We start from the raw sequence: 144,179 nt of genomic DNA on the forward strand, positions 1-144,179 counted from the left end.
GTAAGTCCCGTACCAGCGTTTAGTTTAACATCTTTTGTTTTATACTGTTGTGTTAAAATTTCTAAATTTTGCCATATAACAGAGTCTGATAATTAATAATTCAACTTTTGAAGTATTGTAAATTAGATTTTGATCCTAAAGTTTACATCAAGCATTGTGTAATTTTGATTTTGAATATTTTGAGAAGAGAACTTTTTATTTTATTTTGTTAATTTAAACCTTTTTGGTGAAGTATACCTTTTTAGTTTCATTTTTAATTTTGATCAGACTCTAAATTAGATTTGACCGATTGAGAGAAATTTTGAAGAAAAGCAAATCAATATTTTGTAAAACTTTGTTAAATTTTGAGTGAAATTTAAAATTCGGAATAAATTAAGTATTTCCGAAAAGTTGTTCTGATTTATAGAAAATTAGCTCCAGACTTTATAAATAATATGTACTATAATAACGGTACAAGGACGTTGTCAATAACTGCTCGTCTATTTACAGTTTCCCTAGTCGGGTGAAAGTTTTAAATGAATGTGTGTCTATTAGATCACGATGAATAGCTGTCCCATTAAAGTTAAAATTATTAAAATCAATAGTATAATCTTAAAAAATAAAAGTTATACATCTGGAATCCTCATCAACATTTAAAATTACATATAGTAATTGAATGAAAAGATTAAAATATCTCTGTTGGAGGATCTATAAAATCAACTATATTAGTTTTTATAGAAAGGATGTACACACCTGAGCATTCAATATCAAAATCGATTGACAAATTCTTTATAACTTCTAGCTCTCTAATTTCAAATATTTCTTTTATAAATACTGCTACGCTGTGCCACCACCAATTTCACCGTTTCTATTTTTAAAGGATATTAAATTACTAATTACCTTAAAACTGATGATATTAACGTATATTATTAAATATTTTGCCTGTTTTTAGACTTTCATTTTTAAGTTAAACCTAAATTTTAATATTGGTACAAAAATGATAAAATATTAGAAGGAGCAAGTGAGCCATACTTACTCGTCGTAGAACAGAGTTGCATTGATTTCTAAATGTATTGTGTTATTCTTGTAACACATATTTTGAGTTTTCTTGGAAGATAATAAGTTTTTATGTAATAGTTTGTGAGGTCAACTTTCTGCGTCACCACTATTAACTAAAAAGCTTCTGTAGATTACTTCTGCTGTTACTAATTAATATTTGCTATTCCTGTACCGTACCTTACCGTAGTTGATTATCAACACAGGTACGCATATGTGATCAGGAGTATCTCAGTAACTCGCTTCCCCGGTTAATGTAAACTGTCATTTCTATTACCGTAGCAATATTTAGCTATCATCTCTTGTAACCTCCATTTACCACTCTAGAAGGATGGGACCAGTGAGCACATACGGTAATATATTACTGCAGATGAGAGTGCTAATATTATTTTGCGTCTTAATCACGGGTTGCTGCATATTTTAGGAAATTTTCTTAGCCATTTTGTCTATCGGAATAACCTTTATGCCTATAATACCAAAACCCCTCCATATTTACACCAATTACGTCTAATTAATTATATACACCATTTTAATTTATACCATATAAGGCGACTTTTTGAACGTGGAACTATGGTATGGCTTAGCTTATTTCAATGAATAAAAAATAGAAAATTTGTATACAAAAATATATGCCTTAAGTATAATGTAAGTTATCCAATATGTTTTATTTCGGTTTTAATATGGAGGTTGCTAGCTTTTGTGAAAACTTTGAATCTTTCCTGTGGCCTTAAAAACCTTTTTAATTTTTCAAAATACTGATAAATGCGTGAACAGAATTTATCATCCTCTCTCATGAGGTTTCAAACTGGGAATAGTTCAAAAAGCACAACTTAATAGCAGCCTCTATTAAACAGTATAAATCAAAAAGGAAAATAAACTAAGGCTGTTAAGATCACCTACAATAACAATTATTTGTCAAAATTGTCAAATTGAGTTTTAAAGTTTAAGATGTTGGTCATTCAACGTTCAATACTGTTATACTCGTATACCATGTAAAATCCAAATTTGTAGACAGAGGGCTCTAGACATTATCCTCTCACAAACTGTTTTAGTCGTGTTTTTCTCATAGTTTCTTAATCAAAAATAAAGCTGAGCAAGAAGTTAATGTTTTAATACTTGAAATTTAAACCTATAATTCCTTGGATCCTGGCTTATAATGACTATTACCACAAGGCCTCCACCTTGGATTCTCTGGTAGTCTACTGTGTTAAAGCAACAAATGAAGCTAGAAGATTATATGATACGGTGCTTCCCAATGATGTCGACCAATCCTCTAAATGCTTTCGTTGCTGCAACAGATTACAATTTCATAGACTAAAGTGAAACTGGGCGGTGGGGTAGATTATACTCGGTAAAAGCAGCGAAGGTAGCTAGAGAATTATCCTCTAGACATTAATCCTCTAACAATTTTCTTAATTAGGGCAAAGTGTATTCTCTAGCTTCACCGTCACTCTTCGGTTTGTTTCTATTGATTGACTTGTATCTTATTAATGTTATACATTTTCAACAGACGTCACCTTTAAGCAGTAATAAAAATAATTGATTTTCGAAGTAAGATTGATCAAAATTTATGAAGACTGTTCCAAGCCAAATATATCTTTCTTTCTTCTAACTGTGTTGGAAATTATGTTTTCAACATAGAAATTCATAATTTTTCTTGTTTCAGATTTGGAGTTTTGCTGTAGCAGCAGCCGTTTTCATTAATGATGCAAAAGGTAAATAACTTATAATCTGTGTTTCTTAATTATACTTAACTGCATATATCTCATACTAAATAATTCGATTGCCTAACCAAAACACCGGACCTACAAAATGTAATTTTCTGTACCTCTTTCACACTTTTACAAAATTTTGTGTTTATTGAATTAGATAATACTAAATAAATCATCATATTAGTATCATATACTTTCTTATAATTTAAATTTAAATGGAAGTGAAGTGATATGACTACTGTAGCAACATGGCGTTAAGTGTGCACATAAATGAATTATTAATACACTACGAGTTGAAGCTTTTAAGATATAGAATATTGTATTAGCATATATTTTAGAAATATATATTCCGTATTCTGTTAACAGCCATGCTGTACGCACACAGATATATGTGCACACGATAGTCCATAATCCTGGGATTTTCATGTACATATTGATATAAAAAACATTGATATAAACATTGATAAAAAAAAAAAAAAAAAATACATTTGTTGTACCTTCAGTGTCACTTTAACTTCTCAGAGAAATGATCGGAAAGGGAAAAAAACCCTATATAAACATAGATAAAGTTTCATATAAATTTACTTTATTGTAAGCCTTGATGAGACACGAACAATGATTTTCAAACAATTAGGTGAACTTGAAAGCTCCTCTATTCAAGTTGTCGAATACAACAAACCAAATAGTACAAATGTTTTTATGAATGAGGTTTATAAAAATTGTAACAAACAAATTTAATTTAGGATAAAGTTAGCTGTTTCACAACGCAGTGTCCATGATAAATGTTTAGTTACATTGTACGTACTTTTGTTAGTTCTTATTCAGAGGTTTATTTGCATCACAGAAATCGTTACAACAATTTATAGTACATTCTTAATGTGCATAACAACAGGTAGTTATAGGATTGTTTTGGAAAAGTTTAGAAAAGAAATATTGACCTATTAATTAACAAACAGATTACAAAATTAATTTGAGTTATATTAATATTGCAAAACTGATTATGTATACAAAAGTGTGTGTGTGTGTGTGTGTGTGTGTGTTTGTGTGTGTGTAAATAGGTTTAAACCAAAAATATTCTGCTACGCCTGACGTTTTACACTGAATGTGACAGGAATGATAGAAGGAAATCCGTGTGCGCCCAACCCTTGCGGCCAGAACACTCAGTGCTACGTGTCCAGTGGACGTCCCGTCTGCTCCTGCCTTCCTGGCCACTGGGGGAATCCACTCTCCTATTGCCAGCGGGGAGAGTGCCAAGGTAAAAATAGGTCTACGGTCCACTTTTCTTTCTCCTCTATTGTACTTCCCGTTAATTAATCAAATCAAACCTCTTATTGTCAAGAATATGTTAAATACCGATAGTTAAACCATAAAATACATATTATGTATTTTTAGGTTTAACTATGCAATCCTAGAAATTCTCTTAGTTTATAAAAAAGTTTATTTCATAGGAAAGTATTCAATCTGTATTATTAATTGATTAATTTTTATTTACTAAAAGTTACATTTTTAATTTAGAAGGGTAATTTGTTAAAAAAGCGTAAAGTATTTAAAATAAATGAATTGCTGATAAATAGTACGGAATGTCAATTTTATACTTGTTTCTTTTGTTGTGTTTGTATAATTATTTCATGATAGTAAATATTTCAATAATAGTTTTAGTATACAGTGTTAAAAAATACAATTTTAAAGATATATAATAGTCAATAAATTCAGTCTTTTAAAAAGTGGCCTGCAACTAACTATGCATTGGTCCCACATAGTTAATCCATAGGCTAAATGTGATTGAAAAAATACTTTAATAATAGTTTTTTACTTCTTTCCAGAAAGAAGTAAAAACTATTGTTACCTTAATTACGTAGTAGCATAACCATTAACCAATCAGATAACTGATGTATCGAATTAGAACTTCTATGTATAGTTTGCGGGATTTATACTTATTCAATCAATAAGATGCGATATAACCTATATATCACCTAAGAATCTTACATCGGTAGTTTGACTAAGAATTAGTCAACTGTCAGCGTGTGTGATTACTGATATTTGTCTAATAAACTGATATCGATGCCAATTAATAATCACTAAGCAAGATACATAATAGAAACGTTTGCTAATCCGTACAGTTTTATTGTATTCGATAGAAAACCATGTGAATTGAAGTCCGCATATGGATTTATATTTCTAAAATTACTATTTGAGATATATTGGAATCTGAAAAGAAATGGCCAATACCAGTTGTAAAAAGATGACTTATCTATACATTTTATTTACGACTGTTTTATTACCGCACTGTTAAGACTTTTAAAATTATGTGATAATTAGTTCTAATAAGATAATACAGGATTCACTCGTAAAAACGTTGGATAAAAACCTCTGATCCATAAAAACCGCTGTTATAAACAAACGTTTGTTCTGTGCAGAACTATATTCTATACAAATATTTACTCTAAACAAACCGTTGTTCAACTTCCTTAAAGAGCGGCTAACCTACAATTGTAGCATGAGAAAGCTCTTAGATGTATTTATTAACAGTAGTACGTAAATAGCTTTTATATGCCATACAAAATAATTTACACTACTATTCCATTATATACTGTAAAAGCGCGTCGTTAAAATTACACCAACCTCGTGCGTTATGACTATTATAACAAGGTAATCCCATAAAGATTTATATTTGACTTATTTTATGATGCACTGATAAGTAACTAAAATTTAAATACAAAATAACTATATACAACCTGGTGTATAACAAGTGTAGAATTTTCCGATTGAACAATTAAATTAAATAGTAAATTAATATATTAATGGGTAAACTAAGGTAACTAAAACTAACCTACATTTTACGTAATAATAACGAAAATATTACGCAAGTCAACTATGCACTAAATTCGGTAATAGGGACGAATCCGGGATCCAAGCAATAGAGTATTCGGTAGAGGGAGAGCCGAGGGACAGGCTTCTCAAAAGCGATTGAAAAGAATGAATATATCTTCGAAATTCAAGTAAATTGTATATTTTATTATAATACTTCTTTATTGGATGAATCAATGTACAAAAACTGCATTGCAATCTTTTTAATACTTATTTGTCAAATATTATGCAATATAAATATGACTGGACTCTTCGTCTGTTACCAAATTTCTTTGAATATCAGAAGAGTATGTAGAAGAGTAGTAATTGAAAGAGAAATAAAATCTGTCACATTGGAAATGAATGCCATCCCAGTGGCCTAACGTAATTTCGTCAACAGGGTAAAATGCTATTCACACCGGAAATTATATTAAAACGCGAACCTTTTCAATTTATAAAAAGTCGTAAATCGAAACCATTTGATTGTACATGACGTATTTGCATTTATCGATGCAGCAGTGGGCATGGTGTGACGTGGTGAACCGTGATAGTTTGAAGCAATATCAGAGCAATCATAATTTCGATTCGTAAGTCTAAATGTTCAGCGGACTTGCGTCATTCGTTGTCTTCATGATTGACATACCTTGCATACATTTGAGTCAGATATTTTTATTACATTAAGAATTAGATTTGAAAGGAATTTCCAGATATAACTGAGACTAATTATAAAATAAAATGTGCTAGTTGAAACGTTTGTGTTTTATCACAACGTAAAAGACATAAACATTGAAATATAGAGTGGTTAGGTGATATGTCGATACCTAACAAAAATCATTCAATTTGCCGACACTACTTTCTACGTTAAAGTAATAATTTTACATTTCTTGATATTTACTAACCCATCATTAACAATTGTTCGCCTGAGCATAATATTCTGTTGTATTCTATAAACAATACCTGTAAAGTATTTAGTTCTTCTTTCTGGGTTTTCAAGCTAAATCTAAAAGATTATTAAGGTGACATTAAAACTAAATGTCACCAAACTAAAAAATATGTATTCAGCTGAAGGTTTACAAGACAAATACGCACAGGGTGAGTGATTCATTAAATCCTTCGACGATAAGTTAAAAATAAAGCAATAATTTATTTCTGATTTACAAGTTCACGCAATGGTTCATGTAAATCCAATAACAGCTTCTACATAAATTGCTATAAATATTTTTAGTTAACTGAAATCTTATCTTACGATACTAATCTTAAATGTACGATCTACATTTATCCTTCATCTCATACTGCTAATGTGACATGTTTATTATTTGGGAGTAGCTAACTCCATTTCACTCCGGATACATAATATCAGTGTACACTGCTGGAAATATTATGCTTCCAGTCTCTAAAATGACAACTAACGGCTGGTATCCACTATTTATCTAAAGCTGAACACGACCGGGATAATCTAATACTTCTCGCAAAACTGTACAGTTTACTGATGTTATTGCAGACAGCAATGATTGTCCACCCAGCCGGGCCTGCAGGGACTACCAGTGTGTGGACGTGTGTGCTGGTGCCTGCGGTGTCAATGCTGACTGTCAAGTGAGGAACCACGTACCCGTCTGCAGCTGCCCAGCTCGCTACACTGGTGACCCGTTCGGCAGCTGTCGGCTCATGGATCCACGTAAATATATTGCTGTTATGATCTGTACATTTCGGCTCACTGTTCTAAAATTGTCGTTAGGCCAACCTCAAACGATCAACGGTTATTCGTATGCACCCTCAACACAAAGTTCTTTTATAAATATCAATATCTTCGCATAGTAGATCTTTTTCTATGTATAACATCTTAAGTGAGTGTAGCCTTAAATATAGACCTGACTCCCGACTTTTCAAATTGTTCATACATAATTCTGAGGATAGTCATAAATTCTAGCAGCATTTTTTTCTGGCGTAAATGGTATTTTTTGGGAACTGTACGATGTGTACGAGATGTATTCATTGCTGAAGTTTTTTTTGATCTCTTAAAAATCAAGTTCCGGTCCCGTCAAGTCTGTGACAGCGTCAGGTTCCAGATACTACATTAAGATGAAGGTGAACAGGATTAATTCAAAATTGAAATCGAATCAACCCTTCCCACCATATAGCTACGTTATGTATAACAAACTCCCTGTTAAAACGTGCCAAAATAAGCAAACTTAACGTTTTAAATAAGTGCCACAACTAAAATAACCAAAAAACCTAAAATTTTTGAAATAGTCGTATAAGGAATCAGATTTAATTGGCTATCTGCGTTCATCTAAATTTACTTTTGAGGTTTTGAATATTTAAAATATGTACTCGGGATCACCGTATCTTATTATCCATGTCGATTATCAATTATGAAAGCAGAATTATCAGAGGAGGTTCATTTATAATAGAAACACTATATATTGTACGAGACTTATACATGTTTCTTTCACGTGTTCTGTGGCCCATGGCTGACGGCAGAGATGTTCTCTATAAGTTCTATTGTACTATACAGGTGTATAAGTAACTTATTCACTTACTGAGATGAATGTGTATCTTCTTATTAGATGCCACATTAAAATATACCTGATACGTATGTAGGCCAAGTGGTAGGAGCACCAGTTAAATCCGAAATTACCAACTTTCGAGAACACTTTTAGTGATAGATTGCACAGCATCGTTCCTGAAAGAATTTAATTCGTAACACGAGGCCCGGGTTTACAGTTAAATATTTGTACTAGACCAGCAGGTCTCTAACGTAGACAGCTTGAAAATAGCGCACAAATGAGTGCAAAATGAATAAGGCAATCTGGAACTATTCCCCCCAGGGATGTAGTTCCAATCCTTGGACATGACCAGGCCTTGCCACCCTATAGCTCCGTTTACACCAACATCTTCCTCTAAGTTTTCCACAAATTGCGGCAATTTGCTGCTTTATCTACAAAATACAGTAACTTATTTTGTCTTCCACTTGTGGAGAAGTAAATCTTCCAGAAAATTTTGGTTTCTCACGGAGTGTTGGTAAAGATCATAGAAAGTTCACAAAAAAGTTCATAAAAGTGGAAGATTTGTTGCTGTGCGCTTTGCGCTAGCAGTTTGTAGGAAACTAGTGAACTGTTCCCCCTTCACGAGCCCTGCACGTGACGTCGGGACTAGCATCCCTCCCCCTACTCAACCCATAGCATATACTTCAGCTGCAGGTACATATTTTCGGTGGTTTCGTGTGTGTTTTCGTTGTTTGTGTCAAGATGGAAGACTGTAGTGAGAATGAATGGACCGGGACCTAAACCAGAGAAGTAATTTAACTTTATGACACAGGCAGCCGAGGCAATGATTGCGTTTTCTTCGTTCCGCGATTCTTTTGCGCTATTCTTTGGCAACACGTTTTCCACTTGTTCCTCTAAATTTGAGAAGAGCAACGTTTAGTTGTCTACAAAAAAAAATCCTCCACTTGTTGCTCTAATTTAAGAAGAGCAATTTATAGCTGACATTGTTTTGTTTTCTACAAACACTCTTTTGACAACATTTAGTTGTCAACGTAGGTGTAAACGCGCCTTAATACCTCGACATTTGCTGTTAGTAATGTGCCGCTCCTATGTATACATATGGTTGCCTAGTTTTTTATACACACATCGGTTTTGCTACATCCAGTATAGGTTCAACTGGAAGTTATATAAAGCATCCAGAATTGAACGCTCCTGAGAATCCAGTTTAAATGCATTAAAGTTTTATAACACATAATTTAGTTCATGGTTCGGGCAGAATAGAGATAGAAAAGAGATCTCTATTCTTTAGGTTTAGTTTTTCCTAATAAAGTTGTGTTCTAGAGGAACTGTGCCAGCCGTCACCGTGTGGGCCAAACACCAAGTGTGAAGTGATCAATAACACACCCACCTGCTCTTGCCTGCCGGGATTCCAGGGATCACCACTGCAAGGATGTAGACACGAGTGCGAGAGTGACTACGAGTGCTCGTCCACCCAGAGCTGCCAGAACTTCCGTTGTGTATCTGCCTGTGCTACCGGCGTCTGTGCGCCTACGGCCAACTGTGTCGTCAACAACCACCGTGCCGTGTGCTCCTGCCCACCCGTAAGTCGACAGTTAACTTGTGTCATAAAATCACAACTCGTGTATCATGTTACTTTGACTCAGTATACAGTTGGATCATAGTTTGATTGACCTATACGAACACTAACAATGTTGACAAAGAAATTGTCTCCAAGGGAAGAATAAGTGTGCTTTACATAAGATATAGCATGTTATAACTCATTGCCTTAAGCAAAAGTATAGTGGTACTTTCTTTGAATGTTGCGGTTAGTAAACTAAACGTCGCACAGGAGAAATCCGGACTCCATGGAGTCCTTTCGATGATTTCACTTTTGCATTCGTATCCTATAAAAATTGCATTTCCATTACTCAAAACCTAAATTTTTCATAAGAATAAATTAACGCACCATGTACCTTAAAAGCTATGTGTCGCTATATGCAAACTTTATCTGTGTATAATACTGTAAAGGTGGGGCCAAACACATACTCAGAACGTCGGGTGTAGAAGTCAAAACTTAAAATTATTTATATTTGTGTTAGTGTACAAATATAAAAAATAATGCATTTTACTAATCAGCGGTCAGTGAACGAGACTCATTATAACAAAAAAAGTTCAAACTAACAACTTAAGTTAATGTGCAACTAAAAATATTTTTACGTAAGCACCGACAAGCTTCCATATCGGGTGCAAATAAAGCGTGAGTGCTAACTAATTCACTAACGTGCCAAAGGTCGCTGGTCACTTTGTGATTAAGCGTTTGCCAAAATTCATTACAGTACTTATAGCGTTACCGTACTTTAATGCGTTCAGTGCAGTTATACAGGCGACCACTAAGTTAACGGTGTGCTTGTTTTGTGAATTTTAATTCTGTAAGCAATAGAAATGCCTAACATGCATACTACATCCAGCAAACTTACAGAGCAAGGACACAACGAGTCACCCATCCAGTAGTTAAAGCTGCTATTACTCGTACATCATGTAGGTGCTATTTGCATAATTCTGCTGAATTTCGAAAGCCGGTCAAATCAATTTAATGCTAGGGTAAATTTTACTCTATGTGCTGATCATCTGACAACTGCCCTAACAAATTGTTATGTATTAACAATATTGGTTGCCCTTAGCTCTACAAACAAATTTAAAATGTATAAAACCTTTATGGTGGTCAGTGATATAGAAAAATGATAAAGAAGAAAGATGTATGCCACATACTCCGATTCCTCCCAAGAGTCCGTTCTCTTCCAAACTTATTTTCTGTGCATCCTTAAGCAGACTTTATTTAAATCATGTCACCAATTTACAAGCATGTACACATTTATGTTACAATTTAACGCCAAAATCTGCTGTTACAGGGGTACCTGGGTGACCCGTACCTATCCTGCCGTGCCGAGTGTTTGTCGCACGGGGACTGCCCGCCCGGCCGTCCCTCCTGCATCAACGCCAAGTGTGTGGACCCTTGTGCCGGTGTATGCGGTGTCAACGCCAACTGCCGAGTGAGGGATGGAACCACCGCGGTCTGCAGCTGTCCCCGTGACATGACTGGAAACCCTTTCGTCAGCTGCCGCCCCTTCGACAAAAGTAATCTATTTTCAGTAACAGTCATATTATTGGTCTTAGGGTGATGTTTTTAAAATTCTGATCACGAAACACCACCGAACAATGAATTTAAACTACCACCAGTCAAATATTATAGGAATCTGGTTTAGTAATTTTTATTTTAGTTCTTTTATACTGAAGTTACCGCCCAAGATGTTGACCATTTGGTGGTACAAATGATGCTACTGTTTCAAAGGAGGTCTGTTTTTGACAAGTATTTACTAGAAGTGATGTTTTACGACAATTCATCACTACAGTTTCATATTATACTTAGATCCATAGTTAAAACATGAACACAGTTCTTATAGTGTCACTAATAGATAGAAAACTATTACTAGTTTTTATGATAAAAACAATATAATGGGTTTGTATCCTAGACTTACATTGTCATAACAAGTGTTAATACTCTTATCATCGCAATACTGATAAACTTGTATAATTTACGTTCCCATTATTTACAATTCTTATAGCTATCCTGGCCGTTACTATGGAGGTCCATGTTATTGGTATACCCTGGATGGGGAAGTTGTGTAAGAATATACTTAGTTTTATAGAGATATCAAGTTGACACATCCATATCTAGCCCCACCTGCTCACCGAACTTGTCTGTGGAAATATATTGACATCGCGAGATAATACTGGTCGCTACGCAACGTTGTCACTTTCAACTAAGGCTATGCAAAACCCTTCAAAACATCCTACTCACCTCATAATTATTTGATCCGACAGTCTTAAAATTGTGTCATCGTTTGTCCATCTATCTTTCAATATGTTTTTACTTATGTACTATAACTCTTGATAAAAACTTACTAGAGCTTGGTAAATAGATTCGTATTGGCTCAAGGAAGAATTGTATCGTATATGGAGTCAGAAGGTCACTCTGATCATCTGTCTACCTGTCTGAGGATCTGTGGTATCTGAATTTGAATGAAATACACTAAATATTATTTGATTTTATTAATAGGTGAAGTTTTATTAGATGTATGAGGGAAATAATGAAATTCACAAAAATGTGATTTCAACAGTGTTTTGTAGGAGTACAGGTTTTTAGGAGCTTTTAAATTTAAATAAAGGGTAGCAGTATATGGTTTGAAAATAATAATTTCTGTACTAAAATAATAGTATGGAAATCTGATATAGCTTGATTCAGTAAAACAGTTTAAAAAAATCAACACTTTTCGATGACAACAAAACATGTATTATTATTTTTATAATTATCTAAACAGGATAAACAAATGAAGGTATTTTTATTAATTTTATATTACAACTGACTATTCATGGAGCAATTCAAAATTACATTCGTTAGTATGCCATATAATACAAACATAGTGTTTTTGCCCCAGGTTCATCGGATAAAACTGTTCTACATTTTGTAGTTTGGATGTCGAGTTTACTTTTGATATTGTAACAAATTTAACTAAGCGTTGATTAATATTGTAACTATTTTATTTTCATACTACCTTAGTTGCATACTTAATTGGCACCTTACTGTTCTGTAACTTACACTAATTTATTAAGAGTGTTTAGATTACTAAAAAGGAGCAACTCTCTTTTCACACTTGGCTCCAAAACAGTTAGGTAAAATATACATGGTAACATCAATAAATAAACGTGACCATACTATAAGTTGCCTTGTACTGTAACGACTCTCCCAATCATTCTGTTTGATAAGATCCTCGCACAGGCCAGTAGCCCATGAGGACGGACAGAATAAGGGATAGAAAGGATCGGCTTCTCCATAAAGAAAAGGGTGTATACCAATTTCTATTATGGCCAGAACTTTAATGAGGGTACTTTATGGCTGATACAACCGATACAGCTATGTGCGCCGAAGGTCAGTCTCTATTGTTACCGTTCAATGGCCCTAAGACCCGCCTCTCCCGACATGGCCGTGGAAGTGGACACGCCAGAGTTGATGGTACATCTCTGAGCAGCTATCATTTTTAGCTCCTTAGAGCACGTACCAGTGATGTATATTTAAATGATAAATCTTTTGAGCATAAATTGAAAGCCTGCTTTGCGGGTGAGATTGTAACCCTGTAATGAGAATTTTTAAATAGGAGCACGAAGGAAGGATTTTTTTCTCTCCGACCAAGGGCTCAGCCCAACGTAAACCGCATTCAATACTTAATACACGAATATCTTTGGTAAGCACATCACCTAAGGATGGCTTGACCGATTTTCTATATTTGTTTATCCAAATTAGGTTTTAATGGAACGAAAAATCAGAAAAGTGTAGATTCCCATAAAAACTCGCTTAAACTATTTATGTCTAGTGTTTAAAGAGTAGTAGTGCACTGCGAATATCAATGACTATGATATTATTTACCTTTGACTATAGATCGCATCAGTGAAAAATTCAAAGCAACTTAGTCTATTCTGTACATGTTATTTTAGCATTGTTATACAATTTAATTAGGCTTAATGATTAAAATTATGTGTTTGTCCACGTAATATACCCGATACTGGGTTATCTTGATATTGGGGCACGGAATATTTAGAGTAGCTGATGGGAAAACAAGAGGGACGAGCCATAACATAAATCAATTAGATTTCCTTCCATGACTATATTTTAAGGAGCGCGGCGAACCTCTTATTATTGCACATGGAATCACAAAGCAATGCACCAGGAACAAAGTGCAATTTGTGTGGATGAGAAATCATAAAGGGAGAAGCGAGTGTGTTTTGTACAGACAAGGGATATGGGACTGAGGAGGTTTATGAAAGTTGATATTATTCCTAAACTGAATCAAGAAAATAGGATAATATAACGAACTGAGATCAGAGAGCATTTAGAAATGTATGGTTATGAAGTCTCAATTGCAATTGCTTACGACACAGCGGATAACAGCTAGTTACAATGTAAATAGCGTTCATGTATTAAAAGTATGACTATTTATGTTCCACTCGCTATTTATTTGAATTGAAATTCATAACTAACGTATCACCAGTCTGAAAATGGTAACAATGAGAGTTAATGCATGCATAACTATATTAATTACATCAACCTATATAAAAGGGAAAACTATAAATAAATAGTTGTAACATTTGACGGCAATTGGTACTTGCAATTGTACTTATTAAATCATACTTACAATCATGCATACAGGTTGGCTTTGTAAAAGTACTGTTATTTATATAAAAGAGGAAGCTTTCATAAAAGAAATTCTATGTGAGTAATTTTTCCCTGTGCAAGATTATTTTAGGAAGGTTAAGTATTTAACTTTTTAACGTAGTAAGATTGTATATTTTTCTACTTTTAGTGCTCATTGATAAAAAATTGATTTGTTATTGATAATAACGATCATCTAACTAAACTGTTGAGACGCAGTAGACTTGGGTCTTGGGCAACAGAATGGTTGGGTTGAAAAGTGGCCATCGTCTCACACTGACTATCCCCGAAAATTGAATATTGGGATAATTTTTGTGTAATTAGGGAAGGGGTTATACCATCATCTCACACTTACTATCCTTGAAAATTAAACATTGGAGTAACTATTCTGTAGTTAGGGAAGGGACTCTGACCATAGGCGCACATTGACTACTCCCACAAAATACTCCTTTAACAAAATCAGGAGGGTCCAGGCAAGTTTACTAAGGCAGCTGTCCTAGAAATATATGTTTACTTCTGCTCGGCCTGCATTATTTAGTATTAGCATTAGTTTTTATCTACGCTATAAATTGATAATTTTTCTTGAAGACGAAAAAAACTAAGAAAAAACTCCCACTAAAACAGTTATCATAAAATTAATGCAATTTGTAAACTGTTAGGAAGGCTAGTGAGGTAATTAGAGTGATATGTGATATGTGGTACTATTCTAGTTCAATTTACCGTGTAGCGTCTAGGTTGTCGCGTCACATTACAACTCTGTTACATTAAATGCTGAAATAGAGATAAAATGGCTAAACATAGTTTGAGAAACCACCGCTTACAGTCTCTTTATTCCGTTGTCAGACACTGATATAACTATTATGTACATGGCTGACGGTTGGTTTTAAGTGTCAACGTAAATAAATATAACCTGTGTAACATCATTTGATAGCTTTAACCCTTATACAATTTACTCCCCCCCCCCCCAAAATACAACATTGTGTTACCGACGATGAAGTTTTTCTTAAAGGAAATTCTTCTATCGATTTAAAAAAACTAGTTTTTTTCTTGTACAGTAAAAATCGGCTCACCCCTCTTGAATTTTAGCACCATGAGTCTGCATTACACATGTCAGAAACCTTGTAGCTGTACCTTCCCCTATTACCAGGTAACAGAAATTGTACAAAAAATAAAGACTGATATGGTCATACATCCACACACGTTTGACACATGTATTGCTAGTATAATATAACAGTTGAATATAAATTGAATTATGTGTAAACTTCACACAACAGATCTGGGTAAAGTCCTCCCATTAACCCCGCAACCACCGATCTCAACTGTATGGTGTGTACTGTTTTGTAGTGGTACGCTCTTCGATCCTGATGGTTCGTCGCTGCTTCCCGCTGCGCAGATTCAGTCAGTAAGCCGACATACGAGATGAAGCTCAGTGCCTTATAGGTGTAGACAACTGCTAGACGAGTAGACGCTTTTAAAATAGTTAATCATCTACAACATGCATGATGCCTATCTTCGTGAATGAGCTCAAAATGCACGTGCACAATAGCTAGAGTACAATAGAAACAACACACCTCTATTTTTAAGGCTTTTTTAACTAAATTTCTTCTAATAATGTGTCCATTATTCTAAAATGTTTAGAACATATTCGTAGCATTGTGTTATATAATTATTTCAAGTACCATATGCATACTGTTCTTATATAAGACAAATTAAATTACATTCAAGAGTGCATTGTATATGTATAGGCCATATATACATGTTTGTGTTTATATTTTGTAAATAGAGGCGTAGTTAGGTTTTTTCAAGGAGAGCCCAATCCCTTTTTGAGCCTTATTCTGTCCGTCCTCATGGGCCACTGGCCTGTGCGAGGATCTTATCCAACAGAATAAGGAGAATACAGTAGTTGATACAGTATAAGGTCGAAGGTACTGAAACCAAGTACCTACGGTCAGAGATAGGATTTGGATCAGTGCTATCTCTAAATGACGGAAAGTCCGGCGTCTTGGACCGATCGGCCATCGGCTGTTCCAAAAGCCTCTAGGAGTATCAAGGATTGAGTTCAGGAGGGGAATGGAAGGGGGTATGTGTCACCTGTGTATCAAAGGGAGATTATGAGGTCTGAAATAACTACCAGGAGGCTCTAATGTTCGTGAAAATGGAAAAATCAAACACTGCACTCTTTCTGAAACACATTTTTTCCATTATAATAACGCCATTCTGACGTTTTAGATTCTGAATAAATTGGGCAGATATGTTTAAGTTGAAACTAGATTAAATGTTCAGTCTCTTTTTAGACTTTATGAAATTGCAATTAATCTTAAAACATAATCCAATATATTATCAGATAGCTACACACATTTCCTCGTGTGGCTAACATCATGCCTAGAGGAGGTTCCTATTATGGCGCATTAGAAGATTTCAAATGTAAGATGAATAGGTCAATAATTAACATAATCTTCGAAAGTTGGAAAACTGCTTAAATAACTAGATCACATTCATTACGTCCCTATACTATCAATATACGTTCCATTTTCTCAAAAACTGCTCAATTACTGTTCGCATTACTTCATTTGCTGTGAGGTAAATTGAAAAATACCTACCTTAAGATAATATTTATAATTAATTTACATGTTTTAAATAATGCGTTTAATCTGTTTTAGTATGTTACAGATACAAGAACTAAAGTTTATAAATATAAATTTTTTACCCTATATTAATACTAGAGACTGAATAAATAAAACAAATATTAAAATATCTTGCCCGGTCTCATAATAGGGAAGTAAGTTGTAAAACTACAATTTTAGTGACCAGTAAATAAATTTATACACACATTTACAGCAACTACTTCCCGTTAAAGAGCAAACCGTGCTTAAACGGCTGCATATTAATAAGTACAATATAACTGTTATTACTTTATATAGTTTAAATAACCGCTAAATAAATTACCATTCAGCAAATATTAAAAATAAAACTTTTAAAATAAACACCGTTATTATTATCAATATTGCAGATTATATGCAGTTTATTATTGACGATGCATAAGTTAAATAATAACGGGATTTCGGACCTTTGATGTCGTTGTATCGTTGGTATCATTGTTTGTTTGGTGTGGTTGTATCGTTGTTAGCAAATATATACAACGATGGAAAATGTCCTGTTACCCTGCAAAAGGTTTGAACATTTGGAAAAAGTGTATTGACACATCTAAACAAATGAGGCAACTCTCTATAATGTAATCAGTTTTTTAAGATCTAAGATCCTATTAAAAGCACTATGTGAACATTCCTTGTACTAGTTTAGTATGTAACTTTTAGGTGGCTCCGGTAGCCTCTTTGTCTAAGGTATCACTTCAGGTACTAAGACGGTCCTGTCTTTAACCGTTGCACTTTTTATCAGTACTGTCTAACTTGTACTGTTCCGACACTCTTCCTTATTCTGTTTGATAGGAGCCTCGTATAGGCCAATGAGGAGAAACAGAATAAGGCAAAGTGGGGTTGGCCTCTCCATTCTTTTAAGAAATAAGAAAGCAAGGTAATTCTCTGCATTTTTTGTTATTGTTTTTTTAAACTCATTTCGGCCTCCTCTAAAATGGTTGGGGTGACATCAACAATAATTTTCAGGCGAGGTGAAAAATTTAAATATTCAACGTTGTAAGAAAAACGCTTCTAGGACCTCTGTGGAACATTCTTAAACCGTTTATTTAAGTTAAAAATATTGGTGGTTTTTGTCTTCCTATTGTTGGTAGCGTCCTTTAATATTACATAAGTAGTAAAGGATGAAGCAAATAACTTATTTAAGTGTATTATAAAAATGTGACGGCAATTGTATTCTCTCTCACTATTTTACTGGCGTCCATACTCTCATTGGTGTTTCACCTACCTAAACGTAGTGTCATGAAATGTTATAGAACATTTAATCATTTAGTGAAAAGGTGAGTAATATTGAAATCCAATGACTTACAATCACAAAATGCTTTAGTACTGTTGTAAGCTTCAAAATCAATTTTCTTAAAACATTTGGCTAAGATTGTAGAAGTTGACTACGTAATTTAGAATCAACCACAAAAAAGTTTTTCTCCTATGGAGTTGAAGTTAATATATGGTTGCATTGTAGGAGATGCCCTTGTAACATATATATGCACTTTTTGGAGTCCATGTTACATCAAGGAAAACGGAATACAGTATGTCTAAATAACTTTTTAAGATATTTTTATTTTATACAAGTTTATATTCTAATTTAGTTATAACTTGTTTTATAAGTTCCTTCAGTTACTGCCTTGTTTCAACTTCCAATCCTTGAATGATAGTGTAAACCACTTCAAATTTGTTTCTTGTATACAATTTGTATAAGCTGTACCGTCGAACAATTTTTTAGTTGTGTTCATTTATATTTTTCTGTTTCTGTAGTTTACCGTTGTTTCACTCCTCCTACGGAAAAGAGACTACCACATTTCATTCTGATTTTCGTCTGTATTCTGCTGCTATAACTAGTGTATATCGGAAATTCTAAGAAATGACACATACATTTGTTAAAACTGTAAAAATACAACTACAAGTAATTGGTATTAATCTACACAGCATGGCTGTGTTGATATTAACCAGTGAGCAACCTTTATTATGGTCCTTGACGTATTAGTGCTAGTAACTTGACGGCATTCTATTCCCCTGCCATTCCTTTCACCATCTCCTCCATTCTGCCACAACCCCAAAACGTCATTAGAGTGCAACTCTTCCGGTTCTTTACAATTTCCACTCGATAGCAAAGCTAAAGGCTAGCTATGGAATTCCGTATTCAGTTAATTCTAACATTAAAACGATTTATCTGTCTCTAAAATTTTAAATGTATTTTAGCTTCCTTTTTTAATTCTGTTAGCCAGAACTCTCTTATACAGATTCTTGAACGTTTACATAGGTTATAGATTTATATATTAAATAATAGGTAAAAAAAGTTAAATGCACGTTTTAATAAAAGTACATTTTTGTCAGGTAAGTCTTGAACAATGTTACCTGTAAAACTGTGATACATTTGACAACTAATGTACTCGTAATTGGCTTAACTTAAACTTAGATTGGTTTTCAACTCAGGTAATCCCTATTACTGATAAATACATTTTTTGAATAGAGTTGGATTGAGTCTGATTTTCTGAGCTTTACGAATGTCACGTCGAAACAGCACATATTAGAGCTTTGTGGACACTTACCAGTCACAGGGCAGGGATTATGTATGCATGTATGCGTATATGTACACACACGGACACACATACACACGCGCGCGCGCGCGTTTTTATTTAATAATATATTTAAATTTTACAAAAATACCTTTCATATCAAATTATAATCATTCTGCGGTCTGTAAGATAATGTATTGCTAATGTTGTTCGTCTTCACCAAACCCAATGTTTATCTCGATATGTTTGTTTTCTCTGTCCAGATGACTTGTGTATACCTAACCCGTGTGGACAGAACGCACGGTGCGAACCGGGGCACGACCGTACCGGCAAGGAGCGGCCAGTGTGTACCTGCATCCCTGGATACCTGGGCGATCCCTTGACTTACTGCCGCCGGGGCGAGTGTTCCTCCGACGCCGACTGTCGCAGCGACCAGAACTGTCTCAACTACAACTGTGTGTCGTCGTGCAGTAACCAGTGCGGGGTAGGAGCTGTCTGTAACGCCCGCAACCACATCGCCGTCTGCTCCTGTCCACCCGGTCACACAGGGGACGCTCTGTCCCGCTGCTACTCGATACCCGCACCCGTCGCCCGCGCCTTCTACAATAAGTAACTGACATCAGGAGTGCCTTAACACGACAACCGACTAATAACTGATCCACAGATTGGGACTCGTAGCGAACGCACGTTCCGGCTGAACACGCATTGCGGTTGTACAGAGGATAAGCATTCGCTACAATATCAACCGTCATCACCCTATTAGGGATGTTGTTGCAAACAGTAAAACGTACTATAAAAGTAAAATAAAAAAAACAGACATAAGAATAACTTATATCATAACGAAGCACCAATATCATCTGTTTATAATTTGCACTCGATTCTATATTACGATATAAGGTGTACGGTATATGAAGAACGTATAATTATATCGTAAAAATACCTTAAAACTAATAAAAGATCAGGAAATGTCATTCGACATTATTTATCAAATGAATTAAAGTATTTATTTTTTAACGACAACAAATATAATTCATAAAAATATATTTAAAAGAATAAACGTGGCTCTTACCATGATTACAGATTACATTATAACAGCTCGCAATGGCACTGCACAGCAAAAGAGTGTATAATGCAGAGCATCTCATTCAAATCAAATGTCTAATTACAGAAAAAAAAACAAAAACAAAAAAAATTGTTATGCGTTAGCATAATTGTTACGTATGATTCTGATTTTAGCCATTTTTACCAGAATGTGCCTTACGTCACAGCCTTCAATTATCTTCACACCGCTAATAAAAAACCCCCGATTATATAGAGGCTTAACTAAGGCACTTATTTATAAAAGAATCAAGTGTACATTTTAAAGTGCCCGGAGAAACGGAGCATTACATTTATTACAACTATTTCATTGATTTTCTTAGACCCGGAATACACACTATTTCGCTAAGATATGCCCGCAGTGTTTGCCGCGATTGGCGTATCGGAATCGATAGTGTGTAGTTCGGATCTCAGTGGACTATACCGATCAGTCTCGCGTACTCTACCTCGCTTGCTACAAATATGCGGATAAAGCTGACGGAAAGGTCAAAATAAATTTAAATGATAAAAATGCCCTTGAAATTCATTTCCATGTGAAATGACTCTAGTGATTTATTAATTTCAGCCACAACTTTGTCATATTTCACTTATCCAGCTGTTTTGCCAATCTAATAATTAAAAGCTCGGCAGTATGAACCAGTTATTATACTCCAAATTTTAAATAAATATTTCAGTAACCATTCTGTATACACAGCTTATTGTTTGAGCATTTTGTGACTTTAAAATCATATATTTGTAAATGAATATTAATGTAAAGTAATAAATTATTCATAAACAAAATGTATTTGTCTGATTTCTTCCTACCACAATAAAGTTCATGGAGTTCTCAATGTTGACAAGACTATATGTTAAATTTATTTAACCACATTGGTGAAAATGATTTACCTATTAATCATTATTAATCTATCTTCAGAGAACAGAATTGGTATCTAAACATTTCCTGGTTTACATATTTTATGTTTTGGAATATCTGAACATCGTTTGCAGCACTTATTATGGGAAAGTGTTTAATCTATTTTTGACGTTTTGGAACATGGGAAATGAATGAATAAAGTAGACGCATTAATGTCTAATGAAATAAATTATTATGTGATAGGTATGTTGTGCAAAGATCTTGATTAGACAATCAAACCATATAGAATTAGTTTTGAGTAATACTACAAAATAGTTTAATCGTTTCTTAAAAAAGACGAATATGCTCTAAATAACGCCTAGTTATAGTAAAATGTCGATCTTCAGACATACAATAAAAGTGTGAGTAGCCTTTCTTCTTGAAAGCTGTAAATGTTTTAGTACACTACATAAAATGAAACGGTACTTAAATGCAACCCCACTTGCCGATAAGTTCCCTCTCCTTTTATGATTGTAAAATGCTGATAAAGGTAAAATATACTTGAATTAAACTCAAACGACCAATAAGGTGTCATGGTGTGCTAAATGACTTTTTACAAGAGAAAACAACTCACTTGCTGGTGCAATATAAAATATATTTCTCATAACTCATGCAACCTAAACTTTATTTCCTATGGCACATGTAACCTAAAATAGATTTCCTGTGTTTCCGGCAGGGGGTGTTTTTATCGCTTTTACAGAAAAGAACGAGGTGTCTATGACACACAAAATAGTGTTTTATTTGTTTCATGGTCAGCAGTTCAACGATCATTAATTATATACGTGAATTTGTGTTCTTTGGTGTTGTCTTGATTAATTTGTTGCGCTATGAAGTACTGGGTTATTACAAAAAAGGCTTATCTTTCAACGTGTATGCGATTTCTCAATATCGATTTAAAATATTATAAACCTTGTTTGAAGTGGATTTTTCCATTTTCAACTTAAAACAAGGCAACATAACTAGAGCAAAATGATTATACTTCATTTCTCCAACGTCCCGCGTAATTTTATTTTTTATATGCCTAACGGGAAATACAACTACTCTGCGAGAGAGGCCGTGCTGGTTGTCACATATACGATTCATTTTTATTCAGGAAATCTCTGTGGGGTAAATGTTATTTCTTGAAATATAATATTTCGATGATGATTTATTATTCTGAGTTATCACAGTGATGAGTGTTCACATCCTTTGAAATTTAGGGGAAACGTTTTTATAAGTTACCATATCACATACTCATGGACACATGTAACACAAAAGTTTGTCCAAACATTTCAAACGTTGACATTTCTCTTGCTTTTCGTAGAGGTTGTCCATTCCGCTAGCACGATCTTAAATACTGGCCAAGCTTTTGGAATTCACGGCACAGCACTCATAAGAAAATGCATATCATATTATTGATGTATGTTATTTCATTGTTCAAGTTAAGTTTATTGAAAACACAATTTACCATTATCTGGAAAGCTGTGGTAATTACGCTGATTCCAATAAAGTATCCGAACTAATTTCTAACTTTCTAATTTTCGACTCATTTCTGTATAGGATTGAATCTAATTGTCGTTGTAATTAACATCTAATTCTGGCGTAGATTGCACTCACTCAACTACGTGCCACTTGATCTCAGAAAAATGTTAGCACTTTTACTCGTAACAGGAATCCTTCTTCTTTTCTATAGGATTTATTTTTCAAGGTTTAGGAACAGAATTTTCGAGATCTTGGTCTTATACATTCCCAAAAACTTGTTTTGTGGATGGTCCGATGTTCCAACTCGGGTCAGATATTATATGGTGCAGATCAGATTGGTCTTACGCAGATGTTATGAACACAGAAGTGGCAACTGAGACGTGGCAGAGAAAATTGCTCTTATAAATGTTCTAGAAGATTACTGACCTGTTTTGAATAGATGAGCGAAAGGAACTTCCATTTCCCGTTTTCTTCAGCTCGTCGTACTGTGGTAAACATGTAATTTTACAAGAGAGTTTGGCATTATATAGTACACCTTTAAAAGCTTAAAATAATCTATAAATATTCATTTCAAAGTAATTATTTTATTGTTTTTAAATTAATGAAGAAGTTTTGGTTGATCGAGTTATGGCTTTATTTTATACTCTTCTTTAACAATTTTCAACGTTTTTTACATATTTCAAGTACGGATATAACTGAGCTTTTGTTGGAATAAAACAGTTCTACTGTTTTCGTTGGGTTTTATTCTTCATTCCATTATTATAAGCACTTTGATTGAATGTTATAAGATTGCCTCATAATAACAAATCAAATCTTGCTGAGTTTAGTTTTTAGTACTCATGTTGAATTACCGCACCCACTGAACCTGTATTTTTGGCATGCTAGTAAAATTAATCCCTGACACTACTTGAAGGCTAAACAAATGTTCTTATATATCATATTGATTGATGTTCTAACCCTTCTGCCTCTCAGATAATTCAAATCTCACATTTGTTTAGGTGTCGTCATCATACAACTGGTTGTTATTAACGTCTGTAAAGAATACATGGCCATCAAGGTTTTCTGAATCGAATAATGACTAGCCTTTGCATTGAGAAACACTGTTATACTTTGTCCGTGTATAAACTTTACCAAAGAAGCACAAAAGATTGTATTATGCAATAGCTTGAATCGTTTTATACCAGGTGGTTTTTAAAAAGATTCCGCACTCTTTGATAAAAGCATTTGTTAGCGCCCCAAAGTACGTTCAACGTTTCAATGCCGTGAAATGTAGTTGAAATATTGAAACAACGTGGATATGTTGGCTCGGCAATTCTCGTAGTTCTCCCAAGAGATTTGGCGTATGTAATTATTGCCAAGTGTGAAATAACTCGACTGTAAAGAAACTAAAAAGATACCATCAACGACCCAAAAACTACAATTCTTTAAAAATAAAAGACTGAATTTCGGAACGTATAACACAGTCCACAGCTCCCTTCCAACTAAAAACCTATGGGTACGAGCGATATTTAAATAACATTACAATAACAAATTAAATATCTTCAAAATTCCATCTTTTATTTTTATTTCTATAGCTTAGGTACCATGTTCTGGAAAGATTTTCACTTGGCTTATGGTGTACCGTACTTTAAAGAAGGTAACTTGTCCTCTTTTTTATAAACAAAATTGTTTTTTTTTATGTCAGTAACTTCCACTTTTACATTTGTTTCAATTCTTGCAATTATTCTTTATAGCCCGTTTGTCCTTAAGAACGAACCGTTTGTATAATCTAACATATGTCAGCTGCCTCGAAAAGAACCTAGCTTGCTCGAAAAGAACCGACTAGTTTGCTCGAAATGGCATCTTGCTTAACTTGAATCGTTGCTTTAGAGTTGTCCTACAAGGGGGATCGTAACATGTGTTTCGGAACTAAAGTCCGTAAAAAGTTATTATAATAAAAAATTTACTTTTTAATAAGGAATTCTTCCATATTTGGCCCCCATAAAAAATACTATGTTACACCAGGACTCCGGATTATTTTCATAAGTTAGTACATGGTAGTTACTTCGTGGGCGAGCGCTCACGTGTGTATGTTTTGTGACATCGACAAATTTGGTGTTTTGTATTTCCATATTAAAATTAAAAATAATGAAGAAATTAACTAAATGGGAAAATACTACAATCCAGTATTTGATGATGAATTAGCAAAGTTTGAAACCGCGTTAATCCAACAGAAATGATGAAAAAGAACATATCAAGAGGGTTTATTGTTTTTTCAGCTGTAAATAAAGTTAAAGTTACTATTAACTCAAGTAAATTATCCATTTACTGAAAAACATTCTAAAGGCATAAGTAATCAAATTTCGTACAGCGTCAATCAACATTTTGTTTCGTTGGATTAATTAAGAATTGTACCCCAAAATGAAACTAAATATCACTTAAATGTGTAACATGTGAATTAAAAAGAAAACCACGGATTGCTTGTTAAAATTATTTAGTGTATCAGATTTCTCGTTGATTACAGTTTGAATTATGTCCACCAATTAGTATAATTTCTGTATCTTATAATCAAGTTAAACTTGCCAGTTTGCTCGTATGTTTTTTACGGTTTTTGCAATTCAAAGAGGCAATTTCTTCTGAATTATTTATTTTTTTTAGACAATAACTACTTAAATATTTTATAACTCATTTGATATAAGAGATTCACAAACTCGTATGCTTTATTCTGTTTATAACGTATAGGGAGTGAGTTGTTACTTTGAAAGCCATATCATTTGAACTGTAGCTTTAATGCCATTATTTTTTGCTTATTTTATTTGTGAGCGTTTTATTAAATTCTATTACGATTCTGGAATCTGTAAAAACTGTAGGTTATCAATGGTTGTGTTAATGAGTTTAATTATAATAATAATAATACACTTTAAAGCTAAGGCATATGACTGGTGACATGCTTAATCAAACTTACTCGTGACTTAAGTTAACTAGATATTTCAAAATTATTTTGAAAAACTCAGTCTGAACCATTATCAAAACCAAACAACTCGTAAGTATATTCTTAATTGAATAAAAATAAGTAAATAGGTGCATGAAGTTATTACATAAATTATTACGACACTGAATATATACACAATATTAAAAATACTTAATAGCCATTTCAGGCAATTCGACTGAGCCTAAAATATTGATAGCAACATCAGATGAGTCCTTTTTGGTTATAATTACCGAGTTCAGGAAGTTGTGGTTTTGGGGTATACGCAAATATATATTTCAGGTCCTAAGGGGACATTATCGTGTTTACTTGTTTATTATACTAAAGAAACTGTAAAATATGAAATTGAAGGTGGAAACAAGAAGTAACTATTCATTGATTACTGGCGAAATTTAGTGCTACAGACTTTAGTAGCGGTTCAAAACTTTAGTGGCCGTTATTCTTTGAATGTTAGTAGGCGTAAATTACTTTTACCATGAGTTTTTTATTCGAGTTTGATAAATGAGCCGGCTCTGTAGAAGTATTTACTCTAGTGCTTGGTTACGTCTAAAGAATAAAAGAAACTCCTGATAACCTTTTATTTTGAACTGTAAAATGAAAAATACCAAACAACCAGAAAAATAAGCATTTTTATTTTTAAAGTTTTTATGTTTAAATTTTTTTTAAGTTTTACTTAACGGCTTTACCTTAAAATTTCTTATTCGGCTTCTTATTATCTTAATCGTTAAATGTTATGTAAAAACTAAAATTATTTCAAAATTTATTTTTTCTTGTAATCCTTTGTTTAATTTTAAATTTAAATTTATGGACATACATTTTGTTACAATAGTACAACTATTACTATTTACAGTGTACAGTTTTACTATAAGGTTTATTTCAGCTACAAAAGTTTATTCACAAAAAATCTGTAGTTAAACGTAAATGAAGCAGGGGTCCTAACTTTCAGCTCGTTAATTTCTTTCCGGAACCGTTCATTCAGTGTAACGTTTTATCTTCCTTGTTGTCTAAACAATTTATTGTAATTTATAACTAGTTTTCAAACGCATAATTATATAAATTTTTAATAGCATTTTTATCACTGTGTGTACTTAATAAAACATCCAACATGTTATTTTTGCTGTATTACAATATTCATTCTTACTTTACATATAATGCACATGCTTGATATCTTGGAAGGAATTAAACACAGTCTTAGTACCCTACGGGGGATACAAAACTAGAATATTCATTTAAAAATTTAAACATTTTCGTTCTTCACATTACTTGGTTTATTTGATTACTGTCCGAAAACCAATGATTTAAAACAGGATTGGTAAAATTCATGTGTGGGGGGGATCCGAGCGATAGATATAACTTTAATGTTATTAAACTCGTTATAAATAATAGTTTGTTCTTAGGATAGTTCTAAAACTTTTGTAGTCAAAAACTAATTATCTCTATATCTCTTCAGTATGTTATTTTGTTAATGTCCCTTTGATTAGTTTAATAGGCTAACATAAATGCCTAGTTTCAAATTTGCACACTAAACCGTATATAGATGTAAATTTTTAAATTAAAATATACATAGAATAGACAGGCACTATATGAAACAAGATAAGGCATATGTTCATCTATTTGCTTTTATCTACTACTATTTCCTGAAGTTATGCCGACCTCTCGCGGAGCACCTTGTGTGTCATTACAATTCTATAAACTCAACATTAAATGTTATTTTGTTTCAGATTTTTAGATAAATAAAAATCAGTGTACAGGGGCACACGGATACTGAACATTTATTAATTTGTTTTTTACAGAGGTATTTTAAACAACTCTATCAAAAATACATATTCTGAAACACATTGCTTGCTATAGTTAATAAAATGAATAAAAGCAATAATACTAGATTAGTTCCAGTTTACAAATATAATCAGCCAGACACTTTCAGTTTGTTAAGTTCTATTCATAATATTCAACTTGGTCGTGTGTTATATGTGTAAACATTACAGCTTTATATTCTATAACATTTCATTAATCTAAAAAATTCATTCTTTCATTGATATTAAAATATTGGTAAAATTAATATATTAATAACACTTCAATGTTTCACGATATGAATTATTGTAGCCCGATTTTTTAACACCACTTATAGTTGTACATATTTAGTTTTGTTGACTGCCTTTGAAAAAAAAAACAAACAGTCCCTTACATTTTTAATATTAGTTTATAATAATAAGTTACTAATAAGATTTCAAAGCAAGAATATAGAAAACCATTTCACATATATAGTATATTTTATGTCCTATGAACAACTGTTGTGTATATTTATAACCAAACACTTTACCTACATTGGTTTCGTTCTTGGCCAACAACTATAGAGTGTTCTTAGATAAACATGAGTGTTTTTTGAATTCAGAATGATATAGACAATATTAGATTTATTAAAACTCGTTTAGAAACTCAGTAGGTAGTACGAATAATTATAGGGCCTCCAGGCATACCTATCTCCTCAACAGTCCCAAGAGAGTTTGCTCGGAGAGTAACTTTCGTGTCTTCTCTATTACAGATGGAATATTTGAATTTGTCATTAATAAGTAAGCTGTTTATACCCAAATTTATTCTAATAAGTCAGGGAGTTTTATTGGGAGGTATACCCGAGATAGAAATTTAAACCGTGCCAGACCTGCTTATGAATCATCCAAATACACCTCCAGTCCACAAGTCCATTAGACAATCGAGAGACAAGCCCATCAACTCATATTTATTGAGGTGGGGTAGATTGTTGACTGTATAAATATTATGTGTATTAAATTTGTTTAAAAGTGAACGTTTCAAAACGTTCATATTTTAATGTACAATACTGTAAAAAGAGTGAGTTTCATAATGTACAGTTCAAAACGTAAAGTGCGTCTAATAGTTTATATTTAATAACGACCAGTTTCAAAACATTAAGTTTCATACGTCCAGTGGTCTGTTCCAGACTTGTGGATCTTGCCTTGCGCATACTGCAGGCGCTTCACTCAACAATAGTTTATTAGTTTAACTCAACTATATTTAATAGCATTTTACATGAATTAAAACAAGAATGTTTGGTATATTGATTATATGAAAGAAATAGTAAAATTAAACGAGTAATATATTACCCAGATTTTACTTTAAATACAACCAAACTTTATACTATATTTTACCACCATTATACTATATTATAGTAGTGAAAAAGTTTGTTGAAAAAATACAAAAATCACAAGAAAAACTGAAGTTGCCACTTTATCAAAAAATTTAATCTTGCGTAGTTCATAATACAATGATACACTTCTATATCAGTTTTAAACAAGAAGTGGTTACTGAATACAAAGATTTAAAAATTCCAAAGCTTTTGTTTATATTATTTTATTCTATTCCATCAACTTCAATTTTTACGAATAAAATTTGGTGTGTTAAAATTGTAGTGTCATATTTGTTTTGATGTTATAAGAGCTCTGAGCTTAAGGTTTAAGATACCTCGTTTGAAAGTTATAAAATATCAATAAAAAAAGTTATCAAGCTATTTAATAATGATTTTTATTGTAAAACGCATGATGTACTTCTATTTTTATTTTATATATTTGCATTTTAGATCAGCTATTAAAATATTTAGAAAATGTTAAGATAATATAGAAATAACATTAAATTTTAATAAGTAGCGTTACAGAAATATCACCTGGTTTTCCTAAAGCGCAGTCTCATATATTATGTGTTACAACAGAATTGGTGTTATCAAATAATTTTTTCATAAAATTGCATTAAATAACCTTCTTTTTACCATAATATGCATGAGTAAATATTTTAACACGGGTCATAACTGTGACTTTTTATATGAAATCTCGATAAATATTTGAAATGTCAAATTATGCACTAAAATGCGGTAAATTAACAAAACCTACTAGATTAAATTGGCGTTGAGAATCAATCGTTTTAAATACTTTTTTTACAAAATCATACGCCCAGGATAATAAATTTACGAACTCCATAACGAAAAAAATGCCGAATTAAAAATAAAGTTAAGATAATAATGTAATAACAAATAATTGGTAATGTAATAACACATTGTACATTTGTACATTTATAAATCTCATACTCAAAACAATACACTCGTTATATTATAGAAACATTTTGTCTTAATGGGATCACAATTTTACAAGTTACGAATTTTCCAAAGTTGCACTTTGGTTGAAAAGTGCCAAAACCGGTACGTTTTCCTTTTTTATGGACATCAAATCTGGAAGTCTGTATTTGTTCAACATATGTATACTTTTTTAGTGCTTCAACATATAGATAGGACACATTCATACCGCACCTCAAGCGAAAACAACTAGTTGTGAAAAGACTGAATGACACCAGGTGGTCAGCCGAGCTGATGCTGTCTTAGCACCTAAAAAAAGTTATGTAGGGGCCTAGATCAATCTATTCCAAGTACAAGTAGTAAAGAACTAACTGATTGTTTTACCGTCTGATATCCCTTCAGATTTTAAAAACCTTTTAATTTATACTGGATATTTAGCGTTTAATGGCAACGATCCTTCAGAACCAGATCCTCAAAACCTCTTAGTTTTTACTAAAGCTGAATGGATCGTTTTTGAAATTAAGAATCCAACCTGTTTCGTTTTCAACTGCTAAATTTCATAAAAATCGTCCAAAAAGGCACTTTGCAAGTACCTAATTTTAGTATTCCTACAAACTCAGAAAAATACAATTTTTGGCTAAGAACTACAAATAATCCTGAGCAACGGATTGCATAGGCATAATATGCATAGGCAATGGCTTGTATACAGTAAAACTATAGTGACAAGGCTTTTTGTTTTTGATGTAAGTTATTTAGTAACAACACTGGGTCCCAATATTATCTTGTGAAGGTTACAGTGATTGGGCACATCTTGGCAGAGGACTTGAATCCCATGAGACGTCACCAAGCATGTTGAAAACGTTAGAAAATGGAAGAATATGCGTTTAAACAAAGCTTTCACAATTGATACGAAGCACAGGGAACTGATAAATAAGCACTGGCGTGAGGTTCTGAAAAGAACTGTTAATGTTATAAGATATTTAACAGAACACAATAATTCATTCAGAGGATCAAACAGCGAATATACGAGCGAAACACCGACAACTCTCTGGAACTGATTGAAATGTTGGCTACGTTCGACCCCGTCATTCAAGAGCATATTAGGCGAATTCGATCGTCTGTAATTCATTATCACTACCTAGGAGCTAACCTTCAAAACGATTTAATAAAGCTGCTGTCTGAAAAGGTAAAATCTAAGAATGTTGCAGACGTAAAAGCTCAGAAATTTAGAGCTGAAGTTTTGAACTGAATTAGAAAACCACGGAAGTTTTGTGGTGGCAACATGGTAGCAAGAGAACGTAGTGAAACTTTCTGTGTAGAGCCAAATTTCAAATAAGTCAGACAGAGAAAGAAAAGAAGAATGTTTGAGTACGAGGGAGAAGACGATCCTACATAAGAATCCGCCGAGCAAACGTTAAAAGTAGAGTATTTTTTTGTTATTGCAAATACTGCAGTACAGGTATTTTAAAAGAAAGTTTGAACAAATTGCCAATTACGGTACTATGTTTGAATTAATTTTGTATCATGTCAAATAACTAAACGCAGTAAAAGAAGACTGATTGTTTAAAAAAATGTAAAGACGTAAAAATGTAAATCATTCGTATGTTTTGGAGAAGAAAAGGATGTTTGTGGAAAAAAATGTTTCTTTACTTAAGTTCTTCGTGAACTCCTACCGGCTGGGGTGGAAACAGCTGCTGGGATTTTGAGATTTATTAACAGGATTCAAAAACCATTTCCCAACGCATTAATTGCGTTTACTGACTATACCTATTACTATGGCATGGACAGAAAGGATTTTTTCTCGCTTGAAACATATCAAGATATATTTAAGATCATCCATGGGCGAAGAAAAATTATCATCTCTGGCAATGTTATCAATTCAATGTGACACAACAGACAAAATCATATTTTTATTTCATTATTGACGACTTCGCTGGAAAGAAAGCGAGAAAAGTACAGTTCATATAAAGTGAGTAAGTTTATAATTCTTTTAACGTAATTTTAAAAATAATCTAACCATAGAGTATGGCCAGTTGCGTTTACAGTATTATTTTTTTCATTGGTTAGCAAGAAATACCTGATTTTATTAATTTATATTTAACTCATATTTTATCAGGATTCTATTGTAAAATTATTTTACAGACGTGAACACTTATTAGGCCTACATAACATCTACCTACTTATGAGCACCTTTCTGTCCGATCACCGAAAACATTATATATGCAACAATAATATGTGCAAATAACACTAATATTTTGTAATAATATTTTTGAAATAATAATTGATTATTCATTAAAACCCAACAAAGAAAAAAGTGTAGTTGTTAATCTAAGTTATTTATTTCCTGTCACACCGATGTAATTATTTATTTTACATTGTTAGGCCTATAACTTTACGAATATACGTTATTGTTATTATTCTAGGTTATTACATAAAACTCTTTTTATAAACCTACAAGAAAATAACAACGCGAAATTATACTAACCCGAAAGGGAGTTTTGCATGTACACAACCACTTTTCAGACTGTAAAAGATAAAACGTTACCTTCGTCAAAGTGTTTAAAATGACGACTTTGGAAATAGGTACAATTTTTCAACAGTTTCTCCCAGATCCACCAATTCCCTGGAGGCTATTCATAACCCCCCCCCCCCCCGGTAATAGTTGTTCAAGAAGGCCTCGCAAAAATGTTTTGCTCCAGGCCACACATTTTCTAAGGATGGCCTGGATAACGTAAAGTACCAGGCGGATATCTGTACTGTGGTGTCTTTGTACAGATATCATTTCGATGGCCGCACATTAAATGAAGATTTCAATATTTTTATATAACATTTTCATCGAATATGCACTATAATTGAGAGTGTGAAGACGATTTATCTTTGGTCAGTGGCATGAGTATTATACTAAACTACAATGTTCAGTTAGCGACAGAATGATAATTACCGAACCGAAGTCATAGCCTATTGTAACTCTAGTAAATATAATGGGAGATGTCGTACGGCTCTACATTTTGTTATTAATAAAAGATTCGTTTTAGTATATTTTATAACTTTTTTTGAACTTTGCTTTTAATCTTATGCATACTATGAATTTTGTCCTTCACAGTTTGCTGCCCCCCGAAATCTGCTTCCCTGGGCTATAGCCCCTTAAGCCCATGAGTAAATCCAGTCCTGAGTATCATAAACAGTGGTCAGTGTATAAGGTTTGTGCATTGGGAAGCATTATTCATGACAAATCTTCAAGATCCAACCAGGAAACTTATATTAAAAGGGAAGTTGGCTGATTCTTGTAAATTAGAAGGCAGTACTCATGATCAGTTTTGTTTGGTCTCAGCTGTGAGGTAGATTTAGCTATTTACACCACACGATAGCTAGCAGCTTAGTATGAGTACAAATCTCAATTTTATTTACGTTAGTAAAACTAAATTATAATAAACATATCTACTCATTATTAATGCCTCTGTTCATTTCAAAATTTCAACTACTAACTTCTTTCTTGGCAATAGTTTTATTTTAAAGACTTTTTGATCAATTCTAACAAATAATTAACACTTTTGGTATTGAGCTTTTAAAGTGTTTCGCAGCGGCCTCAGGCGCTGTATACAATACATGTTCACAATAGCGTAGAATGGTAAAGTTTCTGTGTAAACCAGCCTAATAATTAATTGTGTTTGGAGAACAATGTTGTTTTAGTAATTTTAAAATTATATTTAAAAGAATTTGATATAGCTTCCTATTAAATTATAATTTGTCTTTTTTTATTTGTAAGTGAAATAATGTATGTGTATTAAAAATACACGGGAATAACGTTCCACGTCTTCTATTTCTTTGTCTGGATAATTACCACTCTAGGCTCGTGCTGTACATCCTACTTATCTTTTAGGTGACAAAGTTGCACTTCTTTCCTCCTTTGATACACAATTGGCTATTTTAAACTAAGTTGGATTCCCTTATATCTTTTTTCATTATACGCGGAGAGTCACAAGGAGAGTTGCCGTTTTAAAATGTTGGGTCTCGCATTCTTCATTATGGGATAAGAAGCAAAATCAATAAATGCTGTACTTAAAAAAACTCCTACTTATTATTAGTTACGGAAGCGGACTTACTTTATTTCCAATATGTACAATACATTCGTAAATGGGCCTTTGATAACTAATTTATATAATGTTTAATGTATAATGTTACCTTATGCATGTTGCTCAGCATTATAACATATGGTACGTTTTTTTATGCAATGGTGGTGGTACTGGTACTGTTCCTAGTTGCTGGTTGCTGCAATCTGCAGTGCATTTACTGAATTTACTAAGTTACGTACCTTCTTTCAGCAGCTTTCAATCTGTCACTCAGACACTCACTACTTAGCTTTGAATCAGTGTTAGTAAATAAGTGGAATCTAGGCTGGGTTGTAATGTTGAGGTTTGTCAGTCGAATTATTTTTTTTAAACGTCAACATGGTGAAAGGTGTTGATTTAAATATAAGTTAAACAGAAATACATTCATATACTCGTTAACAAGGTAAGGAAGTTACTAGTTATCTTCATATGACAGTATAATCACACCTAACCTATCTGAGGTCGTCTGTTGGCTGTAAAGAAATGTTATATATTTTTAACAACGAGAGTATCTGTTGTTTGTCATTTCCATATTTTATATCAGTGTACGATAAAATTTATCGCTTTTCAGTAATGTTATTGAAGTGTGGTGTTGTAGTCAAACTAGGAGAATTCTGAAAAATGTAACGTAGGCCTACTCTGATATTTCATGAAAAATCAGGTGGTGTTCCCCTTTGATGAACTGAGTAGAATGATGACATTTTTAGGCTGAACTTCTGTTGCAGAGATATTCAGATTGCAGTCAGATTAAGAACAGGGTTTCTGTTCTTTTTGATGATAATTTGGTGTCGACATTGTTAATATTCATATCCTATCCTAAGAGATTTTAGAGCATACTTCAAACTTTGGTTCCTTCAAGTTTCCTCAACTCCAGGTTAATAACCATGGATCCTCAGCTAATGTGGTATGGGTTAGTTTCTGGGCTTAACTAGGCACGTTAAACATTGTACTTTCATAAGTTTTGGGTATTTATATAATAGTTGAAACTTGTGGAAAAATCAATACTATATTGCTGATTCCCATGAAACATTATTTTCTGGATGTAGAAATAATAAGATTTAATATCATTATGTCTTCTTGTATTTAGTCCTGGAAGGATATTCATATACTATTTTACATTTGGGCAGCTGGCGGGAGAGTCAAATTTATGGAGTGCATGAGGTTAGAGTTAATCACAAAAATGTATACACAATTTAAAATATCTGTGTGTATTCCTTTCTTTGTGAATAGCCTATCTCAGCATGAACCGATTTAAAGGTAACAACATAAAGATATGCAACTACTAGGTGTTTTTTGTTACTTTCCATTGCATACTGTTGATTTTCTCTCACACTGGTTTTAGGTTACCCGTGTTGGAAAATTTTAGGAAGTTATGGTTAGGTAAATTTACAATGTTTGTTTTGTTTTTTCCGGTTCTTTTCCAATAGCCCAAGATCAATGACTTTCATCAAGTCTGATTAATCTAACACGAAAATCCCTTTGTTCAATAATATTATTTCTCATGTAAAAAGACTATATTGATGACTGACAACATCCAATACAAGGATGATTCACAGCCACAAGACAGATCATATGATGCACAGCGAAAAGTTAAACCACGAAATGATATTCCACACAAGAAAAGTAGTTCTCTGTTTAACGTTCTACATATTTGTTATTTATTATCTGCACCCCATAAAAACCTGTGTAGTTTTTATTCAGGAAGACAAATGTAATTAGGTAATAGTGTTATAATATTGCAATCTGTTTATTAACTATATATTTACCCATTAACCCCGTGATATTCGGAAATGTCACTACTATATACGTGTTCATAAGACTAAGGGTATAGGAACCAAACAGTAGGCTACCTATAGAAGAATTTTTGTTTTATTTTTTAATTAACATTATCTATTTGTAAAAACTATTTTAATAGCTATAGTGATAAATTGTAATTTTTACGATTTGAACTTCACAAAGTGAATATAATCAACAATGGTAACGGAATATACAAATTTTGAATGTGGATATAATTTCTTTCTAGTTTCTACTAGTAATTGTTTCTGTGAAAAAGGAAATCTTCAATGATTGAAGGTTAGAATCAGCAAGTAGTTTGTAACTTAGACAGGAAACTGTGCACAGATATCATAAGTTAGGAACAGCTGGCTACATACTAAAAAGCACTAGTAAAAGTACTATTGAATTGTGTAATACAATGACTTTTATTATCTTCCTCCTTTAAAGTAATCATAACATTACAGTAATCAACATTGATTTGAAAGATTACATGTAATATTCTTGGTCTATTAAATGTGTAAAATTGTCTCAAATGAAATAAAATATCAATCTACATCAGTAACTACTTATACAATCAGAAACAAAATTAACACGTTTAAAAAATACTCTAAAATCAATTCTCCAAATTGCTCCCATATCGTTACAACGAATAAATGTTTTTCTTCAGCAACTCTCAGTGTAGATCTGCTCTACTGTTGAAGAATTAAAATAACCCTTGATTAACTTTAAGGTTGGTAATATATATCAACTAATACATTAAAATTCCAGTCTATCTGATCACGAATGCTCGCTGTGGCCAACAGTGTGGGTTGAGGCAACACTCTACATTGCTGCACTGCACTCTTGGAAAAACAAAAAATATCACTTGAAATAGTACCTATCAAATAATAGATCAAAATTGCAGGGGATCTGTTCACGAATAACTCCAACCAGCAGTGGGGGGTGTGGCAGCATCTCCATGCTACTGATGAATAACGTAAAATATCCCTTGAAGTAGTACTTATTTTGTCCATTAAACTCACAACGTTTCATTGGTTATTAAATCGGTTCATTATTTTAAGAAACAGTGCATTAAAGGTGATGTTGATATTTTAAGTGCCTTTGTTTTTCAAACACTGCTTATATAAACAGAAGGTGAAGTGTCAACTTTTGTGAAGTGTCTGATGTGGACACCTTTGCTGTTGAAAGCTCTCACAAAGAAAGTATAATTATTGGTGTGTTTGTTATTCTAAATTATGTGATATTTGCAAATTAACCATTACAAGCACCATATTCAAGATATATATTTTTTTATGTTAAGCTTATAATTTTTTTAAATTTTATTATTATCTTATTAAATGTAGAGCACTGATGTAGAGCAATTTACTTTAGTCATTCTCCACTAAATAGTAAATTTATGTTACACAACTCTAGCTCTCTGAGGTGTGGCGATTTTGAATATCAATAGAGGCAACTGGGTACCACATGATCCATCATTTTTTTAAACATATTTCTATCTGTTCAATCACATTTTACAAATCAATAAAGTGCCAATTTCTCTCTTCTGTGGTGTGTTACAACCTCAAGTTTTACTATGTACTTGTTCGTTAAATACTGAAGTTTCCAAGGCTTTTAATAATAAAAATATACATATGTGTGAGTACGTCCTGTAGAGAAGGGAGAAAGCATTGACAACGTTTATGAGTATACTGTCGAAAATACACGAGGCTTTGAAGATGTGATAAGAATCAAATCTCTCAACCGTGTCATTGAAATGGACACCAAGATGCGGTAGGTAACCATAGAGTGGAGTAGGATTGACAACTATGCTCATCACATGATCATTAAAAAACAAATCTGTTCCCTGTAAAACTTCAATTTCCCAGTTTCTCATCATTTTTTGCTTCGAATGTAAAGTTTCTCACCACAGACTTATCTCAACTGTGAAATTCATAACTTAATACATGTAAATATTAGAAATTCATTCTTTAATCAAAGTTTAGTGGTGGAAGAGTAATTTACACCAGATTTCCCCTAACATCTCAGCTTTAATTGAAGTCTCATCTGCATCAGAATGTGAAATTCTCTCTACTGTGGTTCTCTCAATCGTGGTCCCAACCTTGCTAGAGTGGAGAGAAAATTCATTGTTTAGCAAATTTTCAAAGAAAATTTACAGCTATTTGGCTCATTCTAATGGAATATTTACATGTCCTTCCGTTGTCACTGCAACTTCATATGAGGTAGTTGATTCTTTTGATAATGATTTTCTTGCTTACCTGTTCCACAAGTCCATTACGATTCATCCAATCCAAAAAATCAAAGAGTTTAAAGATTCGGCTGGGCATGTATGAAATACTCACCCACTGCAATTTCAGTGAAAATTATAATATGAAGTATTCAAATGAAATCCAACCCTTCCACTATGGTGGGTCGGAAGCAGTACACGTTTCACATGGTAGAAATTTATTATCAGTAAAACTCCTACAGTGAAAACGCCTCTCAGTCATTTTAAACACTCAGAATATAATTAGTACAGCCCTGTTGTTGTGTGGGCACATATTCTTCATGTTTTTTAATTTATCATTAAAGAGCTACCTGGAGTCAATGTGCTCCATTTCCTATCTGACTTCTGCAACGCAATACAGGAACAGCACTGTTCTATCTCTTTTCAAGAACCCTGTAAGCTTGCTTTGAAAAACAAAAGCTTTCTATGTGGAACTACCGAACTCCTAGGCACCAGGAATTGTGCCCTAGATGGAATTGGAGGGTGCCTCAAATAAATAGCCGACAGGGTAGTGGCACTTGGTAGTGACTTCAGAACCTTCTTTAAAGTTATCCAGACCTATACAAGTAAGGAAGATAATGTGACAACTTTGGCCACGATGGTCCTCACCAAAATACCTCCTTACATTGGATCAATGAATGTTCATCAGGTAATTTTTTAACTCCAGACATTTTCAAGATGAACTCATTGAGTTGCTTCTCTTGTTACGATTGTGAGAAATACATCCTCGGCATACCCTAACTACCTTCAGAACGAAACTCAGAACCATCGATGAGGCAAGCCTCACATCTGTCGTCTTCGTGTTGGTGAAATTCTCTTTAATGGGAAAGTACCAGCTTGTGGTATTCTTACGTGTGCAGTGGTTCAAACTGTGTATTCGTCATGATGTGAGCCATGTACCTAAAAAGTCTTTTAAGAAACAGCTAATGCCTCCAACTGTGACATGTTTGTTGCTCCCTGCTTTTTTAAGCATGAGACCTTTAAAGTCGTCACCCTGTATATATAACTTTGATCACACATAATATGAAGTGTGATCCAAAAAAATTGGTGAATGTTCATAGCGGCAACTGCTGACACTGCATTCATATAATGTAATTAGCCTAGTAGCGTGATCTGATGAGACAGGCAGTGACAAGTTTCAGCACGCTGGAGCTTGTCAGTTGACAGTCAGAGCCACTAGTGTGAGGTCGTGTCTGTTGCGCATCATGAATTTCAAACAACGCATTAACATTAAGTTTTGTTTTAAGTTGCAAAAGAATGCCATAGAAGCTCATAAAAGTTAAAATCTGTGTATGGCAATAATGTGGTAACTGAAGACTGTATACAAGTAGTATGAACGGTTTTAAAGCGGAAACAAATCAGTTGTAGACGAGCAGCTTTCAGGATGTCTATTAACCTCAAAACAGACGACCATGTGCAAATAGTATAAACACTGGTTTGTCCAAACAGGCGAATGACTATGCGAGAGCTATCGAAAGATCTTAACATCTAGTACGGTTTCGTTCAAAGCGTTATAAGTGATAATCTGCAAATGAGATTTGTGAGTGCAAAAATTGTTCCTAGACTTTTGAGTGATGAACAGAAGGAAAATCGTGCGTCAGTCTGAGCAGAGTTGGAAGGCTTTCTTCAAGCAGATCCGGACTTCATGGCCAAAATTGTAACTGGAGATAAAAGTTTGGTATATGGATATGATCCTAAGATCAAAATGTAAAGTTCCAAATGGAAAATCAGTGCATCTCCTTGTCCTAAAAAGGCAAGTCAGTCAAAATCGTACATCAGGGTCATGCTCATTGTTTTTTTTCTATAGTGAGGGCATAGTGCGATCAGAGTTCGTTCCATGGGGAGCAACTGAGAACTCCCCATGAATTTTATAAGGGCGTACTTCCAAAAATGTCTCCAGTCGTGGATTTAAGGTTGGAATAAGTGAATTGTCTTCCAAGGACAGTACTTTGAAGGTATATTAAATTGCATTTGATGTGTTTATTACTTTTTGAAATAAAAACTTATTTACTGGTTTTTGTATCATAACTTGTACAACAAAAATACTTATACTATATTATTTACACTCAATTACCAAAAATGTTACTAATAAAATGCAACTAAATTACTTACCAAAGTATTTTCAATAATGGGAGAATTTATTCTTTTATCCATTGAAAGTTTAATGACTAATAAAACTAACTAAATAACCCCTTTATATCATGTTAGAACATACAAATATGAAAAAAAAATTGTATATTCATTACAGTAACATTGATCCTAGTACTGGCTGGTGAATCAACAAACTAGTGTACGATAATCTGATCTGGTATAGTTAACACAATATTTTTAGTACCAATTAAAAGAGGAGACTCCAATATATTAGATTATCAATAGGTTTTTTTTACCCACTTTTCATAAAAATGTATTCTATGAATGAAATACTAATTACAGTTCCCATTTTTAATATAATAAATCCAAATATTGGTAGATTAGTATTGATTGGTACTTGCTTGCAGTGACTTCTTATTTACGAGTATATCAAATTGATTTATTTACTGAATCGTTTACTTTTGGTATATTTTTTTTACACTCTAATAAATTATTATCTTTTAAAATCAAAAACAAATATTACTAACCAGTATTATCACGTTGCAAAACTGCTTAGTTTGATAATCATTTTTTATTGTTGTTTTGTATTATTACATTATTATCTGTTGGCCTATGATAGCATATAATACTTGTACTTTTTCCCTACAAAGTGTGTTAAAAACATACAGTAACGTAACAACTTTCAAAATTTTATCATAAATTACTTTTCTGTAAATAAGCAATTCCGTATATTTTTTGGCATTTAAATTTCTATTTGTAGCTTTGATTATCTTTCATGCTATTTTTATAAATGCTATATTTCATTGGTGTATACAATAATAGCAATCACAAAATAACATAAATATGGCAATAAAGCAAAATTCTCTTTTATTCTATTTTAGTTTTTATGTATTTTATTAACACAATTTTGGTTTCTGTATAAATATTAATGTTTATTGTTTATATAGAAATAAATATAATAATGATTAAAAATAACTTTGTTATTTTCTAATAGCTTATTTTATTAGCTATATAATATAGTTGGAGTTCAATTTTATGGCTATTTGTAGTGATGAGAAAAGCTTTTTTGTCATAATCTTGCATTTTTATTTATTCACTGAAGTTTTCACAAAAATAATTTCCAGTGCAAACATCCTAAAAACTGCCACAAAACCAAAATCTTGTACCTTATTAAATTGTAGTCATTTTGTTTATCTTGAATTTCTTAGTAAACAATCTTTATATTCCTTAAGGGGTTGAAGTTGGAATCCGTATAGAAATTTTGAAACATTATTCATTTCTCATATACAAACATTTTTTCAGCCTACAAATATTACTGTATGCATTACTACTGTAATCTACATTTATTAACAAAAAAGAATTTTATAAAAATAAATTCTTTAAGTTAGTGTTCTATTTTTGTGATTAAAAAAATAAGGCTTGCAAAGTGCTAAAAGCAGCATGACCATTTCTAACATGGTACCAGATCTAGGGTTAAGACACAAGTGATGTAGCACAGCTGACTCCAACAGACAGTAAACAGATAGATTGTGGGGATTAGTCAGTGGGATTAGTTATACTGACACAGTTCACTGACACAATCATTTTTACTATATAGTTTTTAATTGTGATTAGATAAAGTCTGGTTCTTTTTTTTAATGTAAAAAAAGTAAATGAGATCATATTAACGTACAAATATCCAAGTTTCTTCAAAATAGCCTTGGCAATTTCTAAAAATTGAATCTGAAAATATATTTTATGAAGGATTTTATTATCTATTTGTACATAATAATAAATAGTGTCAATATTACATTTCCCTAACATCGAATGAACACGTCCTATAGTACTTTAATCAATATTTAAATGGGAATATTTATATGGATTTACTCACGGAGAGAGTGTTGCACTTTATTGTGTGGACAGTTAAATGATGAAAAGAACTTTTATCTCGGGTATGAATTTAACTATACAGAATGACAGGGAGGGTTTGTACAGTTTGAGTGGCAGATCTGACATAAGATGGTGTGGTCTCGGACTGGATTTGAATCTGTGCTATGTTATCTCCAACTCAGTAACCTAGAGCCTGACACTTGAGCCTCTGTGGTAATATTATCAAACAGAATAAAAGAGATTGTCAGATAAGAAGTACTGTAGTCTCAGACAGGATTTCAGCCTCATAGGCTAACTCTAACTCAGAATGCAAGAGCCTGAGTAGTGAGTCTGTACCGTGATCTTATTAAACAGAACAAGATAGATTGTTGCTACAGTATTGGGAGGATAGTTCTGATCAAATTTGCCGTGGTCTAAGACAAGATTTCAACCTTTCCTATTCTAACTCAGTATACAAGAGTCTGGCACTTGAGCCTATACATCGATAGTATCAAACAGAATAAAAGGATTGTTGGTACAGTGTCGGATGGACAGTGGTGGTAAAAAATTTTTTAGCCTCAGATGGGATTTTAACTTGTGATAAGACTATCTTTAACTCAGTATCCAGCCTTTGTTAAGACCATCAAGTCCATTAATATTTTATTCTCGTTGTTAATTGTCTGGCTGTTAAGTTTTGATTAAACTGCATGGGTTAGTAAAGGAATCAGCAATAAAATTCTACAATGTAGCTAAAAGATAAACTTCAATAATGGAACGAGGTGACCACCATTATTTCATGTTATGTGGTAGGTATTCCATTTGTATGAAACAATTCCTAACTCTATTCGGTGCTGTAATTATTCTAAAAACGTCAGTTGAATCAAAATTTCTTAACATCTTATGTTAATGGCCTAGGTAAACAGTTTTATTGTGTTCTTTAGATAGCATTATTTTTTGAAAAATTATATAATTGGTCAGTCATTTTCCACATACTTCTGGAACTGAGAATTAAGCTCACATACATTAATTATAACTCCCGGAGTTCCTTTTATGGGTTTTTTAAGTAAAAACAAATGAAATACTGATGATCTATAGTCAGAAATATTAGTTGACACTTATTAAGAATTCAGTGTTGAAACTGTTAGAAATGAAAACTAACATTACATTCTATAAGGCCTTTTATTTCTTAGGCCCCATAACTGTGCTTTGCAAACAGCCACAATATACACTTTCTAAACAATTCAATTAGAAATAGCGTTGGAAATTTAAAAAACTTAGCCCAAGGCTATCTCAGTATGTCTTTAGTATTTTTCTTTAATTTAAATATATTTGTTAAAAATTACTTTAAATCTCAGTTTGATGATACTTAATGACCTGGTTCTTTTTTATTTGTGTAGTGCATTTGAATTTAGTAATTATCAGGTAAGTTATTGTTTCACTACATTTTAACCCCAGACTTGATATTACCGAGCCATTGTTTTATGAACATTTTCATAATGAAATAAAGTTTTCCTTTTAAAAATTTCCATCAAACTAAAGCTGCAAGATTCCCCTGCTCCTCCCATCTAAAGTAGTAATTTATATACTCTTATGTACAGTGTGATCACAATGATACACATACCTGCTAATATGCAGAAAAGTAATATTAACAGAATATTTATATGCCAGTAATGCCTTTTTATGTGTACCAGTGCTCAAAAATATGTGTCAAGTTGAAATTTTGATGTTTTAATATCTACAGTACAAATAATTATAAAGACTTGATTTGTGGCGAAACGCTATTGCTATCTTTCCATTAATGTATCACAAAGAAATAGGTGACAATTTTAAAATTTTGAATTTGAATTTTTATATTTTTAACTAGAAAAGAAACACCACCTTCTTGGAGGAAGACTCCCTTAAAGTCGAACATGCCAAATGTAGATTCCATTGACTTACTAATTCTCCCTGTTTACATTTTTATCTATGCTATTAATAGACATGGAGGACTTTTTGAATACCAATTATCTAGGTATAAGTGTAGACATAATGGCTATTTAAGCCTTTACACTAGAAATTGAATATGAAATCATTTAATGCATATAACATTTCAAGACGTAAAAATACTACAGCATAGAACAGTTTTAATTGGCGTTCTTAAAGTTAGAAGTTTCGTGCTAGTTATTATTATTTGATAGATTATAAGTCTTGTTGTTGGATAAATCTCTATGATAAACTTGTGATTGGATCATGGGCTATTCCAATCAATCACATTCATCACAGGATTATGTACAAAATAGTGTTGATCAATCACACGCAACTGTACAGATAATGTAAGTTTATTGAGGTTTTTTGAGTTGGCCCCATTCTTCTTTTGACTGATAGTTGGCTATTTAAGGTAACAGTACAAGAACAAACCTAACAGTAGATTTTATCACGAGGATCAAACGTGAGTGTTTTTTTTGCGCAGTCACAGTTTATGAATTATGATTAAGCACCAAACACTTTTGCTTTGAGTAATGAGTTTTCTTGTTATGCAAAGGTTTTCTATGTTTTTAATATAACCATTTTTAGAGTAATTTCTAGTTCCTTTATTTCGTTGTTATGGGAATAAGTTAATTCTGACTGCTCTGGATAATTTATTTGACTGATCATATCTTATCCTTACGGCAATGTGATGATTACAATAGTTGCCAAGTTCCACTTTTTTATAGGAAACATTCATAACTCACATTATTGGATAAATAATCATTTACTAAGTTGTACATGGGTGGAAGGCCATAGGTTATTCTAGTGACTGGGAAAGTTGTAATTCAATGTTTATTTGTTTTGATGACACTGATAAAGTATACTATATTTTATTTATAAGTAAGTCACTTGTAATTCTCGAGACCCTTAACAATTTGAGTAAAATGCTATTGCAAATTGAAACCGATGAACATATGACTTTTTTACAATGTTTTTCACTCTTTTAAAAAGGTGGCTCATGCTATATTTTTCTAAATACGCATTTATAAACCAACACAGGCTAATTTACAAGATTCATGTCAGTATACTATTATAATATTATTGATATGTATATGTGTTTGTTATGAACTACACAGCGTATTTAACTGTCTTATTGTGCCATATTTTCAGTGGTATTTTTGTTTATTTTGTAATGTCATTTGTATGAATGTGTACAAATGTTCTAGTGATTTGTTGCTCAAATGTTTGTTTTAGTACAACTCCAATGCTCTTATGTTGAGCCTGTCACATTATTTGCACAGCTAAAAATATGTTATACAAATGTTGAAATTTGTCATCACTAGGGTCAAACTTATGACAGACAGTCTTTTTGCATGGGTAAATGTACAATAATTGTATTATAGACATAATTTTCAATTAAAATAAGTAAAATAATAAATGTATCGATGTTTGTTCGAATCATTTGGATTTGGATCTGGAATGTTTTATACTGTTAAGTTGACAATTCAACTATCTTTTTTAACCAGCAGAACAGTTAGCGGAAAAAAGAACTGACTATAAATAGTTGAGGCACATAAAATTCTTACTAATAAGTATTGATAAAAACCTTTCAGGAATTTCGCATATTGATTACTTAACAAAGAAATTAATTACTTTCATATTTGCTTTCAAAATCCTCTTTAATTTAGTCTCAGTATAAACAAGAAAAGTTTTATGTTATACCTGTATACAATCTGTTTTAAAATACAGCATTGTTATATAGAACTTCCTCTGATCTAAGCAAAGTATTTATACAGCTAAAAGATTTTTTGATAAGAGTAATGATGGTTGTTGCATACAGGAAAATTGTCGCCCCTTATTTCATAAGCTAAAAATATTTACATTGCCGTATCTATATATTTATGAGCTTTTAAGATCGGTTTGGGAATATTATAATCTGTTTCATGGTTTGATAAGAGATACAACCGGGTTTCTGAGTACAAGTACAATTAAGTACAATTCAGAATGTCAGTTGTAATTTGTACCAGACTCGATAAGATCTTTTGATGAAGAAAATAGTGAATTAGAAAAAAATAGTCTAGATCCGACATGATGCAAAGCAATGAAAGAATTAGCTGAAAACTGAGTGGCAGGAGAAAAATGTAATGTCTGGACTTGGCGGCGGATCAGCGCAACCATTTGGTACCGTCCTCCCGCTTATGTCACTGGGTCAGTGTCCATCATTCCTCGTGCGTGCAATACAAACATTACACTTTTAAGTCCCCGTTCTAACGCTCACCGCTCGTATTGTGGCCGAGGCCTTGGTTTGGTCTATGAACGGCTGTTCCTCAAATACACACACGTCCCAATTGGTCATCAGATTACATAAGTTAAAACAAAGAAAGTTATGTTATGTTTTGATATCACGGTCATGTCAATACCTTGACTGAACTAGCTAATCTTACACTGGAAAAAAAGTTTTTTATCGTGTGCGAGAATAAAAATCGCTAGTTTAAACGGGCGCAAGAGCTCTCGCGAGCGCTGCCGCAAACCGATGTTGGACAGTTGCAAGAACTGGCTATTAAAATTTCAATTATAAACATTGCCGAGATATCACTGCCGTTATGTGTGAACAGACTTCGTACTGACTCCCGCAACAACCAACGATACAGCTGTAGCAAGTACTTGCCAGTATAATTACTTATCTTCTTCACACTATGCGACAGTAGTTGCGCAAATTCTCTCGTAACTTTACTTGCCATTGTAAACACAACGTAATACTGTCGTCTGCAGACAGCCTACAGACCCAATCCCCCGCGCACGTCAGTTTTCTTCGTCAGAGCAGCGTTGGCTGGACGACGGCTGGTGGAAATCCCATCAGTTCTCTGATCACCCATTCATCTGAACGACTTCCCCGCACACGCAACGATCGGTTGGACAAGTCGGACTGTCTAAAAACTAAATAATCCAACGTATGTGAGGAGCCTTACATCATGTTTCGTAATCCGTGGCTATTATCTAACGAACGCGTTGTGGCTTGAACCACAACATTTCGTGTGTTTATTTACTTTGTAAGTTCTGCTGTTGTGATGGAGTGATTCTATTCTTGGATTATCTTAAAGGCAAACACAAAGAATTTAAGAGGCAGTAATGATTGTGCTCGTACTCTGGGGTCAACTATGGAAGGTACTGACTGTTCTGTTCTGGTGTTTACTTATTGCACAGATCGCTAACTTTACTAACCACACTTCGGTAACTTCCGTAGCATTTTTATTATGTCTCTGGAATTTTGATTAGGGATTGATTGATTCAGATATTCGATACCGGCTCTTTTCACTCCATTCCGATACCAATAGTGTTTAAAATACGCTTAGAAAATCACGATTTCACGATATAACAAATACGGATGTGTGGAAGCAGAATATTAAATCCAAATAAGTCTATTTATTCGTAGACGACAGCTGATCGGGACGCAAATTACCGATAGTTTACACATTTTTGCATGAAAAAATGTAGATATATAACTAAATTAATAAATTAACCTAGTTTAACGAATAATATTTTGGTATAATTCGTATTTTATATATTTATTTTAGCGCATTGTCGAGATTGCTGCGTCTATTCGTGGACAACTGATCAGCAGTATGCAAATTACCAATTGCTAAAACGCATTTTTGTAGTTATTTCTGTTTATACACTATTTATAAACACGTAGTAACAAAAGATTGTGATGTATACATATTAATTGAATTTCGTATTTTCTAGGTCTATATTTGTCAACGCCAATGTGTCTGCTGGTTTTATACACAGACCTCAGGTGCACGGCGGTAAATAGACAATTATACCTTTACGTTCTGTGATTTTTTGCAAATACAACTGGCGACTATAAAACGTAACCGGTGTACTCGCCGTAAGGGTTAAATGCAGTATTTCAGTTGTTTATGAGGTTTAAAAATGGACTAGAGATTTCGAAAATTTTTGACTGGGAATTTGCAAAGAGATTCTAAGTGGCCACTCTGATTAAATAGGCAATCTTAACATTACAGGTTTTGAAGTACACATTGTTGTGTCTAAAGAAATCACCAAAAAGATAGAGAATGTATACTTGTGCACAAAGATTTGAATAAAATACAAGGTAATTTTTAATCAAAATTTAAAATAAAATCAAAATAAATATTTGAACATTGTGGCATAAAAGTTAAAATAAATACACTAGATATTCCCAGTTGGAGAGTTGTGCAAAGGCCTTCTTCTTCGTTGTACATTTTCCAATGATGTTCCAATAATAAAAACTAACCAAAATTATTTAAATCATTATACAATTATGTGTAAGACATCAGCTATAAATGAGAGGGAGAAAGCAATATGTTAGTTAAATACGCTTAAAAACCTAATAATTTTAATATAATTGAAACTAGATTTGTAAATCTAAGGCTTAGAAAACTAAAGCCTTAGAACTATAGTATGCTCATATGGACATGAAGTATTATATTTTATATTATATACTTAAATCATGTATTTATTGTATATATTAAAAAGTAACATTTTTTTACTTGAATGGCATAAACAAAACTAGTTTTCAAATTTAAGAAAAATCCTAAATTTTAGTTGCTTTACTGTTCAATTGAAGTGCCAGAACAGTATTTAAATTGTTGAATGACATAATATTTTTAATGGTTATGAATTTATTATTCAAAGTTTAGTTAAAATAAATGCAACATATAATGTTTTTAATGTAATACAAGGTACGGTCATGTAGTGTAATTTGACAAACATCGTGGGAGTGAAACTAGAGGAAACAGTTAGTAGCTGAGAGCAAAAGAGAAATGATTGCTTAGGCCTAGTGTTGATTGTCTGTGGGCCAAATGTCACTTGAACTTGTTATGTCATTTGCTCTGATAACAGAAACATAGTTACTGTACAGAGTGTGTACTACATAGGCTGACTGTTCATAGTCTCTACATATCATTAAACTACTATCAGTGTCATTGTAGTGGTTAATGTGCATTTTAATGTTATAGCTTGTTTTTACATTGTTATTTCTCATGCTTCACAGACAGTTTATATTTATTGTACAATTAAAATTTAATTAAAATACAACTTTCTTTTTATGAACCAAGTTAAGTTTTATATTTTTTATACTTGTAAACATTTTCTCCTAAATATTAAGTAAAAGAACATTAAGTTTTAATTGTTTATACTTTTATATGGTTTTCTGTTTGCTTTACAAACCTAAACCAATAGGTCATTGTGATATGCTACAAATCCATGTATATATTAGCATTTAATTACTCCCTTTACAAGTTTTAATATTTTTCTAACTGCAGGTTGTATTAAACCTTTGTGTACTAAAATTTAGTATCAGGGCTTCATTTTATATAGAAGTCAGAAATTCTGTATTGATAATCACAATTGACTTCTTAGATTACAATTTGAGTAAATGTATGAATTTGTACATAATTATAAATTATTATAAAAGGTCATGTTAGGCTTGATTAAGTTGTGCCCAGAACTGATATTCTTCTATTGTGTAGATGTGTCTCTGCAGAAGCGATTTTCTTTCATGGCTATCTTTATTTTTCTTGATCTACTCGTATTCTAGCAGAACGTTGGAGAGTTTCTTTCCAGAACATATTGATTTTTGTCTGAAATACATCTATTCTATGAGAAGGAGTAGTGGGAAGTCTAGACCATGTCTTCTATTATACTCATAGAGATCATTATTTTTCAAAAGGTTTCTTGATAGGCAGTACAATATTGTTTCAAGAATATACAGGGTGTTTACTAAAGGTGTTCCAATATTGTGGTATTTTGTTCTAGACGTGAAAATGATCAAAAAACTTCATATGGAGGTATGTCCTAAAACTTTTAGTTTTCCGTCTATCTGTCTGTATGTGATTTTTACCACAAAAGTTATCTTTTATACCAGTAAAGATAAAGTTAGGAAACTTTGCAGTTGTGTTGACCTTTTGCATCCCCATTTGAGGAAAAAATATGAACAAATTATCTTTACCCGTTTCAAAATGGCAGCCAATCATAAACTTTATGTTAAATTCCGCAAAATCGATACCCTGTATGAAAATTTTACAAGAATACTAAAATGTTGTAAACTTTATTCTAAATCTAACAGTGGTTGTTTCATTGAAATTGAATAACAAGCAACTGATTAGTATTACCAAACATAATGCCATGTTTTACAACACATTACAACATTTTACATTAGTTCTTCGAGTGAGTTGTTGAGTCTTTAAGCTGTTTAAGACCGGATCATTGTATTTTCAATATTGTTGGGCCATATTGTATGAAATTGTGGAATTTATTTCAATCTGTTCAACATTCTTTTTGAGCCGAGAATAGTATGGTATTGTCTGCATACATAATAGAATTTGTGTTGTTTCCAAGAATATTGGTGAATACAATATATAGCACTGGAAGTAAGATAAAGCGTTGGGACACACCCTTTAAGTCATACAGAGTTTTTCAGACTGGTCAGTGTAGGTGCCTTCAATCCTTCTCTGTTTATCCTCTACAACTTGGTATCTTTCATTCAAGTAGCTCTCGAACCATTTTAAGGCTGACTGTTGGGTACAGAGAGTTTTCAGTTTGGCTGAATGAGGACATTGCCAAGTCTCTTAAAGGATTTGTTTCACTCTAAAAAGTTATTAATGATGGTAATGTTTTATTCCCGGTTGTTTATAAATATATTCTACAAGTTACATTATTGCAGTTAATGTAGATCTTATTTTTCTGAAACCATGTTGATTATTGGATAGGAGTTGTTGTCTTGTAGATGGGTGTGAAGTCTAGAGAAAGTGAGCCTTTCTTTTATTTTTGATGCATTTGGTAGTAATGAGATAGAAACATAGTTTGTTGTTTTCTTACTTATTTATTATTCTTATTATTAAAATGTAATTTGATGTAGCAATATGTACTAAAAGAAACATCAATCTTAACAACGTGGTTAGTGAGCTGAAGCAGTCTATTTTACTCCAATCAACAGTTCTTTCCGATTTGTCAGGTCCTCAGATTCAATCAAAGTATGAGTGGAAAGTAATTGCCATTAAGCAAATCTTTACATTTGAAGGTCTTTCAGGAATTGTCAATAGTATAGGTGACGTCTATGTGCACATAGATATGTGTATTTAATTTTTTGAACAGGAAATAGGTTTTGAACTTGTCATGATTTAATGTGATCAGGAAAGTCCAGAAAAAACATCAGCCTAAATAAAATATAAAAAAAACTGCTGTTCCTTAACAATGGGACAGATAAGTATTCAAATATGAGGGAAAAAAGCTCTGTCCAAAACCAGATTTAAATTTATTGTCACTGTACAGATTGTATGTGACTTTGTCAATTGATCCAATGTGACACAAGTTACAGTAACCAAGCTGGAGACTTAAGCTAGGTAATTGTTTGCACAATCTGTAGCTATTTTTTTATTTTATTTTTTTAGTTAATTAAACATTTGACCGATTGTATTTATTGTATTTATTCAAAGATGTGCTTCATAGTAACTATAAATATCAGTCTTGTATGAGGCTAATATTGTAACTAAACAATGATAAATTTGGGTAAGTCTATACACACAACTTTTAACACAGAAAAGTTAATTAAAATTTCATCTTGGTGGTTGTAGAATTTTAAAATATGGTTAGACATAATGGTACGGCCAAGTTCAGTGTAGTGTCATACATGGACGGTTTGGTTTGTTCGCTTATGTCCAGAGTCTGACCATAACAGGTTCTCTTTTAAGATTTATGAATTATTTGAATCTATCATTACGTTATTCAGGTTGGAAAGTTCTTCCTTACAGAATCTGGTTGTCGATGATAATGTCATCCAAGAAGACAGAGCTTGTCACCAGTCTAGCAGTTATTGGTCTTGCAGTTGAGTGACAAGGTCAAATTGATACTATCTACCTGGACTTCCATAAGTCATTTGACATGTTCCACCACCACCTCTTTTTAAGAAACACCGCACACTTTTAGACCTTATTTGTTTGGATCTCTTTTCTTATTATTTATCAATGACAGAACATATAGTCTGAACTGTGACGTCCAGGATTATGTTGATTATATTAGGCAAATATTTGAGTGTTGCAATTTTCCAACACGTCTATTCTGCTGTAGTGTGAGGTGGAGTCTATTTCCACTTGTCCCTGAAACTAAGTAAAACTGTGGTAGTTATTTTTGTCTCTACTCCTTTTTTTATGAGATTAAGACATTAGGTTTGGGAGAAAATATGTCATGTAGGATTGTAGCTCATGGATTCTAAACCGATTATCTCTGAGGACATAAGCAGTTTTGAAATCTAAGAGCAATTTTGATTCTTAATATGTATATCACCCGATTGTTTGATAAAATATTTTTGTCTAGTATTTACAAGCTCTTGGTCTAAATTCATCCTGAGTGTACCACTGCTTCTAGAATAGAGACACATATGTAGTAATTGAGGCTGTCTAGAGGTAATTCCTTATGTGGATGATTTGGAGCTTCCTGAGCTAATTGGAGTAGATTAAGGATAGGAGCTTCGACAGTCTGCTTTTGCAGCTCATTCGACTGTTGTAGGATTGTTGATTTTCTATATTTCATGTTTAGAATTTATCAAGAGTAAGAAATGGAAGTATCAGAATTCTGGGGTTTACCTTTAGTATGAGAGACCCAATCATTTGTCCCTGTTTTGGATTATGTCACCTAGTAATTTTATGTATTGGCATCGCCAGACACTTTTGATCATTATTTTTATATATTGAATATTAAATGTATTAATTGTATGTCTCTTTAACCTTTGATGTTTATACATTAATAGTTGTGTACAAACGTATGGTAAAGTTTAACAAATATTTACAATACGTAGTGCCCATCACAGAATGGTTCTATGATGCAGACCACATAATATAAGACCACCTCGGCCTAAGTCGCGAATAGGTAAAGATTTAGACCTATGGCAACTGTGACAAGATTTTACGAATATGGAAATAACACCTGAACTAAGACTTTGTGACATCTTACATGTAGTTTATTCTGAGTAAGGCTTCATTTTTCTTGTCTTGAATGTGTGGTCTGAAAACTCTTTTGAACTCTCTATTTTTCAAGAGTTGTACTAGTCGCTTATTATTGGCAAATGAGAGGATCATTGACCTAATAATCCTCTAGTATTCTCAATGCAATTATTGTTAGTTATATTAAAACTGTATAGCTATTGATTTTATTTCTTAGATATTATTCTTATTTAATCTTGATGGATCAAACATTTCAGTCTTAATTAGAAAAACAATTTTCATAATATAGAAGAACTAATTAAAAAATGGCAATTGAAAAATAATATAAAAATTGAATAAGAAATGAAAATTCACTCCCAAAAAATAAACACAGAAACAATTCTGAGGATTACTCTTACTTTAATTGAGTTCGACCAAGGCCTCTAGCTTAGTGAAACAGAGTCTGTTCGGTGCCAGTGGTTATAATTGGCCACAAGACACACAACACTGAATAATGTTGACAGTTGACTTGGCTATTCTTTTTAAGTTCTGTGTATAAAAGTAAATTAAAAACAGCATTCATAGATCATGGTGTGGGACCGAGATGTTTATGGATGGAATATAAACAAAATAATTTAAGTAAAGAGTTAATTTTTTATAATTTCTCCTTTATTCGTGTTTTTAACTTTTTGTACATAAACTAAAGGTTCAGTAGTACGTTTAATTTTAATCCTGCTGCAAAAATAACATTAACAATCTTCAACTTGTAAGGAAGAAAAGGAGAAATAAGAAACATTTACTATTTAAATTATGTGACATTCATGTTATCTTTCAGAAAGACCATCCATCATCATTAATAAACTGTAAACAACTAATTAATTATAATAATTCTGAAATCTGGAGACATCTTTAAAAACATAGTTTTAGTGTTTGCTAGAAAGTATCATAAATTAATGAAAGTTTACTTAAATTAGATGCTGAGTGTATTGTTATGTTAGACTACATAAACTCTAAAAGTCTTGTTGCTTATTACTGTATTTTTACAGAATTTCTTCTCACCAATGCCATGAATGATGATTCAACAAATAAATCTGCTTCTTGCTGTACTACTAACAACAGTTTTGATATTCTATTTGACATGGAGTTCTCAAGGCAAGGAGATAAGGAGGTTTGTCAGCCCAGCTCCAGCTCAAGCCCCTGCAAACACCTGCTTCGTCTCTATCAATGTAAGTAAACATCGCACTCTCATAGAGGCAATGATAAATTAAATAAAGTATATAGTTAGATAAAGTAAACATTACTATTTGTTTAACAAATTAAGTTTTACTCAAACATTTTAGCAATAATTTATATGATCCTAATTAATGTTTCCTCTTCAGTTTGAATCACTGCAAATGTTTAGAGGTGTTTAAATTAGACGAGCTAGACCTGAGGTGTTTACAGAGTAATATTCTCTACATTCTATACCACTTTGAAATGGACTTTTTCAAAGGGTAGAAGATCTCAGTCAATAGTTTTATTGCATTGTGATAAAATATTAATAAATGCTGTTATAAATTTCAGTTTTAAATTAAAACTATTGACCTATGTAAAACTGAGAAACTTTTAACTTCAAACAATAAGCACGTCACATATCTATTAACTTATATATTACACATTCACAAAAATGTTCAAATTCCCATGATTTTTATGTTTAACATGAATTTAGCAAGTACAGATTAATATGACTTCAAATCAAATCAAGTTTTATTGAAATATATAAACATACCTTATAGTATTTTATTAATATTAACTCTGAAAACACTGTATTTCTTAGGTGTATGTAGTAATGAAAAATAGCTAGGTCATATTGTGGACTCTTAGTAAATTTATTGTAACTCTAACAAATACTATAAATTTATGTGGTCATACTAATAATATCACAGAAAATATAATAATGATGTTTAATGACCTAAAAATATTTATTTTACAAAAGAATTACAACACTTGTTTTCTGTGTGAAAATTTCACTTTAAAGGAAACAATTCAAAATATATTGATAAAATATATTCAATAGAACTGAGATTTATTGTTGTTATTGTTATTAATCAAGATAATTTTGTTATTCCACAACATGCAAAAACACATTATTTAGTAACTATACAGATTTGTTACATAGTACTTCAATTTTTTATCCTTGATCAATCAAATATTTGAGCTTTGAAAACTCAAATGTAATGTGTAGTATACTTTTGTAAAACCTATACAGTTTAGTAAGGTTTACTGAAATACTCTTTAAAAGATGTTAGAAAAAGAAATACTGTTTCTTACAAAATATAAAAGAGTTCTTTTACCATCCCTTCCAAAATATCTTTAAAATTAAAACGTAGACATGTTTAATGTTCTTGGTTTTTATAGCCTAAGAGACACCTAATTTACAAATTTGACGTTTATACTTTATGGGATGTCCCCAATCTTATAATATTTGTATTACCAATTTAACTTTCTCATAAGGTAGTAATAACAGCAGTAATAAATAATTCATATTGTTAACATTGTTTATTTTATAAATCCTAAAAGTAGTGGTAATAAATAAATAAAATCCATGTATGCAATATTAAAGTTTAACTGCTTTCTTCAGACCAGTACTTCTTACCGTAGCACAAAAGTTATTTACTTTTTTATTGATAAACTTTTTCCAATGCTCCAAGATTCTTCATTCTTTCCTCATGGTTTGAATCAGTTCATTTTTAGACATCTACAAAAATTGTCTTCGTAAGTTGAAAATGTTATGTACTTCTCAACAGTAATTTTTGAAATGTTTACTATACCATAAGATTGAATATTCTTATACAATAATTTGTAGCTATTTAATATAGCAATAAATGTCCAATATAGGCAGGCTTTATTGGCATATAATTAAGAGACACTTTTGAAAATCTATACAAGGAAATCCTGTCTTATACATGTTATAGTTTATATTTTTTTTGTGATAAGTAATAGTGTCAATAATATAACAAATTGTATCTGAAGAAAAAATTGGTTGTGGATTTCTCTCATTAAGTCAAAAATTTGAGAAATAGATACTGTAGGAATGAATGCATTCATTATCAAATTTTGACTATTAGATGTAAAAGCACATTATTTACATGACATAAAAATAATGCACATTATTTTCTGTACACACACAGATTTGGCATACAGTATTTCAAAGCTATTACACAATTTTGGTTCATACATTCTTTTACCCAACTCTTAAAGGGTGATAAAAATTAATTTAGCTCACACTCACTATAGTATCTTGACCATAGCAAGATACTAAGCTTTATGTTAGGCATGTTAAATAGTTACTTTAAATCTTATAGAATTTATTTGTAGTCTGTTGAGCAGTACTTGCTCTGGTCTGGAAATTTCCATACATTACCATGTAAATTCCAGGCCTTCTTAGTTCAGTGACTTTCCTGGATTGTAGTAACACTTATGTCATCTGTTGAATACGTTATACGTGACTTTTCTATATGTAGGTCAAACCTTTTAACAACATCTTTACAAATATAATGTTTCTTTGCTTATCTTTACTTTTGATTTTAAATTATGTGTTCTTTCGAGTTTTTCCAATATACTTATAATTTTATTATTGAATGTCTAAATATGATATTTTATAACTTCATTCAAATTCTTACGTTTGTTAATATCTGAGTTGTTTAAATTTAAGGTAAACTGGCTTGGAATATTGCTCAGTAAAATTATCTGTAAACTAGTAGTAATTTTCCATTTCATGGTATATTTAAACCAATATTTCACAGATCTGAGGTAACAGAATGTCAACAGAACAAATGGTCTCTAATTATTCTCTTAGTATTCCTTCTGGCTCAAGCATTTGTTCTGCTTATATTTTGAATTTTTACAGAAAATGGAATAAAATTTTCTGGCATAAGTTCTATTCCATTTGGCTCAAAATGCTACTACTATACCTCTGTTATACTTTTACCTTGAAACAATCCTTCTGCTGTTTTACTATTATTATTAAAGAGTCACGAGGATATAAAAAGTTTACCTTCTCAGATAAATTCTTTATCTTCTCATAGGTCCTTAATAATATTTTCAAATTTCTTTTAAGAAAATTTAAAATAAAGTGGAGCACAATCATCCAGATTTTTGTTGTTAAAGAATGGAGGACTAAAATACATCTAACTCTATAACACACCCAAACTCTGTAACACATGGCACTAATTTATCCTCGTAAAATCCATCATTTATGTGGTTAAGAAATACCTAGTTAAATATAATGGGAAACCCCAAAATTGTTCACAGTTACACCAAATAACAATAAACTTCTCTCATTTAGGCTTATCTACAAAACACACCCAATAGGAGCGTTACTCGTGGCACATTCTTTGGCAGTTATTGTATAGTAAAAATAATTTGGACTATTGCTTTAAATTATACAGTAGGATCTCCTTAATGCAGTCCTATATCAGGATTAGTAGGGTCGGATTACTAAAAATGCTAGATGAGTGGGGGGGTACATTACAAAATGAAGCAGTTTAACAATAAAACAGCACATAATTCTTTACGAAAGCTATCGACAATGATGGTGGCTAAAATAAGTGTGGTAATTAAAACAGTACCTTAAAGTCAATTACTATGGTAGTTCTAATGAAAAGCCATTATAAACCGATATGTCACTTAAATCTGGGCAACCTTATGAATGTCCAGGAGCGGCACATCACTAACAGCAAATGTTGATTCTCTGGGGTGCAAGGGTAATTCGATAGTGTACAAGTGGTTCATTCTCTAAGTATAAAAGATTCTTGCTAGCCTTACAATAAGGATGTGCCACCCCCCTGCTTGCTTTGACTGGAGAGTTTGGTTCAGAGCTGGCCTCCCCTTCTTTTGAGGAGACATGACTTGAGATTAGTGCCCTAAATTCTTCCTCAAGGATCTCCCGATAGGAGGGGGCCCCTACCCCCAACCTTACCCATCCAGAGTATCCTGTCACTGCAGAAGCAGCGCAAAGGTCCTTATAGGACTAGGTGATATTTATAAGCTTCTTGTCCTAAGAGAGAAAGAAAATATGGGTCAGTTATACTAATACACATATGAAACAGTTATTAATACATTATTGTATATTTGCTTTGAAATAAAGGAAAGTTTAAAAAAAAATTATTGGAGTCTCTTAAGTGTTAGTAGAAAGGAAAGCCATGTTTTCCTCTGCCCAAGTGACTGCAGTGGCGAAGACACAAAATGCCATGTCCGTGTTTACTGTATTTGTAGAGGCCAGGGTAGAGCTGTCTCCTCACTCCACCCTACCCTTCTCATCAATGTTGGTGATGATTTCATCTTCTGTCATGATTTGACCCATTGGTTCATCCACTAGCTGTTCGATCATTGCTTCTCTTATGTAATTCAACATATATGCCATTTTGTAATTCTCAATCACTTTCAGCCTTCTTTTTATAAGCCTGTAATAAATCTAGAGAAGGCAACACCTTTTTGTCCATAAACAATCAATTGTTTTTGTATACATTTTTTCCCACGCGTTTGTTAAGTTAAAAATGACATCTATTAGGTAAGTGTAATTCAAAACTGTAACGATACCCTTTTGTTTTGATAAAAAATTGCACAATAGGCTTTTATTGTAACTGTTTTTATTGCTTGAATGACATTTTGGTCCATAGCTTAGAGCAACGGAGTTACATTTGGGGGCAAAAATGAAGTGACAATTTTACCATCCTTGGATTTTAGTTCTTCTACATCGGGATGTCGTCCTGGATTGTAAAGCAATAGAAGGGCTTTTTGGGGCAATTTCTGTGTCTTCAAAAACTATTTTACAGATGGAACAAATGTTTTATGAAGTCATTAACTGTTTTTGTCATCCATCCCTTACTTTAATTAGTGTAAGAAGCCAGCAAAGTCAAATTCTTGAAAGCTCTGAGATTTTTTGTTTTCTTATGAGAAGCATTTCCAACGTGTGAGTGCAACTAGCATTAGAACACTGCATAAAATTTATTCTATCTTTTACAATTTGCCACCCGGGGCACTAGCTTCTGTCTTACGAAAAAAATGTTTTTTCGGCAAAAGACTCATGATCTGGTCACAAACCCATTTCTTCAACAGTTTTTTTAAATTTTTTAACAAAAAGCTAACAGCCTCTACATTACTAGAGAGTTTTTCCTCAGTTAAAGCTAGCAATCGGACCCCAAAGCGCCTTTTGAATTTATCCAAGCACCCGAAAATGGCACGGAAATTGTCCTTTTTCATGATATTGTTGTAATGCCTTTTCAATGAGAATCTCTCCTTAAATATGTGTGTGCCACTTTCTTTCTTGCTTGAACCAAGCATAAAGTGCATCTTCTATTTGCAGAAACTCACCTGCTTTCATGGTTTGCCTTATGCTAGAGGATGGTTCATTAACCCTCTTGAGGAATGATTTAATGTGCTCCTGTTTCTTCTTTATGTCATGAATTGTGGCTCGACCAACACTGTACTCCCTAGACAAATTATTCAACTTCTCACTCTTTTCCAAACGTTTCAAAGGCATACTTTTTATTTAATGTCAGAGTGAAATGCTTACGTTTTTGTGACATCGCACTGCACTTGACTTGACTACTCACTACTCGTCTTCACTAAGCTCATCACTGCGTGTAACTACCAGTAACAGACGACAATGCACCACTGTTGCTATGCAGACTGCAATGCACGTATCACTCTACACAGAGAGGCTAAGACTTGAAACTAGTAATGACTCAGTGCTGTCACAGTGCCGGATTACTGGATGTGCTGGAGTACTGAACGGCTGGATTATAGAGATTGTACTGTACTTTTAATACTAAATCCGTATTGTCATCAAACGTAATTAAATACCATGAAATACAAAATAAACATATTCTGTTGAATATTGGAATGCTCAGCTGACAGTCGTGTTCATAATAGTAAGCAATTCTCCAATAATTCAATAAACACAGTTTATTAAAAAAAAAACACATTGATTAAAGTTGTAAATATAGAATGGAATATTTGCTGTTCATACACCATTTGAAATAGTCTTATAAATCACTTTAAGGGTTAAGTTCTGTAACTCCCAATACCATAGTATCAGTGGGACCCTTATCACAAACATCAATAGAAATACAATGTACTAGTTATATTCCTAAAGTAAGACTTTGTGGGCAGGTTTGAACATATTTTCATGTATGCAATATTGTTTACTGATTATTTTTTTTCATTTGTCTTTCACTGGTGAATGCAGATCACAGTGTGACAAGTATTTCTCTTACCATCAGTTGTGTAGTGTGTGCTGATATTAGATTTTGCATGGAAACAGATCTTCGGGATCTAAAAGTTATCAGGAATTGTGCCTAGTAGTACATTTAGTGAAGGAAAAATTCAACTATGATTTTAAATCTTAAAAAATGGTCGCACAAATGTACATGATGGAGAGTGAGTGACAGCCTAGTATTCTGGACAACCACCATTAACCATCTTTATGAGGTGAACTAAAAATGTGATGTGATCGGAAATTGGCAATACTCTGACCATACTCTGACAAGAAAATTTTCACATTTATCAGATTTAAATTGTCAATATGAGAAGCTGTTGTCCAGTGTAATCCTCCTTCAGAACTATGCATGTCTTCACAACACTGTCTTAATAACGTCTTATAAACAAGAAGAAAATTCAAAATTATTGTAAGGACTTTTTGACGAACCTTCATATTGTTCTGACCTTCCAACTAATGACTACTTCTTCTTGCATTTGAAAATGTTGCTCAGTGAACAACAAGAACTCAAGATTACCGTTGGTAACTGTTTCAATTCCCAGATGGACGAGTTTACAAAGCTGGTGCAGCAGCATAAAAAGTGTTAAGATCAAAATTGTGATTATTCGAAAAGAAATATAGGAATGTAGTATACAGATTACATTTTTTTTATGATCAAACTACCCTTACTTTATAAATATGCCTTATACTTTTGTAATGCTATTTGTTGTTGAATTCAATAACATGCCTAAGAATAGGAATTTAATGTTTGTTGTATATAAAAATAAGTTGTACATTTCAAGTATGATTTTGTTGTGATGTAAAATGAATACTGTTTATGGTGTTATTATATTGAATGTTCTATAATGTAATGTTTATAGGACACGAGGAGACTTAGTTTAAGCTCTGAGCCCATGATATATTTCATCACTCCATCTTACCCTCGCAGAGAGCAAGTTGCTGAACTTACCAGGCTTGGCCAAACATTGATGCATGTGCCAAATCTTCACTGGATTGTAGCAGATGACAACAGAATGTGCAACCCTATGATTACTCAGTTACTGCCCAGGTTTGGTAAGTAATGTTGTATACACGTCTGGAACCCATTTTGGGAGCCAAGTGCTTTTTAATATTAATAGTGCTTTTTTTTGTTAATAAATTAATCACTCAATCAATAATATCTTTATTTACACATCAAGAATGGTTACAGAGTCAATATATATATATATATATATATATATATATATATACTAAAATTAATGTAATATAAGGTTAGGTTAACTAGTGTAAACACATAGAAATGTAATGGGGAAAATCTGTTTGAATGAAATTTAACAAACACTTTGGTTAGACAAATATTGTAAGGCAAAGCAATGAAAACATTAAAGTGAAGTCTTATGAGCAGTTAAAAAAGAATTTTGATAATATTACAAAACTTATCAAAGTTATAAATTGTGGTATTTATCAGCAAACTGGTCAGTCTTGAGATTTTCAGTCACACATCTTGAGATTCCCTGGCAGTATGTTGAAGAGTCTTGTTTCACTGAAGTATTGTACCTTGATGAAAGGGCTAGGGCTAAAACACTGTGGTTTGTAACATTTAGTTTAAAGTGTCATAACCAGGGTTATGCTCATCGTCTCTGTAACAGGAGTCGTAAAGTTAAGCGATCCACAAATGGTGACTTCTACAAATTATTTCTAGTTTTGAGTGTGCAGGAGCACTTAGTAAGTTTGTAGGGTCTTACTTGTCTGCAGTTTATTATGAAGGCTACTTTTCACAATACTTAAATGTAAGAACTGGTGTCCCACAGGGCTCAATACTGGGCCCAGTATTTTTTATTACTTACATAAATGATTTACCTGGTACTATTGCTACTAACCATGCGAGCTCTTTTATGTTTGCTGATGACCTGGCTGTACAAGTTAAATATAATAATATTTTCTATGCTAATGATGTTCTTTCTAATATTAGTGACACTATCGAGGACTGGTCAGCTGCCAATTCACTCTGTCTTAATAAAGATAAAACCCACACTCTAGAATTTTGTTTAAAAACTGTCTAGACAACAGAACGTTGACCATGTTAAATTCTTAGTTATTCTTCAGAGTAACATCAAATGAAATAGGCACGTTGAAATGTTATGCAATAAAGTGTCTAAGGGTGTTTTTATATTAATTAGGCTAAGATATATTGTAACTACAAACATCCTCATTACTGTCTATTATGCCTACCTTCATAGTTTCTTATCTTATGGAATTATTGTATGGGGCAATGATTGTAACACATACAAAAATATTAATTTTGCAAAAACGTGCTATTAAGATTATAGCTAATTTAATCACATGTACTCACTGTAAACCTTTATTTAAAAAGTATGGTATTCTTACAGTACCTGCACTTTATATTTTAGATTGCCTATTGTATACAAAAAGAAATTTAAATGCCATACCTAGAAATAGATCTGTACATAATCATATGACTAGAAACTCAAATTCTCTTAAATATCTCAATGTAGTCTTAAAACCACTTTAACTTGTTTTGCTGAAACAGGCATTAAACTCTACAACTCTCTTCTCATCTTAAATCTCTTGAAATTAATTGTTTCAAGAAAAATGTAAAAATGCTATTGATTAATATCAGCCCATATGACATCAGTGATTATTATGTTGTAAATGGATATACACTTGTTCTTAGGCCTATGCAATGTATATCATAGATTATAGTTCATGCTGAATTTGTTTCTGACACTGATATGCATTGTAAAGATGTTCTGGCAATAAAGAATTTGAATTTGAATTGATATTTGTAGATAGTTTGAATTTTTTTATAAGTTTTAGACATCCAAGTTTCATTGTTTTTTTGTTTTTTTTTCTGGAATATTCAATTTGGCAATAACTATATTGCATGAAGATTTTCATGCAAAAAATATATGTTAGCGATCCCTATGTCATGGTGGATTTTTAGTAAAATTGCATTGTTTTAGTGAAAAATATCTGGAAATTTTATTTATATGAATAAAAGGTCAAAACAAACTTCTGGTACATAAAAAATCTCCATTGATTGTTATATATTATGTGAAACAAAATCAAATCATTTGAAACAACTATGAAAAGTAGATTATCTTAAATAGCAAGACTTTCTTGTTATAGATGAGAACAATACAATCAAAATTGATATATTTAATACTATATTTACAAATAAACCGGGTTACTGTCACTGTCTGAACTAGACCTAAGCCTAGGCTTTTTGGCACCCCTATATTAGGCCTATGAGGTAAATAGGTCTTCCTTGGGAAAACACGGCCATTAGGTCCAGGTGCTTCCATGTCTATGTCTAGTGTAATATTTTCTCCAACAATCGGCTATAAACTGGGAGTTTCCAATGATTTTTCAGTTTTTAAAATGTGGACACTGACTAGGCCTATCTCTTCCTCGACAAAATCAACACTCTCCTCGTGAACACTTGGATCAGCAGTCGTTTCTGTGGCCCTAACCTCATCTATTAGTTGCATTATTTGACTGTCTGTCACTTTATAACTTTTCAATCACAACTTACAACTAATTAATCCAACCTAAAATTAATTATAACTCACTAGTTCATAATGTAAACAACCTGACACCAATTACGTAACACAGAGCTTTGAGACAGATGTTTGCACATGCATATTGCGTCATTTACAGATAGTACAAAAGGAAATGGAGGACAAAATGTCTAATTGTTACCTTTAAAAAGCAGTTTCAGCCAATATCATAGTTGTTTAAAATATTAAAAAAATATTATTCCAAAAGTCTCATTACGCGACTCTAGCACTTCTCGTACAAATTTAGTGGGTCGCAAAACGTGATCCTGGCACTCAAGTGCATTTTCACCGGGCTGCGTTATGCGATCCTGTGGCAACAAAAGGGTTAAAATTATGTATAGTAAAAAATCAAGGGGCCGAAAAATAAGTTCAAAATTATCAAAGATTTCTAATTTAAAGAGTTGCACTGTAAAAAATCATTAAAAATTTTAATTCAGGCTCAGAAAAACCTGTTGTGCACAACATTTTAAAATTAAATATTCTTGTTAAAATTATTTGAAAATCTCAAATCCACATGGTAAAAAGTGGCTTTGTAATATATTTTTTATACATATACTGTAAGTAAACAATTTTTATTACTTATATTAATTAGCTATAACAACTCGTAAATATTTTTGCTATTGTCAGTTTAGAAACTATTAACATAAAAAAATTAACAAACATCATTTTATCAACATTTTGGAAAGTAAAATGCTAAATTTGAATTAAATTCATTATTACATGGTAGGAGAACAGAATGTTCTCAAAACCTTTCATAATAGATTAGACGTTGATCTTATTGCTACAAAATGCAGCATTCAGTAGACGGGAAAAGGATTAATAAGGAATAGTATTTAATTCTTTTTTTAATCAATCAAGTATGATATTATTGAGCTTGACTAAATAAATTCAGTTTCAGTACTACACATATTATCTATTGTCGACGTTGGGAGATCTGAGGTTAAGGAATGATTTGCATGGAGAGTGTGGAATAATCAGTTACAGTAAGTCTAAACGTGAAGAAGACTTTTCTTCCAGTTTAAGTGATTGGAAATGGCTATGCCATGTGTTAGGAATTCTTATCTAAAATTTATATTAGATCTGTATGCTCTGATTTGACAACAGTGTCTAAAATATAAAGTTTCCTTCCATACACACTCTGTGTGTTAGTTAACTGTACCATGGACATGATTGTCCAAACTCAGCATGAGTTTTGAGTTATATTTGTATATATATATATATATATATATATATATATATATATATATATATATATATATATAGCTTTTTTTACTATACATCTATCTGTAATTCTAATCTATTTTGCAAAGATTTAACAAAGACACTGGATACTTGCATTAAAGCCTTTGGGCTGGGAATATAACGTCTCCTGAAACTGGTTTCTAAGCTGCTGTATTTTTATCTTACTTCTCATGAATTTTCTTTATCAACCTGTTATTTATTATTGTCTATACCAATTGATGTCCTGTTGTTATCAATAAAATGTTATGATAAAATCAACCTGTTTAACTCGTAATCCTTCCTTTGCAGGTGTTCCATTCACACACATCTCTAGTCCGATGCCCGAGATATATCGTTCAGTAAGTGTGATCCCCCGAGGTGTAGCTAACAGAAGAGCAGCTCTAGACTGGATCCGGGCCAACGTTAAGAGTGGGGTCTTGTACTTTGGTGATGATGACAATACCTTTGATCTCAAACTTTTCGAAGAGATACGTGACACCAATAAAGTATCAATGTTTCCTGTCGGCCTTATTGGGGAGTATGGAGTGAGTGCTCCTATAGTGAAAGAGGTATTTGCAGTTGAAATAAATATAACTATATTATTTTATAATGTTCTACGTCTCATTGAATTTATTGTTAGCACTGCAGATAGTAAGGTGAAGGAAATAGGTTTCATCAATTTTGTTCAACAACCAAATTTTACAATTTTTGTACATTTTGTATTTTTCTTATGTACAGTAGTATTATTCTTTGCTAAGACTCGTTTCAGGTAATCTGCACTCCATCTTCAGTCATTTGAAACCCAAAATGAATGGTTCTAAAAAAAATGAAATTTACTATTTTCAAAACTTTAATTCTATAAAATTGTATCGGATGTCTGGGCCAACGGAACAACAAAATTAAACTGTGTTCACTTAAAAAAATATATATACTTTACATTATTAACTTATTTTTATGTGAATTTCAAAATAAACTAACATACATTGAAATATTTAGTTTATAAAATATATATTTAGTTTGATTTAAAAACAATCGAACTTAATCTACTTATTTGATGCTAGAAAGATTTGTTAAAGTAAAAACTATATAATAGATCAAGTAATTCACTGGAAAGTGCACCTGTATATGAGTAAATTTATTTTTGTAATTTGGAAACTGCAACATTACATTATACAACAAAATATAGCACTGAAATAAATGAACAATATTCCTCATTGGCTTTCCTCTTAATTGTTGTATGGTCTTTATTATTTTTTAATTCTAAGGATATTTTGTTGATTTTATACATATGTATTTTTACATTTTAAATGTCAACACTTATCTAATTAAAACACGTGGAAATATACATGGTGTAAATCAAAATAATTAGAATAAAATATTTAAAAACAATGAGTTTGTGTTATTTTTAAGGTTTTATAACTACATTTTTATAAATGAGTGATTAATGAACATTCTTTTGGTAAATGTGGTTAGAAAAAAGTAATTTTTTGTAGGGAAAAGTGGTAGGATTCTACGATTCATGGCCAGCTAAACGCAAGTTTCCTGTAGATATGGCTGGGTTTGCAGTCAATGTGGAGTACCTACTGAAGTATCCAAATGCCACAATGCCCTTCAGAGCTGGCTATGAAGAGGATAGGTTCCTGCGGAGTTTGGGCATAACTCTAGACATGATAGAGCCAAAGGCTGACAGTTGTACTCAGGTAAATAACCACAACATTAACATACAGTACCTACCAATAACATTATACCAAACTTTTATAGTGTAAATAGTTTTGTTTTTTTTAGATCAGGTACTACAATTTTATTGTAACTACACAATAAAATACAATAATTGTAGATAAATCAAAAGACAACTTGTTTCTAGTTCTGAATTGTTTTAATTATAACTTTTTAAACTATTTTATTAATTGTTCAGTATGGAGAGATTTGAACTGAAAACATAGTTTTTATGGAAAATTGTTGTTCATGTTCCTGGCATAGCCGTGTTCGTATTTCATGAAAAATTTATTATGATTTTTTACTCTTTACTAATTTTTACTCTTTATGGTAAAACATTATTAACAAGAATGTAATGGCCAAGCCAGTGGCGGCATATAAGCCCTGCTATGTTGAAACATAATAGAAACACTTACAGAATTATTTAGTGCTCATTTTGTACATAACTGATACCTAATTTCAGAAATGTAGCTTAAACCCAATTCGAGTGTTTATTGTTTGCTACAGAGCCTGGTTGAACCTGGGCTACCTTACTAAGTTAAAATGAGAACTTCAAGTTATTTTTGCTCAGTACAGTCATGTTAATTTGATTGGAGGACTTGTGGAAATTTACAGATTTTGGCAAAATATGTTACATAGAAAAATGAAAATATTGTTGTTTTAGGTTTATTTTTGTGTGTATTGGTGTAATATATATATACATACACACATATTATAATAAATATGTATATTTATGTATGAGGCATGTTTTTAAAGTAAGTAACGTTTTTAAATTACGCCGCCGCAGCGCTGCAGTTGCCGTTTAGTGCATGCGCGTAGTGTAGCTACATCCGTTGGGAAGCCACAGACGCCATTACGACTCCGTTTGATTGAGTCTTTATTTGTTTACATGATTTAAAAATGTCGCTGACTGTGAAGTGCGTGCTGTGATTCGTTTTCTCTGTGCTAAAGGCTTAAAAGCAATTGACATTCATCGTCAAATCATTGAAGTTTATGGTGAAAACATTATGAATGAAGGAATGGTGCAGAAATGGGTTAGGGCCTTCAAAGATGGCCGCACAAGCGTTCATGATGAGGAACGAAGTGGGCGACCTTCGGTCATTACCGATGATCTCATTCAAAAAGTGGACTGTAAAGTGAAAGAGAACAAAAGGTTCAAAATTTCGTCCTTAGCTTAAAAATTTTGTGCTGTATCAAGAAGTGTTCTCTATGAAATTGTGTCCGAACGTTTAAATTATCGGAAACTGTGTTCACGGTAGGTACCGAAAATGTTGAATGATGAGCACAAAACCAAACGATTGGGCAGTGCATTGAGCTTTCTCGAGCGTTACAGTAACGAGGGCGATGATTTTTTAAGCCATATCGTTACAGGCGATGAAACGTGGGTAGCCTACGTTACACCAGAATCAAAACAACAGTCAATGGAATGGCGGCATTCAACATCCCCTAGGAAAGCCAAATTCAAGCAAACAATTCCTGCCCCGAAAATCATGTGCACTGTCTTTTGGGACAGACAGGGTGTATTGTTGGTCAATTTTCTGCCTCGCGGTGAAACGATTAATGCAGCCGCGTACTATGAAACTTTAAAAAAACTGCTCCGCACAATTCAAAACACGTGGCATGCTGAGTGCAGGTGTCGTTTTGCTCCAAGATAATGCTTGTCCACATTCAGCAAATCGAACGCAAGAGCTCATCACTTCATTTGGCTGGGAACAATTGGACCATCCTCCATACAGTCCCGATCTAGTGCCTATCGACTACCATTTGTTTCTGCACTTGAAGACGCATTTGGCGGGGAAGCGTCATTCCAATGATTAAGAAGTAAAAACGTCTGTGCAACAGTGGTTGTCCAGTCTGGCGGCAGTGGTTGTCCAGGCGGCAAGCTTCTTTGACGACGGCATACAAAAGCTGGTCCAAAGATACGACAAGTGCCTTAATAATAATGGAAATGATATAGAAAAGTAGAGGAAAGAATGCTCTTTCAGGTAAATATAGTTTTTGAAAAATTTACTTGTTGATTTTTTTATATCAAAACGGTACTTACTTTAAAAACATTCCTCGTATTTATACATAATGTACATCAAACAACATTTTTTTTTTAATTTTCCTCTTAAATATGTTTTGCCAAGTATTACATTTAACTAAAATTATTGTAATAATTTTCTAGCAAAATCTGGTTTAAAATTCTTTTGTACAGTATTGAGTGGTAAGTCTGTACTAGCAACGAACTATAATATGAGGAAATCTCCATATGGATTGGGGGATTTTCTGAACTACTGGAAATATACATCACAAAGCAGTCTAAATAATAATATTTTTTGCCTTAGTAGTGTCCACAAAATAAATGGAATTACCATTGGTGGCATGATGCACTTCTTCTAGTCCTTAAGATTACTAGTCAAAAGTGTAAACCATTAACCGCATTAACTAGAGAAATTCAACAAAGAAAAAGTTAAATTTGTACTAACCCATTGACTACCAATAAAAATACAAATATTTTTACTCTCTGTGCCGATTTGTATTTTAATTTTGCAGTAGAAATTGTTGTTTGGGTACAAAATGTGTATTTTCTTGAATAGACATCTCAGGTAGTAGTTAGTTTTTGTGTGGTAAAATTCAAAACATTTTTCTAAATACCAATGTACTTTACACTTTTTTATTATTTCTGAGTTTTTCCCCATATTTATTGGTTTTATTGGCAATAGCATATGTGTCCTAAAAGCATTGTCCAAAAATGTACACAAAACATCTAATTGTGTGGTATCAGTATTTAGTTGCCTTAGGCAAAGGTGACCCGAACTCCCCGTCGGCATACAGGCCACTTTGTATGCTTGACACCGCGGGGAAGCTCTATGAAAGGTTGCTGAAACCCAGATTGCAGTCGTCCATCAAAGCCGCCGGAGATCTCTCTCCCCGGCAGCACGGCTTTCGAAAGCGACACTCAACTCTGAACGCCATTACAGAGGTGATCAGTGCCGTCCAGCAAGCCGAAACAGGTTGTCACCAGGCTCGGCCGATTGTGCTGTTGGTCACCCTTGATGTAAAAAACGCGTTTAACTCTACTCGGTGGGAGGACATGCTAGAGGCATTGCAGCGGGACTTCAGCATGCCCGACTATCTCCTGGTCGTTGTGCAGGACTACCTGAAGAACCATCGGCTGTTGTATGAAACCAGAGATGGAAGGAAAACGAAAGAGGTCACTGCTGGTGCGGCTCAAAGGTCTATTCTCGGCCCAGACCTATGGAGTGTTTCATACGATGGTTTGCTTCGCCTCGAGATGCCCCACGATGTCTTCCTCGTGGGTTATGCTGATGACATGGCTGCTTAATCAGGTAATGATTCGGGTCAATGCCTGGATGACGAGCCATGGACCTGAGCTGGCGGTCGCCAAGACCGAAATCGTTATGCTCACTCGACGGAGAATCCCCACTCTGATCTCTATGAATGTGGAGGGTGTCGAGGTTCGGACAAGGACTGCGGCGAAGTACCTGGGTGTGTTACTCGACTACCGTCTTCGGTATTGGGAGCACATTCAGGCGGTGTGTGACAAAGCCTCTAGGGTGGTTATGTCTCTCGGCAGGCTATTATAAAAGATAAAAATCGCAATTATATAAAAGCAGTAGCAGGTATGCCATATCTAATTATAAGCTACATCGACCACATCATGTTTAATAGCTTTTGCAAAAGATATTAAAAATGCATATTAACTAAGATATAAAGTTCTGATGGCTAACGTAGGAACTTTACCTAGGTAAGAGACGCCTCCTCATGTCTACTGTAAACTCAACCCTTCTGTATGGCGCAGAGGTTTGGGCGGGTGTCATGAGGATAAGGCGATACAGTCAAAAGCTGCTATCGGTACAGAGAAGAGTGGCACTTAGGGTCGCCTGCGCCTATCGCACCGTTTCCGGTTCGGTCGTGGCTGGGGTGATTCCTGTTGATCTGCTGGCCATCGAGAGACAGACCATCTTCCGGGAGGCTGCCGAGCGGGGTAGAGAGGGTGCCTTGGCTGCTGCCAGGGTGGTGACTCTACAGGTTTGGCAGCGGAGGTGGACGGAAGGATCGGACGGTCGCTGGACCTTCCGTCTCATTCGAGACCTTCAACCCTGGATAGACCGTGGCCACAGGGAGGTAGATTTCTACCTGTGTCAGTTCCTGACGGGGCACGGTTACTTTAGGAAGTACCTCTACAGGATGGGAAAAGTTAGGTCGCCTCGGTGTGCTTACTGCCCGGAGGAGGATGATGATGTTCATCACACCTTCTTCGCTTGCGGGCGCTTCACCGAGACCAGGCGAACGCTCGCCACCACAGTTGGCGATGTTTCGGCAGACACCATTGTGGAGATGATGCTACAGAGTGAGGACGCCTGGAATGCAGTCACCACTCATGTACATGTGATCCTTCATCAGAAGCGTAAAGACGGATGCCTGGCTGACCCCTAGCTTCCGAAACAAGTAGTTTTGTCCTGGATGGGACATAAGACACACGGACCAGGCAAGATGTCATCCGAAAGGGTTCCGGTCTGGGTCCCTCCGTGGCCCGTAGGGGGTTTACTGGGTAATCCGCAAGGGAGTCCCACACTCTGTGCGCAAATGCATTCCCCCTACGTAAAAAAAAATTTTTAGTTGCCTTGCAACAATTGTATTTATACCAGACTACCACTGGAAAGATTATGTGGATCATAGCTTGCCTTGTCCACTCCCAAGTTTGTAGGCTTTGTCACATCATTTTCTTGAATTTCTTCCACTTTCACTCAAAATATTGTCATCAAAGTTACCATCATTCACTTCATTTTCACTTTCAAGGAGCATGTTCTTCACAAAGATACTAAAACTCTGCGAAGTGAAGACAAAATGTGATCTTTCCGCAACGCCATTTCAGACAGCAACTAATAAAAACAAACAAACAACAGGTGAAACATGGTAAACAAAAATCGATTTCAAGAGAGTTTACCAGCTTCAAAATCAAACATGTTTATTGTACCAGACTGACTATCAATATGATAGTATAAAAAAATGTCAAAATAATCTATATCAAAATATATTTCATCTACAAAATAATGAACTTTGCGATTCATCTACAAAATAATGAACTTTGCGAGATAGTCAGCACCTGCATCAATAATTACGCCAATGCTAACTGATGACATGCAATATACATCATTGGTACCCAGTGGGTTGAAATATTCATTTATTTGCTTGTTACTGGCCATGTATTACAATTAAAAAAAAATTAAATATAAATATAATTAAATATAATTGTTTAGAAAACAATATTAACAAATTCCAACAGAAGTTATTAGCTCCAGTTATAGAAAGCTCTCTGAAGTCTTATCATAAAAATAATGAAGAAGATAAAAATATTATAAAGAGTATTAAAAATCAAACTCTGCATTTTAATGCTTACATTGGGTTTTATAGATATCATAGTTTAGTTAATACTGGGCCAAATTATTTATATTATATTATAAAATGTGTGATGATATGTCATATTCCTTGTGAAGGTCCTGGTTTGGCATACTCAAACTAACAAGAAACCACCACCAGTATTGAAGATTGAGTCTTCTGTAGATTCAAGCTTGAGAGATCTGTTACAACAAGTTTCCTACATGGGGATGGCATCTATCAGCAACAGTAACGGTAAATAAATGTTTGTAAGCTTTACATTACACCTTAATTTATAATACTGATCTTACAAACAGGAAAATATGGGTAAAGTGAGTAAAAGAATGAAATCTTCTTAATAATATGTACTTTCTGTTGTCGGATTCAATAAATATTTAGGATTAAAATTGCTATAATACATCTAACTAATTTCAATTGCATCAATAAAAAAAAATTTTGTTACTTTGAAATGCAAGGCTGTTCGAAAAGGAACTAAAGTAAGTTTTTGTAAAGTAGGAAGAAGTGATTCCAATAATGGGATGGCAATGTCATATTTGTATTGACATGCATAGTAGCTTAGTGCAAATTTAGCTACATTATGGAAGGCTTGCCAAACCATATTTGTTGATAATCCAACGATGCTGGAAGCAAGGTATGAATGTAAGTATGGTTATAGACTAGTGACCTACACTGCAATCTACTAACCAAATCAGGCATCATGAACATAACAAGCAAATGCCAACTAAACAGCTCCTGGATCAGCAGTACTTCACTATGGCAGTATTACATTTCACTTCTAGCAGACGATTAGTGACATGATAGATACACTGTCTCAGTAAACCATTATCATACCATTTAGTAAATACTACAGAGAAGCCAAATGTCTTAAAATTGTCCTGTGGGAGCTTATGTAGTCCAAATTTCTCCCTCTTGAAGCATTGACCATTACAGAGTTTGTTTTATGCTCAGTACAGTGAGTGGCATCATCTGGTAAGGTTATTTCTGACCACAGCCAATCTTCAGGAAGCAATTTCACTCGTTTCTTGTTTTTAGTCATTAGTGGATGTAGTGAACACTTACTGACATGAAAATTTGCCTGATGCATGATAGAAACATCACTGAAACACTTTTGTTGTTGTAAACATTTTACAAAAATAGTACTGCAGGCTAAACTGAAGGGTACAGTTGGTTTCCTCATTTAAATTTAAATACAATTTTGATTCATGACAAATCTAATTCAGGTCTACTCAAATTGAGAGAAATGTCAAAACAATTAATGGAATTGAGCTTGAATATCATCAGTGCATCATTAAAGGATAAGTAAATGATCAGGAATAGCTTGAAGCATGGTCCAGTGAGTGTTGTCGTAATAAGATATGAGTATTAAAAATGTTGCTACAAACTTTTTGTCTGAAAATTCTACATCTTGCCAATGCATCGGGTCATGTAACATCTTGTTGTGCTGTTTATTTAACAGAGTGTGAATGACTCTCTTATTCTTCTGACCTCACTTCATGCACTTTGTGTTTCTATTTCCATAGAAGAAGAGAGAAATTAAGTGTTGTAAGTGTTGTTTTGATAAAGTGAAAAAAATCAAGAATCCACTCTGATAAATAATGTGAAACAAGTAAAAGAGCTTTCACAAAAAGACCTACTACGCTTTGAAATATCTAACACTAAACTGCAAAATGTCAAATTGTTTAGTTCACATTTATATTTAGAAATTGCAGTATACATTTACGATTCTAATTCTTTACTGAAAGTGCATTACAGTCTATTTACCAGACATTTGCCTATTTGGCATCTAATATGGTAAAGTGAAGACGTGTCTCTTAAATGTATAAGGAGCGAAGATTAATTAATTAATTAGAACAATATTTATCTATATGTACTTAGACAGTATCTTAATGTACTGGACACCACTATAAATGTGCATTAATACATAATACAATACAATAGCTAAAGGGTGTAGAAAATGCTCAGTGTGATTGTTGGGCGGAGGGTACAATACTTTATGAACTTTACCTCTACTCTGTTGTTTTGTACAGCTGTGTTGGCTACAATAGGCCATCACTCTCAACCAAACCTGACTATTATCATGACTTCAGTTAACATAGTTATCTGACAGTCATCCATTCTGTTAAATCACATGCACCCCATTTAGTGGTGTGCAGTTTCAAGATTTTCTAATTTTTGAAATGTGTAGGTATTCAAATAAATCAGTAGTCAACTTAATTAATTTCATTGTCTTCATACACTTTATTTTAACTTTAAGCTGCTGTTCTTTTGTCCATGCCACATGTGTAACTTTGTCTCAATAAGGTGATTTTGTATTAAAAAACATCATTTCTGCAATTCCATTAAGTATTGTGCATTTGTTTGAACTTTTGTGAATGAAAATGATCCTTTTGGGCATCATTTGAATGGTCCTAACAGTCAAAATGTTTTGATTGTAGCCTCTTGCAATCGTGCATCACTAATTGTGTAGTGATTGTTAGGTACAGTTCTATCTTTTCTGGCCTTTTGTGATCTGTTGTTCATTGTACACAGTGAGGTAAATTTGATGTGGTTTCTGAACCTTCCTCTCTATACTGTCAAAAGTTTAAAAAAACATACTTTTTTTACTTTAATCTATTTTCAAATCATAGTCATGGTTGAAATCTTAAGTAAAATAATGGGTTTTAGGTATTAAATTTTAAAATACATGTTAGTACTGTATGTAATTTACTAATGAACATTTCGATACATTTCCTAACCAGTTTTCCGTGAACCAGAGGTGGTCCATGTAAGACTAGAGATAGTCCGCGGTGGTCAATAGATGGTTCAATATATTGGAAAATATGTGTTTGACAAAATGTATCTATTATTTTATCTGTGCAGCATTTCTACTGTCAATATAAGTAGTACCAGAGAAAGTGACAATTTGAATCATTATACTGTATCAGCCAGTGTCCTGTCACTCCTCTACAACACCGATTCCAACCATTTTTTCCATTTGCAGTATAGCACCACTGTTTTTTCAGTTAATACAAACATAAAGAGTACAGTGTAATTAATTTTGGGATCTTTTAGTTCGTATATATTTATAACTATGATTATATATTTAGTTATATTATCAAGGTTGGATTTTCAGCTATTGAGATAAATAAGGAGAACAAAAAGCCTATAAATAAACCTGGTAAAATTTCATAATTTTTGTGTTGGTTTTTATTTATATACCACATTTGGATAGATTTTTATTTTGATATTGAAGGCAATGAAAAATCCAGGAAAATAACATTTTCTTTATAAACAGGATTCCATTACATGTGCATATGTTATGAATGGTGGAAACATATTAGGATTGTATTTTATGCTCTGATAATTGAACATTTTCGATTGCAACCATACCCCCACTCTCACAGGTAACATATTAGCGAGGTTGACTAAATATTATGGATGAAAAATAAACTTATCTAATTGAAATAATAAAAACTAAATTAGCAATTAATCAGAGTTAATGTTTGTCACTATGTATACAATTTTTAATACAATTATTTGTAAATTTCAGATGAGGAAATGTTGCATGTTGGTGATAACACATTTATCATATTTTGGAGTGGTTTGGCCACACCAATTTTGTTCACATGTGTTGTCATTCCCAGATTGGCTATAAGTAAAAAACATGTATAGTATCTGATTTGGGGCAAGTGTGAGTATTTTTGCTGCTTAGTTGTATGATTTGTTGGGGTTGTGATGGGTTTGCTTTTTTTAGCGATTCTGTGTTTATTTTCGTCACAACATCGATGAGCCATTGCCACTTAAAAGGTCCCAGTTATCTAATGGTGTACTTTTTCTATAAACGTTCTGCAGATATAATTACTCTAGAACAAAAATCTTCATATTGTATAATATCTATAAAACTTTTACCAAATAATAAATGTAATTTCATTAGAGATGTATAAATAAGTAGTTGCTGTGCCGGAACTTGAGCCAGATATCTCACTTGCAGGTGAGGATGCTATCTCTAAAAACCACAAGCAACTTCTCACTTATGCTCTATGTTCATCTATAATGTCTATAGTTAAACGTAATATATAAAAAGTGATGAAATTTAAATATTCCTTAAAATATTTGGAATATTTAACAGTATATTATATTATATTTCTATAAACCCTATAGATAAATTATTGAATGCTTTAAACTTCTTTATTCTCACAGTTAGAACAATTTTTTGGGCTAGTTATTACATCAATACTAATAATATAACAATTTGTACAACTTGCAATTGTATTAGCTTGACAGTCAATAAAAATTAAATCTCAGTTAATATAATAAATTATAAATCAAATTCATACGAGACAAGCAATCTGCTGACCTCAAGTAATTTGTTCCTCAGTTTTCTCTTGAAAGATGCAAAACATTTTCCCAAATAAGGGATTAAAAAATATTGTTTTAAATCACTACAAAAATATATTCCTGCTTATTCCATTTGTTGGTTAATCAATAAGCAGGTGCACATAATGTAAGTGAAATTTGATTTTGAATGGACAACCAACTAAACCAGTGCCTAGTTTCTTCAAACTAAATGTTTCTTCAAACATTTAATTACAATTTTGACATACATTTTCCATTAAAACCTTTTAAAAAAAATCCAGAAAACGGAACTAAATGTCAGTTTAAAAATAAATCTTGGTATACGGCAGACTTGCGCAGGCTTAAAAACTTAGTAGTTCTTCTAAATGATCATTATAAATCAGCAGTCTCACCAAAAAAACCGTGATGAGTACTATGCATTATATTGTAAAACAAATAAAGAGTACAGACTGGAAGTAACAGAAGCTAAGAAGGCCTTCAACGTCCACACTATCAGGTCATCCTCCAACATGTGTAAAGCGGCCTGGGATATTATAAACTCACACAGACCTAAGAAGCCATATGCTTCCTGCTCAGAAAGTCCCGACAACATAAACAATTTCTTCATAGTTTCATACATTACTATTTTATTACTATCTTCCCCTACAAAATCATAAATATTGTTTTGTATAGTCACTTTTGTTGGATAATTGAGTGCTGTTCCATTTTCTTGGAGTTTCTCTACACTAAAGATATCACAAGATGGATGCTCAAATTTGTTATCCACCCCTGTATGTAGAGATTACACTAGTGGCGTAAACAGTTTGCTGTTGAATTTTCTTAGTATTAGTCAAGTACGGATATTGTCCCCAAGTTCTATACAATACAGTTCCCGGGAGCAATCGTGGAAGTAGAAATAAGTTTGGCCCACTCTATTGGTATAATAAAAACTTCATTCTCAATTTCACTGCTATATTTGTAATAAACAGATAGCTTTTCAGATTCAAGCTGCATCATTTTCATATATATATAGGATACTGTAACTGTTATATCTGATAATATTCTTTGGTAAAAGATTTAGACAGATTTGGTTTAGTAGGTTTTCCCTACCAAAACACCTTATTCAAAATATCAGAAATTAGGAAATGTTGGTTGTATTTTTCTATTATGAGACACCCACATTTGACTAATCACATGGTATCCTATAACAAAACAAAATATTAACAAGTAATAATTAGTGCTCCATTCGGTCCATGTATTGGTTTCTTGTATCAAGCAGTAACTATAGAGTACAGTTCCACCCTGCTTGATATTTATACAAAGTTACATCAGTCATGTCATGTCATCACTCTTATTCTGGTATCCCGTGCCAGTTCAGTTACTGTAGTAATAAATCAGCGAAGTTTCTTGTACCAAGCAGTAACTACAAAGTACAGTGTTACACTGTTTGGCCCTTTGTGTTGTGTTCTTTGTATTTTGCAATAAAGTGGAATATTTTAAAGTAACTTACTCTTAGTAATTCCACAACTGCACAAAGTATTATAGTAGGCTTTTAACTACAATATATTTTTAAATCATAGCCAACTTGGAAACAACTATGTATGAAATAACATTTTTAGGTCTTTCATTTTAACAATTCTTGTTTTTGTTTACTCTTTATTGAATTGTAGTTGTCTTTATTTGATGTAGTTATGATGTTGTTCTCTTTAGTAGTTGTAGAATATAATCTTGTTTTTCTTTTCCATACAATATAATTTTTGAGGCTTAATTATGATTTCATTTATACGTTCCAATCATTTTACATAATCATACATAATATTATTTCATCAAATTAGTTATTTGAAGTTATGGCTGTCCCTTTAAGCTTTATAAATAATGTATTGTAGTGTTGACTTGTTGATATCAGCTAAGTTTAGATGAGGCTAGATGGTTAGATAAAGATAACACTGAAGTCTTCAGTTCTAAGGGGTCAAATTTTACCTAAATTGAAAATTGGACCAAAATTTAATTCTTGTGTGAAAAATGTACTAATTTTTCCTTTGTCTTATCTAAGTATAAGCTCCAATCATGTTGTTGCTCAACAATGCTATACTGTAAAATCCTTGTGGAAATAGCAGTTTTACTTAATTTTACATACAAAACAATATCATAGTACCTGCCTCAAGACCAGGTCTTGAATTTCTTCCTTGATTCGGACCTGTAGGCTCACTTGAGCCTAATGTCAATTCTTTGTTTGAAATTTGGTTTTGACGATGGAAGGATTGTGAAGGATGTCTTAATATTAAGTTGTGCAGAAATCACATGTTGTTCAGTTATGTTTCTGAAATAAACCTTTATTTATTTTCAATGGTGCAATATGAATTTTGTTCATTATTGAGGGCTTTGTTGGTAAATATATGAGTTTTTTTTTTAAGTATGAGTATATACAAGTAATTTGGGTTTGAACTTTCATCTGGGATAAAACCATTACATATTCTCAAGTAATTTTGCTGGTTTGGCTATTTATTTATCGCTGGTGTCTCTTGTGAGCTTTGCGGTTTTGTAGTCATGGGTATATCACTTAATATGTTTTATGGGATTTTCCAAATGCTTAACATACCTGACAATAACTATACAAGTATATTGGGGTGTTCTTGGTTTGTTTTGCGATTTGCTTAAATGCTGGGTCCATCCAAGTGCTTGGCAAAGGAAACTCTTAGGCAAAAATAATTATGGTTTCTGTTTCTATTTAGGATCTCATAGTGAAGTAATTGTAATTAGACTGAGAAAAAAACCAAAGTTGAAATCACAACAGAAAAATGTGGGTAAGTAAATAATTAATCAAGTATATATTTTATTAATGAATCAATGCAGTATTTATTTTTCTTAGCACATGAGCTTTTAGAAAATTTGTCTGTGCTAATTTGTTCACAGCAGTTTCAGACATCCGCAATAAACCTTTTAAGGCCTTTAAACTATACAGGGTGACCACCTGACCGTGAAAACTGTGAATAAGCCGGGAATTAAACACATTTATAATGTGTATTGTAAGATAAAAATATTGGGATATAAACCAACATATGTTCTTCTATACATATATATATTATATATATATATATATATATATATATATATATATATATATATATATATATGTATATATATATATATATATATATATATATATGTATATATATAAAAGAGTACACAAATTATTATGTAAACAAAAATTAATGATTGTATGTTTATTACTGTTGATGTCCAAGATTAGGCACACAAGGCAAAGCCTGGCGATGAATTAAATAAATGAATTAAATGATAGAAAATACAAATGTAAAATTAAATACTATTTACAAAACCATGATAATTCATTACTACAAAAATTACATAATTTAATAACAATGTGTTTTTCTCAAACTTTATATATTATATAAAGTTTGAGAAAAACACATTGTTGTGATTGGTAAATTAGGTAAAATGCATGCCAGTCTTTGTATTGACATACGCCACAGTCGTCATCATGCTAGCCTGTACAGCAACCCCCAAATGAGTGATATAGAAGTCCGCTAAAGGTTATCATACATAGAGACGGACACGCAGGAAAAATAAATCTGATTTTTACAACTGGCAAGAGAGAATCCGATAAACGCTCAGCCAATCTTTGTAGTGGCTAATTTTAAACGTATGAATACTTAAGGCAAAACCCTAGATTTTACCATCAATAAATTTATAGTAACATTTTATCAGCTTATAACCAAACTCTACCTAAATCTCATGGCCTAACTCCACTAATTCCCATTATAGACCTAAAATGATGGCCTTAAAAAATATTACATAATTATAAAGAACTTATATTCTTTAAATTTTTCTGATATCTCTTGAGGTTATCAGTTTTGATGGCAGCCGTTCAACGTTTGGTAAAAGAATGGATATAGATCAGTTATTGTAAATCATAGAACAAACAGAAACATGTAGAATTCTCAGGTAATTTAAAATAATGTTTGTTAATATGTGTTTTTCTTTTATATTGATTATTACAAAGTTCCAAAGATTATAATGATTAACTTGTGGCATTATCAAGACAAATTTAAACGCCTGTACTGCCTCCCCCATAAGACGTACAGTATTCACAAAACACTGCAACGTGAATATCAAACTTGAACTGCTACTATCTCTGGGTGCCTGTACCGTGAGTGAGGTGATTACACGTCTGACACGGCAGCAATATGGTTGCAGCTTGATGGTGACTGGGGAGAGGAGGGGAGCGATTTAATAATCGACGGTGCCCGTCTTTTTGGTGGAACACCAAAACTCGCATTTCCACACTAGCCAAAGTCAGTATGACTGTATGTTCCATTTGAATACTCTCTGTATTTATATATATATATATATATATATATATATATATATATATATATATATATATATATATATATATATATATATATATATAATTAAGGGTAATACTGAACTTGTCACTGGTATTCAGAGTGATGGTGCAAGTTGTGCAGAAGTCCTTGAGGTCTTGAGAGTGTTAGTTAAAAGACACATTTGATTATTAAATTTTCAAAGTCTTAAGATAATACCATATAACTGTTAACCTTTTTCCCTCGGAACGGTCTTTTAAGTATTGTCCTCTCAGATCGGGTGGCCAGTACAGTTGGCCACATTCGTTTCTATAGCAGGTCGGGAACTGAATGTCAGATAATGTCCCGTCAGATCGGACGGCCAACTCTGATGGCCATAGCTGCCTGTTTGCCAGCCCAGCGGCCATATTACACTCCTGGTCACACCAGATCGGAACGTAATTTGTGGTGTCTAATGGCATTGTGTATGCACTTAGTTTTTTAAAATTTTAAACAGACTATTTTGATTAAAAATACAATCTTTCAATTTGTTTTGATTATTTAAAATACGTATGATTACAGGATTTAGTTTTCATTCTGATATTATTAAGTATAATATATTTAAATGGCTATTGAAAAAGTTCTGGAATGAAAAACCAGTTTTTCAAAACTTATGTTCCAATACAAATAATTATTAAAAATAATACAAATTACTTTTTTTTTATACATATACTTACCAATGAAATGTTTTCAGTTAACTGCAATTAATGGACTATGGTCATAACCTTGATTACTATTATTTACATACTGTACATACCTAATGAGCGTCAAACTAGCATCCTCAATTTACCACAAAACCTGTTTTTCTTGTATATAATAAAATAGTTATTAAGTGTGGTTTTACATTGAAATAATAACAAGTTAATTTGTAATAACACGATTTAATTAAGTTAAACACTGGACATATTTGGATTACAATCTTATTGAAAATTGTTTTAAATTGTAACATGTGAAGTTATAACAAATTAAACACACTGAAGTTAATGGTTTTCATTATTTGAGTCTTTGGTCTGTATGTACATGAATTATTCTTTGAAATTTTTTTTAGTGTGATACTTCTCAAAGCATTCACCAGGGTAAAGCCCTGGGTTTGCAGTACAAGTTTTGCAGAAGTGTATGGTGCGTTTGCGGACTCCTCCTACTCCTCGGTCACTACAAACAATACAGTCTCTTGCTTTCTTGTTTTGAAGTGGATATATCAGGTGCAGTTTATTGTCCAGTCGCTGTTCATCGACAAGATCAGACGGCCTACGCCTTTTATTTACATTTCTGACCTCTCCCACCAGTTGTTTTACAAGGTTTTTCCGGAACTTTCTTTGTAACACTTTTTGATTTGCTGGCTTGTTACTATTAAATTAGATCATAGAATTTACAATCGCCGTTTCAACTAGTCAAAAAAAATTTTCTCCACCATTTAATACTTTTACGGATGAATGGGTATGAAATATAGTGATCCATTAAATCCACACCCCTCATCCATTCGTTGTACTTGCACACAACGGTAGGTTTTTGTACAGTTTCTTGTCGTCCACCTTTTTTTATCCTGCTAACTTCCTGCGTTGAATTATCATATAAGGTTGTTAGCATAGTTACTTCGTTTGTATCTTTCCACAGTACGAGCGAATATTTCTCATCTTTCCTGAATGCCCTAATTTCCCCCTTCTTCAGTTTTATTGGCTTGACAACTCTTTTTTTAGTGGATCTTTTCCCTTTTCTGACAGGTTGCACTTGGGGACGCAATCCTCTTCTATTTCGCTGAATAGTCCCAGTTAGTAGGTGAACTTTTTTATCATGCAATGCCGATGCCAAATCTAAGCTGGTATCCAGGCGATCGGTGAAAACATGTAGGCTACTGTACCGTAATCTTCTTCAAGTTTTTCAACTAAGTGCAACACCACTCTAGTGGTAACTCCTACGTCTTGCCTGTTCATGTTATCAGTTGCTGGTTTGCCTAGATATGGTTCAAGAGCACAAATATATCCAGTTACTGAATCAGACAATACCCATATCCTTATTCCCCATTTATTTGCCTTGTCCTTATTATACATTTTGAAACAAACTCTCCCTTTGAAAGCAACTGTACTCTCGTCGACACTGACGTTTTCTTGAGGCACGAAGTATTGCCTATACTTTTTGTCTAGGTACATGACTACTCTTTGCACTTTCCCAGACCTTGTCAAGAATCCTCCAACAGGGCCACTTGGAGGGGGACTCACATGTAGACTCCAAAAGATTTGATGGAGTCTATCCCTTGAAAAAATATCTTTAAAAATGGGTTGGTAGTCGGTGTAAACGGCAGAAAAGTAGTCCTCAATTTCTGGTTTAGGATTAAGGCCCATATTGATTAACACTCCTAAGAATGCTTTCATTTCAGAGAGCGTTATATCTCTCCAGGACCACCAGTTGAACTTTTTAGGTAAAGGGGTATTCTTTTGAATATTCAATTTGGCGTACCTATTTGTTTCATTCACGATTTCGTTGATTAAACTGTCTGTGAAGAACAACTGAAAAAATTCTAATTCTGTTACCGGCATTGGACCACGAGGTGGCTTAAAGCCACTTTCGTTCACATAAATATAATTACTTAGTCTTAGATCATCGTCTCTTCACTCTCTCCATCCATCGCCGTCAGAATCGGTGTCATGTCCAGTTATGTCTCCTGCAACTTGGCTCTCCTCCTCTTCCCCATCTCCTTCTATCTGGTCTCCTCTCGCCCCTACAATTGTGCTATCCCCTTCTTCGTATAAATTTTCTTCGATCTCATCTTCACATTCATTCTTATCTAATTCGACACCAATTTCTTCATAAAACTGTTCATCTATGTTTGAATCAATATCACTCAGATAAGGAGAACTACAGCTAACAACACTTACATTATCATCTTCTAAAATGTACCTTATATCATCTGATTTTTCAAGGTATTGATCGCTCATTTTGTTAATAAATTAAAAGTTGAATTTTAAAAAAGTTTCTAAGTTTCTCACTGTAGTTTTTACACACCAAATGAGTGCATCCAAAAGATACACTAAAATACTAATATTTACATAATACTAACAGTTCTTTACGGCAAAAATTGAATATATATATAATAATTATTTATTTAGTAAACAAATGACTTCACTACAATAAACGGTACGCACGATGAACAAGGATACATTCAACAGGTATGATAGACTCACTGCATACCTGTTGTAAACTAAGTTTCTCACTATAGTTTTTACACACCAAATGAGTGCATCCAAAAGATACACTAAAATACTAATATTTACATAATACTAACAGTTCTTTACGGCAAAAATTGAATATATATATATAATAATTATTTATTTAGTAAACAAATAACTTCACTACAATAAACGGTACGCACGATGAACAAGGATACATTCAACAGGTATGATAGACTCACTGCAACACATGGGCTCTAAATGCAGATGTCTGGGTATTGACACGTAGCAAAACGGAAGGAACTAATGTTGCCAACTTGTAAAACGTAATTCTGACTAAATCAAACAGCTGTCCATTTTTTTTTGTTTTATTTACCAATCAAACAATCAACAACACAGAAAACATGTGTCAAGTGTCCACCAGGGTTGGCCAGTAGAGTGCGTAGGGATATTTACATCGGCCACCAGGGTTGGACATCCGACCTGACAGGAAAAAGCAATGAATACTTATCCAAGCTGAGAATGGAAATGGTGGTGGCCACCAGGGTTGGACATCCAACCTCAGAGGACAAAGTTAAAAGATCTTCGCTGACCTGGCTTGGAATTAGCGGTGTCCAACTGGGTTGGCCATCCGAGGGAAAAGGGTTAAATAGTTGTACAAGTTGCACTAAAATCATTGGTGATCATGAGAGAGTTAATTGATGAATACTTCACTAGTTAAAGGAAACATTACATTAGTGAATGAATTCTAGAAGACCTCAGATTGTAATATGGTGACAGTTAACTGATGTTGCGAGTTATGGTAAAAACTTAAAGGCCCTCAAAAGTATAAAAATAATTTAATCTTACGTAAAATTATAAGCATTTAGTTTCTTTACACTTTTTTTTAATTTCATGTCCAATTTATTTGTATTTTCTTCTATTGATTTAATGTTTTCTGTCAACTTATTAACTTTGTATCATAGGAACGGTTGATGGGTTGATAGATTCAAGTTATCAGATAATACACTTAAAGCAATGGGAAGCTGTTTACGGCAAAGAATCAAACGTCCTTGGGCCACATTGATATGTTGTAAGTTATATTGTGTTATTTCTTGGTACAAGTACTTTTGTTGTGTGAGTCGCAGCTTGGGGATATGTTATTTAAGTTATATTGTGTTATTTCTTGGTACAAGTACTTCTGTTGTGTGAGTCGCAGCTTGGGGATATGTTATTTAAGTTATATTGTGTTATTTCTTGGTGCAAGTACTTCTGTTGTCTGAGTCGCAGCTTGGGGATATGTTATTTAAGTTATATTGTGTTATTTCTTGGTACAAGTACTTTTGTTGTGTGAGTCGCAGCTTGGGGATATGTTATTTAAGTTATATTGTGTTATTTCTTGGTACAAGTACTTCTGTTGTGTGAGTCGCAGCTTGGGGATATGTTATTTAAGTTATATTGTGTTATTTCTTGGTGCAAGTACTTCTGTTCAAGTATCTTCTTTGAAGGATATGTTATTTAATACAATATATATTCTTAGGCAGGAGTAATACACTGCAAACTTATTAGTAAAATGTAAAAGCACTTAACAAGTAAATATGAACTATTGTTAATAATACAACAGTGCAAACCAGCCCACAATAACTGTGTATAACATAGATAACGTGCTATCTTTTGTTAACTATAGATCACATTAAATTATGTGACCAAGTTTAAAGTGGTGTATTTTTCCTAGGATTATGATTTGTTTAGTTAGAATCAGCTTGCTTATTCTTCTCAAATATAGTAATAGTCATGATAGTGAGTCCAGTGAAATCTCGAGATATTGTTAAAAAATGTATTTTCCAACATTCTTGTTGAGTGAGTAAAACATGTGTCTGTTTGTAAGCAACAATCATTCAGTACATTGTCATCTCTTAACGTGTAATTGCTACAAATTTCTGATATCCAGACTGCTTAGTAGCTTCAAATTTCTTTATATAATTATTTGTTTATATGCATATAACACGTAAATTCCAATTTTGATCTTAAGAAATATATATTGGTATGTAGCCTACTATGTCTTGTCTTGACTACTGGTGTTATTTCTGTGACCCAGTAGTATTCTCTGTACTCTTCAATGTGCATGTGCAGGTGGTATGGGTGTTTTTGTTTACTGTAGTATTGTTATTTATCAAAGATTTACTACTCACAAAAGTTAAATCTGTACGTCACATTGCATAACAATTTATATATATTTTAATTGGCATTGTCTATATCCTGGTCAGTCACTTGTAGAAACTTTTCCATTGTCAGGTGAGGTATAGAAAGTTATACCAACTCAACAATTGGACCCGACCCTATCCATGAAAATGCCCAAACGTCCTATCAATTCTAGACCCTAATAACGAGTGTCTACCAAATTATGAGAATTCTCCAGAGTTTATCCTTATTTTGTATATAAATAGTACAAAGTATATAAATAGAAGTTGAAGATACAAACTCCAGATTATATTTTTTACATAATCTTTGCTAATATTGATACTTGTCACAAAGATAAATACCTTAAAGTTGATGATTTGCATTGATGAGTTTGATTATAAATACCAGATGAGATTCCTAATGCTTACTGCTTTAGTGTAATACATTTTAACAGTGAATTATAGTATCTTGCTTTAAAATTACCAGAAGGATACAAAACTGACAAAATACTACAGTAAATGTTGAAAAAGTTTGATAACTGCCAATGTCTTTTTAAATTTTATCAGTAACCTCTCATCACCACTAACGGCAGAAGGTCAAATTTGTTGTTCATCAGGGACAATTCATTATGGCAACATTGATAATGGTCCATTTACACATAATGTTGTCACCATAAACTACATACACTTGATAGTGAATTTATGCAACCTTGAATTTATTCGGTCCAGAAAACATTTAAGCAATTAGGATTTGTATTAATACATCACAAATAATTGGAGTTTTCATTGATATTGTCCATTTATTGACTATTTCTGCTGGACTAGTGATCCAAACAAGTATCTGGTTACACTAAACTAGTATTGGCGAAATGACTCGCCTGTCAATGTAGCCTGCCATACTCCTAGTTAAGTAATACCTGTCCAAAGACAGCCTATTTATTTTTCGTACCATACTCATATTATTTTATATGGGCCGCCATCTGATTTCATATGTTGATTTTTGAAACTGTTTGGGCACTATTTTGGTGTGTTGTTTGACTTTGTTGGTATGAGTGCAATTTTTTGAAGTTCAGCTGTCATTACATAAACATTGCACCATTGGTTTTGTGATTATAAATAGATAATTTTGCTTCCTCTTGATAATGTTTTACTTTTAAACACAATAATTGGCATCTCATGTGTGTGTATAAAAGTAGAGTTTTGTAGGTTCAAAATGTTATTTTTAGAAAAATATGCCCAAATACAGTACTAATACAATTCATAATTTGCTATTAAAAAAAAATCTCATTGATGTGGAAAGGATTATTTTAAACTAGTAAAAATAAGGATTTTAATCCAGGGAATGTTTACATTATGAAATCAGTGCTATTGTGGATTTTTCTACTTGTCATTTTTCCAAAATGTGAAAAGTGTCTACAATACCCTACTAACTGTCGTAATGGCTATCAATAATTATATAGGAAAAAATGTATTTCTAATTTTTGCATATTAAGTTAACATATTCTGAAATTTGTTTATGACCACGAAATAGTAAAGTTTTGTTTTTAATTGTAAATCTATACAAGGAACCACCAGAGAGTGCAGTTGGCGGCGACCAATAGAATGGACTGGCCTGCGCGACGTTGCCACACAACTGCCGCTGCCGCCCGGCACGGCTGGCGCATTGTGGCTGATAAACCGCTGCGCTGTCACAACTAACACTGATACTGAACATTTAAAACTTATCAGTATAATTGAAAAACAATATTTAAAATGTGTTGACAGCTATATTATATTTAAATTACTTGTATAGTTTATTAATGTTATTACAAACTAACTATCGATTAAAACAAACAAATCGTCCCGTCAGTTAGTCAGAGTAAAGTACTTGCTTATTTCCATACGATACAACAATCTTTTCAGTGATTTTAAACGATTACTAAACACACACAAAATTAATATACATGTTGCTTATATTGGACACTGCATGACGTGTTGCTTGATTAAAAATAATTAAAAAAATATAACAATATAATCAATTTTAAAATTATGGAACAATTATATTTTTAAAATTCGAAATAATCCAATTTTCCACTAAATAGCTTTTAGGGCCTACTATTTTAAAATGAAATACGTTAAAAAGCATGATTGACTTAATAATATTCTTACCTTTGCACTTGTATATTATTTATTCGCTCTCAGGCGGCAATATCGTAGCCAAAACCTCGGAGTCTTCTTCATTTTCACGGAATATTAACGGGAAATTAACGTTTTTGCGGTATTTTTGTGTTTTCTTTTTAATTTATATTTCGGCTAAATATTTTAATCCTACGATCTTCGTATATGAGTAATATAATACAATAATTTATTTCAATCCATTTAACTCAACATGGAAATAAGCTACAGAGATGTACTTTTTTTTAAATGACCGTAAAATTACATTTTGTAATATGTAGTTAATTAATTCAAGACAGCTCTAACACTTCTTTCAAGCGTAACGGTTAAGTATTTTAAGAACGCTGGACTCGCGCGGCTTGTGGTTACAGCGGGGAACAAGTTTGGCAACGTCGCTCAGTTCTCGTTGGCCGCTCCAAGGTCACGGGCAAAATAGGCTCCTCCCTCAACTGCACTCTCTTGTGGTTTTTTGTATAGGATTTTATTACTATGGAGATTGTATTTTTTATTTATAATTATTAGAAGCTATTGTATACCATTTTCATTTGGGCTTATTTCTTTATTTATTAAATCTTAATTAATATTTGAGATGAGATTATAACTTGCATACTACTTTCAAATAGCCTTTGTTAACCACTCTAAAGTCATTATTTTCTGGATGCATTCAACACCCAATAATTAAAGGAGAGGGTGTTCAACAGTGATCAGTTACTGTGGTCGCTCTATAAATAAAAATATCACAACTAGAGGCCAAAGCTCATAGTGCTCCACCTGTTACAATTCCAACTGTTAAACTGACAGGAGCCTTTATGTTGGTGTTATCCTGTTCTAAAAAAAATGCTAGAATCGGTGATAGCCATAAGAATATGTCACCATGTTCACACACTAACTCTACCACTGGACCAGGTTCTTAATCTTATGAATTCAAATATGGATATTATTGAGCATCATTATGTTCATATTGTCGGCAAACGGTTAACATTTTCAATTCATATTTCAAGCCTCTGTACTCAATATTTGCAAAGAATTCATGACTGATGTCACGGTTTTCTATGCGCTCTCACAATTGGTTATAAAAATATGCACAAATCTCATTTTGAGCGTGTCTATAAAACTCCTGTGGGACCCTAATATTGTAATTTTAGCGTTTAACTGTTTAAATGTGATAAAAATTGTCATTATAAGTATCATGGATCTCCCCAGTTTAGCTGCAAAATTTAAAAATACTTTCTTTTTTTAAGCCCCTAGAGGTAGTACAAACTTCCATGCATACAAAATTTCATGTAAATCCATTCTGTAGTTAGATTTTGTGATGTCAATTAGTGGTATTTAGCATCTGTAAATTTTGAGGATGATATTTTAAATGTGAGACTGATATGAGAAGTAAGTTAAAGATCCATCCTTTGAAAAGACAACAAGCCATTATTGTAAAGAAACAGGTATTTTCATTACTCCCTTTTAAGTAATTTAATCTTTGGTACCAGAATCTTATTTTCGTTAAAAATAACCTTTCTAAGGAGAATCTTGAAAATGTCTCTTTTAGTGATCAATTATGAGATTGCTAATATTAGTTTGTTCTGTTCTTATTAGTATCCGAGATTGGGTATTGATTATTTTTTGTCAGATGAATGCATATCTTGTGTTAGACGTGTCTTAAAAACTAGTTTAATAAAATGATATTAGGAATGAATATATAGGTGCAGTATATTTAAACATCACCTTGAATTGTGACATCTCAACAACAATCTCTTTTCAGTTGTTTCTACAATTGTAAACTCTAATTATAATGATAAATTATAAATTCTAATTAGAAACATTTGAGGAGAAACTGGGTGTGCAAAAATAATTTTAAAAAGGTGTTTAGAAGTGTATTCAGTAATTCAGCTTAATTAATTTATTCAATGGATATTTAAATATTAAAGTAGTGTAGCACCTACAGTAAATATCAATAGGCATATGAGATGTAAGTATGTGAAGAGCCTACAAGCACACTCATCTCTGTGACTGGTTTAAAATTCACAGCTCAAACTTGTCAGGATATTCAAGTTTTTGTTGTTGTTGTCTTTTGCTTAAGGGTGCTGAAAATTGGCTAACATGTTTTATTTTAATACGATCATTAGTTGTACTGTGACAATATTTCTAATATGAACTGGAAAATTACATTTAAAAAAATATATCTCTTCATTGTACATACACCGCTATTTTGTGCATATTTCCTGATAACTTCACTTAAATAGTTGAAAATATGTTTGACGTATCTATGTACAAGTGTTCTCAAAGATAACCCTTTAGATACATCTAGAACCCATCAAGTTTTTTTTTACTTTTTAGGTTGGTATACAATACACTGTGTCCATACAAAATATATGTGCAAAGTATCATATTGCAGTACACTACCAGACTTACTCACAGGGTTCGATGAACTTACATTGATTAGTTCCATGACAGTATTAGTTTTTTTTTTCATGAATATCAAGGTCTTTATTGCATTTTGAAATATCTTAAAAATTAATCAGCGTATTTGTATCCAGTTTTGTCTAAAACTTGAAGATACTTGTAAGGAGAATTATCCAAAGTTACTACATGCTTTTAGTGTACACAAGTTTATGACTGGTTTAAAAATTTCAATGAAAGTGTTGAAAATGACAGTGGTGTGGAAGACCCACAAATTGATTTGATGAAAACGTTGAAAAGTGCAGGAGTGAGTGACAGATGACAACCACTTAACTGTAGTGGTCAGTGAATGTTTATCAATCAGTGTTGGTGTAATTCACTCAATTTTGACCGTGTTTCTATAGTTTGTCCTAACATTGCATTTACCTCAACAAAAAGAAGCTTACATCTCGACTGCTCAATACTTTGACTAGTTCACTTAACCCAGTGCTTTGAAAATGATGAACTTTTCAATTGTTACTGGTGAAAAAACATGCGTTTATGGATATAACTGGTTTTAAGAAGTAACGGAGATGAAAAATAATCAGACACAGCAACTTTTTGATAAGTTAATATTTCAAACACGTTTATACTCACGTTGGATATCAAATATAAAAACATTTGTACTAAATACAAACACAGTTGTTATAAATATATAACTTAACCTCCATTTCCAATCAAAAATTACAAAAGATAAATTTGTTTGTGTGGTCAAATGGTAAGAATTCAGTTTCTACACGTTTAACGGATGCACACATTTTTTTTATGAATAATTTGTGCTATAGTGTTATGTTGGTCTCCGTATATATCCTTGTAAAAAATTAAAACGTAACTCATTATGTATGAACCATCTTGGTGCCATTTGCATGACTTTGTCAGGTCCTACTGTGTGAAGAAACTGTTTGAGATGTTTTATGTTGTTTTTAATGTTACTTAAAACTAATGTTTTTTAAGTAACTAGATACATACTTAGGAAATTAGAGAGCATTATTTTAAGAGATTGGTTGTGCGTTTAATTTCAATGTTGGCTGAAAATAATGCTATGTATTGGATGTTGCAGGCGTCAAGACATACATGAGTAAAGATGGCAAGGTTACTGCTGTGTGAAAAATCAGCCAATGTTCCCACTAGATAAATGTTTCACAATACACATTGGATCTTTTAAATTTAACACCTAATGAACCATATCCTTTAATAGCATTTAATTTGTAAATTGTGTACAAATCATTTTTATAAATTAATATATGTGTAAAACTACTTTAAACCAAAGCTAAATGTAATTAAATATTGAGAATCAATGTGAAGCAGCTGTTAAAGTGCTTAAGTAAAGAATTAAGTTTTTAATGTACTGTAGTAGGCGCTTTGTATTAAGGTGATTAGTAATTAGCAATTTTAAATTTTGTATCATCACAATTTTGATTTACAATTAGGCAATCTTTATATTTTCCAAGTTCACTGCATTTGAGTAGGGGTTTAGCAATATATTTGTGCAAAACTTGCTAGTATAGAAAGCAGATTGTTACCACAAGCATTAATTTGTCTCGCAGTGTTTTCTTAAATGTGTTGTTACACTGCATTTCCCTGTAGGTTTACCAGTAAGTAAATTAGGGTTAACATTTTGAGACAACTATCTGCTAACTATGCACAATAAATATGCATAAACTTTTCAGTTTAAGAGTTGAAATGATTCAGCATTCTTAAAAAATGTTTCAAGTAGTTTACCAAACAAAGCAACATTTATTGTTTGTCATATCATTTACGAGTTTGTTGGTTTATTCTATAACTACTGGAGAATGTGATGGCCAATGTGTACCAAATCTGGCGCTTTACGTGATAATTATATTTGCTAACTCAGATAAATGTGTATGCAATCTTAGAATTTATGAATAAGTAGGGACTGTCTGATCTGTTTTTAAAAGTAGAGTATGTATTAAAAAATAAGATATTTAAACCCAAATGCAAAAAGATATCAACACTGTTTATGTGAGTTTAAATAAACAAAATTGTCCAAATCAACACTCTTAAGAAGCGGCACTTTAAACATGTATGTTAGCACGATCTTAAGAACCTAGGTTACACTGTTATATGCCTCAACTCCTAATTTATTTGTTTGCCTTTTTAAAGCAAGTATCATGTAACAGTATAACTTCAACTTTTTTCTATTATGACAAATAAATTAGAAATATTAAATGCAAACATGTTTTTTCTCAGTAAATTTTTATAACACTCTTTATTGCCATAACAATGGTTTACTGAAGCTTCTCCCAATATTTTAGCTAAACCCACACAGCTTTTAGGTTACATGATTCTTGCAAGGCCCATCATCACACAGAATGTAGTTTTAACATCAACAAACTCTTAATAATTTATTTTAGTATTAGAATTTAAATGAAACCTAACATGTTTGGAACCATCTACCTAGACTATCAAGCAGTTTTCACTGGAAAATAAATCTAATAGTACGTAAAACATTATATTAGTGCTGTAAACTTCTCCTAGTGGAATTTAAACTGTCAAAATGTGAATTTGTACTTATCTTATTACTTGATTGGAAAATGTATGAATTGAGATTTGGAACCAGATATATGTATTCCGTCTATTTTATACCATAAATTGAAACTGATTTCACAAAATGAATATTATATATCCAAAGAGGTGTTTAGGAATATATTTAAAGGTATTAAAGTATCAAAATTTGTTTGTGAACAGCTGCTCTTCATAGATGGTTATTGTATTGGTAACAATTTAAAGGGTTTAAGGATCGTAAACGTTACTTACAGAGATAAAAGTTTATTTTAAATTGATACAATGCTCAACACTGTAAATGGAATACCAAAATTATGATTCTTCTAAATCCTATTGCTGGTTGAATTTATAGGTCAACAACAGGTGGATATCAATTCTACTACTGACTTGCTAAATCCCATGCATTGTCCTGTTTCCATGATATGTGATCTGAAGTTTTTTATATCACAGATCAAAATGATTACATGTGTGTAAAAACAGTCAGGTGTGAATTAGTACCACCTTTCCAGTCTAAAGTTGGCAAAGGTTTCATGCATTAGAAATCTGTGGATTGACAGATGTCATACCTACAATACCAACATACATAGTGACTATGGTTCAGTTGAGGTCAGTAGTATATGCTGTTTTGCTTTGCACTATGACTGTCACGAAACATGTGGTACACTGCTGTCTAGATTAATGGATTGTACTAAATCTCATTTGTGAATGTGTGGTAAGGAGTTTTAATGTTAAAAATCATGTATTTATGATTTATAGGGACACAGACAACCCTGAACAGAATTAGCTAGTAGATCTCACTGCATCAACACAACATTGAGTGGGATATGCACATTAAAAAAATGGGATAAGCAATGAATGCATATAAATATTTTGTATTTATTTTACATTCTATCACAATAAAAGATTTGTTTCCTTGTTTTATATGCATGCCAATTGACATACATAATATTACATAATATACATTCATGTATTTATGCCAAAAGGAAGATCACAAAAAAAGTTTTATTAGACTAAATATTTAAATTGATATTTTTGGTGTTCCACGTTAAGTGTTGAGTAGTTTACTGGGTTGTTTCAAGTATCGTGTTTCATGATATTACACAATAAGACAGTTAATTGTGAGTCGTTACAAGAAACTTAGTGTGAAATTCTGTGGTATTAGCTTAATTTATTTACTCATTATTGTCACAAAAAATGTACAGAATGTGTTTAGGTGTAAATTTAGCTTGTAAATGTTTGCTTTAACACAAATGGTGCCAAAGGTGTGTTATTATGCAATTCTGGATGTAAAAGTATGCTAGTGATAATTAAATTTGTTATGTGGATTGTTTATATCCTGAGTAGAAAATAATTTTTTAATGCTATTATCACTATTATTAAATATTGTTTTGGAAATATTTGGAAAGCAATTTTCAAGCAATTTTCAAAAATAAAACTAAAGCAATGGCTCATTATAGCCAAAAACTAGTCCATCCAAATATTCGTTAATCCTAAATTTTACATTTAATTGGTAAAGAGTATTGTTTTAGTGTTAGGTTACATGTGTGTCATAGTTGAAATTACTGTGTATCATATCATTACGGTTACAGTATATTACCACTAACCATGGAGTAAAATACATTACCACATTCTAAATCTGTATCTTGAATCTCAAATTAACAGTGGTGCCCTCTCAACCAACACCCCAGGAGACCAAAGCTTGGTCGGATAAGGAAAAATTCAATCATCATTGCACTATTCCTACGCTATTAATCATAAAGAATGAGCTTAATGTTATTTGAGAACAGTTTTATCACCTAGTATATAAGTTGTTGATAACAAGCAGCTCAAGCGCGGTACTTTGTTAAAAACAACCAGCTAAAATACTGTGGCAATCACTTAGGTTGTTTATTGAATATACAGTAAACTTATAGTAAAAATATGATTCAGTCTGTACTGGTTACTTGCTTGATTATTACACATAGAGTTTATTATATAATCACATAAATAATGTGACTGACTTTCTTAAACTGTGCAACATGACAGTTAAGCAAAGGGTGATTGATTCAAAGGTGGTCCAGAGGGCACTACTGTAGTTAGTTTTCTATATATTATTCTATGATTGCAATTTCATAAAAGAGTAATCTCTGTTTCTGTACTGGAACTGTACATAACTCAAAATATTATAGTTTTTAATAGAAATTGTATTTATTAAGAACATGGTAGCTACATTTTTTCTCATTATGTATGCATATATATGAATATAATTGATTTTATGGTGTAACAAACTTGGTTAAGATAGCACAAAACATAACCTTTAAGAGTGAGATTTGGTTATATGCCCTCATGTGTGTAAAGATATGTCCAAATACAATGATTTGCTCATACCTGTATTGCATGTAAAGCTATTTTCTTTAGATTATTCAAGTTAGCTTGCTCATTTTCATGGTCGAATGATACAGTTTAATTTTGTCATAATTCAAGCATTTTGCACTTTTTCTATTTTCATTATTACTTGTTCATCCCATATATAAAGAACACATGTTATCAGTCACTATCATGACTCACTGGTCAGGTAACAACAAAATAACAGGAATATCACAGACAAGTATGTTTAATTTATAATAAAAGTGTACATCAATATAAATAATTTTGTTACTCCTTCAACAGCATCTTCACTAAATGTGGTTATCATCTAATCACTTATACAGATATCTTGATTTTGCTATTTAAAGTAAGCATGGAAATAGCCTATTAAAACACTGCACGCTGAAACATAATATAAATAAAAATATGTTGTTATTAAAATGCATTTGCAGTTTTATAAAAATTCATTTCATCAATTTAACTTGGAAGTAAAATCAAGTCCTCCTGTACTATGCATTGACTATCTTAATTTATTTTGCAGATTTATAACTTGATTTATCCTCAATATATTGATTGGTTTATTTCCTTGAAGGTTTATTGGGCCAGATAACTAAGGATGTTTTATATGGTTGTTAGTTTCTGTTGTTACATTGATGTCTTTTATAGATTATAAGTTGATTTATATCACATATACAGTAGTTAATTACTTTTTATGAAAAATATTTGTAATATAACTAATACAATATTATTTGTACATCTTCATCACAAAGGTTACACAGTTTATTGTCACAAGTCGACCTTACTTTTTACAGGCATGATTAATATTGTGTGTGCATATTAGAGGACAGACAGTTCTAAAACCCTTTCATAAGTAACATGTAAATAAAACATGTTTAATTTAGTAAAATTAGGTAAATTTTAGAAATAATGTATTTAATTTAATATTAAACTATGCTTCAACGCAATACATATTATTTCTTTATAAATTGATCAAGAGTTTTAAATATTACAAAAATTGCCTGGTATTGAAGTAGTGATTTGTTTTCTTGTGTTTTTCTGTATTATAAGTAGCAGTGTAAAATTTTTAAAGTTAACAATTAACTTATACAAACACTCACACATATACATATTGTTATTTTTATTATTTAAGTTTATATATGAAAATAACTTAAATCTCTTGGAAAATGATAAAGTAGTTGAAAGCAATAAAAAAACACACTTTTTGTAAAGCTAAATAACTAATTCAGGTTTTTGTAATATGTGGTTAAGATTAATACTTTCGAAATTGTTAGACACTTTAATGTAAGGGAAAAGAAGTTCATGGGCTCTTATCTCATCACAAATATTACGTATCTGTTGACTGGAAATCATATAAAATTTTGATTTACATATCTACGAAACAAGTATTGGTGACATGTTCCTAAATGCCCTCTGAAGATAAAACATATTTTCATTTGAAATAAAAGATATTTTAATTAAGATTTGTTAACACTATGAGCAAAATAATAATTAAATACAAAGTGAAATACTGTGTATGTGACATAAATGCTATATTATATGTAGTTTCCATTTTTTTCTGTGTATTATTGGATCATTAGTTACACTCATTTTGGTTGTTATTATTTTTTTATTTATTTAGTATTAAGTATTTTGTAGTATGTTACTTATACAGGCTGTGAGTGGTTAGTAAGTACAGAATGTTGTGACATGTGAGAAACAAACTATGTTTATGCTTATCTTTCATCTGAGAATTCTGGAAAAGTGCTCATTTGTCTGTAATATTTGAGACTCAGTGTGATAATCATTCACACACACACACAACCGTATAAACCGGGTATTGCAAAAGTATGGAATCTGCAAGTTTTTTATGATAATTTTTATTCTAAAATATTTTTTTGAACTTTTCACATGTTACTCTTTTTTCACAACAAATTAAAATTACAATTAAAGTTTAACCATAGAACTGACAATGAACATTATAATGTCGATCCGACACGCATGTGTTTTTACAGTTCATATAATACATAAATCAACACTACCACCACTATTTATATACCGTACCATTTCAAGTAGAAAGAATTTACTGATTTCAATTGTGAAACTTGTTTTGCTGTTTTTATAACATCAGTCACAGTGATATCATAACCTTTCCAAAACATTGTTTTCATCTAGCCATTTTGAAAATTAGTAATATATCATGAGTATGGTTTGTTATGTTGGTTTATAAGTTGTTATAGCTTTGTTTTAGGCTATACTGTGGTAAGTTTTGGTATATTTTGGAAATACTTAGTGTAAAAAATTATATTTTTTTTTAGTTTTTGAAAATAATCGTACCCATAACAAATTTATGTACGTCTCACCACTTTTCTAAAATAAAAAAATTAATAAATTGGTTATTAATTTAGTTATTGTGTCATAGTACACATAATTCTCTAAATGGTGGTATATTTTTTAAACATTTAGAGTAAGATTTATCTTTTTTGTAAATTTTTGAAAATAATCGTAACTATAGTAATAAATTTTGTCTTTCATGTACTATTTGTGGTTTTTACGATATATATATATATATATATACATATATATAATTTTTCTTCAAAAGAACCTGGATAACATTATATCATCTCAGAATAAAATGAAGAATAAATAGGCTATCTCAGATTGTAATATATATAATATATCACACTTTACGAGGGGCAGTCTGCCATATTTTTTAAATGGCTTATGCGTGATGTTTTTATAGCATAATTATCTCCAGATTTTCCTGGAAAAATTATTGTATTACACATATAGGTTTATAGCAAAAAGGTATTTTTTTACAAAACGTTTAAAGTATGTGGTACAAAACACTCAAGGCTTACCATCTGAGGAAAAATTTAATGCTAGTTCGAGGGTTAACAATATTTGTATATTGAAATAAGATAATATAAATCCATAAAATTACATTTTATACAAAAACTATATCTAGTTGACAGTCGGTTAAAAAAAAACACCATTTCGTAATAAAACAGCAATTAATAAATAATTCAGAAATGAGAATCTTTGCATTCTTTTTATTGTTATACAGTGGAGTCCCGATATAACGAACTCCGATATAAAGAATTCCCCGATATAACAAATTTTTTTAAATCCCCTTCTAACATCCATAACACTCAATGTAAAAAATATCCCAGTATAATGAATATTGAGCGTAGCAAACCCCTATATAACGCACGCAACCCCTGCATTACAAATTTCTCCATTCCAAACCTCGGTTTAGCGTCGTTGAGTATTGATTGTGGCGACTCACGGACAAGTCCAGACATGAAAACAATGGACCTGCTTCCCCTACAACCATGTCAGTCAGTGCAGCGTTGACATTGTGTTTGTTTACACCCTGATCAGTAGCTAGTGTTGTTTCGAGTCAGTTTGTTTACATCGACGAGCAGTTTTCAGGCTGTCGTAACTAATTAAGGCGGTTAAAAACTGAGTAAATTTCCCGTGATTTTACTCTCTGTGTAGTCGGTTTTTTTAAATTTTGTGTTCGTGTTTGCTATGGCGCAAAAACACAGTAGAAAATCGCTTACAGTAGAATTTAAACGTAAAGTAATACAATTTGTTGAAGAAAATCCCAAAAAAGAAGAAATTGGAGATTGCCAAGAACTTTGACATCACTTCCTCCACATTAACCATTATAAAAATTATAAAAAATAAAGGAAAGTACGGAGTTGACGGTGGACTGTCTTCAAAACGTGAAAAAAGGCTAAGAAAGGTGAGCTACAGGATGTTAAAGAAGCTATTATTAAGTGGTTAAAACAGTGCCGGGATAAAAATGTACCCCATTGGAGGTCCTATACTCCACGAAAAGGCTCAACAGTTTGCAGAATAATTAGGGCACGCAGACTTTCGAGCCAGTAATGGCTGGTTGAATCGGTTCAAAAAGAGGCACGAAATAAGTTTCAAAAAGATTTGTGGCGAGAGTGCTGCCGAGAATGTTGTAACTTGCAAAGATTGGAAAGCTAAATTGCCAGACTTGACCCGTGGATACAATGTAGATGATATCTACAATGCTGAAGAGACAGGGCTTGTTTTTAAGTGCCTACCAGACAAAACGTTAACGTTTAAAGGAGACCCTTGCAACTGGGGCAAAAACAGCAAAGATTGTTTGACAGTCTTGCTCTGCACTAACTCATCCGGTACAGATAACCTGAAACCTCTGGTTATAGGGAAGTCAAAATAAGCCCATATGTTTCAAAAACATATCGACCTTACCAACAGACTATAAAGCTAATAATAAAGCGTGGATTAACAGATAGGTCTTCCTTCGATGGCTGGCTGAAACAAACCAACAAAGCGATGAAAAAGAAAAGAGAAACACATTCTTTTATTTATCGACAATTGCACTGCACATGCAGATATTCCGGCGCTAATGAACATGAAAGCTCAGTTCCTGCCTCCAAACACAACGTCTATACTCCAACCTCTTGATCAAGGAATAATACAAAATTTCAAAACCAAGTACAGAAGGGAGGTTGTCCGTCAATTCTTGAACGACTTGGAATGCCAATCTCCAACCAAAATTAGTGTGTTAGATGCTATGTGGATGGTTACAAAGGCATGGAACAATGTGGAAGACAAAACTATTTCAAGAAAAGCGGCTTTGAAGTGAATGATCGTGACAAAAACCAAGATGAAGACGATCCAGAAGTTCAACAACCAGAACCAATTGAAGGATGTTGGCCAATAGTGAGGGAGGCTTTAAACATGGACTTGGATTTTGAAGAGTTTGTCACTTTCAATGACGACGTTGCAATTTGTGGAGAGCTCATTCATGCTGAAATCGTATCTTCCATCGCAGGGGATCAAGAAGCAGAAGACGACGTGGATGAAGAACTCGTTAGTCATCAACCAGATTTTTACATCAAAGGACGCAAGAGATCCCCTTAATGTGTTGAAGTGTTATTTTCTAAAAAGAAATTGCTTTAAAAGATGTTGTTAAATCTATTACTGTGCTGGATTGTGAAATGGATAATCTTACACAAGATAAACAATCAAAAATTACTGACTTTTTTAGCGGTATTCAGGGTACTGCATAACGATGGACACACAGTAGTAAAAACTTGTTGATTAAGTTTTGAACTTAAATTAATAAATTAGAATTACAAAAATGTTTTGGTTTGAGTACAATTAGGAAATTTAAAACTATTTTCTTCATATCATTCTGTGTAGTACAGTAGCATACATATTCTCTTTTAGCAAAACATCCAATGTTTGTTTGTTTGCGTTTTTTTTTTTTTTTGTTGTTGTTGTTTAGTTTTGTATATTCCAACACGAATTTAACTTTAACACAGTTTAAAATTGGTAATAGTTTTCCATGTGTGGTCCTCAAATAAATTATTCTCAAAAACATTTACGTTTTTTCCCCTGTTTTTATAGTGTTCTTTATAAGTTAAGACACAGGTCTGCAGTTATTCTGTCTATCATTTGTTAAACCGAGGTCAGGTGATTAGAAATTCATTATAAAGAGGTTTTAATTCAACTTTAAGAAGCCGCTTATAACGAATATTGGCCGCATTTAACCTTGATATAACGAACTCCGTTATTGAAAAATTTCCGATATAACAAATTTTTTTTCGGACCCTTCATATTCGTTATACTGAGGTTCTACTGTATTTCATAAATTACAAATATAAAACACCTTATTGCAAGTTGTATTTTCAGCTATTGTCATTATTACAAAATAACAACATTTATTTACATCATTGAATATACTGATGTCAAATCCTCATAAAGATAAGTCACCAATATTTAGACAATTGAATTCTAACAATTACATCCAACAAGTCCCTTCAAAGTTACCTGATATAGGCAATCAAACAACAAACACCACTTTGTTTATCTGACTATCAGACCACACCATCTATCCCCTGTCATCTGAATCGTTGCAACACATCTGTAATTAAGCATTGTAGGGGTCTTTCTGGTCTGGTTTAATCATCCTCATTACAAATTGAAATTGTAATCCTAATTGAATTAGTTTGTTTGATTTTGCACTTATTTATTCATTTAGGACAACAAACTGAGAAATGCGTTTGGCTTCCTTACTCCTATAAGAACTGGATATGAATTCAGTCCATGTTGTAAATATTATTTGGCAGTTCTTTCTTAAATTCCTTAAATTTTTAAAAGTTGATTTTCATTTGGAATCGTTATTTATCTACATATATATGTGGTTTTATACTGTTCCAACACCAGAACTGTATACAGGGTGATTCATGAAGTTCTCCCCCCACTTCTACAGCACATTGTACTAGCAAAAATAATGAAAAAATGTTATATAAACATAGGTCCGAAAACGCTTCGTTAGCGAGTTACAGCTAGCGAAAGATTTCACCTGAATTCCTGGGTAAAGAGTAAAATAAAGCCATACTGAACTTTTGGAAAGGTTAATTAAGTAAGAAATATCGTGGATTCTTATGTATTTTTACCTGATAAAGCTAATAAAATAGGTTTCAGAACTGTACCTGTAGTAGTTTTTGAGGGATTCAGGGTTAAATGCAAAAAATTGGGGCACGAAACAATGTTTTTTTTAAGTTTGATGTACAATAACTTTGTTAAATTGGTAATAAATACATAAAATCAACAAACATTAATTGTAGAGAATTTAATTCTGAGAAAATTGATATAATCAAAGTCTAAAATAAAACAGAAATAAGTACCAAAAAAATCGATTTTATTCAGTATAATACATAGAGATATAGAAAAACTCTAATGGTTCAGGAGCTACGTGGACTGCAAGTTTTTATCATCAGTCCGAAAAAATCCGAAAACTTAGCTCCACGTAGCTCCTGAACCATTAGAGATATAGAAAAACTCTAAAATGCAAAAATGTCTTATTTTGTAGTGTAGAATATAAAAACAACATAAAATACAGGGTGTTCCATAAAATATTTTAAAGTTGGCCACCATATTGGCAAAAATTATGAAAACTTCCAGTCCACGTAGCTCCTGAACCATTAGAGATATTGAAAAACTCTCAAATGCAAAAATGTATTATTTTGTTGAGTAGAATCTAAAAACAACATAAAATACAGGGTGTTCCATAAGAGATTTTAAAGTTGACCGCCATATTGGAAAAATGGCGGCCATCTTCAAAAAATTTGAAAGTGTATCCCTGAGTGAAACTTAAAATTGAGCAAGTTCCAAATTTAAAGTGTGGTGCTAAGTCGTGTAATTAAAAAGTTAGCTATTGGATCACTTTAAAAAACTCACCCTGTATATATATATATATATATATATATATATATATATATATATGTATATATATATATATATATATACAAATCACACTTAAAATCGTTGAAAGGTACATATACCTACCTTTTAAAATTGTTCTTTTTTTTATTCAAATGATATGCAGCTTGATTCATGCTCAAGGCATTATAGTGTAGTTTAAGAACACAACACTAAAGTGCAGAGTATCATTTAACAGTTAAGTGATAAAAATACTAAGCCAGTTCCATACTTTCAGAATACCTTGAAAACAATACGAAATAGAATAATCCTCAATAACTCAACAATAATTATAACTTTCAAGTGTATCAGTTTTAAAGTTCATTTATGAGTACATAATTAAGTTTATATGACTAAATATTCATTTCTCATATCAAAATACAAGTATTGGGTTGTACCTTATTAGGTTTTATGTTATAAAGAAATGATAACTGATTTGTGCCTAGAACAGTTGTACAGTCTTGATTTTGTAATTCTTGATTTGTACTAGTAAACTCTTTGAGTTTATTATTAAAACATGTATCTAACTATAAAGAACGAGAAACTATATGGAAATGTATTTAAAATGAATATTATGATCTGATTAATTTACAGTTTATTGTTGTGTGAAACCATTTTCATATTTATGTAAGCATTTGTGATTTTTATGGATTGCTTTTTAGGAAGTATATTTACATTCATAAAAATGTCATTGTGTATTTGTGTTTCAACCCTTTAAGTGACATAATGATGAAATTTTGTCATCAGCAGTACATTTGAGAAATGCCACGGTAATCACAGTTCATTATAAGTCCTGTAAGAGATACCATGGTGACAGTTAATTCCCACCATCTATTTTAATCTCCTTTATTCATATCTCTGATTATTTCTATGTTTATACTTAATAACAGTTATGTCTAATACAATTCTTATTCTTTGATAGTTGAATAAATTTAACCCAGGAAAAATTTTTAGAAAACAATTTAAATAGTATAAACAATTATCAACACAGGTCTGCCATCATCAGTAAGACCAATAGCATGGCATTTGTGTATGTAGTATGTGTGTTTGAATACTATAAAACTGCAAATTTCTTTCTAATATTCTTGGGCATTAAACATATTAGGTTGTGAGTATTTTTTATTTTAGCTATAAACTTTAAAATACATTCATAGGGGTATATGTATTTTTCCAAACTTTTTCCAAAATTTTATTCTGTTATGCTGGTTTTCAATATAACACTTAACTTTTGCACATCCGCCACTATCAGTAATATTTGCTTTGAAAGTAAACTGATTTCCATAGTAAAATGTTTAGACATAAAGAAACATCAATGAAACACAATAAAGGAAGAAAAAAAAATTGTGTAATGCAACAAGCTGAAGAAACACATTGTACGTATTTTTTAAAATATCTTTGCGCTTGCTTCGGGGGTGGTAGGAGTTTTAGGACAGGTTGTTGGTAGAGCCTGCCTCCTGTCGAGATTCCATGACCAGGGATAGTAGATATTATTTTCAGTCATGTCACCCTGGAAGGAGAGGCTAGCTCTGTTCCAGCCTCTTCATCAAAGTGGCTAGGGGAAGGGACTCCTTATATTTGAGCTAGCAACAGCTTTTAACACTAGGGAATTCCATCCTCTCCAACAGTCATCATCTACATAGACCTATCGATCCACCCCAATTAGACTAAAAATTTGGTAAAGTTTGCATTTTATACCCTTATTTAATTTAATATTTATATATATATATACTTTTTTCCTAAAATACACAGACAGACAGGTGGTAAACAAAGCGATATAGGACTTATACTTTATATGGCATCTCTTACTTATTTTGATCTAAAAATCAAGTGGTGAAAATTTATTGTGTAATTTATGAACACCCTTTCTATGTTTCTATTAGGCATGTGTACTAATTTTTTATAAGAAAAGGTAGGTTGTAAAAAAATTAAATTATTTTCAGGTAAGTGTAATATTTTTATGTATTTTGTGATGTACACTTTCAAATGAAAACAGTAATATGTGTACATAAACATTTGTCTCAGGATTTGTGTAGCTTCTTCAGATATGCTGGAATGGGTGGATGTTAATTGCCAGCTTTTTTTTCTCTTACTATCTTGTCTATACTATCTTGGAACAAGCAGCTGCCAGTTGTTCCAATTTTTCAACTGTGTTTGTTGCAAGAGGCAATTCTTTTATAATCACTTAAGAGGATAAGTGTTATTCAAACACTTACTTATGTTGACAATAAGGTCAAAATAAAAAACATATTGTTACACAATTCTCACATTGTCTTGCAAGTAACAATATCAATAAATGGTGAATTGTGAATCTCAATGTTCTTATTCTATAAACAATTTTTTTAAATCTCTAACATTAGAAGTACAGTACATACAGTAAAGCGTCGATCATCCAAAACGTCGGTTAACCGAAAGCCAAATCCCGCCGAAATGTAACAATTGGTTGGTCAGCCCTTCCTGAGTTGGGTTTTATATTATGATTATGAAGGCCCTTATTGACGCCGGATACTAGCTGGCGCTATGTGATCTTGTACATGTTCCTTCGCATCGTTGGTATCGGTTATATTGTTGAAAATCATTGAAATGTTCATATTTATTGATACATATATAGTATCAATGATATATCGGCAATATGATTTATAGGATCTATATCATCTACATTACCATGCGACTGAACACTCAGCATCGCTCACGGTTTGGTTGAAAACATTCATGAGTGGCTAGAATGTACAAGAGCCTAAAGATGATATTGATGAAGACGATGATCAAGATGATGACAACGCTTTGGTTGAAAAAGGTCTGACTAATGAAGAAGCCTTCCATTGCTTTGAAACTGACATTAAAGGGTTGGAACAGCAAAAAAAATATAAAAAAAACGGGTATTAAAGATTAAGCAAACATAAATGTTCAATTTTTCTTTTATTTGGTTGATTTTGTACTGTTCCTATTGTATCTTATTTTAAGTCAATGTTGTACTTTTTCTAGGATATTTAAATCACTGAGACAAAATAGTAGTTACTGTATGTGCAATCCCTACTTTTTGTGTTACCTTCAAATAATATTTTATTATTAGTGATATTAAAAGGTCATTTGCTATCCCACCCATTCCCTCTATCCTAGATGTTTTTAAAGAGATGTTCTATTATCCGGAAAATCGATTATCTGAAAACCCCCCGCACCAATTGTTTCAGAATATAGAATATTTGCAAAAATTAAATTGAAATTATGATTTGAGGATTTCGGTTAAGTGTTTCTCTCTTGTTATAAGGAGTATGTATGGAAGCAGTGATTTTAGTACTGACAGGATAGTTTTAAGGTTTCAGAGTTAGTAATTAGAAATTACAGTGGTGTCATCTCAAATGCTACAGTTTGAAGATCTTGATCCTTAGGACAATGAGTCAAAGTCCTGACATTCAAAACTTTGAATGTCATATGTTGAGAATAAGAAACCAGTGGTTTCAGAGTTAGAGAATAAAAGCCAAGGTAAAAGAGCTAATAGCCTAGACCACACATTAAAGGATTAAGTTGTCAGCCTAAATTCTACCATGTCCACTGGAGTGGCCATTCAAGACCTCTGGAACCGACTCCTCAAGAAGTGACCTTAAGGTCAATGACCAGGAATTATGAGTCTAAAATTTGGAATTCATTAGTAAGGGCTCTAGACTCTCTAGAGGCTCATGCTTCTAGGGGTCTTCAGACTTTTTACCAAGAATGTAAGGAGCCAACCTAGATTTTTTTATATTGTGATTTGTTGCTATTGTGAATTAATTGTCTAGCACTTTATCCGATACAAAATTTTGATTATCGAGAAAGGGAAATTTTACACTAGAGGCATGGTAGCAACATACAATACATGTATAAAAACTCAATTAAGCATACAGTAGAAACATAAATGTGTATATAGTATTTTGTAGAATTAACCCATTGAGATAGACCTGTCCTGGTTAGTGATTCTGGCCCATGAACAATTCTGTCAATAGTTTCAGAAAACCTGGTCTGTTTCCCTTAAACAAACAAGCTTTCAGTGACCATGACGTTCCTATCCACAGTCAAGAGTCTCTTCAAAACCTGCCTTTACATGAAGGAGCATCTACCAGTTCTGGGCATGTTGTTATTAGTCCAGAATACATCGCTCTTCTTCCTCGACTACCTTCTAAGGATCCATCCAAGCCTGTCAGGATATGCAAAGCTAACATTATAACTTCAACATCCTTTAAAGAAAAATTGTAGCATGCATTGATAAGAAAGCTGTGACTACTGCCAAAAAGCAGTTGTTCACTGACAAACATACATCTAAAAAGAAACACTGTAAAAGAAAGCACAAAAATTGTAAAAACTAAAAAAGTTTGCAGCAAGGGAAAAGGTAAAGAGGTACCAACTAGAAAAAGGAGAGTTATCTTCTGCTGATCCAACAACGGAAACTTTGAAAAGATGATTTTATGACAATAATTCAAGTGACAATGAAGAAAATGACACATTTTTACTACATGACAGCAACAGCGATGACAACTATGATGATCTGGACGCAGAATACCTTTTTTGTGTGTGTCTTCCAAGAGTGGATGCAGTGTAGAGGATGTTACCGATTGGCCCATGAACACTTTGGGGCTGATGCGAACTTTGTGAACAGTGTAAAAAGTTTTTGGAAAAAGGAGGTAAGTACATAAACTAACACTAACGTATTTAACTAAACTATCTTCATACTTAATTATAAGATATTTGTTATTTTATTATTTTGCTTGGTCATAAAGATTTTAAATTTTTTGTTTCTTTAAAAAAAAAAATTTCTTTTTAATCACTTGTTACTATTGAGTAAACTTGTATTAATAAATGTTTCACAAAACTAATGCCATCTTGAACACTTCTATCTCCTGAAACATAAGATCTCATATTAGAATACCATAGGGTCTCATATTAGGAAAAATGTTTTTCAAAAGAAGTTTTTGACTTTTTTTAGAAACAAATTAACGAAAAATACCTTTTTGTATTTTTAATGGCTTTTAAGCTCAAGATGTGACATAAGAGTAGATTCCTAACTTATTTGATAATAAAAACATTATATATCTCTTAATTCTATAATATATTTAAAATATGAAAAAGGGGTCTCGTATTCGGCACTCTTACCCTACTACTTAGACTGTGCACTCTTTATTGCTCTGACTTGAAAACCGACTTTCCTAACATATGAGAGGGAGAGCGAACCAGCAGCAATCTTTACATAGAGAGTTTGAAAAATTAAATTGTATTATTACTTTATGGTATGATATGACATTGTTAATAGTCTGACTTTGGTATCTATATCTATAATAGACTGAATGAGGTATCTGGTGAGATGAGTTCAGGAAGTAACACAGTTTTCATTTAATTGTTTGAAATACCCTTGTTAATGATACCAATTTCAACATAATTGGATGAAGTATTTTAAATGAGTGTTTTATATGTAATGAAAAGTATTTTTCATTGTAACTGTCTAAAAGCTGCCTGCAAGATACATGCAGTATTGCTATACTTGTACGTTTAGCTTGTACTTGAATTATACTCATGTTTAGTGCCAAGTACAGTTGAGCTTTTACATATAATTTGTCTACTACCTAAGTCTTGTGTATAACCAAGAAATTAAAAATTCTTATTAATCACAAAGTACTTCACTTGGGTAGATGTTACTTTCCTAACAAACTGCAGTGGATTAAGCAAGTGAAACGGTGCTACAATAAATTAAAAAGTGAGGTCTGGTATTTATTAAAAAAGTATAAACATTATGTCAAATAAATAAACTAGTCATTTATAATAAAGAGTATTACACCTATATAACATGATAGAAATTATGGTAAAAAGCTGCCAATATTCTCTATACACTTCAAATAATACTGCCTTATATCTAGTGAATGGAGTAGGTGACAGCATCAGTTGGGATATGTGCGCTCACAGTTTTTTTGAAATGGGAGTGAAAGGCTTGGGGGAGGGAAACTACATCGAGAGAATGATAGCTTCTGTTGACTGTCCACCCGATCTTTAGCCCCAGCGTGTTCTCGTGTTTTCTCTAATGCTCAGTGCACATGACAAAGTTAATCAACAACGTTAAATTAATTTACCCTTTTCTAAACATCCATCACTTATAATAGCATCTATTGTTAATTCATCATTATTCTATAGTATAATGTACTGATAACTTATTTATTAAAGTCTTTTTTTCTCTATTCACAATTGAATCAAATACATTTTTAAGGTAATGTTATTGATTACTTTTTACCATCCACATCCTGTCCTAAGGTGTGTGTGTTGCAGTGAAAATCTGCTACTTCCAGGCGACAAGGCTTTATCACAAAGAGATCGGTTACCCTTTTGGGATCCGAAAGCTTGTAGAGCCCGGTGACCCTTTTGGGATCCGTTTACTCCGTGATGGCCAAAACGCTTTTGGATTGTGTGTCAATGCAAACTTATTCTTTGAGCTTACGCTCTTGACATACTTGCGGATCTTTCTGTTTCGACTTTGATTCGTCTCTTCAGCTATGGAGTTTGTGCATAGAAGTAGCAGATTTTCGCTGCAACACACACACACCTTAGGACAGGATGTGGATGGTATCATACATATGTTTCATCAGTTGTCGAGTTACTATTTTCTCTAAAATTTTTGACATTGCAGGCAAAATTGAAATTGGTCTAAATTGATTAACACTATGAGAGGTGGGTACCTTAGGTGAGGGGTAAACTATACTTTCTTTCCATCTCTGAGGAAACAACCCTTCAGTCAAAGACTCATTTATCAGATGTGTAATGGCACCTAGAGCATAAGGGCTCACTGCTTTAATCATTTGTGTGGATATTTCATCAATTCCTGCTGCTCTTGAATTTATTTCGTTCATTGCTGATTTTACATCATCAAGAGTGACTGCATGAAAGTTAAAGACAGCTGTCGCATCATTCATCTTATTCACATTGAAGTAATCAATTATTCGATCGCTAGCATCACTTGCACTGCCCATTTCATTAAAATATCTATTTAACTCGTTCAAATCCAAGTTGTGCGGTATATTCTTATTAGTAGATTTTCCAACAACATTACACTTCTTAAGGCAAGTCCAGAAATCTTTGGAGTTACTTGACGATGACAGCTTTTCTGTAAAAAATGTTTTCTTTGCTTTCCACACAATTCGATTAAGTTCATTACGTGCTGTCTTATACAATTCCCAATCTTTGTATGCCCTGGTTTTCCAATATTTTCTATGCAATTTATTTTTACTCTTAGTCTTTTGACGTGACAACGTCTTAAATTAGGTTGCGGCTCGGAGTCACTCATGAAAAAGTGTAACGCCCGGTAACGTTACGATGCCCGTCCAGTGGGTCCGCCGCACGGGATAAAGCAGATAACTGTGGGTCCGCCGCACGGGATAAAGCAGATAACTATGTTTTATTCGTGAAAATGTGGAGTGCTTAGATTCGTCATTTACAACAACTACAACAATAAAGGTAAATAATTGTACACTGATATTTCATTATCGTAAACTATGATTGATTGATTAATTGTTAGATTGACACAAAAGTTGAGAAACTGAGTTTATAGGTTATGTCATACTATTGACAAATGTTGATAGTGTTAAGTAAATTATTAGTTTAAATCACTCTGCAATCAATCGTAATTCAGTCGATTGAGAAGAAAACAGCGCGTATTGCTAGTCAAACATTTAAAATAACAAATTAGAACCTCTAACCTGTCATAACAGTGCGACCAAACAAACGAACTAAACCGACCAATCACCACGCGCGGAGTTAGAATTTAACTGTGTTTAGCAAGAATTTCAAATTCCAATTTTAGTAAATGTTTTATTCAACTTTACCATTTACAATAACAAATTTTAATTAATTTCAAATTATGTACAATGTTTTAGTAAACAAAATATATTTCTATAGTTAAAATTTGTGCAATTCTTATTTTCATTCAATTCCTTGTTCCTATTGTGCAATTTAATAATATTCATATCAATAAATATTCTACCGAGAAAAAGACGTTGTCACGTAAAATCTTCGCCCGTAAAACCGACTTTACAGGCAACCATAATTTTTTTAATTATAGCATCATTTCTAGAGGGTTCCTTTTCCTTTGTCAGTCTCTTGCAAACTAGAGGGGCCTGCTCATCAAACACCTTTCGAATATTCATTGTGATAAATTGCTCAATATTATCAACTCCCATTATATTCATTGCATTGTCCCAATGAATACCAGCAATATCGGATACAGCACGTTCTTCATTAAACTTTGAAAAGTCTCTATAAGTAATCATTTTAGGAGCCCTTTCCATTTTCTTAGCAAATTTAACGATGCAGTAAATCAATCTATGGTCTGTTATCTTTACTCCTCTATAGTCCAATATACTTGGTGCATCAATGACGCCGGTCCTCTCGACCTCAGCCGACCTGTCCACTATATGTGGTCTAACAAGGTGGCTGATGTTGCAGTCACTCTTGTTGGCTCATTTATAAGTTGAATTGCATTTGATTCCTTCAAGAGTCGGCGTAAAAATCTAGCTTCATTGCAAGTCTTTGACAGTAAATCAATATTTAAGTCCCCTAAACACATAACAGTGTTTACTTCCATAGCCAAGCCAACAAAGAGAGACTTTAAAAGAGCTGACATCGAAGTGTACCTCACGTGTGGCGGCCTGTAAACCACACATACGCCGAACCTAACCCCCTCCACTTTGACCACAACACACAGAGTTTCAATACCAGGGTCCACATCATCTGCCAGAGTGTACTGCTGGTAGGCAGTACCCTCCTTAACATACAGGGCCATCCCTCCACCTGTAGTTTCATTGGAACAGTCCTCCTGACCTCCACGGCGGTCACAACGAAGCAGAGTGTACCCCGGTATCATGTAGTCAGCAGATGAAGTTTCAGGATGAAGCCAAGTCTCAGAAACCCCAAAGACATCAAAATCGCGCACGAGAGAGCTCATCTCATCAAAACCTGTGTTAAGAGATCTCACGTTCAGATGCGCGATCTTGAGACGCCCTTTACCCCCCAGCTCAGCTAGTTTCCCGACACCTGTGAAGTGCCACGACTCCCTCGGGGACCGAGGTTATCATCGACAATCTGCACAGGATCAGGATCCCGGCCGAGACTAGAGACGGCTTCATCCCGAAAACTTGGGGGAGAGGTTGTTGCCGCACCGAGAAATCGCAGAGCCGCTGAGATGGCCGTCACAAATAGGGAACCTAAGCGGGCGACACCTCTTCTGTTGAAGTGAACGCCATCCCGAGCAAGGTCTCGCTTGCCCACACAAGTATTGGCCTCCACGAATTCAACACCGAAGTTGTTGCACATAGGCTCCAATTGGGTGTTGAAGTCGTGGAGAGCCTTATAACCAATGTCTTGCCGAATCAAAACACTGTCTAAGAAAATTTTAGAATTTGGAAACTTAGTCTTGACAGTGTATAGTAGATCCGCCATGCTATGGAGGACCTCACGCTTTCCATGCCCACCATTGTACCTCTGACCACCCCGATAGCCCCGTCTAAGATTATTGCCACCTACATGAATATAAATTACTCTTAAATCTAGACCTACATAACTTAATAAACGATACTTTATGTCTAAAATTGTCCCTCCAGGATAGCATTCAAGTTGGGCTCCCCGAGAGACACATTCCTTACTTGCGTATCTCATGTGCGAGTCACCTATCAACAGTACGTGGTTGAAATCACTGCTTCCACTGCTGTCCTGAGGGTCAGGGGAGGAAGAGCGAGGCTTAGGCGCTGGAGAGCTGACAGCTGGGACATGGTCGTCTCGTAGCTTCACGCTGCAGGCTGCTGGCAGGTCGGGAGTTTGCTGCTCTGGTGATGGGGTTGTGTCGGCCATGTCCAACTCAACCAGTAAACTATCGTCCACGGAGACACGCCTCCGCCTCGCCAGGGTCTCAGCCCGCCTCAGCTCCGCTCGTAGACATTTCACGTCAGCCTCCAACACCTCGACACTTGTTAACAGTTGCTGACGCTCTGCAGTTAATACAGCTATCTTTTCTCTGCATTCAAGGAGAAGCCTTTCACAATCCTCGTTCACGCTATGGGTAGGTGACACTCGTGAACTGCCTTCCCTGCAACTCGCCAACTGAGTACTAAGCCTAGCTATGTCGGGTTCATATTGGGCCTCTAGTTCACAGCATTCCACCGACATGTCCCTATAACTTTTGTCGAGGTTTGAACACCTACGCTCAGCTGAAGATAAGTTTTCCTTTAAAATACCTAATTCCTCACTAAGCTCATTATTCGCCTTGGAAAGGTCGTTTAGCTTACTTCAAATTAGGCTAATGTGAGGAATAAGTTTTGTAATAGCATCCTCTCCAAATGTGGCTGAGCAAGATTTAAGTTCGTTGTAGAACTGGGATGCTATATCGATAACGTCTTGCTCAATATAGAACAAGCCATCAACAACATTCAGCAATTCGCTTGACCTAGTGATAGGAGGCATTTTTGTGTCAATATATTAAAAACTAACCTAAATAATTAATAATTAAATTAAAATCGTCAATAAATAAAATAATAAAAATCAAATAGTAACAGTAATTAATTTAAAACTCAACGAATACTACAAATATGAGCCACAGTTAAAATAAATAATAAAACAAGACAAATAGATAAAAACAACGAACAACAATAACATTGAGAGCTAGCCTACTATATAATTTAAACTTATAATACTAAGATTCTACTGGAGCTAATAAATAAGTCTAAGCTCGTAAATTCAGACGCCTGAAAGTTCAGTAGAGACGACTGCAGGACAGCACTGTAGCTATGTAGTATCAGTTTAATGAAGGCGCCTCGAAAAATCCAGCGTAGCGGAGTGTGCAGGCAGCAGCGGCAGGCTCAGGCGGCACGAAGGTTAGTAGCGGGACAATAAGAGCGGCGACGTTGGTAGCCCCAGCTGTGCAGTGTAGATGCGCAGTAGCCCCACTTGCCGTTCCAACAGCGATTACGCTCCAGAAATGTCCGGCTCCAATGCAGGATGTTAGTGACGAGACTCCGACATTCACTACTTACAGTTGCTCGATGGTTTTGGTGGCTTCAGATTTGTTTGCTCGGCACTAAATTAAAACCTTTAGAAACTTGTTTTAATTTAACTGATTATTAAAAACAGTCAAAAATGTAAAATATTACGGAGCATAAAATCACTAAGACTTTTAAGGCTGAGCAGGCCCTAGTCCGTCCATGTATTCCGGGACGGGGGAAAGGAGACCAGGCCTCAGGGAACTGGGGTAGAACGTTTTGTATTCAAGGGTTCACCCGATCCCGGTTACTCCGGCCTGCCCCTTGTACAAAAGGGTGATAAAATATTATGGATACTGCAAATAAATGTTCTGAGAACAAGGCTAATCCCTTCAGGAAGAGCTGCTTGATTGCTAGTTACCTTGAGTGTGCGGACACGAATCCACTGGGGGGCGGACACGAAACCAAAAATACAGGGGCGAAATACTAATGTCGCCCCTAAAAAAGTAATACGTGGCGATGGTGGAAAGAGGGTACCACGGTGGTCGAGTTCATCTCAGGAAAGGCCGGCGGCCCTGCGAACCTCGAGTTAGCTGCCCCCCTCCAATCTGTAAAGGACCTCGCCGATATGGAACTTCTCACGGAACAAATCGACGACGCCGATCAGGACGAGGGAGAGCACCTGGATCCGATCGTCAAAGACATTGAGAAGAGGCGGGCGGTCTTGTCAGAGCAACGACAGAGTGCCATCGGTACTCAAGACAGGAGTAGACCACATCGCTGAGTGGTTCAAATAGCTCCAGGGATGTTGGTCTACCAGGCGATTGGACCAGTAGACTACTGTATAAGATTAAGATAACCAACCAATAGTATGAGTCAGTTGTGGCATTTGTCATTACATGTAACATTATATTCAGAATTATATGTTGCAGATGTGCTCCTTCCAGGCCTTTAAGTACTTTAATCTGAAAACATAAACACCGTATCACTAAATAATATGCTAAAGATAGCAATGATACATATTTACTAATAATTTAGTTAAAAATTCAGCAATAAGATTTTCTGCATATCAGAAAAGCACTGCTCCTTTCCGAATTATTTGGCTTACTGATTTCTTAAAAGTCGGTAGTTTTCAAATTGATGTAAATTTATGATTCAGAAATGTAATTACAGAAAAACATTTACAATTCAATTGTAAATATTAACCTAAAATTTCAAACAGTCACACTACATTGAAACCCAGTCAAACATACAATTTGATCCATCATACTTCTTTCATTCATGCCAATTTTCTCACTATCCAACACTGGATGTCAGTCTGCTAATTGTGAGGTCCCCCCAGTCGTAAGCCATTAACTCGCCAACACTGTAAAATGCTTGAGACACTAAGAAGCGTTTCAAACGAGATTTTAACGCCTTGGGCGTTGTGGCATTTCTTTATTGAATCAGGCCATTTGTTGATAAAACGAACTGCCTGTGAAGGTAACAGTTCGTAAACTCCCGCCCCGTCTCTCCCAGTCCAGTAGGTATCTCTGACTCGCGTATCGTACGACTGAATGTCTCGACCGCTAGTCCTAGTACATTAAAACATATAGAATAACGTTGTCTCTAAAATTTAGAGACTTGGCAGAGTCAGTAGTTGTAACCTTTTGGAGGCTTCCTTGCATGACTCTTTAAACTTCAATCATGCGATTATCTGAACCACTTGTTTTTAGATTTTAAAAACTCTGGAGAACTGGGCGTTGTTTGTGCTTCCTCCCCACAACACTAAACCGTGTAGGTGAGATGGGGTTAAATCAAGCCATAATACGCCGTCATCAGAACCGGAATAGGGCAGTATTTGGCTAAACACCTCAAAACATAAATGCCCGAGAATAGTTTGGAACAAATAAGGTCAAAGTGAGCATTCCACTTCAATCCCCGATCCAGGATTATTCCGAGGAATTCGTAACAATCATATTTTTCCAAAATAGTGTCATCCAATAAGACGGCCGATCAGTCCTTTGGATCTCCTGATCGTAGTGAAAAAGTCAGGACATTTGATTTTGAGGAATTCACTTTGAAAATTGAATGCTGTTTAAATTCTGGACACATTTTTTTATGTCAATAAATGTTTGCTGTTCCAATAAAGTGTTTGATTTGTTCCTTAAACAAAATGTTGAGTCATCAGCGTATAGCGTAGATGAGAAAAAGAATCGGACTGAGAATTCATCCTTGAGAGACCCCAAAACTCAGGTGGATCGGTTCAGAGAGAGATTTAGGGCATTTGTGTTGGTGGATTACAAAATGAGCTGAGCCACTTAAGGGACACGCCTCTGATGCCATACAATTAAATGTGATAATGCATTCTATTAGACATTAGTTACTCCCAGGAGTTCTCACCAGGTTATAACAGAGTTTATTTTCATTATTCAAAATATAATTTTTATTCATTATCTACTGATTTAACTTCTTTCATATGTTCATGATTACATGACATGCAATTACATTTTTTAATTTCCATGACATTGCAGAATCTTACCTAACCTACTCGTTAGAAAAGTTCCGCATGTGAAATTTAAATTGTATAATAAAATAAGTTATAAAATTGCTACCATATTCTACTTAACCATTTTCATGTCCAAGTTTCTCTTTCATTTATACAACGTTAAAATTTATCACATTGCTGTAATTCTTGTTACAATTCAAGTTACAATTTATTCCATACATATTTAATTCCATAAATTACTCAATTTGTGAAAAATGAGGTCCAACTTGACCTTTGCTTATGTTAAGTATCTTTATACTCGTCCAACTGTCTAGGCTGTCACGTTTACTCTGATTCCCAGGATATACTAAAAGCATTTACGTAAATTAGCATTGAAGCGTTAAACGTACAAATACAACTTTAAGTAGCTCACTTTATTGAGAAAATACTCTAGTTATAAAATAATTTTCCTATCAATATTTGTGCCTCATCGAGCCATTTGAATTGATGCATAACCCAGAATATGAGTACGTTAAATTTGTTTTTTTAAATCTCAATTGAAGTTCAAGAACCTTGAAACACTTTGGCGATCTTCTTGCACAACAATATTGCATGAATAATGACTTTGTTTTAACAAAAATAAGACTAAATAAATGTATTCGTTAAAAAAAGAAGTGGCGCAACATAACTACCTAACCTATAGAATGTGACTGATGAAACACTTTGGTGTAGCATTGGACACGGACATGTCACGGGACAGTGATGTAGACAATCTATGCATTAAATTAAGCACTGCAATATTTGCCATAATGAGAACCTTAGCAATTAGTTCACCTGAGGCCATAAAAATAGTATACCATGGCCTTTTTCAAAGCCATCTGCAATATTGAATAGTTGTATGGGAGGGGGGGGTCATCTAGCGCTAACCTGCAATGTTTACTGGAATTACAAAAGAGGACCCTCAGGGCAATGGCTGGCTGTGGTCCAAGATACAGTTGTAGACTCTTGTTCAAGGATCTAAAGGTTTTTACTGTAATCTCCATTTACATAGGGGGGGGGGTCTCGTTTAATTAATTGCACAACACAAGCTATGCAGCCAAATTCCATCTTCCTGTACACAGAACAGCCATTTATGCAAAGAAACCATCCTACGCTGGAATCAAGATGTACAATGCACTACCAGAAGATATGAAGAACAAGAGCCCAAAGAACCTAAAGTGGGAACTGCGAGTCTATCTTCAGGAAAGACTCTCCCTAAATAAACTCTTCAATTGGAGGCACATTGCTTAAAATGTCTAAGTAAAGAAGATACTTTTTTTCTTTTTTATCTATATTGTGCTGACTACACTTTTCAATAATTGACATGTATTCTAATCTTGACGATTATGAATTAGGAATTTCTGAATCTGAATTCTTGTATTAGAGACAAGCGCACTATTCTGAATAGCATTTCTAAAGCAAATGCCCTAAACTTGTGTCGAATGGACAAGGGCAGAAGAACATACACGAGAATTTTGGCCTTTCAGAATGGGTGGCACTGCTAACTGTCAGTCAGAAACATGAAAACTTGTACATTGGGCATTGTGTTCATATTTACCTTTAAGAATAATATTGAAATCTTCTCTGGGGGTGTCCGAAACATCGGGGAGTAGAGGGTATGGAAAACACTCCATATTTTCGTAGGGGGTCTGGGGGCTCTTCCCCCAGGAAATTTTTTAAATATTAAGTCTTAAAATCATTATTTTATAGTACTTCTGAACTAATAAAAGGAAAGTAGTTCATAGGTTAAAGTGTACAAGTTTACAGTAAAACCACTCTACTATCCATCACCAGGAAGCTTATAAATGGAAAATTAAAATCCTCTGCAACAACAAAGTTTATATGAAGTTTATTCAACTAAAACTAAATTTAATCATAATATTAATAATATAAATACGTTTAAATCACAAATAAAGACAAAAATCTTTGTCTACTCTCGGATAAAAAAGTAATAAAGCTACAATGACAGGAGTTATATTAAAATTTAGCTTGTTTATTTTATTTCTCCGTTTTGACATATAAAACTGTTTACTAACAATAACTGTCAGGTTTATATCAATAAAAACAAAAAAATACCTATGTTTGGCGCTTTTTAACCAAACTGCAATTTTGAAAGCTCTTAACTCGGAAACGTGTGATCCGATTACAACCAAATGTTTATAAAATATTGATAGATACAAGTGTACTGCAATCGAATAGGTAATTTTAGAATATTGGAATAGCTTTAAAATAAAGTTGGTATTAAATGAGTTTCTTAACTTTTATTATTGACCGGGTGGTCCGAAAACTTTTGGCATTGGTCACCACGTTATGCTAATAGTCATTATCTTGAGCATGTAGTTTTGTAAAACACTATTTAAAACGAAGATTTGTAACACATATTAAATTGAGCAGATTTAGTTAATTTATCGTAAACAGCAACTGCTTGTTTTAAGGCGTAAATTGCCAGACTTCCCCAGGCGGTGTTGCCTCATGCCGACAACGGATAACAACAAACAGACACAGTACAGAACGGCTCAGAGTTCGGCAACTCACTCACTACTGTGGCAACTGATCACGTCGGATTACTATAATATCGGATAACAACAAACAGACGCAGTACATAACTGCTCAGAGTTCGGCAACTCACTCACTACTGTGGCAACTGATCACGTCGGATTACTATAATATCGGATAACAACAAACAGACGCAGTACATAACTGCTCAGAGTTCGGCAACTCACTCACTACTGTGGCAACTGATCACGTCGGATTACTATAATATCGGATAACAACAAACAGACGCAGTACATAACTGCTCAGAGTTCGGCAACTCACTCACTACTGTGGCAACTGATCACGTCGGATTACTATAATATCGGATAACAACAAACAGACGCAGTACATAACTGCTCAGAGTTCGGTAACTCACTCACTACTGTGGCAACTGTTCACGTCGGGATTACTGTAATAAATACTTTGTACCGGGGTTTCGTCGGTCCGGAAACCGAATGTACCCGGCCCAGGTTCCTGTTATCGGTACTTTGACGATGTAGATACTCTACAAGTTTACCGCCGTCCTGGTTCAAAGTACTCGGACTCGTTTAGCAGTTACAGTAACTGGAACTGGAACATTTACCTGCACCATTTTAGAAGTATTCTGTAACGTATCATTCTAAATCAGTACAAGGACATTTTGTACTCGGTCACTGAACGTACTGGGTACAGGTAGAAACAACATTAAATAGTAAGAAGTAACCTCGTTTTTTGTAGTTGCTGCTTGACGGTGAATTTCATATATTTTGAATAAAATGAATATTAATTAAGTGCAGTACCACGTGTTTCTTAAATTAAAATATCTGTAAAGTTTGAATTCGTTTATTAGATTACGACTGAATTCAAAGTTATTTAGTCAGTAGTTTATTTTTAGTCAATGTTTAGTAATAGGCGATTGATTATTTTTGAATCAAATGCTCCTAGGAAGGACAGGTCCCGTTCGTCTCCCCCCTTCAGTGCGCCCCTGATGACCACGATATTATAACAGTGCACTAATGCATCTGTAATATCTATATTACATTACTTAAATAAACAGCTATATTTTTCTTAATAGGTCTTAGTTGCCAATATTAATAATACAATTAAATCATTGTTTGAGGTGCAAGTTATTTAATCAATGTATCAGACATCTTGTTATTTACCGATCTCCAATATATTTTTGAAAACCAGTGTTTTAACAATTTGTACATGATTTGTTTACTTGCTGACGTATTAAACTGTTTATATTCCATTCAAAGATTGCAGGTCTCACGTTTTAACCGCATTTAGAACGAGATGGTGGTTATGATAGGATTATTTTGGATCGGATGTGTTCATTGACAGGTTCAAATCTAGTCAACACATTATTATAAATTAATCTTATAAAAGTATTCATATATGGTAAGCAAAGTTACATTTCATATACGAATAATTATACAAAGGGAAGCTTTTGTTTGATTAAAGTTATTTATGGTGACAACTTTAAAATACGTTTCTTAGATTTAATTAATTACTCTGAAAGTTATCGACTCAACTAATAAATCATAAGAATAATTTACTAATACTATCAAATTAGATTTACGATGCTATTCATTACAAAAATTAATGAACCAAATAAAACCGATTCGCCGATATTAATTCGAATATTACTTAAGGTAATAACTTACAGTCCAATGGTTTAAAACAATGATCAATAATACTTGTAGCGTAGCATTTTTACTGCTTACATGATAATGAAGTGCTTTGTTCCCTTTATACATAAATAGCAAGATATAACGATACCACAGTTATTGTGTTTGTTACTGTACCTGCGGCAGGTTCACCATGTTGTTCTACGATATATATTTCGGCTCCATGCTCGTCCTAGGCAAGTATAATAGTTATAACTGTACCTCGGATAATATGTTATAATATAATATAATATTCTGAAAATTATATGTATAATTTGCTTGTTGTTAGGACAAAGCTTAATCATCTATCAATCATTACTATTTAATAATTAACATGGAGAAATAATTACTGTATAACTATTAATTAGTTATTAACTTTAGTTGTCACTAAAACTACTTAATAAATATTATAATTACTATTAATAACTAATATATAATAAGTATACTATAAGGAGATACTATTTACTTCGTTGCTATTTTAAATATAAGCAAATCAAATTAGATAACACTGCATCCAAATACTGTGTTTAAATTTATGTGAGACCATTTCAATGTGTAAAATGTTATTTTATATCACATATTTATTTTTTAAGATCATATTTTTGTTATATAATAATAATTTTAAATATGTATTTTCTCATGAAAACTAGAAACCTAAGCCCAATACTCAGCGCTATCTAAATTTTATTTAATGAATAAATCGACATTTATGGATAATTTAGTAAAAGTGCAACGCTTTGTTCATATAAATGAGGGTTAGTTATAGTTGTTTCTTTATATTCACTATTCAGCACATTAGAGGTTTGAAAATGTCTAGGCTCAGTTGCCTGAAGATGTAGCCTAAATAAACTAACCGAATGGAATTTTGTGAAGCAAGGAAAATATAGTTTCATTTGTTCAATGTTCTTATCATGTGTAGCGATTACTACTCTAGTAATATTTGTCTAAAGATATATTTACGCAATATGCATTTCAATTTAAACTGACAAATGCTATGAGATGTAGCAATATAAACTTGTGGAGAATTGATACGTGTAAGGTATGTAAATGTTAAAAGTAGGCTTTTTAAAGTTCAAGATATGTTTTATATAACGCCTTAAATGTCTAGTTTTTTTATTTCAAAGAATAACTTGATTAGTTAAAATGTAAGAGCATTTAACTGGAAGAACTTTGTCTTAATAGAATAGTGTACAAAACAACAATACCCGTAATTTATCTATCTAAATTTCAATATTCAGTTAATCTAAAATGTTTAGGTTTGGCTGGAATTGGCAGCGGACAGTTCCTTGCCTCCATCGCTGTACTCTCAGCCGGTGCAATTGGACTAACAGCAGCTTGTGGCCCTTCTTTTCCTGATTACCCTCTACCTCGTTTCACGCCTCTCCGCCCAGAACAGAACGGTACAGAGTACTAGATACCAGTGTTTATTACATATATCGAGAGTCTACCATATCGTCCCCTACCATAAACCAATATGAATAGTTTAAAACATTAATATAAATATCCTTTAAAGAGGCATCCTTGCTAAACTAAGGGTAATTATTGGGAAAAATGCCAGTGACCAAAATCTACACTATATCCAATATCACATTATTATGTGATAAATCTGTATTAACATAAATAAAACTGGGCTTACCAACACCAACGTTGATATTAATTTACATGCTATTGAGTCCATTATAGTATGTTAAGCTCTAATTAATATAATGTAAATGGCCTTTACTAATTAAAGTGGGGACATTCTTAATGCATTTTATAAATAAGTCACGTTTTTCTTAAGAAGAAATCTATATTTCGAATCCCGTCGTTGTGCTCTATCGTGCCTGAATAATTGGTGTTACGATCCCTTTCATAGACCACATTTTCACCACTAATTTCACTGTCATGACCACAAGAACACGCGTGGGAAACTGCACAGTTCTTTAGTAAAAATTCTGATGTGCACACTTATGTAATGAATTAGTTATGGTAACCATTTATTTTAAATGTTCTAAAATATGTATTATTTGTATTAATATTATTACTTTACTTCGAAATTCTGTGATTGTGCATCATATTTTTTGTTCAATTTGATTCTTTACGCGAAAAGGCTATTCTTTTTGGGGAAAACCACCTAGCAATATTTTTATTAATTCATATACATTTGCTTAATTATGGCTAGTTTCAATTTATTTCCAAATAATTTATTTTGGGTGGTTCCAGCAACAGAACTAATCCTTTGATTCTTAGGAGTATATGAATTTAAAGTTAAAATAAATGTATCACTAAAGAAAGAAACCTTGAAGGTTCAGCTAGTATTCAGATTGTATGACGATACATGTAAATGAGTAGTATATTATTGTTATCTTTATTTTTACAATTAATGTAATATTGTGTGTGTTTCAGCAATGAGAGAAAATTATGGCAATTACGACCAAACGCGACCTGAGTACCCACAGAATATGGGGGAGTATGAACAGATGGGATACGGCCAATAGACGGTTAAATGTTTCTGAAATGTCAATAATTATGTTATTTTCTTGAATATGGGTTCATATTATATCAAACATGCATTAATAAAGTAGTCTGTGTTGCTTTATTTGGATATTGTATTTGAGTACCCAAGCCTTACTACAATAGAAATAACTTAAACCATATATTTTTTTATTCCTTATACATTAGTGTACCAAAATGAATTATCTAACCAAAGTAATGTGGTACACTAACACGTAAGTTGTTCGAATTAGATACTTACATTGTTATCATCATTTTAGATAAAAATAAAATATAAGATGTTAGAAATACGCAGTTTTTGTCGATTGTAACATTTGCAGTAGGAATTATAATTTTCTTTATTGTTTCTCAACAAACTAAAATGAAATACATTTATTTTTAGATAACAGTGTAGACTTTTGTCATATCACTTTTTTATAATTGCACCGTTAAGTTTAAAATTTCGTCGAAAAGGACATAAAGAATATTATATTTTTACCTCATTATAACTAACGAATCTTTCATTAGCTGTTAGCAAAACCTATCTTTCGAGAGGCTGGAACAATTGCATGTGTATCTGTCGGTATGCCTGTCCTCGTGATATCTCAACAACGAGAGGACCTTCAGACTTTCCATTTTTATGTAGGCTGAGTTTTAGCCAATATTTTTACATTGGTCTTACGGATAGCCTTGTAAAAGAACTGAGTGAAATCATATTATTTATTATATTAACACATGTATCCTAACTACCCTAACACATGCATAATCTTTTGGTGACTTGGTGTGGTGTAAAATAAATCCTTTATTATTTAAACGCTGCTATAAAATCGAATTTAACAAATCCTTGAAATCCACGTTATTCAATGTTACTTAACTCTTTAGTGTCACATTATGCATTAATGAACAAAACTGTCAATGTCTTATGTGGCAAGATATCTCGAGGAAACATCATCTGTAGACTATAAATGTTGCACGAGACTTAATTTATAAATAAACAATACAATAGTAATTCGACTGGGCGTCATTATAAAACATTATTATTACATTTTCTTTAAAGAGGCATCCATGCTAAATAAGGATAATTATTTGAATTAACCAAAATCCACACTGTATCCAATATCACATTATTATGTGATAAATTTGTTCTATCATGAATAAAATTGGGCTTACCAACACCAACGGTCTTATTAATTTACATAGTATATGAGGCCATTATAGAATGTTAAGCTCTAAATGGAATATAAATGGACTTTACTAATTAAATTGGGGATATATCTTAATGCATTTAATAAATGTCATGTTTTCTTAAGAAGAAATCTATATTTTCGAAACCTGTCCGGTTTTGCTCTATAATCCCTAAATAAATGGCATCTAAACAGGGTTATGATCCCTTTCATAGAAAACATATTTTTTAAGACTAAGTTGAAACAATTTCCCTTTTGCCTACAGGGGGAATGTAAAAAAATTATTTTCTGTATGACTTTCCGTCAATTATTATCTGTCTTCAGGACACTTTGAGAACGAAATGAGCTATAAGCTTGATATTTTGCGAAACCTTTAATTCAACACGTGATGTGACATACGGTTTCAGTTTTTCAAATAAGAATGTTGCATTTAGTATGATATGTGAGAACGCATTTTTATTTCAATCCTGTATGGAGATGAATGTTTCATCAGGGGATAGACACTGTTCGATGTAATGATCATGTCACTCCAGCAAATGTGCAAGATTTTTAATGAGTATGGTTACAGATAACGAATACTTCCCGTTTTAACATATCAGTATCATCATTATCATACAAACCTTGTTTAAGTTAGAACTTGTATTTAATTCACATTGGCGGATTGAATAAACCTATTGAATTCATGGAACACTGTCAAAAACACAATCCACGTGATTATATTAATTACTCATTTTTAAATTAAATTAAAATCATTTAATCATACAATTGTGTTGGTGACAGCATTAATGATAATACTTAGCACGCTAAAATAATGTAATAAACTTTATAGGCATTGTTTATTTAATCTCTCCCTTATACCTAAACACTATGTAGGACAAAATGTTTCGATGCCACAGGAATGTGGGGTTTACAAGTGTATAATTTGAGGTGCCCAGTATAGAAAAATGGGGCCTGTATATGGCCATGAACCCTAGACCTACTATATATCTTATGAACGGTATGATTTAGCTCTTAGTTATATCGTCCTATTTCTCCCTTTTCAATAAAAATTTATTTGTTTTAAAATACCAAGTTGCTCTGCAAAATGGTTTTAACGCCTATTAATATTTGTCAACGGTTATGACTTTCAATGGTAGACGCTATAATTTAAACAAATGCTTGTTTTTAAATAATTCAAGTTATTTTGGGTAAATATTATATACCCTAGACACGGTGCAGGTCCAATAATGTATATAACTGTTAGTTATATGTTACTATGTAGATTTAACTCTATGCATATTAACAACACGTTTTTTGGCGAATGTTATTTCAATTTTATTCATACTTCAGACTTCATAAACTTTTGTAAAAATGAGCTAATTTACCAAACAGTACCTTTAATATTTAATACTCTTGGTTTATGAAATGGCAAAGAGAATGTTCCAAATATGTATGTTTAAAAACAAAGTAGATAGTGGTTGTGAGGAATGCTGGTTGTGTTAGGGAGGAGTTACTACACCCCCTCCCCACAGTATATTGTAAGGAGTTAGTACAACACAGACATTGTTGAAAATTCGAGTTGTAATGACTGCTACAACACGTTTTCAAGAGTTTTCTACTAGAAGAAGAAATCATAATGCAGAATACAGAATACAAGTTTCTTAAAGAACCGAAGAAAGAGTGTGCGTGCGCGCGCGCATATGTGTGTGTGTCGATTCCCAATAATTAGTTAAGCTGCACATACGATTATGAGTGTGAGACTACTTCCATACAATTAATATTTGAAAAAAAAATGATTAATATTTGGTGAACTATTGTTAATTTATTATATTAAAATTTTCTTACATGTCTCTCTCTCTCTCTCTCTCTCTCTCTCTCTCTCTCTCTCTCTCTCTCCTCTCTCTCCTCTCTCTCTCTCTCACACACACACACACACGCACGCACGCACGCACGCACGCACATTATTCACACGCCAACAAGTGGCACATTATCATGGGTGACCGAATAAAATAAATTACATAGTGTCTATTAGATGTGTTTATTTTTATTTATGATTATTTCATATTATTCATGAATGACAGTGTTTTACACAACTCCATTCACTTGCAAGAATAATAATAAGAAGAAATATGTTGATTATCGTAATTACAGCAGAACTAGTAGTAGTACTGATCTGGCGGCTCGTGATAGGGGACATGCTGGATGTCCAGAATGCATGCCCACTTCTCCCCAGCCTCCGCGTCCATGACTGATGCCTGCACCTGCATTGATTCCTAATATATTTCCACCGATTCCAAGTCCAAAAAGTGATTTTCAAGAACGAGGAGCAATTGCGACATCCTTTATGTCTGCCTTATGTTCCTTCATATCTTCTGCTGATGGTATCCCATTACTGACTGGTGGGAATATTGGTCCTTCAGAGTTCATACTCGCATCCTGAAATCATAAATAATAATGATATTTATATTTATTGTCATGAATAATAATAATCAATTAATAAAGTTAGTTTTTTCCGTTTAAAAACTGCATTAATATAGGTTAGCATTTGAACATATGATATCAGTATACTGCTTTATGCAAAAATATAATTAGGGAAATATTTCGGATACCGTATGGTTCAATAGATGAAAATTGTCTGTCCTGCATATTGTTTAATTTGCTTATAACTAAGAATTGAATAATTATTGTTTCTGACAACCAACGTGTTTAATAAAACTATAGTATTACCTTCAGGTTACGAAAAAGTTTATTGGTTTATGTATAATAAGCTATTAAATAATGGCTCAATGAACACAACGTAAATTTGGTTATTTTTCACTTAACAATTTTAGCTAGCCCTGAATAAATGTATGTCCCTTTTAATCTACGCCTGATGTTAACGTAGTCCTCGTTTTCCTTGAAATCTAATATTTCTGAAGCTTTAGTGAAAGTCCAAGGATTAACCTCTTACGCGGGGCCCTACGCTTCCTATTATGACGATCAAACTGTATATTGTCTCAGACAATGTATCTATACAATCAAGTCACTAATACACTCACTTTAAACTATCGTTTTCTCCAAGTGAAATGTGTGTGTCTGTGTACAATTAATAATTTATATTATCAGTATCAAATAGTATAATTATATTTTATAACTTTCTTCAGGGTAACATATCTATTTATGCATGTATTGCCAGTTTTAAGACATGTTGGAGAAAATCTTCGGAGATATTATTACGTCCTCAAAATCCAGATGTGCTCCCAGGAAATCCGTTGGTATGGCAACCCTAATCTTAAATCTCTAGTAAACAACTACAACAAACCTATTTCAGATAAAAAAAGGAATAGACCTTTATCTAAGATAGATTTAAAAACTAACTTTCATTTTACGGACAAATATTAAAAATTAACTTATGTGTTATGTCATTAGTAAGATTTTTCAACTATACTATAATTTATGAATAGATCTTAAAAATTGTATGTAGCTATTCCATAAGTTTTACACAAAAATAAACATAAAAAAGTTAGGACAAACATTAATTCCTTCTCTCGATATTATGAACCCTTTTAAGATTAAACCTCGTTTAAAAACAATCAAACTGTTTCGTTTAGGTAATAGTTTATCTATACATATTATATAGATTATAGCAACAACATATTTAAAAAAATTAGCTATGTAGAGAAGTATAGTATTGAGAGGTATAATTGATACAGTATTGAGGAGTATTGATACAGTTGACAGAGAATTCAATATCCAGCTTATAAAATTATTACTAAACATAAAATAAAAAACTCTTTACCGTCAAAGGATAGCTGCCAACCAATGATACTAGAAGGCAGAGACAAAGCAGTCCTACAGCAGCCATTTTCTTTTACAATAAAACCTAAACAGAATCGTACATCATCAATCATATAAGAGATATACAGATATCGCAGAAACTACTGAAATATATATTTATTACAGTTAATAAAACACAATTATATTATAATTGTGAGATAGGGTGGTCTTTTCTGTCAAAATGTTATGATAAACCTAATGCATGTGTGTGATTAAACCATAGCTTAAATGCTATTTGCACTAAATATAATTATGTAGAAAGTAGTCTGAAATTATTATTTTAATGACCTCAAAACTTTATTTTAGTTATCGAACAAAAGTAGTGTAATATTGTTATATTTAATGAAGTAATACCAAAGCACAACGTAAAGGCTCCCATAAATTTTCGTTTTTAACACTATTCATAGAAATAAACAAATCATTATGCCATAAAGCGGTGTACTTAATATGTATTCGAAACTAATTATTTGTGAGGAACGATATTTTTAATTTTTTGTAGTAAGAGTCAAGAATTAGTTAAGCCTTTATTCGAAAACAAGTTGTCAAAAACAATACAGAAATTTCCATACACACCAAAACAATTAATTATTTTAGAGAATTTCTAACGCTAGTATAAAATTATTATTACATTCACAAAAAAATATATAAATGATTGATTTAAATACTCACCTTGTATGTTGAGCGTGAAGCAGCTGTGTACTGAGGAAACTTTTTCACTTATATACACCTTCAATTATTAAAAACCATTCTAACAATAGAGCCCTTATCTACGATAGTTATTCCAGCGTGGATGTACTTTATATTGTTTTCGTCTAATTGGCGTAAGAAACCAGTAAATCATATTTGACAATATATTATTAATGAATACAATGGATGTGGTTGTTTAGTTAAATGATAAGAGTTTGATGGATGTAGCGTCTCAATTTATAATTACATAATTAATATTATAAAGGATGGAAAATCAAATAATACTAAGGCTGTTTGATTCCTAAATTTTCTTGTTCTTTTCTTCTTGGCTTGAATCAAATTATATTAACTACTGGCAGTATCCGTGGCTTTACATTCTGACGAATTATCAATCTTTGGTATAGGTAAAATTAATGCTCTCTTCTGCCGACTGGGATACATACTATTGTTGAGTGAAAAATTTTACATAAAAAATACTTTATTTCGTTATTAACTAATTTTATAAACTTTAATAGAATTCCGTCTCTGCCCATTACATTGGAGGAGATATTATTGATTTCCTTACAAAGTAGTTCTTCATTAACATTTATAAAAATATAAAAAATTCTGAAACTCCCCTAGTCCTTTCTTATTTTTATAATGTTCAATCAAGTTATTTTCTATGGCATTGTTAATACCACAAAACATTTGTTCAATTCATTTATATTTATAGTGGGATCTGATACATTCTTTTCGATCTTTATCACATCCTTGGTTATTGAAAATTTACCATACATTTTTTTACTCTAATCATACAGTGAAATGTTGAATCCTAGCATCTCTCATCAATCTGTTAATTTTATATCCTCATCCCAGACTACATAACGTTTTGTCCTTATATTATTTAGTGCCTCTTTGTACATTATCGCCTTTAGGTCATCAGTTACCAAGGGCATGATGTTCTTTTCCTATAAATAACTCTTTCAGGTACAAATTATTTTAAAAGAAAATAACAATCTCTCTTTTCACTCTTGGAAACGTGCTGTAGTAGTCATTACAACTCGAATGTTCAACAATGTCTGTGTTGTACTAACTCCTTACAATATATTGTGGGGAGGGGGTGTAGTAACTCCTCCCTAACACAACCAGCATTCCTCACAACCACTATCCACTTTGTTTTTAAACATACATATTTGGAACATTCTCTTTGTCATTTCATAAACCAAGAGTATCAAATATTAAAATACTGTTTGGTAAATTAGCTCATTTTTATAAATGTTTATGAAGTCTGAAGTATGAATAAAATTGAAATAACATTCGCCAAAAAACGTGTTGTTAATATGCATAGAGTTAAATCTACATAGTAACATATAACAAACAGTTATATACATTATTGGACCTGCATCATGTCTAATGTATATAATATTTACCCAAAATAACTTGGATTATTTAATAACAAGCATTTGTTTAAATTGTAGCGCCTACCATTGAAAGTCATAATCATTGACAAATATTAATAGGCGTTAAAACCATTTTGGAGAGCAACTTGGTATTCTTGGTATCAACCATACCATCAACAGAGTTACTACTATATACACAAATCCTTGTTTTTCACACTTCTATAATCCCTAATGACTACTGTAATGTATTTTTATTTACATTTAAATTGGATCTAAAATTTAATTTCAAATACATTAGTTTGTGGTATGACATTCACGAAGTTAGTATATACAGACTTTGCACATATCTTTCTTCCTTTGTAAAAAAACGTGGATTGTATTCGCTTTCTTGCTCAAAAGTATACCCTTTCAATCAAAGTTTCAGGATTATTGTTTTAATGTGGTAATTTTAAAATTTAAATTCAGTATTATTAGATACATTATAACCTTTGACATTTATTGGTTTCATTACAATTACCATAGCACATTTTTGTTCACAAGTAATATCCTCAAAAATAGAACTTATATTAACATAGTAAAACAGATTAAAAACATTTTGTGCTTCTCAGTTGACTAATTACTTGAAAATAGACAATTACAATTCCGCTCGGTAGTAATAAATACAGATTGTTTGCCATATGTTTGTAACAGTTTAATATAGAAAATAACTTTAAACATGAAAGTTCAGTTTTTTACGGCTTCTAATTAGATGTGGCAGGAGTCCCCCCTCCCTTACCATTTGAAAATTTGGGATATGGTAATTTTATATTTAAAAAAATAGATTTTACAGTAGTAGAACAATTTTTAAAAAATACTGCCAGGAATGGATTCATTTGAAAGCTCCTCTCACGAAATATTTTAAAATGTATTTTGGTGTAGATTCGTATTACAATAGTTACAATAAAAGCTGTCACTATTTTTATAAACTTTATACCGTCATTTTTAAAAGCGTAGAAAACATTTGATTGTTTCATCTCCAACAGACCTTTAAAATGATATACTACATGGCATGTGTTTACATTTGAAATTTTGAGATTCAAATATTGCACCTTCTGATTTTGGGACACGCTATAGTTTTACAGAGTTAAACGTGTTCTAAATAGTCTTTGGAATCGATTTAGTGGGGAATCCGGTTAAACAAAACATCTGCAGTTAGCCGTATGAGTCGTTATGATCGGTCACGAAGAACGGAGAGATTTTATTTATAGCCTAAAGGATTATCGGTGTTTTTATTGAACTAAAATTTCGTACTTGCAACTGAATAAACTCATTGGATATATCAAATTTAAAGTTTATTACACTCTCAAAACATTTTAAACTAACAATTTTACGCAGTAACATTTAAATATCACAGGTCATGTTCCAAATGACCTCCGTTGTTCAAATAGCACGCACCCAAGCGCCTTTTCATTGACTGACGGATTCGTTCAAAGATTTCTTGCTTCTGATCAATTCCATCTTGTAACATATTCTCAATCGTAATTCTTGAACGTGAATTATTGGAGAAGAGTACTCTAAGGTTACCAAATGACCAGAAAGGTAAAAGTCCAAAGGATTTATGTCTGGTGACCTTGCTAGCCATTGAGTTGACCCTCTTCGACCTATCCATCGATTTGGAAAACTGCGATGTAGGTGTTCACGGACAGCAACGCTATAGTGTACAAGTGCATAAACCACATTATTTTTCGCATCAGCAAAGAACGGAGCTCCTCTAAAAAATTCTAAATACACCATTCCATTGAGCCTAGGAGGAAGAATTAACATAATACATTTTCTCCTAAAATGCCGGCTCAAATATTTACTGAACATTTATGTTGTGAAGGATTTTGTATGATGGATGTAGATTCTCGTCTATCCAAACTTCTTGGTTGTGGACGTTAGTTGTCCTTGAAAATTGAGCCTCATCGGTAAATAAAACTCTGAATAAAAAGTTTGGATCAATACATTTGTCCAAAAATCATTCACAAATAACTGCCGGAGGAGCATAGTAATGTCACAATATAGTTTTGAGTTGCTGAACATGGTAGGGATGTAATAGTTGCTCCTTTAGAACCATCTAAACACTAGCGTTATCGAAATTTACCTGTTGAGTAATTTCTCTGGTACTATTTTCAGACATTTCATCAAGTACCATGTCATCAAATTCTGCAGTTCTAGTGGATCGTAGTTTACTAGTATTATTGTTTTGATTGGACGCAAAAGAATCGGTTTGATAGGGACGTCGAGGTGTATGGTTAAAAATGTTTTTGGGCTTGGGCACATTCGGTTAGTACAGGTCTCTTGGTACAACCGTCTAATTTTGGAACTATTGCAGCTTGCTAGTCCATACATTAAATAATGCATGTCAGCTTGATCAGAGTATGAATAAACATTATTATTATCTGCTGTCTTAAAAAAGCAAACAACAATAAAAAAATAACTTTAAAAATTTCTCAACTAGTGTAAAAGTAAATAACTACGTTATTTCGAACACAATGGAAATATGTAAACAATGCATTCACAGAACCTGCATTACTATTTTGCTCAACAATGCGTTCATTTTTAGAGGGAAATATGGTGGTTTTAAGAACAGATGTTAAAGTGTTGTAACTATTTAAAGAGGGTATTAATATTAGTTGTAACAATTGTAAAATGATATTGTTAATACAATTCCAATTTCTCCGTCATTTGTGAACCGATCATAACAATTGAGGTGTCATACGTTTTATCGCTTAACATGCTATTTTGTATTTTACTTGTAATTTTCTCACTCTACTACGGTGTTCATGAAATTTTTAAACGGCCGCCATTTTCAAACTAGTAGAGATATTTTATAAACATTTGTGCAAACTGTTGCGTCTAAAACATACAAATAGTAATACAATGTTAAAATTATGTAGCTTAAGAAACTTTTGAGTTTTGAATTTTAAGTAAAAGAACAAACAGATATACAGACTGTAAACGAAACATTTTAGGACATATGTTTACGGAAACATTTTTCTTTATTTAGCATGATGTTGCTTCCTAACACTTTTAACGTAATTTTGAAACACTAATCAACTCATCACGAAACTTTGTAAATATTTTATGTTCTGAAGCCTTAAATTTGGAAGGTAGTTAAGCCTCTGAATATAACAAAACACTTTGGGTCTTGGCAAAATAGTGCTAACAATTTAACTCCTGACCTGTTACGATCCGCTGCTGGTACGTCTTTCGATATCTGAAGCCAAATTATTATTCACTTTATGGAATTTAATTTTGGTTTTTGAGAAAGTAATTTTAATCTCTTGCTTACTTGCCATTCGTTTCTTTACATATACTTCTTTGGATAAAGCTCCCCTCCATAGTTATCTGTAATAATCTGAATCAAAGATAACCTATTTCAAGAGGTTGAAATTGATTAATTGAATATAAACAATTGCTTGTGATCATTTTTCTCTCGCTATTTCTATTACTATTACTAGCTTTCTTTTACTCGCATCCTTGATCTTATTTTACAATTTATGTGAAAGAAAAAAAATTAATTTATAAATTTAAGAAGTTATAGTGTTTAGTGCTGAAGTTCAACTGTAGATTTCAAGTTATTTAATATTCGTTCATACTTCCTAAACTAAATTTACCATATAAAAATATCAAATTCAGTCCATCTCTCCTTAATTACCAATAATAATTCAAATATTCTGTGTTTTCAAATTACTTTGTTCTATGTGATAATTATAAATACTGTATTTTGTTCATTAAGAAATTATAACATTATAATTATAAGATGCATTAAGCTTTTTTATAACATGGTTAAAATACAGGTTATGATAAACAGGAAATTACGTTACTAACTGCATACAGATCTCTTGTCAAATAGTACAGTTTTATGATGATGGCGTGTGCATGTTTTCATATTTTTCGCTACTGGCGCATGGAGAATGGAGATATCTCAATGGCCAATTTCCGGCTTTACGTGACCAAATACTATCAGAGGCTTTAGCCCATGACTTGAAATCCGGTTCTAAATATGAATGTTAGAATGATTATTCCAAGGGTAAAGTTGTTGGTGTTGATCCTCGGTCTCTCTGCACCTGGTGCCGTGCATTGAAATTGAATGACGAAATCTCGGAATGTGTTGGTGTCGATACACCAACACATAACCCAGCTACCTATGCTTGAACTTTACTCTGAACCTCTTAGTAGCCTCCTCAACCATCAGCATGTTTAGAAGATCATTTTCTTTTTGCTCCTCGGAAGTACCATTTTCCATCCTCGAGCTGCCATTATTTCTTCAGATATATTCTGTTGATCGCAAAGATAATGAAAAAGAGATCCGCTGTTGTATCTACTTTAGTATTAAATCTGAACTGGCATATCAACTCCAAACAAAGTTGTATGTATTATTTCTTTATTTATAAAAACTATATTATAGAGTTTAACGCTGCTGTTGATTGTGTTCCTAAGGACCAAGTGTACTACCCAGTTGTGATTAATAACGATTTCTGGGGCATACCGTGATCGTTTCAGTGTACCCAAGCAAAGAGAAGTAGCGATTCTCATTGGTTTTGGTGAGGATTTTGAGAGCAGAGATATCATAATTCATAGAAGAGGCAATAAAGTAACAAGAATCAGTATGACGCAAATCCCTAATTAAGCGCTTTCTAATTTTGTGCCTAAATCAAGTGATCTTTTATATGCTTTGTAAATAATTACATAGGTATCCAAAACAAATTATCCATGTGCGATTGGTGGAAAGTTCCTCACAGCAGATTTTCCTAGGAGAGCTTCAATAAAATATTGTGTTATGAAGATATTAGAGTCCGTTGCAGATCCAACTGTAGAACATTTTACGCTAGAGTCTATTTGTTCCAAAACAGCGCTAATACAGTGATAATCAATATAATGTGTCCCCGTTTACGCACTCTTAACTCTCCCAGGTGCACTAGGCCCACCTCCTGTTCTCGCTTGAATACTTGATAAAATCAATAATATAATGACCAATATCCTTTTTATCTAATTAATAACAATAAACATTTTAAGGAGCTGTATACAGATACAGATAGAATTAACTAGTTTATGAAAGCGAGGATAGAGGTTAAATATGCAGTTCTCACTGGAGTCCGTATATGTAAAATCAGTTTATAAAGTCACGCGTTCCAGCCGCTGGCGGAAGACCGACGCAGCTAGGGGTCGAAAGAGATACACTTATTTACATTGACACGTATGAACCCCATGTCTAAAGCATAAAATTAGGTTTAAGAGAGATCGTGGTGGCTCTTACACCTCATCTCCGGACTTTGTTCTCCTTTTGGTAACTTTGCAATCTAATTACTTTAAAAATCACAATTTTACTCGTATTGTTCCCTGGTACGTTCCTTTTGGACCAAGGAAGAAATCTATTCATTTTAGAGTCAAAGTGTCAAAGATTGGTCTGACCGTCTATACGATAACTGTTTACATAAAAGATCTAGACTCTTGAAACTTAATACAGACTTCTCTTAGTCCGAGAAAAGAACTGTATTGATTTTTTGGGTCAAGAGATCAAAGGACACTCCGTCTGTCTATCCAGGCCCGTTTTACCAAATAGGCACGGTAGGCACGTGCCTAGGGCGCTAGGCAATTGGCATTTTGGGGGTGGGGCGCAAAAAATGGAAAAAATTGTTGTGGTTGTATCTGCATGCATAATTTATTGTGCCACTGCCGAAAGCCGACATCTCACCCAAATCACAGCCGCGCCCGGTGCTCCGCGCTGTACCTGACGTGGTTATGCTCATATACTACCTTTTAATAATATATTAATTATATTGATAGGGCGGTTTTGTTTTAATAAAGTCGTGTGTTATTGAGCATCTCAAATGAATCGTAATGAGTTCTTCAAAGCCAAGTGGTCCCGAGTTTCGTAAACGAGCGGCTGAAAAACAGCAAAAGCAAAATGTGATTTTTCAACGTTGCTACATAACAGATAGGCCTACAAAATCCGTCTTCGTGTAATCCGGTCTCTAGGAATTCTCATTCATCCATCAAAGTCGGCCGCATTAGATTTAACAACTGCAATCGCATACATTATACCTAACTCAGAAAAAAAACCTGGAAGTAGAACGTTCGAAAATAAAGCCTACAGACTCAGTTGAAGACCAATATGATATTGACCTTAAAGAGAAAGACCCTATTCAGTCTCCAACGTCTGCCGAATTAGATACAATTATTGCAATTGGGTGCGATTACGGCAGTAACTCAAACTCAGGCACAAACCTCGTAGTAGAAAGTGTGAAGCCCAAAGACCCAGTTGAAGACCAACGCGATTTTGAGCTTGAAGACTCGGCTTCATGGAATATTAAAAATGAATCGCAAGTAAATAAAATAATAAGTTCTGAATTTGATCAAAATCTTCTATAAGCTGATTTTTCATGTCTGAACATCACGGCGATGGAAAAAGTAAGGTGAAATGAAAGCTTTCGGTCAACTTATTTTTTGTCACGCTTCCGAACGGAGAAAAGATAAAAAAGACTGGCTTATTCACTCGCAATCATCAGGACAGATAGTTTGTAAATTCTGCCTTATGTTTCAACCAGAGGACAAATCTACATCTTTTAGCAAAGGGTTTAATGATTGGAAAAATTCCTTTGCATTAGCTGAGAAACATAAAAAATCTGACGACCACAGGGCTAACGTTTTGAAATTTATTTTGGGGGAAAAAGACTACATCTAATGTCACCAAACAAATTCAAAGCCAATACCAGGAAGAAGTGAAATATTGGCGGAAAATGTTGACAAGAGTTGTGTCTGTTGTAAAATGTTTGTCGAGTAGAGGTTTCTCATTTAGAGGTGATAACCAAGCGTTTGGATCTACATCAAACGGACTTTTTCTATGATGTCTTGAGCTGATAAGTGAATTTGATCCATTTCTCGTCCAACACATAACAACACATGGTAACAAAGGCAAAGGTAGTATATCACACCTTTCGTCTAACATTTGCAGTGAATTTATTGAGATTACGAGCAAAGAAGTACTGAAACAAATCTTAAATTAAATTAAGCAAGCTCGCTATTCATAGACTCCACACCTGACGTGTCGCACACAGACCAATTGGCTGTAGTACTTCGGTATGTTTCATTGCCCAATGCTTGCGCTAACGAACGCCTGATACAACTTTTACCAAGTGTATGCCACAAATCTGGAAGTTTATAAGAAGCAACCCTCAGTTTACTTAAGAAACTTGAGCTGGATGCCGATAACTGTCATGGATAAAGTTACGACAATGCGTCAGACATGTCGGGCATATGCTCAGGTCTTTAGGCAAGGATTAACAGCAAAAATGATCTTGCTGACTATGTACCATGTGCAGCTCACTCACTAACCCTTGCTGGGTGTTTTGCTGCCGAGAAGGCGTGTACAGAAGCCACGATATTTTTTACATTCTTACAAGAACTGTATGCTTTTTTCTCGGCATGAACTTACAGGTGGAACATCCTAAAAAGTTATATTGAAAAGAGTAACGAAGGAAAATCAACAAAAGATCAGAGAAAGCTAAAGGAAAAACCCCTGAGTGGCACAAGATGGTCTGCTAGGGCAGACGCCCTTCGAGCTTTAAAAATAAGTCGACATGAATTAAAATATGCTATTGAAGAGCTAAATAAAGACGATACTCAGACACCAGAAACACAATGCACATCCTCTAGGTTTCTAAAAAGACTTGGACATTTCAAAAACACGTTTTTAACTGTGATCTGGGACGGAATTCTTGAGAGAGTTACTAAAACAAGTAAGCATCTTCAAAATCAAGATTTATACCTATTTGGTGCTACAAAGGAACATGAAGCACTATCCTCGTTTTCGAGTGAAAAGAGAGATTTATTTAATGATTTCGAGCCCAAAGCATTGAAATTTGCAGAAAAAGAAGCTGTATACGACAAAGTAAGAAAAATAAAGTTATTGCCCGATTAAAAGAAGGACAGAAGCGTGGAAGAAACATTTCCTCGAGAAAGATTTCGCACTGGGGTGTTTATTGCCCTTGTTGACAACATAGCTTCGCAGCTCAACAAAAGAAGGGAGGCCTATAAAAATCTCGACACAAGATTTCAGATCTTACAAAATCTAGAAGAGAAAAATTCCAAAGAGGTAGCTTGTGAAGCTAAATTGTTAGGAGAAGTATACAAGAACGATATTGATGGGCAAGACTTTGCCCAGGAATGTAGGCTAACCATTTCAAACAATACATGGTTTTGGAGAACCTTTCTAAGATCAAAGAAATGTACGCCTACATAAAATCAAACAGATTAGAGAACACTTTCCCCAATTTGGAGGTCGCCCTCGGGATATTTCTAACCTTACCTGTGACGAACTGCACAGCTGAAAGTAGCTTTTCAGCTTTGAAAAGAGTGAAGTCAGAAATTAAATAGTGGATGGTTGATGAAAAGCTTAATGGTTTATTGTTGTTGTGCACCCAAAACGACATTACTTTAAAATTAGACTACAAAAACATTATTGACGACTTTTCAACATGGAAAACCAGAAAAAAAGCTATTGTATGAATCTCTAGCCAGTCTAGTGGTAAGCCAAAAAACCAAAAATAATAAAAATAAAATGTGATTAAACGAATACTGTAAATACTTCAAATGTAAAGAAGGGTGATCAGGGTGATCCGTGATGCCGTGAGGTACAGTATGTTACACGCATTACCACCGGAGGCCAGTAGATACCTCACGGCTACCGGTTGCCAGTGCGGGAGACGGCGGGAACATAGGTGGTGGATAATGGGAAGGCTCTCGAAAAGAATCATAATAATTTGTAAAGAACAGTCAAAGGACATTAAGTCTAAAGTCCCTCCCGAACCAAAACTGACATTTCAGACTAAATCTAAATCTACGAGGTATAGGTGTTATTTATTGTAGGGCTGGTGGGGGGGGGGACGTAATCAGTTGGCAGGGGTATAAAAGGGGCGCTACTCTTCGTTGTGCCTAGGGCGCTGGCAAGGTGTAAAACGGGCCTGTGTCTATTTATCTCTGTGGTAACACTTTGTAGAGAGGTCATTTATAGATATTTGAACTTAGTATACAGTGTCTTCCAAATTGTATGCACACTGAAGGGATTTTAGAAACATTAATAGATACAGCAAAGATTAAATGGACAAAGTTGAGCATAATAAGACCAATAAATTAATGTGGTCAAGTTGATTATTGGTTGTTTTGTTCACTCGCTGCACTCAACATACTGCTTGGTCAAAATTTTCAAACCGTTACAGCTTTTTTATTAGTACCTATATTGAAGCGTTTTTTTACATGAAATCTGCATAAAATTTCTTCTATTTTTTAAATATTATAATGAAAAATCAGCAAGCAGGAGGTTTAGGGCTCTAGTCAATTAAAAAATGGAACTACCTAAGTTTTACTTAATCAAAACAAAGTAGATTATTTACTGATTTAAAGATTACCATATATATTATACTTTCCTCGTGTTTTTCATGAAATAACCCACAAAACCCCGTTTTTGTATGGGTGTGCGAAGGGAATTTGTATTCTACTATTCGGATATTTGGTAAACCTGACTGATACTTCACTGCACACAGTGTTGGAATCAGCTGTTTAGCAAAACATTGAGATGATCAGATAAGGTCAGTGTAAAAATAACACTGGTATTCTTTTTACTGAACCACACTGATATTTTTTGTAAAGTCCAGTAAGCCTCATAAAAACAACTCGCTAGTTTCATAAATTTAATGCCACACTTAAGAAATAAATCATCTAATTCGATTAACCGAGTGTTAAACACTTGTTCCTTAGTAAAAAGAACTGTCAATAGGAACTTGAGACAAACTATCTAGATACGAACTTTACCTATGGGTACGAGGTCATCAGCAAACAAACATAATATACAGTACTTGTATGCCTCGAAAACTTGTTTTACCAGACAGACAGATCAAGCTATCAAAAATATAAATGTAATTCTTCAAGGCATCAGCAATGTTAACATAAAAAATTAAAAACGACAAAATTAAAATTTTTATTTGAGAAGACTGGTGCTCTTGGACACCACATTCTTCAAAACATGGCACAGCGTTTCACAAGTGTATATTAAAAACCGCTTTTGATTTTAAAATATATACAGCTCTTCAGCAATCCGACAATTCCTAGGAATTTCAGGATTCTAGGGAAAATATATTAACAACTATACGAACATCATAACATCCACTGCCTGAAATTATGAAGGCCATTTTAAATTTAAATGGACAAATAAGTTAATTTGGTTGGAAATGAGAACAGCTTCCATACAAATCATATCGTTACTTAGAAATCTGCCAAATTTATCCTGTTTCAAAAAGACAGAGCAACCATTATTCACGCAGATGGAAAACAACAAAGAATGCATTGTTTATTATTACCTAGCGTGACTAAAAGACTATGAAAAGATTTGTGAATGCAGATCGTGAGTTATTGGCTTTTTCATAATGCGTAAACTATTGATAAGAAAGTTACAGTATACAGGGATTGTGCAATATTATAATATTACAATCATTTATAAATGCATTCGCTTGATTCAATCGACTAGTTTAAATATTAGTTAATTATGAACTTCTTATCAATTACAAATCTTGTAAAAAACACTTTCTTTTATTGTTCACATATATTTAGTAGTTTCATTAAACCAGAAGTCATAAGAAATAAAGAAAAACTTTCAGGTATAATAAACCTCTCGTTATTTTATTAATAAGATTCCTGCGTTCAAAAAATGATTTTATCACTTACATAATTGCGGTAAAATTGCACGTGAACCAAGATAATATAATCAAATTGACGATCTCTTGTATTACAAAACCTTAGATGGTCACAAATTCAAAAATGCCATTGCTCTTAGAATGCCAGAATGTGTTCGAGATGGTCTATTTCAAATTTATTTCATACTGAGTTCACCACAGACGCTCATAACTCGATTTTACACACATTCTCAAAAAATGCAGTTATATTTCAAAAGCTTGTCTATAGCCGAACATAAATTCTGTAAAAATGTCTATCATGTGTATAACGAACATTTAAAATATTACAAAGTTACGTGTTACCTCAACTTAAGTTATAACTAAACGTTTTAGCTATAACTAACACTGCAACACGAATGGTTTCACTTATCCCTGAAACAGCGAAACCCTCCATTTGCAATGAGCTATGAAACTGTTTTATGATAAAAGTAATGAAAGAATTCTGCCATAGCTTTGGAATAAATCAGCGAGCAGAACCAGCATATTATTAGCACATTCAAGGTCTTACATAGACGTTCAGTGGTATTCTACTGAGGATTAAACACTACATATCAAGACACCAATCACACGTAGACATAGACATAGACATAGACATAGATATTTATTTGTACAAAACGTTCTTTACATGTTTTTTTACAATAGTGAACTGGTACAATTGTCATAATATACAATACATACTAAAGCCTTATAGTAATTTTATTATGTTACAATAAAATTTAGTCAGAAAAATAACAAACACTTGATTTTTTATTTAGAATTAACTAAGGAGGTTTAGCTGTAGTTCATCTATCTCATATATAGCTTTGTCAATAAGAACAGTCTTTAATTCATTTTTTAAATTTTCCTATGGTCATTGACTTAAATGTTAAGGGTAGGTTATTGTACAATATCAACCCCGAATACAAAGGGCTTTTTTCATAGAATGTTGAGCGATGGAGGGGTATTCTAAAATTAGCGTTATTTCGAGTGTTTATAATTATGTTGAAATCTTAGATCTTCTATTAGTTGGTCTTTGCTTAAATGGATATAAACCAACAACTCATATATGTACAAACTGGTTTAAAGTTAATATTTTTTTATTTCTAAACAATGATTTGCAAGGTGCTCGAAAATGAGAATTTGGCATTATTCGGATAATCTTTTTTGTAATCTGAAAACTGCTTTAATGCCAGGAGCTAGACCCCATAACACAATCCCATAACTAAGAATTGATTCCACATAACCATGGTAAACAGATTTTAGAACGTCAAATGAAACATTTTCTCTTAAGTGCAAAAATATAAAAGAAATGGATCTTAGTTTTGACAGAAGGTCATTTAGATGAGCTTTCCATTTAAAATTACTATCAATTTAATTCCCAAGAATTTATGTGAGTCAACTAAATTTGGGAAGTTAAAATTGCCATTTTTAATATTTCTAATACCAAATTTTATTACTTGGGTTTTATCTATATTAAGTTTTAAACCAATGGAATGAAACCAAGAATCCAAATCATCCATCACTTCTGAAAGAGTTGGTTATTAGTTCTTCACTAGTAGAGCTTTTGATAATAGCTGTTGTGTCATCAGTAAATAATATTAAATCTTTGGTAATAGATCTAGGAAGATCGTTTATAAAAATTAAAAAGAAAAGAGACCCAAGATAGAACCTTGTGGCACTCCCACACTATTACTTTTCCAAATTTGAATACACTTTATTGTAGTTCTCTTGAATAACTGTTCTTTGTTTCCTTTTGTTAGGTAAGATTTTAGAAGGGACAAACAATTTCCACCAATGCCATAGTCATGTAGCTTTAACAGTAAGACCGAAATGATCTACACAATCAAATGCCTTAGACAGATCACAGAAAATACCGGCTGTATTCCGTGACCCCGTCCAGAAGACCATGTAATATGCTGTTTGTAAATTCTGTCAAAGCTGATTGAGTATTCATGTATTTTTTCTGAACCCGAATTGTTTATCGTAAAAGAGTTTTGTTTTTTTCAAAGTAATCAACTAATCTAGAGTGAATAATCTTTTCAAATATCTTTGAGAAATTGCTTAGAACTGAAATAGGTCGATAATTATTTAAATCTAACTTCGAGCCCTTTTTTAAGAACTGGAGTAACTTGAGAATACTTTAATCTATCAGGAAAAATCCCTTCATTTAAACATTTGTTGATTATTTGTGTCAATGGTTCTGAAATAATATCAACAGAGATTTTAATTAGTCTTATTGGTATCCCATCCCACCCTACAGAAATTTTTATTTTTAAGACCTAAAACACAATCTCCTGATCTCATCAACTGTACAAGGTTCAAGATTGTGTCAATGCAACCCTCTCTTCAGTACAAAAATTTCTTAATGAATTATGAATTCCTTTTTACAGTAGCCTTTGGAACACTAATTTTTTGTACAATGTTAGAAAAATAATCATTAAAAAAGTTCAACAATTTGAGCTGGATTACTTATTTCCGTGTTATTTGAATCTATTAAAGTAATTTTATCTTCTCTGTTTTTATTATCTTTACCGAGTACTTTATTCACAACATGCCAGGCAGCCTTGCATTTTATTTTTCTGAGTTCTGTATAAACGAGGAGTTTGCCCTTTTCTTTGCCTCAATAACTACTTTTTTGAAAATCTTTTTGTAGGATTTAACATAACTTAGAAATTGTATACTTCTACTGAATTTTGATTTCCAGTGAAGTTCACGTTTTCTTTTTGCTGATATTTTTATTCCTTGTGTAATCCAATGTAAAACTACTTTTTTTCTTTTCTGTTTAACTTTAAAACAGTTTTTTTTGGAACAAAAGCAGACTCATAATGTCTTAAAAAACAAGTTAGAAAGTTATTGTAGCTTTCCTCGGCATTTATAATTGGGCTTACTGTTAAATCGTCACAATTTTTTAGTGATTCCATAAAAATATTAATTTGTTTACTAGAGAATATCCTTTTCCTTACTAGTATTTCTTTAAAGCCTTGTTTTTCTATTGTATTTTGTGGGATATTTAAAAAAATCGCATTATGGTCAGAAAGACCTAGGTCAATATTCATTTTGGCTATAACATCATATCCTTTTCTAGTTAATATGTTATCTATACAAGTTGAAGTATTTACTGACACTCTAGTTGGATCACCAAACATACACTGAAAACCATTACATTCAATTATTTCTAAGAATTTGCTTGTTATATCATCATTTCTACTAGTATATTTACATTAAAGTCACCCACTATTAAGATCGATTTATTCTTTAATACTTTTTCAATTATTAAGAACATTTTCTCAAGTTTGGCAAAAAATATTTTTCTGGTATTATAGTCCTGGTATAGTGTAGATAGAAACAA

At 33.0% G+C, this 144,179-nt stretch overlaps 3 protein-coding genes across 7 annotated transcripts in view; all 3 read left to right on the plus strand.

The window, feature by feature from the left end:
* The window catches only part of LOC124369224 (neurogenic locus notch homolog protein 1), an 89,250-nt gene extending 67,860 nt beyond the window's left edge, over nt 1-21,390 (plus strand). Inside the window, exons 2-8 of one of the 2 annotated variants that reach the window (XM_046827094.1) lie at nt 2,702-2,750; nt 3,859-4,002; nt 7,096-7,269; nt 9,422-9,681; nt 10,990-11,215; nt 15,690-15,743; nt 19,776-21,390. In XM_046827094.1, the coding sequence (XP_046683050.1) occupies nt 3,861-4,002; nt 7,096-7,269; nt 9,422-9,681; nt 10,990-11,215; nt 15,690-15,743; nt 19,776-20,125 (1,206 nt within the window). In that variant the 5' untranslated portion in view covers nt 2,702-2,750; nt 3,859-3,860 and the 3' untranslated portion in view covers nt 20,126-21,390. The remainder of the gene's footprint in view (nt 1-2,701; nt 2,751-3,858; nt 4,003-7,095; nt 7,270-9,421; nt 9,682-10,989; nt 11,216-15,689; nt 15,744-19,775) is intronic. The other variant, XM_046827093.1, reaches the window with a different exon arrangement.
* Nucleotides 21,391-34,289: 12,899 nt separating this feature from the next.
* Nucleotides 34,290-99,430, plus strand: LOC124369225 (galactosylgalactosylxylosylprotein 3-beta-glucuronosyltransferase S). 4 transcript variants are annotated; one of them, XM_046827095.1, is made up of 9 exons: nt 34,290-34,521; nt 54,050-54,229; nt 61,125-61,317; nt 65,355-65,614; nt 66,539-66,745; nt 72,266-72,401; nt 79,214-79,285; nt 84,996-85,102; nt 91,837-99,430. In XM_046827095.1, the coding sequence occupies exons 2-8, from the start codon at nt 54,074-54,076 to the stop codon at nt 85,094-85,096; spliced, it is 1,125 nt and encodes a 374-aa protein (XP_046683051.1). In that variant the 5' UTR covers nt 34,290-34,521; nt 54,050-54,073; the 3' UTR covers nt 85,097-85,102; nt 91,837-99,430. The 4 variants fall into 4 exon arrangements, with proteins under 4 accessions (XP_046683051.1, XP_046683052.1, XP_046683054.1 ...); XM_046827096.1 differs by lacking the exon at nt 84,996-85,102; XM_046827098.1 differs by lacking the exon at nt 79,214-79,285.
* A 14,287-nt stretch (nt 99,431-113,717) lies between these two features.
* On the plus strand, nt 113,718-123,161 carry LOC124369481. Its single transcript, XM_046827494.1, has 4 exons — nt 113,718-113,788; nt 114,401-114,619; nt 121,766-121,983; nt 122,969-123,161. Exons 1-4 carry the CDS (start codon nt 113,718-113,720, stop codon nt 123,058-123,060), a joined length of 600 nt encoding a protein of 199 aa, XP_046683450.1. The 3' UTR covers nt 123,061-123,161.
* The last annotated feature ends 21,018 nt before the right edge of the window (nt 123,162-144,179 follow it).

Source organism: Homalodisca vitripennis, chromosome X (genome assembly GCF_021130785.1).
Source record: "Homalodisca vitripennis isolate AUS2020 chromosome X, UT_GWSS_2.1, whole genome shotgun sequence".
Lineage (NCBI taxonomy): Eukaryota > Metazoa > Arthropoda > Insecta > Hemiptera > Cicadellidae > Homalodisca > Homalodisca vitripennis.

Excerpts from the sequence above, each read along its gene's own strand:
- LOC124369225 (XM_046827095.1), top strand. The coding sequence starts at position 54,074 with ATGATGATTCAACAAATAAATCTGCTTCTTGCTGTACTACTAACAACA. Across the intron at positions 61,318-65,354 it reads TCAGTTACTGCCCAGGTTTG|GTGTTCCATTCACACACATC; the intron begins GTAAGTAATGTT and ends CTTCCTTTGCAG. Across the intron at positions 72,402-79,213 it reads ATCTATCAGCAACAGTAACG|GATCTCATAGTGAAGTAATT; the intron begins GTAAATAAATGT and ends GTTTCTATTTAG.
- LOC124369481 (XM_046827494.1), top strand. The coding sequence starts at position 113,718 with ATGAAGGCGCCTCGAAAAATCCAGCGTAGCGGAGTGTGCAGGCAGCAG. Across the intron at positions 113,789-114,400 it reads CAGGCTCAGGCGGCACGAAG|TAATACGTGGCGATGGTGGA; the intron begins GTTAGTAGCGGG and ends CCCCTAAAAAAG. Across the intron at positions 121,984-122,968 it reads TCTCCGCCCAGAACAGAACG|CAATGAGAGAAAATTATGGC; the intron begins GTACAGAGTACT and ends TGTGTGTTTCAG.